The sequence below is a fragment of the Hemiscyllium ocellatum genome, chromosome 32, assembly GCF_020745735.1.
Source record: "Hemiscyllium ocellatum isolate sHemOce1 chromosome 32, sHemOce1.pat.X.cur, whole genome shotgun sequence".
NCBI lineage: Eukaryota > Metazoa > Chordata > Chondrichthyes > Orectolobiformes > Hemiscylliidae > Hemiscyllium > Hemiscyllium ocellatum.
Window position 1 is genome coordinate 32468397 of NC_083432.1, and position 121896 is coordinate 32590292.

General features: G+C 41.7%; 2 protein-coding genes across 2 annotated transcripts; both read right to left on the reverse strand.

Annotated features, from left to right (window-relative positions):
• Window positions 1–46622: 46622 nt before the first annotated feature.
• On the reverse strand, window positions 46623–73516 carry LOC132830851 (cyclin-dependent kinase 6-like). Its single transcript, XM_060848730.1, has 7 exons — window positions 73296–73516; window positions 70825–70960; window positions 60781–60948; window positions 58400–58509; window positions 56931–56981; window positions 51531–51666; window positions 46623–46962 (listed from the first exon to the last, which is right to left on the reverse strand). Exons 1-7 carry the CDS (start codon window positions 73514–73516, stop codon window positions 46855–46857), a joined length of 930 nt encoding a protein of 309 aa, XP_060704713.1. The 3' UTR covers window positions 46623–46854.
• Window positions 73517–89094: 15578 nt separating this feature from the next.
• On the reverse strand, window positions 89095–121376 carry LOC132830774 (all-trans-retinol 13,14-reductase-like). Its single transcript, XM_060848615.1, has 11 exons — window positions 121198–121376; window positions 120031–120213; window positions 116779–117020; window positions 114673–114874; window positions 108865–109062; window positions 108663–108782; window positions 105168–105306; window positions 102459–102568; window positions 95146–95312; window positions 93629–93788; window positions 89095–89949 (listed from the first exon to the last, which is right to left on the reverse strand). Exons 1-11 carry the CDS (start codon window positions 121355–121357, stop codon window positions 89804–89806), a joined length of 1827 nt encoding a protein of 608 aa, XP_060704598.1. The 5' UTR covers window positions 121358–121376; the 3' UTR covers window positions 89095–89803.
• Window positions 121377–121896: the final 520 nt, after the last annotated feature.

Here is a 121896-nt window from a genome sequence, read left to right on the forward strand (position 1 = left end):
ACTCTGACATCTCCACCTCCTGATGCTGCTTGGCTTGCTGTGTTCTTCCAGCCTCCTGCCTGTCTACATTTAATATGATCACAGCTGATCATCCAACTCTGGTATCCCGCTATGTCCCCTGGTGGCTTCCTAAAGCAGGTATGAGGGCCCCTTTGACCTGATAATAAGGAACCTAAGGCCGGCTTGAGAATTCTAACCAAAGACTGGTTCAGCCTGAACACAGTCTGACTTGCTAAGTTCCGCATCACCAGATTTATATATACCATTAAATGGAGCCACTTAAGGAAGCTACCAAGAAATAAGTTGGAAGTAAAAACTCACTTCGATGGGCAAAGCATCTTTCATATTAAAATGACATGTCACTATTATTCATGGCTTCTTCACATGAAGAAGCCTTTCTTGATTGCCTTTCCCTGAAAATACATTAGGTCTTCATTTTCATCACAGAGTGGTGCCCACAGCTTCTCAGGATAATTGGAATGAAGCCAGTTGATCATTTTGCTATGCTCCAGCCCTTTGCTTCTTTAGGCGCTGCACCAAGATCATGGCCTGTTAGGTTTTAAATATGTCTTTCCTACTAGCATCTTAAAATTTAATCTATTGTGATCTCCAGTCCATTTATTATGCTCCTTTTCAGGTTAGCTATAGCAGACAAAATCACAAATGCAGTAATTGTCTCAAATGCAAAGCTCCCAAGCATGTTGGCATTTGTCAAGTAAAGGTGGTTTTACTGGCTTAGGTACGCGCACAGGATAGAAGATAGTCAAATACTCATGCATTGATTTGTAACATAAGATAGCTAGGGCCAGAAGGACAGCAAAAATTCTGCTTCAAGGATTCTTGCTACCATAGCAAATGAGGGACTTAAACATTGATTCTCACACTTGAGAGACACTAGCTAATGACAGAGGGAAATGGCAACATCACCTGTGGGCTAGTTTGCAACTCCATGATGTACAGGGGTTACAGTGGCTTGGGGTCAAAATCGAAAACGACACTTGATAACACATGACACTTTTTTGTGTCAGAGCCTGTCATGGATTTGTTTCTTTAGCAACCAGTCACTGTGCTCCAGATAAAGCCAAGCCGCTCCCAAACAGGTTGGCTGTACGTCCATTGTCTTACACCCATGGAAGGATGTCAGTGACACAGAGCACATATGATTCAATCTGTCCTAGAAATAACCAAAACATTTTTTTAAAGCTGATGAATTCTAAACCTGCAATATTCTTTTCTTCAAATATCAGTTACTGTAAAACAAAGTTGACTCTAATGATATCAGGCAAACCCTGACAAACTGGACAGCTCAGTTCCTCATTAGGTGGTCCATCTATACAAAGAACCATCTAAGAACCCCTCTGCTTTTTATTGCCCAGCAAGGTGCCTGCAACAATGAAATTACATGTTACTGACAATCAAGGTGTTAGCAAAAGTGTTTACTGTAAATATGTGGTGGCCAAAGGATCATCCAATGTAGAATTCATTGGAACGTTATAACTATGTCCATTTTGACTTCTTTCATTCTTTTTAAAACACTATTCAACAAAATGAGTGAAATATCAAACACATTATGAGAAAGAAGAACCTCTTGCATCCTTTGGTTCCAAGTGCACTATTAATTTCTTTTGAAGGGCCCTTTCTTCCCTGGGCTCAACCTCAGCTCCAAGCAGGATGAAGGAGAGTTGGCTTGCTTGTGTATTGTGGTAGGGAGGGACCCTTGTTCCTTCGATCTATATGAAGCTGTGCGTGATCGGCGGTATGGATATGACTCAAGAGACTGGCCACTGAGAGCCAACCTGCTTTTGAAACCCTTGTGCACCACCACTCCCAAATGTGGTTTGAGAGATTTGCAGGACATCCTCCTCCAAAAACACTTCCTGTTTCATGGTTCACTTCTCCATCCTGGGTGTCCAGGGTTTCACATAGGCAGCAGCCATTGCTACCTTTGATTCACCAGCAGCTCTTGGCAAGTGGAACTTCTTCAGCTGAGTCCTAATCCCAGTAGAAAGCCACTGGCAACCAATAATATGTCTGACTTACAAATGCCTCCAACAGGCTTTGAGATTCCTAACAGGGCAATTATTTTTAATGATTCATGGGATGAGTGTGTCACTAGCGAGATCATTTATTGGCCTTCCCGATGCCCAGAGGGCAGTTAAAAATCAGTGGGTCTGGAGTCACACCAGGTAGGAATGTCAGTTTCTCTCCTTAAAGGAATTTCGTGAATCAGATGGCTTATCCCAGCAATCAATCAATGGACTCATGGTCATTATTAGACTCTTAATTTCTGATTGTCTTTTAAATTGAATTCAAGTTTCATCATCTGTCATGGCAAGAATTGAACCTGGGTCCCCAGGACATTACAGTCGAGTGATAATAGCACTGGCTGTCACCTCCCCTTTATGCATGGATTTCTCCCTGTTAATCACTGTCACTTTCGGACTGACTCTGAAATTGGGAAAAATTCCACTCAAAGTACAGCTCCCAATTATATAAGGGGATATTACAAAACATAGTCATTGAGGTAGGTTTAAAGTGGAGGGGGCAGTGGATTGGGTAACAGCTTTAGGTAAAAGCAGCTGCCAGGACAGGAAGAACACAATATTGTGATGCAGCGTAGTGCTGACATTTCCAAGTATGCTAATGAAATGGAGGCCTTTACAGATCATGAAAAGGCGGTGATATTAGGTAAATGGGTCTACAAGGACAACTGAGTGCAGGCAAAGAGAAACCTTTGCACACAAAGTGTGGTTGAGATATGAAATTCTCTCTGTTGATGCTAGGCAAGTTAACTTTTCAAGACTGAGTGGGCTGATTTTTCATTTGTATGCATTTCAAACACAGATCAGAATCAAAACACAGATAAATGGGCTAAAAACAGAAAATTCTGGAAATATTCAGCAGGTCTTACATCATTTGTCGAGGAAAAACAGTTAAATGTTTACATTGATACCTGTCAATGGGTAAGTGGAGTTAAGGTGTATCTAATTAAATGCTGAAATAGGTTTGGGGGAGGTGGGGATGAGGAGGGGGTTTGTGGGAAAAGGTTGGTACTGAAGCCCACTACTTTTTACTTGTAGGATCTCTAACACGTCTTTAGCCAATGATTGGTACATACATAGACATAAAACAATTGATCAGATGGTTCACATTCCCATTAAAGAAACACCAGCAGAGAGGAATATTGGAAGTTATCACATATAATTTATACATTTTTCAGCTGTTGTTCTCCACTAGTTAGAATGGCCTCCTGTGTTTAATCAAAAGTCCTGAGGTGACGTGTTAAATTTTAACAGTCCAGTCTACTCATAATATTTGGTAATAGAGCATTGAACTCAACCCCTCTCTCAGGTATAGACTTTCACAAGAAACATGTTTAGCATAAACTGAGGACATTTCCTTGCCTGAGCAGTAATATCCCAACAATTAAAAGGAGTCAGGGGGCTGAGTTGAGTATGGTTGCCATTACAAAAGAGATAGTGCTAGAAAAGCTAAAAGGTCTTAAAATTGATAAATCCTGGCCCTGATGGGATACATCCTAGAGTTCTGAGAGAGGTGGCTGAGGAAATAGCGGAGGCATTGGTTGAGATCTTTCAAGAGTCACTGGAGTCAGGGAAAGTCCTGGATGATTGGAAGATCACTGTTGTAACCCCCTTGTTCAAGAAAGGATCAAGACAAAAGATGGAAAATTATAGGCCAATTAGCCTAACCTCGGTTATTGGTAAAATTCTAGAATCCATCATTAAAGCTGAGGTTTCTAAATTCTTGGAAGAGCAGAGTCTGATTAGAACAAGTCAACATGGATTTAGCAAGGGGAGGTCATGCCTGACAAACCTGTTGGAATTCTTTGAAGAGGTGACAAGTAGGTTAGACCAGGGAAACCATTGTGGTTTCCCTGTGGTTTCTAGATGTGGTCTATCTAGACTTCCAAAAGGCCTTTGATAAGGTGCCACACAGGAGGCTGCTGAGCAAGGAGAGGGCCCATGGTGTTCAAGGTGAGCTACTGGGATGGATTGAGGATTGGCTGTCTGACAGAAGGCAGAGAGTTGGGATAAAAGGTTCCTTTTCGGAATGGCAGCTAGTGACAGGTGTTCAGTGGGGTTCAGTGTTGGGGCTGCAGCTGTTCACCTTATATATTAATGATCTGGATGAAGGGACTGGGGGCATTCTAGCAAAGTTTGCAGATGATACGAAGTTAGGTGGACAGGCAGGTAGTACCGAGGAAGTGGGGATGCTACAGATGGATCTAGACAGTTTGGGAGAGTGGTTCAGGAAATAGCTGATGGAATTCAATGTGAGCAAATGCGAGGTCTTGCACTTTGGCAAAAAGAATAAAAGCATAGACTACTTTCTAAATGGTGAGAAAATTCGTAAAGCCAAAGTACAAAGGGATCTGGGAGTGCTAGTCGAGGATTCTCTAAAGGTAAACATGCAGGTTGAGTCCGTGATTAAGAAAGCGAATGCAATGTTGTCACTTATCTCAAGAGGGTTGGAATATAAAAGCACCGCTGTGCTACTGAGATTTTATAAAGCTCTGATTAGGCCCCATTTGGAATACTGTGTCCAGTTTTGGTCCCCACACCTCAGGAAGGACATACTGGCACTGGAACATTTCCAGCGGAGATTCACACGGATGATCCCTGGACTGGTTGGTCTAACGTATGAGGAACGATTGAGGATCCTGGGAATGTATTCATTGGAGTTTAGAAGATTAAGAAACTTAATAGAAACTTACAAGATAATACATGGCTTGGAAAGGGTGGACGCTAGGAAATTTTTTCCGTTAGGCGAGGAGACTAGGACTTGTGGACACAGCCTTAAAATTAGAGGGGGTCAATTCAGAACAGAAATGTGGAGACATTTCTTCAGCCAGAGAGTGGTGGGCCTGTGGAATTCATTGCCACAGAGTGCAGTGGAGGCCGGGATGCTAAATGTCTTCAAGGCAGAGATTGATAGATTCTTGATGTCACGAGGAATTAAGGGCTACGGGGAGAATGCAGGTAAGTGGAGTTGAAATGCCCATCAGCCATGATTGAATGGTGGAGTGGACTCGATGGGCCGAATGGCCTTACTTCCACTCCTATGTCTTATGGTCTTATGGTCAATCTTCAAGATTCATGCAAAACTAAGTATTCAACACATAGGTCCTGTTTTTATTCAGGATAAACTATGAGATAGCAAGCAAATGTTAAAGGAATTGTCAAATACAATGGAATAATATCAACTGCTTAACCCCACACAGTCCTATTCACACACACACCATCTGCATCTGTTGGATTCAAATTAGATTTCACTAAACCTATTAGGTAAAACTGGCTGACATTATGCAATAATGAATTTTATACTAAGGTACAGCTGATGCAGAATTGAATGCAATGGGGCCAATTTACAGATTCTTGCACAGTTAACACTCAAGAAATGCAGTCACCTTTGCAGTTCTACTGAGCACATATAGTCACTTTTAGATATTTTCAAACAATCTGTTACGACACACCTCTGGAGCACATGGGATCTGGGCCTTCTGACTCAGAGGGAGGGGCACTACCACTGCATCACATAAGCCCTATTAAACTGATTTTATGCTGAGATGTATCCCTGCTTTTAAGCCATTAGTTCTTGGTTTGAGTCCCATTCGTGGTCAAGATATCACTAGCACTTGGTTAAACAAGTTGACTGCTAATTTGTAATGTTTCTCCCATATCCTAATGGCAGGCAATAACAATGGAAGAGATTCCTGTTCAGTATGTGATGGAAAGCAATTGGAGTCTCTGTCATCTCTTGAATAGCTCCAGGTTACAACATGTATGTACAGACGTTGGAGCAACCTGAACTCCTTTGGGCACTGGATGTATGGACACTGTTGATGCCCAAGAAGAAGGATTGTTCATCAATCCTTCAGAGCTGCTGATCTGAAATGTTATATCTATTTCTCTTTCTGGGTCTGTTCTCATTGGAAAGAAGAAGACTAAGAGGGGATTTGATAGAGACATACAAGATGATCAGAGGATTAGGTAGGGTAGACAGTGAAAGTCATTTTCCGAGGATGATGACATCAGCTTGTACGAGGGGGCATAACTACAAATTGAGGGGTGATAGATTTAAGACAGACATCAGAGGCATGTCCTTTAGACAGAGAGTGGTAAGCGCGTGGAATGCCCTACCTGCTAATGTAGTCAACTCAGCCACATTAGGGAGATTTAAACAATCCTTGGATAAGCACATGGATGATGATGGGATAGTGTAGGGGACGAGCTGAGAATAGTTAACAAGTCGGCACAACATCGAAGGTCGAAGGGCCTGTTCTGCCCTGCATTGTTCTATGTTCTGCATGGACAATGACAGACCTATTTCCAGCCCTTATAGTATTTATTTAAATTGCACTTTGTAGCACTGACACAAAATCTCTTCCTGTTGCGTTTTCTTTTATTTTTTTTTAAAATCTGCTTTTGTTTGTGGTGCTACTATCTGGCAATTTTGTGATCTATAATGGAAAAATATTCCATCATTTTCCTCTAAGTTAATGTGGCTATGATCACAAATTGGAAAAAAAATAATTCAGTCCCAAATGGTAAGTTTTATTTGGATGGATACCAGCACAAAACCTAATTCTTTATGTCATTGCAGAGAGAATAAAAATGCTAATTTACTGAGAAGTGATAAATGAAGGATCGTGGCATAGATTTGTCATCTGGCGTTCAATTTACATTCATTTTCTTGTCAGTGTGTGTGTTTTCTCCACATGTTGGCTGGGGAGAAATCAAGAGAAACTAGCAGTCTGTAAGTTTTGTGATCTGCTTCAAATGCTGTTAAACATTGGGAACATTAAAAATTATCTGTGCAAAAAATATATAGGACTTAACATCATTTTCATATGACATCTGTAGTGATTTAATGGATGCTGCTGTGCATTTGGAATTACAATCATTGACACCAACAACTGAGTCAGGGACTGGATTGCAAGAGAACTCATTGCTTCATGTTGTATTGTGTGTGTTTTATATTACACGTAAATAGTTGACGTCCAATAGTTCACGTACCATTGAGTCCTCTGCTCCTAACCAGAAAGTCAATGACTTTGACCCCCTCAAAAACCTGCATCTTGAATCTTAAGTTCATGAGAAATTTGCATTTAGTAACAAATGGAGCCATTTGCTGTAAGCTGTTTGGAGACATGCTGAGCAGCGAGCACTTGTTCAGTTGTCAATAATCCGCACCCATCTGTAATCAAACACAGTGCCAAAAATATATACCTGACACTTGAAGAGATGAACTAAGTGAGAGCATGAGTGATGAGTTTTGAAATTTTGTATTCCTATGTTCTCTTTCTCTCTCTTTCTGCAGATATATGCTGTCTTTGTTAAGACCAGTCCAAGGTTGAGAACAAGGGTTGTCATTTACAGTGAACTGACATTGTCCATCATGATGGGAGGTACGTTAGTGGAACATACATTTTACCTCCCTACGTTGCCTGTCCTTTCAGTCTTACACTTCCTTCAAATGATAAACATTAATGTTCAAAATTGCATGAGGTTTAAAATTGTGTCCAAGTGTGCGTATTTTTACTGCTGCTTGAGGAGTGAAGTGTCAGTGATGTGCCTCATCCATCTTTCCTTCTTTATGAATTCCCATTCCTCACCTTGTTATTCATTATTAGCATTCTGAAGGGCAAACTTTCGAAACAAGAATTTAGCTCATTTTGTAAGATACTGCAATTATTCATCAACTGGGCTCGTTAGACCACATGAAGCTCTGTTAGATTTTGCTGTTCTCTGCCAAAGCTGTTTCAGAATAACCACAGGAGCTGAAATTACTGCACAAGGGCTGCTGTTCCATCACGAAGTCACACTTTATTTATAAGTGTAGAGTACAAGGGCTCTGACCAGCCAGTTCACAGCCAGTCCGTAGAATCAGGAAGCTTTCTGAATTTCCATCAGCCAGAGCTCCCTGACTGGCCCAAATTAACAACCCCAACTGAGGATCTCATAGTCAATGAGATCCACCTGGCCCTCATTCCAATCATTGCAGGAGCTGAGTCTTTCCTCTGCCACTGGGCAGCTTATGAAAGCCTCTACCCTGTCCTTTCCACCCTCAACTCCAACAAATGTGAGGAGCTCATCGACCTGCTTGTCACTGTGTTTGAGATCAAACATTATGCTACTCCTGTTGCATTCTTCCGTTTCTTCAAGCCAAACCTCCAACAAAGTAACCGCTTGCCCAAGTCCTCAACCCATGTCTTTGTTTAGTTTATCTTTCATCTCCTCTTGTGTCCTGTCTGAAATCAACTTATTTTTGACACATGCCTCATGTTCCCTTGATGCTATTTCCAAGAAGCTGCTGACCTGCTAATTTCTTTTCTTGACCTCAATGGCATTCGTGGTAAATGTCTTCTCAGGAACCTGGCCCTTTTTTGTCAAAAATACAGCCATCGACCCTCTCCTCAACACACTTGATGCCCTCTGCCCTTGAAAATACCATCCCATCTCCAACATACATTTTCTCCTTAAAGTCTATGAAAATGCTGTCACTTCCCAAATTTGTGCCCATCTTCCATGCAATTCCATGTTTAAGTTGCTCCATTCATAGCACTTAAAATAATCTTAATTAGACTTGCAAACTGCATCTTCTGTGAGTGTGATTGCAGTACACCATCTCTCCTTGAAGGACATTAAATATTGTGAATGAGTTATTTTGATAGTTAATTTTAATTTTTAAACTAAGAGAAAATCAATGAATAGACAATTAAAACTTTATCTTATGTAAATGCCATCTCTTTAATTTTCTGTATTCTAAACTATGGTCTGAAATGAGGCAAGAATACTTTTAAAAACAGAGATTTGCTGGAGGATTGCTGAATGCTTTTTAAAGCAAATAATCTGTTAAAAGGTAAGGACACTATAGTCTTACCAGACCTTGGGCTGCTCTCTCATTAGAGACAGAGATAACTGGTTGTGGTTTAATCTAATCTTCACTGTTGCCTTCAAGTGAGAACAGAGAATGAGAGGGAGAGTCCTTTGTGGTAACTCCAGTCACTACAGTAACTGAATCCATACATAGAACATAGAACATAGAAAAATACAGCGCAGTACAGACCCTTCGGCCCTCGATGTTGCGCCGACCAAAGCCTACCTAACCTACACTAGCCCAATAACCTCCATATGCTTATCCAATGCCCGCTTAAATGACCATAAAGAGGGAGAGTCCACCACTGCTACTGGCAGGGCATTCCATGAACTCACAACCCGCTGAGTAAAGAATCTACCCCTAACATCTGTCCTATAACTACCATCCCTTAATTTAAAGCTGTGTCCCCTAGTGACAGCTGACTCCATTAGCGGAAAAAGGTTCTCACTGTCAACCCTATCTAAACCCCTAATCATCTTGTACACCTCTATCAAATCTCCCCTAAACCTTCTTTTCTCCAATGAGAACAGCCCCAAGTGCCTCAGCCTTTCCTCATACGATCTTCCTACCATGCCAGGCAACATCCTGGTAAACCTCCTCTGCACTCGTTCCAATGCCTCCACATCCTTCCTATAGTATGCGACCAAAACTGCACACAATACTCCAGATGAGGCCGCACCAGAGTCTTATAGAAATTCAACATGACCTCAGGACTCCGGAACTCAATTCCTCTACCAATAAAGCCCAGTACACCATATGCCTTCTTCACAGCAGTATTTACCTGGGTGGCAAATTTCAGAGATCTGTGTACATGGACACCAAGATCCCTCTGCTCATCCACACTACCAAGTAACCTACCATTAGCCCAGTAATCCATCTTCTTGTTACTCCTACCAAAGTGAATGACTTCACACTTAGCTACATTGAACTCCATACTGTTGGCATTACTGTGCATTGCAAAATTGCTATCCAGCCAAGTCAGCAATTTTGCAACATATGCAAGATCAGTTGGTTGTAATATCTTCTTGATGACTTGCAATGTGTTTTATTTATTTAAATAAACTCACCTATGGAGTTAATAATCCATGATGAGCAATTGAGGATTATTACGATTATTTTCATTAATATGACAGTACATTAACTGTCACATTGCTAAAGGGTTACTTAGCTCTTGATTGGCAACTTGAATTTCTACCACAAGTTTCATGGCCATTTAATTTGCAAAAACAGCAAGTTTGTAAAAATAACACTGAGGCCAAGGGTGAGATACAGTGCGAATGGTGGAGTGGCATTCATTGACCACAATTACTTATGGTTTGCAACTCTCAACATAATTCTTAATAATCCCATGAATTTGTTGGCTAATGTGCATGTTAATGAGAATATGTGTTCTAAACACATCATTGTTTTACTTGTATTGAGTGGCCTATCCTGTGCTAAATCTATGGGACATTTCTATTTTCAATGTGTGAAGCCACATGAGTTTTTCAGGGTAAGGTTTCACATTTAGTGACAAACTGTTGATTGTTTTGGATGTAAACCGATTCAGGGTATTACAGTTTATTCCAGCTTGGTTCCTTACAGTCAACAATGAGAGGTTACTTTTCACTACATGAGGTGCTGGGTGAATTCCCTCGGGTCACGACTTTAAGAGACTGTGTTTGGAGCTCACTGCATTTTTCAGTACATCATGTTATCATTTCTAAATTGTCAGTCCTAGGGAACATATTATTGTTTGTTATTTTATTACATTCCTAATAACACTAAAATAATGATGACTTTCACAGAGATTACAGGTGTCCTTTATACACAGATGTTCCTTCAATACTGGCACAAGCCATTAATTTATTGTTACGATGTTCTAAATGTTTGTTTTATTATTGTTTTGTGGCCATGATTACCACAAAATGGTGAGAGGTCCCACAATGATATGAGTCCTGGGACTACTTAATCAGCTATTGATGACTTATTTATAATTCTTGAACTTTCTGAGCATGAATGATCAGATACAGGGGTGTATGTTGTCTGAAACAGAATATTACAGCAAAGTTACTTCTGCACTACAAATAATATAACAGCAAACTGATCCCTATAAGTTGATCTTTTGTTACTTTTGATGTACTCAGATACACAATCTTCTAGATTGCAAATGAATGAAAGTGTTCATCTTCTGCTCTTAATTGCATCTTAATTTCACTTTTCCCTTGACAGATCTTAGCAACATCTATGCCGACACAGACCATTCACATGAAAAGCAATGATCTTAAACTAACGGCAAAGTGAGCTGGGAGCCAGGATCCAAATTTTTAAACTGCAAATATGTCTAGCATATCTGCAAATGCCATTTCAACTCAATCTCTTCATTAATACCTTATTTTGAGGTTCCATTTAATTAAAGACAGTCAACATAATGAAACAACACTACCTCAAGGCAAGTTTCTGAAGGGTCAAGCAAAAGACATAATTAAAAAGCATTTGGTATTGGAAACAAAGGGGCTGAAAATGAAAGAATGGGATCAAGGTGTTGCAAAGCTACCCAACTGTTCACTCATGTTGTTCTTGGTGTGCTGCTGTGGGAAAACAAACCTGCAGCAGAAACAGAGATGTCGGGACTGAGGTTGTTTAAGATGTCAGCATCCAGGAAGAAAAGAACTTACATTTATATGCACTTTACATGACCGTCAGATGTCCCAGCACGTTTCAGCCAATGAATTCAAGTATAGTCACTGTTATGACATGGGAAGCACAGCAGCCAAGTTGCACACAATCAGCTCCCACAAAATCACCAGAGATTCCATTTCCGTGATTTAAGTTGAGGGATAAACATTAACCACGGCACCTGACAATAGCTACCTGCCCTTCAATTAAATAGTGCCAAGAAACATTTTACATTCACCCAAACAGGCAGATGGGACTTGATTTAATGTAGCATCCAAACAAAAGGTACCTTAACATTGCAGTAGTCCCCTACACAGCACAGGAGTGTCAACTTCAAGTGGGAGTTTAGTCCCAGAACCTCATGTTTCAGATAAGGTTGTTAGAAACTGAGGCAAAGGTGATATATAGGAGCCCAGTACCATTTTTCTGGATGCAGTTCAGTGATGTAATCTCATCAGGTCAGGAAAGGTGAGTTACACATTTAACCCCATCCTGCCCTACACACCTCCAAAAATCCCTCACTTTCCCACTCTTCTCTTCTTTAAACCCTCTGCATCTCATCCCCCCCCTTTAAGACAAAAATCCCCGCTCTTTCAAATTATGTGGGCGGCACGGTGGCAAAGTGGTTAGCACTGCTGCCTCACAGCGCCTGTAGACCCGGGTTCAATTCCCGACTCAGGCGACTGACTGTGTGGAGTTTGCACGTTCTCCCCGTGTCTGCGTGGGTTTCCTCCGGGTGCTCCGGTTTCCTCCCACAGTCACAAAGATGTGCGGGTCAGGTGAATTGGCCAAGCTAAATTGCCCGTAGTGTTAGGTAAGGGGTAAATGTAGGGGTATGGGTGGGTTGCGCTTCGGCGGGTCGGTGTGGACTTGTTGGGCCGAAGGGCCTGTTTCCACACTGTAAGTCTAATCTAATCACCTCTTCAACCAAGTACTTGGTCATATCTTTTTAATCTCTCATTTGGTGAGCTATCTGTTTTCTTCAGGTCTCTGTTAAGTACGTTGAGACTTTCCCCCCCAATGTTTATAAGTTGCTGCAATAGTCATACACCAGCAGATGTTAGTGCTGTGTTTTCCCATGCTTTCTCTGTTTCTCCTCAAGGTGATGGTGTACAGGACCATTGACGCCAGCTACTCTCTTTAATCCATGAGCACTGATGCTAATTTATCAAGGGAACACTGTACTTTGTGTGACTCAAGAGATCGTTGTTTCCCTGCAGTCTCCTGAAGGGAAGAATGGTCAAAATGTTGACCGTTCCATGTTGGCCAGCGAAGCTTAAAAAATGATCGCTCTCTAAATGACATACTTGCACTGGAAGAGACGAAGTACTTCATTTATCCTCTCGCTGTCAATGAAACAGTGGCAAGCAATTGAACAGAGCAGGCATTTACACCAAATAGAATTAATTTCTTAACCACTTCCAAATTGTCCCCCCACCCCCCCAACGTGTACTGTAGAACTCCCTACTGACATCCAGAATATTGTCCGAGTGGCTAATTTCACACCCGGTATTTGGATAGTAAGCATTGTCATGCTATTCAACTGTAGAGACTTCACCAGCAACCTTCTCCTATTCTTTTTCACATTTTGCCCAGCGTGTACTGGATAGCAGTTGTCAACAGGAACCTTGCTGTTTTCTTCTGTGTGCTCTCCAGCTAAATTTAGCCCCTGTGCTGCCACCTAGCAGATATCAGGTAACATAGTGAAGGCCAAGATGAAATCCTGTTGCAGACTGGGGACTGACCCAGTGAGGCATGATGGAATTCAAAATAGCACTTTCAATCACTGGGCTGCAAGCGCTGAATCTAAAATCAAGCAACAGATCTTCATGTTGGTTTTCGTTCAGTAAATGCTGAGCATAAGCAACTGTATAAATTGATGTGAATCTGTAGCCATTTTGAGGGCAAACTGTCTTTCTGCAGACCTGTGCAGTAACAGAGGAGGTCCCCAGCTCTCCTCTTTCCTACCTGATGTTGTGGAAGACTGAAAGAATGCAGAGTGGATTTGCAGCTTCTCAGGTTATGCAGTTAATGTTACCTCCTGAAAAATAAAACTTGAGACTTTTCGATATTGGAACTAAATTCGAAGGCATTAAGTGAATAAACCATTACCATTTCTATTCTAAAATATCAAAATAATCAATTGGAATGCTAACTTGTAAATGTACGAAGCCATGCTGAATTATGTCTGCACGGATCACATTGACTGAAGAGTAACAGGACGTTACTGTTGGATTATTGCAACATAAATTCTCATCACAAGGCCCTGCTGCAGCTGTTTGGACCCTACTGCTTGCAATTGGTCAATGTGAACTATTCCAGTTGCTTAATGAGGTGTTCAAGTGATCAGCGACAGGAGCTTAGGTCTCCCTTGCCCTCTAGTGATCAATGCTGCAAACAGCAATGCTTCCAAAACATCCACATTCTGCAGCTACACTAACAACAAACTGGATTTACATAGTGCCTTTGATTTAGTAAAAGGCTCCAAGGTGCTTCACATGGGCAAACTAGGAGACACCAGGATATGTGATAGGCTTGGTCAAAAGCTAAGCTTAAAGGCAGGGGAGGTAAATTAAAGATCTTAAAGTGAATTAGAAAGTTATCTCACAAAAAAAATTCCAGGACTACAGGATGAAGGTAGGAAAATGGGTCTTGCTGAAGTGTTCCTACAGAGAATCAGAATGGGCATGGTAGGCTGAACAGCCTCTTTTGCGCCATAACCATTTTTAAAAAGAGAAGCGAAGAGATTAGGAAGGGATTTTGAAAACTGAGGGCTCAGGCGGCTTAAGGCACATCCATTGAGGCTGGAACTTTAGATTTGAGTAAATTAGATTGTGTAAAAGGCCAAAATTGTAAGAACATGGAGCATGGAACAGTACAGGACAGGAACAGGTCGTTCGGCCCACGACTGACACCAAATTAACCTAATCCTTAAACTAAGAACAAACAAGTTATTCTCAGCACAGACAAACTAATAAAACTAGGATTTTGATTTTTATTTGTGGCTGCTGCAAGTCTTACTCAGGATCTCCCCAGTTGTAGGCCATATTTTTGGTGTAAGTTAGTGCCCTCACTAACTCTCTATCCCCACCCACTTGCGCCCCTCATGGTGAGTTTGGGAGCTGCAGGTACTTACTTGGACCGGAGGGTGACAGGTGGTGACCCAGCTGCCTCCCCTTTCTGCTGCCAATTACATTCCACTTCATTCACTCAGCTCTGGGTGCGGATTCGGTCCAGGATTTCTTGAGACAGGCACTTTGTTCAAAATCATTCAGTGACTGCATGTGGGATCTAGCATTTTGAAAGGAGTTTGCCTGAGAGCTATCCCCTGCCCATGCTGCCAAAACTCTTTGACCCCCACCTTGTTACCTTAATGGGCGGCATGGTAGCACAGTGGTTAGCACTGCTGCCTCTTAGCGCCAGAGACTCGGGTTCAATTCCCGACTCAGGCGACTGACTGTGTGGAGTTTGCACATTCTCCCCGTGTCTGCATGGGTTTCCTCCGGGTGCTCCGGTTTCCTCCCACAGTCCAAAGATGTGCAGGTCGGGTGAATTGGCCATGCTAAATTACCTGTAGTGTTAGGTAAAGGGGTAAACGTAGGGGAATGGTTGGGTTGCGCTTTGGTGGGTCAGTGTGGACTTGTTGGGCCTGTTTCCACACTGTAAGTAATCTAATCTCTTCACTTCACTTGGGTCTGAGGCTGGTGCAAACCTGAGCCTCTGGGGATGCAGTACCAGAAGCAGCCACAGCCTTTGCAGTGGCACTGCTGAGCAATGAATGGCTGCCAACTTCTGAGTGATCGACAGCCCCAAACAGGCAGTGTATCTCTCTCCATTATGGCCACCGCATCCCCACCCACCCAGTGGACATTAATGGATTTTCCCAAAAGGAGGCAACATCGAGCATTCCCATCACCTCCATCTATAGCACCACCTTTTATATTTCGTAACACCAGCTTGAATTTTCCCTTGGCATACAAAGGTGTATTTATCCAGACTTATTAATAATTTGGAGCTTACAAAGAAAATTTGCTGCTATCAGTTAGTGTCACCTCTGATAGTTAAAGATCAGCAGAATACTGAAGTTATCAACATGCACCAGATTGATATGGTCTCTTCATTTGATGCTTTGCAGGAAAATCCAATGCCACAACGTGGCATATCCCCAAAAAACAGGTATTAGTTCCATTCTCAGATCACAAAATAACATCATAGTATATGTAAAAACCAAAAGAACTGCAGATGCTGTAAATTACAAACAAAAACAGAAACAGTGTTCTGTAGAAAGGTCACTCTACCCCAAAACATTAACTCTGATCTCTCTCCACAGATGCTGCCAGACCGGCTGGGATTCAGCAATTTTTGGACCATATTTTCTGTGTTAGATGCTACACTGGATCTATAATTAAGAAAACCAATCAAGGAATCTCAACATATCAAGTTCTTTTCTTTTGTCATTTAATCAGTATGGGTGGCATGGTGGCTCTGTGGTTAGCACTGCTGCCTCACAGTACCAGGGACCTGGGTTCAATTCCCATGTCAGGCAATTATCTGTGTGGAGTTTGCACGTACTCCCTGCGGGTTTCCTCTGGGTGCTCTGGTTTCCTCCCACAATCCAAAGATGTGCAGGTTAGGTGAATTGGCCATGCTAAATTGCAGTGTTAGGTGTAGGGGAATGGGTCTGCTGGGTTGCTCTTCGGAGAGTTGGTGTGGATTTGTTGGGCCGAAGGGCCTGTTTCCACACTGTAGGGAATCTAATCTAATCGTCCCAACCTGTAGACTTCCTTCCATACCCTCCCTTTTCCTTTATCTATGCTTAAATCGCCTTCATGTTTTTTATGAAAGGTCACTGACCTGAAATATTAATTTTATTCTTTATCCACAGACACTGCCTGAACTGCTGAGTGCCTGGTAGTATTTTCTGCTTTTGTTGCAGAATCATTCTTCCTTGATCCTGCCCTAAACACCATAATTCTGAGTTTCAGTGCATACAGTTATTCCTGAGTTCTGAAGATTTGGTGCATAGTATTTCTCATGATTATTAAGACCAACTGTCTCCAGCTCTGTATCATTGATGACTTCAACACTGACTTAGCACATGTGCTGTTGAAACCCTCCTCCAGGACATAGTTACCTATAAACTTGACCATTCCAATGTACTTCTGGCAGCCTACCCCCACCATCCTGTGTAAATATCAGGATATCCAAACTTTACTGCCCAAATGCTAATTTGTACCAAGCATCATTCAATTATCATTCCTAAACTCGTTGATCTAAGCTGGCTCCTGGTCAACCAAAGCCTCGAATTTAAAATTTAAAATTCTTATGCATGCTTTCAAATCACCCCATTGCCTGGCACCTCCTGAGCTTGGTAAACTCTTGCACCTTACAACTCCCTGATATCTCTTTGATCCTAGTTCTGGAGCAGACTCGATTTCAATTACTCCACCATTTTTAGCCATGCCTTTGGAATTACTGCTGTATTCTTCTCTTTTTTTCATCAACTTTTGTCCTAAGGATGCCACTTAAAAATTTACTCCTTTCACCATACTTTTTGCCATCTGCCTTCATATCTCTTTATGTGGTTTGGTGTGACATTTTGATAGATAATGCTTTTGTGACATCCCTTGGAATGTTTTCCTCCATTAACAGCACTATATAAATAAAAGGTGTTGTTGAAAGATTGGTTTAATTGAACCCCAAACTGGTTTGTGCTCACAAAGTGCATGTGTGTATTGAGCTATAATAAACTTCTTGCACTTGTGTCCTTCCATTTTTCTATTTTAACTTGCTTCCTGATCACTCTAATCATCTGGTTGGTGGGATCCTCTTTCAGTGTGGTATCATGGGGGCTCTGTGATTGCAGCTACTCAAATATAAGCTATACAGCTAATCCTTGTGAACATTAATGTGTAAAATTTTAGTAGTTGGTTTTCTCTGCTTGGTGCAGAGATGCCTCACTTTTGATGAGAATAACAGACCCACACAAACTCACAAAAGCACATACCTTATTCCATCCAGTCAATTTGAAGCATGCATCAGAATTGTTATGACAGAAGATATGAGTAATTCTTATGAAGACATCCACACGTCTGACATTGTAATGTTTTTGTATTCCCAACTGAGCACTTTTACAACTTCACAACTCACCAAGGTATCTGTACACTTTTAATTTTGTCCTTTTGATCATCCCCAATTTTAATCGCTTCACAATCGGTGGTTGTTATATTATGACATAGATCCTGATATGGTGGTTTGTGCCTTTAAGACAGATAAGATTGCAACGTGTGACATTCCAGTACAGGGAAATACTAGACTATATCATATTGGCAGTGATGTTTGACCCAATAAACCACATCAATGATTGTTCCCTCAGTTCCTTAGGCCCAAATCTATGGAATTCCCTTCCCACACCTCTTCACATCTCTACCAATTCTCCTTAAAGACTCTCCATGAAAGCTTTCTCTTTGTCCAAGCCTTTTGTCATCTGACCTAAGATCTCCATACCCCATTTGATTTCAATTGTTTTTAACAATTGAACTTGTGAAGCACTTTGGGACATTTAATTAAGTTAAATATGCAAACTTGTTTTTGGAATATCATCCACCTTCTTCTAAACCCTCAATTCCATGCATTCCAGTTCAATAATAGGAGATAGCAAACAAGATTTTTTAAAGTGACTATTGTTTGTTAATAAATTCATATTAGCAGCTCTTTAAGAGCAATGATGCATTTGTCTGCTACATTTCAAGGCAGTTTCTATCGAATAAGAGTAAAGCCGCTTCACATTCCAAAACGAGAGATTACGAACATGACTGGTGTAAAATACATTCAGCCATTTGCTTGCCGAATAACTGAGATTCGATCTACACTACTTAACTAAAAGCTTTAACATTTTTATTTTACACTCACACCACTAAAATGTATTACTGTGCTCCATTAGATTCCAGGCATGAGTAAGGCCATACCTAACTTTGTGAGATTTCTGCCTGTAAATTGTTTACTTTATGCAGATTATAAACAGCTTTTGATGAAAACCACTGCCAGATTAAGAAGAAATCACTTAAGTGAAATGTTGGCTCAGACCAAACATACTACATCTTGAGCTTAGTATTTTCTTGAGTCTGCCAACAATGAAGATTTTACTAACAGGATAAATTCTTGATCCAGCACGGTGCAGATTTCAGTTTGGGATCTTAGTGCAGTTCAGTGGAGTGATATATTAATATGGAAAGATGTGTCAAGGATTAGTAGGATTCAGATTCTTGCTGATGAATGAATCTTTACATTTCCAGAGTCATACTGTCTGGAAAGAAGCATTTCCTCTTCAGGTTCAAACAGCTGGTTACTGTAACACTGATTGAGGTTTAAAAGTCATTTGTTGGTCTTCACCAGGGAATCCTTTGAAAATTTAAAACATTGGCACATAAATAACATCATCTGAATAAATGTGTATTCAGAGACGTATTGTTGAAACTTGGCATCGAGCCTATTTGGATGAAAAGTATTCCACCAATTAAAAAAAAGCAAAATAGATATATCAAGGCTACTGCAAGTGTGTTAGTCAATGGAAGTGTCACAGATTGCCATAAATGACTGAATCGAATCAGTGTAAGACCCTCTATAGGTAATGTCACCATCATGCCACTCTCTCATTACGGAGAGACAACTAATGGTGGTTTAACCTGGGAGTCACCACATGAAGGCTCTCACAGGTAGTGCCCTTCTCACCACCAGCCAAGTGATGTCTTGGTGCCTGTTGGAAAATTCTGATGATGAGGCATTCTGCCAAGTGACTTTGACACTCTGCTCAGCCAACCACAAGACAGGATCCACCCTCTCCTTTTCCCACAGGGGTCTTAAGGATGCTACGTGCTGACCACTTCCTGATGGACCTGTGGTCAAAGTTACTTTTCTTTGCAAATTTTTCCACAAAGCACAGGTGACGTGGAACAGGCCAACCACTAGGGATGTTCCACGGCAACAAGACCAGTTCCATCCTTTGCAACAACAGGGATAGGAAGAACCACAGTACATAGTGAAACTTGGTGTTCATGTATCGAAGGTCTACGCACTGCTTGATGCAGCTGCAGCAAAGGTGGCAAACAGGATAAGGGTGGCATTGGGTATGTTTTCCCCTGCTTATCCAGAGTTTTGTAATAAAATCCTTGCAGGCATGGTCCATCTTAGACCTCCAGATGAAGTGGAAGGTAGCTCAGGTGACTGCAATGTTGCAGTTTCACGGAATGGACCAGACCTGCACCACGTACAAAAACAGAGAGAGTGCCTCGCCCTGATGACCAGGTCTTTTCCCTCCATGGAGAGGGAGAGGTAAAAGGTGCTCTTTGTTCTACCTGACACATGTTGATCTTCTAGAACAAGGAGTTGAACTCGACCGAATGTTGCAGACTGACACATTCTAAGGCCCAGGGCTATGTGCTGAGGGACGCACTGAAGCCCGGGGCAGCTGCCGCCATGCCGCAATCTGAGGTCTTTCTGCTGAAGGTAAGTGGGGGGTCCATTCAGTTTTCGGATCCTTGTGGTGCCTCAAATGCATGTACATACGTCTGGTTAAAGGAAGAGATGCGTTTGGTTTTTTTGCATAGAGTCAATCTGGAATGCTTGTTTGTTTCTTTGATATGCCACTGTACAGAACCAAACTATGTTTGTGACAATGTATATATACACACAGATTTTTTTTATGAATATATATTTTTGAAATAAAAAGATATCCTGAGGGTCACCACATCTCAGGCGAGGGGAGAGGTTGAGGTGGATCCTTCATGATAACCTTCGCTGATACAGGAATTTAACACACACTGTTGGCATCATTCCCACTGCACATCTGCCATCCAGCCAACTGAGCTGACCAACCTCCAAAGGGAGTCCTCTATAGCACATTGGCAATTGTACCACCTTTCAATTTATTGGTGAAATTTTGCTCGTGCATATTTATGATGCAGACCCAAACTAGCCATAGTTTGACAATTCCATCCTCAGTGTAATGACGCAGCCATTGAAAATTAAGTTAAAATTCACACAACACCAGGGTATAGTCCAACAGGTTTATTTGGAAGCACTAGCTTTTGGAGCGCTGCTCCTTCATCAGGTGGTTGTGGAGAATAAGACCGTAAGACACAGTATTTATACCAAAAGATTGCTATAAATTTGCTATAAATTCTCTGTCTTGTGGTCTTATTCTTCACAACCACCTGATGAAGGAGCAGCGCTCCGAAAGCTAGTGCTTCCAAATAAACCTGTTGGACTATAACTTGGTGTTGTGTGATTTTTAACTTTGTCCACTCCAGTCTAACACCAGCTCCACCACATCATCGATGATTAAGGGAGCATAGATGATGAGCTCAAAGTTATCAAACGTTTATGAGAAAGCAAAATGTATTATATTAGCAGCTGGGGCGCACTTCCCTGAACCTATCCATCTCTGTCCCAAAAATATTTAATAACTCCACCTTCAACACCTTATGAGGCAGAGAGCTCCAAAGCAGCACCCTTGGAGTTAGAAGGCAAGCTGCTGATGCAAAAATGAAATGGAATTGTATGCTACAAAAGGGTAATAATCATACCTGACAAGGTTTGTAATGTTTCTGCACCTATACAATTTGGACATAGGGCAAGCTATTCTCCTCGCATACACTGAAATAAAATCTGGTATCATTGCATTTGGAATCACATAGATCTTCGGTTGAAATTGTGTAATTTTTTTGATCATGTGTTTGGCACTTTCTACATGACCCTTGCTGCTAGTGAAAGACCTGTTTGAAATGGAACAATACCACTTTACACCTTATGTTGTCATGACCAGATGAGGAGGGGTGGATCAGCTCCCCCCTTTTCAAGCTTCCTGTTTGGCTGCAACAATGATTTACATTCTATTTGACACAAAGTTACAATCGCTCTCCAATTAACATTAGTTAATTCATTTTTATTTTAAATTAGAAGCTGTCTTTTTATGACAGAGATGAGGGGAATATTTTACTCTCAACTTTGGAACTCCACGCTTCAAAAGGCAATGGATCTGGGATCATTGCGTATTTTAAATGTGGAAGGGAGACAGATTCTAGCTGGACAATGTAATCACGGGAACGTAGAAGTAAGAGCACAAACAGAACAGCCACAATTCAATTGAATGGTGGAGCATGGCTTGGCTGGTGGTGAGAAGGGCTCTGCCTGTGAGATCCTTTATGCACGCCCAGACTCTCAGCCGCACCGCACGCTGCCCTCGAAGCGGCTGCGGGGGTGAAGACACTGTCACACACCTCCTTCTGGAATGTACCTATGCAGAGGAAGTCTGGAGAGGAATGCAGTGGTGTTTGTCGAGGTTCATCCCGAGCAGCGCCGTGACACGGGACTCCGTGCTCTACGGCCTGTTCCCCGGGACGCACACTGAGACGCACATCAACTGTGCCTGGAGGATCATCAACTCGGTGAAGGACGCTCTCTGGGCTGTCCGAAACCTGTTGATCTTCCAGCTGAAGGAGTTGACCCCGACTGAGTGTTCCAGACTGGCACATTCCAAGGTCCAGGACTACGTGTTGAGGGACGCGCTGAAGCTTGGGGCAGCTGCCGCCAAGGCGCGGTGGGGAAAGACCACCGCTTAACATCTGCCTGCCTAAAGAAGAACAGGGGGCCCATGCAGTCGTTTTGGGCTCTGCTGACGCCTCAGCTAAATATATGGGCAAATGAGGGAGAAATGCACAGACCTGTATATAACAATGATAATTTCTGATCTGTGTATGTAAATGTTGACATATGTATGGCATGACCAAATGTACAGACCATCAAATTATTTTATGATTATTTTACGAATAAAGTATATTTTTGAAATAAAAAAATTGGTGGAGCAGTTTTGTACAGCTCAATCACATACCTCTGTTCCTGATGTATTTGCATGAATATCCGTAAGATGTAGAGTTAAAAGAAATGTGATGAGAGTGTGTTCATGCTCCCCCCAGGAAGGGCTGACTGCCTTCTTTATCTTTGGGTCAAATGTTAATTTCAGCTCAGCTGTCTCTCACCTAATCCATACTGAAACTTGACCACTTCGGATCAGGTGATGTTGTAGCTATTTTAGACCAGTGCTTTTTTTGTCTTTTTAAAAGTCATTTCTGTCCATGACAGTCCTAATTACTAAATTAGATGAAGCCTTTTGAAAAACAAACCTCCAGATTTCATAACAATATTTTACAAATGAACTAAGATTGCAGGAGATTTCAATGGCACCTCAGCATTGACATAAGTGAAGAATTTTGCTCTTCTTATTTTTGGGATTGCCCTCTTAGTTTAATGGATTTAGCTTGATTTGGTTGGCCTCTCTCAGTCAGAAAGTTGAGAGTCCAAGACACAGTGTGGACTTCAGAACAAACGCTAAACTGATAACTTTGATTTCAACCTGTCAGTGTGGAGTTTGCTCATTTTCCCATGTCTGCATGGGTTTCCTCTGGGTGCTCTGGTTTCCTCCCACAGTCCAAAGATGTGCAAGTTAGGTGGATTGGCCATTCCACCTTAACTTGTAGCGTTCAGGGATGTGTAGGCTAAGTGGATTAACAAATGGCAAATCAGGGGTTATAGGGTGGGGGTGGGGAGTGGGCCTGGGTGGGATGCTCTTTGGAGGGTCGGTTCTGACTCAATGGGCCAAAGGACCACTATCTGCGCTGTAGGGATTCAATGATTCTTTAAATTCAGTGCAGTGTAGAAGTTCTGCATTAACTCTGAGTCAACTGTAGCCCCACAAGTAATATAAAACATGCTGGAGATTAGATTAGATTAGATTATCTACAGTGTGGAAACAGACCATTTGGCCCAACAAGTCCACACCAACCTTCCAAAGAGTAACCCATCCAGACTCATTTCTCTCTGACTAATACACCTAACACTATGGGCAAATTAGCATGGCCAATTCACCTAAACTGCACATCCCTGGACAGTGGGAGGAAACTGGAGCAGCTGCAAGAAACCCATGCAGACAAATCTGAAACAAAAACTGAAAGTACTGGAGAAACTCATCAGGTCTGGCAGCATGTGTAGAGAGAAAAACTGGGTTAACATTTTGCGTCCAATAGCCCTTTGCCAGTTCTAAAGAAGAGTCATTTGACTTGAAATGTTGTTTCTCTACAAATCATCACACTTGCTGGTTTCAATCTGAATGGTGCTTTTGAAAGTAGAGTTTCTTCAGAGAACTGGAAACGTATGATTGTACTAATCACTGGAACATTACATGAAGTAAAAAGTGGGCAAAAGTATCACAGAAACAGTCTGAGGGCTATTGGAATATTTGCAAACAGAAGCTTTTCATGTTTTATCTAACTGTTTGGTAGCTATCATTTGGAAGTGTACTATGTTCAATAACATATTTGCATGTCTAACAGGAGCAAGCTCAACGTGTTCCAGAGTTGTAAATGAAGCTTCATTAATCTTGCCCAACAGTTCCATCTATCCCAGTCCTCTCTGCAATAGCTGAGAAACCATACCTCACTTCAGAAAGACACAATTCAGATCCATTTGAGTGTTCTGCAACAGGATCCAATATTCTTATTCGAGCAGTGAAGATTTGCTCTAAAACTATTTATTGCCGTTTGTGGTGATGTTCCCATTGCAATCTTCCACAATTGCAAACTGTTTTTCAGTTGCAGATGGTTCCCAGTTTTGTTTCTGTGAGACACAACCATACCTGAATACCTCTGGCCCCAAACTACCTGCCCCTTCTGGATACAGTACTCCATAGATAAAGGCAATTCCCAGGTTGTCAACGAGTTCCATTCTAGAGTCCATTCACAAGTCGATTTATACACGAGCCAGAACATAACGGAGGACAGCGAAAGCAGTCATTTGTAATGTTGCAGGAAATGTTCGGGTCTTTAAAATTTCACCCCTTTATGGGATTGAGTTCATATGTGTGAGCTTTCATAAATCGAACATTCATAAAATGGGGACCCCCTTGAATGTGAACTTAGAATTTAACTAGACCTAGGAAAATGAATTTGAATGATTGGAGGCTGAGAGTTTCAAACTTGTGAATAAAGTTCATACCTTGTCCATATGGCATTAATTCTTAAATAGGCTGCCTCAGACAAAGCAGTACATGGCTGATGAACTCAGCTTGTCTGTGCAGTTGATACGCTTTTGGTAAACTCTTTGTCTCTTACAGTTCCTCATCTACAAGCTCGGACTTGTCAGCAGGTTGCCTCAGGCTAGAGTCCAGTTTGGTAGATATCAGTGTTACACCGCAAGAGAAGCCACTTGCCATAATTGCTATTAAATGTTACATTGTTTTAAGAGTTAATTGGTTGCACATTCTGTGCATGTGAGCTCATTTTGATTAAAATATATGCATGTTGTCATTTGGAAGTAAGCCATTTTTATTTCTGAGAATGTATTAAGCCCAGTTCAATTCTACCTTATTAAAACCTGACCACCAAGCTTTCTATTCTTCCTCACAGGGCTGACAAGGTGTCTTTGGATCCATTTTTCATATCCAACTAAATAATTGAGAAGGCATCCTTTTCATCATCCTTTCTCATACTACCATACTGTTTTAAAAAAAAGTCTGGATTTTTTGAAATTTTGACAAAGGGTTTTTCCGTGAGTTTCGTAGCTCTGGATCGTGTTGACTTTTCTCTCACAGTTGCCTGCTCTTGCCCTCATTAACGATGCAGCTGGCCTCTACAGTACCTGGATCCTGGACTCGTACTGAAAGGTGTGGCAGAGGTGCTGACCCCCTGCAAGATCTTTGCGTGTGCTCACACTGCTGGTGCCATATTTAAACCTCAGTGTCACAGCACTTCAGATGCTGCAAGTCAGGAACCGCCCCTCCACAGTGTGCTGTTTGTCTGTCATCACCAAGGACATGCTTCAGGAAGACAGGATAGGCCCTCATTTTGCTGATGCTCTTTGTCTCTATCATTCCTCTTCTGCAAGTCCAGACTTAGAATCATAGAGTCATATAGAAACAGACCCTTCGGTCTAACCAGTCCATTCTGAACATAGTCCCACCTGCCTGCTCCTGGTCTATATCACTCCACACCTTTCCTATTCATGACAGTCCTGTTTATATTCATGACAGTCCATCCAAATGTTTTCTAAATGTCGCCCTATAGTCAATATTCAACTCTAGCCTGAGAAAATCTGCTTGGCTACATAGACTGGGACTTTCTTCACTGGAGCGTAGGAGGTTGAGAGGCCACCTGCCAGAAGTTTATAAAATAATGGGAGGTACAGATAGAGTTGACGGTGGTTGGCTTTTCCCTGATATGGAGAATTTCAAGACTAGGGAGCACATTTTAAGGTGAGAGGAGAGAGACTTGAAAAAGAAATGAGGGGCAAATTTTTTACACTGAGGATGGTTTGTGTGTGGAATGAACTTCCTGAGGAAGTGGTGGATGCAGGTACAATTGCAACATTTAGAAGACAATTGGATGGACTGTCATGAATATAAACAGGACTGTCATGAATAGGAAAGGTGTGGAGTGATATAGACCAGGAGCAGGCAGGTGGGACTATGTTCAGAATGGACTGGTTGGACCGAAGGGTCTGTTTCTATATGACGCTATGATTCTAAGTCTGGACTTGCAGAAGAGGAATGATAGAGACAAAGAGCATCACAAAGGCTTATCAACTGCGCTGTCAGTGGGGCGCTGATGGATGGAACGGTGGAAAGATTGCTCCCAATCTACAGCCTGTGATGAGAAATTTCACTGTATAACAGTCAAATTTCATACTCTGACTGAACTCTTACAAGCCGTTACAGCTTGCAACGCTCCTGCCCTGAAACACTGTTGCCTTCCCTCTAACAGTGAGACACTTGATGCTGGGATCACCTTTAGTTACTGCACATACAATCATATTTATAAGTAGACAATTGTTCAGCAACAGATGCATTTGAGGAGTGCTGCACTGACCAGGTCCTGTGGACTGATCAGGGGCGGGTTGCCATATAACCAACAGAAAGTTAAACAATTAAAGGAAGCCCTTTCTGGGGCAGCTCTGTTGCATTGACTTCCAGTATCAGTTCTGAAACTCGATGCAGAAATGGCAAATACAGATGAGACTTTTACATTTGTGTTTGTGTGGATTTGCTTATCTGACATGACGTGACAGCAGTTGATACTGTAATCACTCAGGAAACCCATTTGAAAGGGATGTCACTTATCGTTGAACAACAAAACAGAGCTATTACCTGTGGCTTATGTAGGCTAGTCCCAGCCCAGGATGGGCTGTGCTGCAAACCCATCTCTGAGACTGCTTTATCATGTTGCTTACTTTTGTCAAATACCTCAAGTGCAAAATCACAGAAATGTTGCAATGCAGGAGACCATTTATCCCATTGTATTTGCACAAGCTCTGGGAATGTGTATTTCACTTGGTGCCATTTCTCCAGTATTCTCCTTATAGTTATTTTTAACCAATTTGTTCAGACAAATAAAAACACACTTCTGGAGCTGTAGTGATTGTAACCAAGTCAGCCAGGTAGACCTCATAGAATACGAATTCCCTGATTGGGTTGCTAACCTGGTCCAATCAGGGAGCCTTGGCTGACAGATACAAACAGAACTGTCAGATGTTCCGTTCACTCTGAGAGATAGCTCTGAGGAAGCTGGATCAGTGTAAATAGAGAGTGACTTAGTGACAGGATTCTGGCCGCTATGGAGTTATTTCAGGAGAAAGCGGGACTTGAACCAGGGCATTCTGGCTCAGAGGTAGAGGCACTACCGCGGTACCAAAAGAGCTTATTGGGGTCTGCTTTATAAAGGGCTCAGGTAAAGAGTTCCAGCTCCCTGGGCAATTGCCTGTTACCAAGTGAATTCCTATTTAATGAGTTCCATTGGGAGATTAATTAATGATTTCCTGCAGACCTTAAAGGGGTTATCACAGATACCAAGTACTGTATATAATTGTCTTGCTTGCATGGAACCATAATTTGTAATGTGTATTCTTGCAAAAAGAATCATCTGCCAAAGAATTATAATTTATTTCCAGTTGAGTGGCATTACACAATCAAGCGAAGCCTGATTAATGCAATTGCCCCTAGGACTGCCTCACATCTAAGGAGTTATAGCCCATCCCCGAAAAGAGAAAGAATCATGTACTCTGCATGCCATAATTTTCTCTTATTATTGTGCACTTAAATTGGTGGAAGGATGGCAAAGTTTTAATTTTGTGTCCTTTTGACTGACTTGTAGGTTCTGCCTGAAATGAGCAATGATTCCCATTTCCACAATTGACCTTTAGCTCTCCCACTGCCCTTTCCGCTTAGACCTTTCATTAAACTTTTCACATTCCTCATTTACCCTAAGTACATAGCTTCAGAAATTGCTGTGCCCTTGTTGGCCATACACTCTCCACTTGTTGAGACCAAGGAGATGTGATTTGTGAAAAAAATCCTTTCTGGAGTTCTCTCTCTGGATTCCCACACTTCAGCTTTTCACTTTCCCCAGTTCTCCATGAACTGCCCCTTGACATGTGCACTGCTCAATAATGCCCAAACCCTCAGGATTATTCCAACCTCTGAACCAATATGGCAGACAATCCTGGCTAATAACAGTTCAGATCTCAAACAGGTGTCTCCACAGCAACACAATGATAGGCCATGGGCAAGCCCCTGGATTGAATTCAGATGAGCCTATTAACTGCCTCTGGCTGCAACCGCTGACAGATCACAGTCCTCTTTGTCTCCACTAAGGATTGGTCTGAATTTTAGATGCTATCATTTGGCTGAAAATTGCTGTGTGTTTGTCCACAGCATGGTGCCAACAGCAATATGCCCATCCCCTAACAGTTCAGTGCTCTGTTTAATGATAAGCTTCCTGCCTCTCCCTCCTAACATACAACACACGCGAAAGAAGGTTGTTGTCTGCATGCCAGTGAGTGAGCACTGAAATGTAAGCTGACAGCTATAAAATGTTTTCTATGCAGATGCACAAGATGGGTGTATGTCTCTGTATGCAAAGCAACCTTGTAGAGGCATGCAAGACAGAAGTCCCTCAGCACAAAGAGTAGGCCTGAAGGTTTGAGGTGGTGTGCGTCAGCTGTGAAACCATGGTGAGGCTGGTGGTTGAGCAATGCCCACTTGGGTGGACGGAGGGTGGAAGAGGATGATGGTCTCCAAATTGCACGCAGGAAAATGTTGGTAATGGTGGAGTTGGGTATGGGGCTGGAGAAGCGAACAGTGAGCTGCCATCACCAGGTAACTGCTATGATCCTCATGCTGGGAATTGGTGCTGTCTAGTTCTTGGGGAAGACGGGGAGAATAGGAACTGCATAGAAATGAGGTGATGTTACCTAATAATGAGATGCAATTGCATGTAAATCCAAGATGGCAGTGGCATAGTAGGCAGTGTCCAGGCTCCTGTGCCCGGGCTTGTCCTCTTTATCTTTTCTTTTCCTCTTTTCCCCTTCTTCTTTTCTTAGTTTTCTTTTAGTTTTTGCTTAAACCTATCTTCTGAAGAGAGTTATTTGGTAGTAAGGCTGCTTCAATGGGGTCCAGAGTGGAAGTGCCTTCGGAGGCAGTGTGGCCAAAGAATCGGTTGCCCTTTGAAGCTTGGAGTGGCACTCTGGGATTGCCATAGCATGGGCTGCAGAACCTCAGAGTGGCACTCTATGGGTGGTATGGCATGGGCTGGTGAAGCTCAGAGTGGCACTCTATGGGTGGTATGGCATGGGCTGGAGAAGATCAGAGTGGCACTCTATGGGTGGTATGGCATGGGCTGGTGAAGCTCAGAGTGGCATCCTATGGGTGGTATGGCATGGGCTGGTGAAGCCTGAAGCAGCTCTCTGGAGATGGCATGGCGTGGGCTGAGAAGCTCAGAGCGGCATCCTGGGCTGGCATGGCATGGGCTGAAGACCACAGCAGCACCCTGGGGCTTTGGCATGGGCTGATGAAGACCAGAGTGGGATTGTTGCAATGGAGAAGGAAAGGTTGGACTCTCTTTAAGTTATCTTTCTTTTAGCTTTAATTTTATTTTAAATTAATTAGAATGGTGCCAATTCATGGCAACTGGATAAAACTTTTCACTGTATTTTATATTGAATACACGTGATAATAAATGATGCAATCAATCAATCAATAAAGTCCCTGCTCGTTAGCTAAATTCAGAACTCACCATTTAAACCTAAGGATGAGATGTTGACTCAGTGGTCAGCACTGCTCCCTCACAGTGCCAGAGACATGGGTTCAATTCTACTCTCGGGTGACTGCATGTGGAGTCTGCATGTTCTCCCTGTGTCTGCGGGGGTTTCCACTGGGTGCTCCAATTTCCTCCACAGTCCAAAGGTTAGGGTGGATTGACAATGCTACATCAGTGTGCAGACTAGGTGGCTAGCCATGGGAAAAACAAGGTTATGGGGTTGGTGGTTAGGTCTGGGTGGGATGCCTTCTGGAGGGTCGGTGTGGACTGGAGGGGCTATATGGCCTGCTTCCACGCTGTAGGGATTGTATGACAAAGTTTTGCAATATTGGCAAATCTAATGTTAATTCTCCCAATTTCTCACCATTGTCCATGCCACTCAAAACAATGGAAATTTCCACCCACACACGATATAAGTGAGCTCCATCTGCGGTGGTTGTGCTCTTGCTGTTGTTTAACATAATTCCTTAACAGTTGATTAGTAAACTTCGGACTGTTCCCTCTCCGGTGCATATGTGCACAATTGTTCCGATATTCTGTGCATGGCGATCAGCATCAGAACACCAATGGTAGCGCTGAATTCCATTTCCTGATGTTGCAGCCCCTGCACAGCTTGGAAGAAGTTGATCATTATTTAAAGAAAGCTGATGCTCAGTGGACTCCAGATTATAGTAAAGACAGCTGACCACATATCTAATGCTCACTATCCCAAATGCTTTGTGTTTTGGTTCAGAGAGAATGAGAAGGTGTATTGGGCACGTGGAGCAATGTTAATTGTAACAAATGATGACTCATGTTTATAGTCACCATTTGGAAATGTAGTCCCTTGGCTGGATGTGAAGCTGGCTTTCCGATCTATGGAACAGGGTAGCTCATTTCAGCTCTGCAAAATACATGTACCCAATTAATCCCCTTACTAATGAGAGCATTTCTTTGTTGGAGAGGCTATTGCAAATGGATTCATTTGATTTGCACCTTGAACAATCCAATTAGTAGGCGCAGTTGTTCATATAATATCAGAACAATTCATGTTATCTGTTCCTCATTGTTTTTATTTCAGACCCCTCATTAAGATTCGTAAAAGACCAGTTGATTGGAATTGATTGGAATTAAAAGCGTTGTTTGATTTTGCTACAGAATGGCTTTGTCTTGTTTCTCATAGTCATGTTTATCCTTAGCTCTGTACAACCAGATGCATGAGAATGGTAAGAAGATACACAATAAAAAAGCTAATATATTATTTAAAATTTGTGAGCCTTCATTAAAATCATTTTGTATGTTTGTATGAATCATAAAAGCTACTCCTCACGTCTAAGAAGCAATATTAAATGATGTAGCACTAATCATTTAATTAGAGCTACATCAACCTAGTTGAATTTGGCCTAAGGACATGTTTATTCCTCTGGAAATACTGTTGATGCAATGGTTAAATACAAATTGTGGAGTTTAAAGCTTACTTTGTAAAAGATGAAAATTTCATAAAAGTTAAAGTATGAGCATGTATTCTTACCAGGATCAAGTAACTGATTAAAATCTCTTGCAAAACCAAATGTTCCCTTCGCCAAGATACACTGGAACTACCTGTTACACTTTGATGTGGTTTCTTATCTCCATCATTGAAGGAGGGCCAAGATAATAGTTTTACCCTGATGTGTTAGTCTCTTTGTAAATAATATATCTCAGAAATGAATGCAACCTGGCACAAAGGGCATGGTCCGTAAAGAGCTGATTAGGTGTTGGCAATCATCCAGATCCTGAATTTTTTAAATAAAGAATCCGTTAACATCTGGGGACAGGGCAGATTGACTTTTTTATAATGTTGTTGATTAGAATTAAGGTTGTCCCAACAAGTGCAGTAGGAATTTACCACGGCTGGCAAAATATGAGCACAGCGTTCAGAACTTATTTTTGGATCTAAAGTTTGAAGCCGGAAACTTCCTCAGTGATACAGAAATTCTAAGCAAAAAAATAGTATTTTTTCGACCTTTTAGATGCAGAACATCAACCAGATAGAGAAACGCTTCAAGGAAGAGCTGTTCAATTGGAAAAACATTGTTGAGATTATACACTATGGTGGAGTTGCACACTCTACTGTATGTCCTCTTCACTCATTTATAAATTATTAGACATTTCTCACCCAGTTTGTTTTAATGACTTTTTAAACTTGTACTTTAATTTAGACAGACAAGTGTCACATCAATAACTTCAATTAGTGAGCCAACTAAAGCTAATTTAATAAAGAAACCTATTACATTTTCAGTGACTTGACCTGTTTTGCAGTGGATGTGAACCATGTGGTTCAATGCCATCCCTTAACTTCAGCATAGTTTATTGATGGTACACCTAATGTATTGAGTAACAAATTAGTTCTTAAGCTGTGAAAGCCTGATGACTATGTTCCTGAGGCTTCAACAATAAAAGATTTTTGTTTCTTTCCTATGTAAACAAGGCAACCTTAATCAATGAATGATTACACAACTTGACCACTTAAAGCACAAAAAAAACCCTTCCACAATAAGATCGATGAACAAGAAAGGAACAAACTGTCCTCTCTTATAATGTGAAGTACATTGTTAAAAGCACAATGAAATCCTTCAAATGGACAACCATGTTAGAATCTGGTGTTCAGCCAAACCTGAGATGCAACGGCACTGGTCCTCTACTTGAGTTAAAAATGAAATTTGTTCTGACGTTCCTTAAAAAATAAGAAAGGTGCTTATATGTTATATATGTGGGTGTGTGAGCTGAAAAGTGTACCTTATAGAATGTTTAAACATTTATTCTTTTATGGGATTTAATTGCCTATCCCTAACAGCCATGGAGAAGCTAGTGATAAGCTGCCTCTTTGATCTACTGCAGGTGGAATAGGATATCCACAATGCTGTGAGGAGCGATTTTCAGGATTTTGACACCCCTATTGAGACGCAAATTAGAGTGTGAGAACTTGGGAGTGGAGTCTTCTCATCCCCTAAATGACATGGACATTGGCAAGAAAGTTGGGTGAATAAGGTGAGATCGGGAGGAAGGAAATTTTCCATGCTAAGATAAAACCATCAGATTCTCCAATTTAGTATTAAACAGTGAGGTGAGAATCTCACTAGTGAGCAGCCTATTAGCATCCATTTGCAATCATTGCCATCTCATTATTCATTAATCTCATCTCATTTAAGTGCAGTTCTCAGCGAGGGTCAAGGAGAATCCAAAGAAATTCTACCAACATATTAACAGCAAAAGAGTAACTAGGGAGAGAATAGAGCCCCTTAATGATCAACATGGCCATCAATGTGCGGAATATTTCCTATTAGTATTTACCAAGCAAAAAGACACGGAAACTAGAGAACTCAAGGAAATAAATAAAGACGTCTTGAAAAGAGTTCACATTACAGAAGAGGAGGTGCTGAACATCCTGAAAAACATAAAGGTAGATAAATCCTCAGCACCTGATCAAGTGTAACTCAAGACATTGAGGAAAGTTAGGAAAGAAATTGCATGGCACCTAGCAGAGACACATGCTTCATTAACAACTGTGGGTGAGGTGCCAGAACACTGCAGGGTGGCCAATGTTGTGCTGTAATTTAAGAAAAGCTGCAGGGATCAGTGCTGGGTCCATTGTTGTTTATCATTTATACAAATGATTTGGATGTGAATATAGGAGGCATGGTTAATAAGTATGCAGATGCCACCAAAATTGGTGGTATAATAGAAAATGAAGAAGGTTATCTAAGAGCACAGAGGGATGTTGATCAACTGGGCCACTAGGCTGAGGAATGGCAGATGGAGTTTAATTCCGATAAATGTGACGTGTTGCATTTTGTTAAGACAAAAGGGCAGGACTTAAACAGTCAATGGTAGGACCCTGGGGCACCGTAGGTGCATGGAAGATTACCTCGAGGTGCAGGTACATAATTCCTTGAAAGTGGTGTCACAGGTAGACATGATGGTTAAGAAGGCACTCTTATCTTCATTAGTACAGGGGTTGGGACGTCATGTTATGGCTGCACTAGACAAGCCACATTTGGAGTACTGAGTACAACTCTGGTCACGCTGCTACAAGAAGGATGTTATTAACCTGAAAAGGATGCAGAAAAGATTCACAAGCATGTTATTGAGACTTAAAGGTTTGTGTTATAAGCAGAGGCTGGAAAGGCTGGGACTTTTATATGGAGTGGAGGAGGTTGAGAGTTGACCTTATACAGGTTTATAAAGTCATGATGGGCATGGATAGTGAATAGCCAACGTCTTTTCTCCATGATTAAACGAGTCCAAAACCAGAGGGTATAAGTTTAAGGTAAGAGAGGCAAGATTTAACAGGGACTGGAAGGGCAACTTTTTCACAGGTGAGGTGGGGGTACCAATGAGCTGCCAGAGGAAGTGGAAGTGGCAGATACATTACAACATTTAAAAGACATTTCAACAGCTACATGAATAGGAAAGGGTTAGAGGGATATAGGCTAAACACAGGCAAATGGGACTAGTTGAATTTGGAAAAATTGGTCGGCATGGATGAGTTGTACCGAAGGGTCTGTTTCCATGCTACGACTCCATGACTCTATCTACAAAGTGCGGCCCCAATATCCCCTTAATGGTCAAGCCCCAACAGATATCGCGAACTGTGCAGGGCAGCTCAGGACTGACTATGCTTGACCAGGTGTAAAACAGCATTTAGGCAGAAGTGGCTATGACAGATGCTGGAGATTAGAGTCAAGATTAGAGTGGTGCTGAAAAAGCACAATAGGTCAGGCAGCATCTGAGGAGCAGGAAAACTGACTTTGCGAGCAAAAGCACTTCATCAGGAACAACATTTTACAAATGGGCTCTGCCATTAGGAAACCTGGGATATCCTGGCAATGGTTAGTTTCTATCCATGGTGAGCAGGGGAATCAGGCTTGCATCATACAAGCAGGGTACCATAGGTGCATGGAACATAACCAATGATACATCTTCCGGATGAAAATGCAACAGAACTTGCTAGGCCTTATTGAGAGAAATTGGATCAGTGGTGCTGGAAGAGCACAATAGTTCTGGCAGCATCCAACGAGCTCTTCCAGCACCACTGATCCAGAATCTGGTTTCCAGCATCCGCAGTCATTGTTTTTACCCCTTATGGAGAGAAATCCTCCAATGAAACTTGACAAAATTGACACTTAGCTGGATTCCAACAAGAATCAGCCCGAGGTGTTTTTAAGCTGACACAATACAACTGTCCCAATCATTAACTTTAAAAGATCAATTTTTCTCATCCAGTTCTTAACGATGTTGTTAAATACAAGTCCTGGCAGAAACAAAACCATGGATACATGTTGGAGTGAAAATTCTCTGTACGGTCAGCATCTTGGATCAAGTCATAGGGTCACTTAGATGGGTATATGAATAGGAAGGATTTAGAGAGATATGAGCCAAATGCTGACAAATGGGAGAAGGCCAGATTAAGATGTCTGGTCTGCACGGAGGAGTTGGACCGAAGGGTGTGTTTCCGTGCTGTATGACTCTATGACTTGACACAAGTTGCTAACCGCACAGAGAGTTGTCACTCAAATATGCTTACTGCCACTCCCTTTACTAAGAATGGCATCAAGCTTGATCGCTACTTCTAATATAAAAGGATTTTAGTTCTACACTCTAAGGAGAAACAATCATATCTGCTCACAATCTTTAACCTTAACTATTTCCCAATAGTTGCACAACACCATGAACAAATAACAATCCCTCCCAGACCTCCCAGAATTGGTGTTGGACTGGGGTGGACAAAGTTAAAAATCACACAACACCAGGGTATAGTCCAACAGGTTTATGTGAAAGCACTAGCTTTCAGAGCGCTGCTCCTTCATCAGGTAGCTGTGGAACAGGACCATAAGAAACTGAATATATAGTAAAAGACTACAGTTTCATGTAACTTAAACAATATATTGAACAAACCTAGATTGCTTATAAGTCTTTCATCTTTTAGAATGAGTTGCAGGTTTCGGTTCATTAATATGTAAATCTCAGAACTTCTTTTAAGTCACATTCTCGTTATAACTTAAGGCTGAGATGTCACTTTCTTTTATAAAACCTTAAGTTATCTCGACTTAAAATAAATTCTGAGGTTTATATATGAATGAACCGAAACCTGCAACCCATTCTAAAAGATGAAAGGCTTAACAGCAATTGAGGTTTGTTCAGTGTATCATTTCAGTTGCAGGACACTGTAATCTTTTGCTATAAATTCTGTGTTTGCTCCACAACCACCTTGTGAAGGAGCAGCGCTCCGAAAGCAAATATTTCCAAATAAACCTATTGATCTATAACCTGATGTTGGATGATTTTTAACTTTTACTAGATCTTACACAGTGCTGTTTCCTTACAAGATTTTTCTGTCCCTGCCCTCACTTTAAGATAAAACCTAACCCTTTGCTGAAGCTTTTGGGCACCTGATCTAAGATTGCCTTGTTGCCAGATTTTGCTTTGAGATGTTTTCCCCATATTAAATGTGCTACATCATTGCAAGTTGTTGTTGTAGCTTCAATTCTAACAGTTGCAGTGTTAATATTGACAAGAAAATTTACAACTTCCTTTCCTCAGGGTGACTGCTGGCAGAGTAGTAAATGGCAGAAATGCTCAGTGGCATTTACTTTAAAGCTGTTTACCCACTTTTATTGTAAATAAGTAAAGAAGTCACGTAACAAACCCAAGTTCCCAAACAAGTGTTTTCCTGGAATATTATTGGAGGAAGGTGAATAACCGTATTTGTAGCCCTCAGCTTACAGACGAGACCATATTCATATGTTGTGACTACCCAGCTGATTCAAGATTAATATTTAGATGGTGTCGTAAAAAATCTATTTTTCATGTTCGCTGCAAAACCACCCTGGGATATTGACATTCAGCAAATTCAAAACCCACCTGAACACCTGTATTTAGCAAATTCTACACTAAAATTCACTTCCTCTAACCTCCTTACCCACTTTCTCAGGCATTGTTTAGGTGTTTTTCTTAATTCCAACATGTAATCTGCAACTTTCGTTTACTTATCATAGGATCCCTACAGTGTGGAAGCAGGCCATTCAGCCCTGAGTATCTCTTCTAGACCCACCCTATCCCAATAACCCTGCATTTCCCATCACTAATCCACCTATCCTGCACACTGTGTGCAATTTAGTATGGCCAATCCAGCTAACCTGCACAAATTTGGACTGTGGGAGGAAACCAGAACACCCAGAGGAAACCCACACAGACCCAGGGAGAACAGGCAAACTCCACACTGACAGCTGCGCAAGGGTGGAATCGAACCCAGGTCCCTGGTGTTGTGAGGCAGCAGTGTTAACCACTGAAGCATCATGCCACCCCTTGAAGTCTGTCACCTTTTTTCAATCTATTTGAGATGAACTTTTATTTTTAAAGACACTTTTTTCCTGAAGTTCCAAAGAAGAATCATGGGGCTTGAAACATTGACTCTCTTTTTCTCTCTCTGTACATGCTGTGAGAGCTGCTGAGGTTCTCTAGCACCTGTTTTATTAGATAGTACTTGGCTTGAAGGTAGGAGACAGATGGTGGTGATGGACTGGAGCGCTGTGACCAGTTGTTTTTTGGACTAGAGCCATACGACCAGCGGTGTGCCACAAGGATCAGTGCTGGATCCATTGCTTTTTGTCATTTATGTAAATGATTTGGATGTGAATACTGGGGGAAATGGTTAGTAAGTTTACAAATGACACCAAAATTGGTGGTGCAGTGGACAGTGAAGAAGGTTATCTGAGAGTACAATGAGATCTTGATCAGATGGGCCAATGAGCCAAGGAGTGGCAGATGGCGTTTAATTTAGATAAATGTGAAGTGCTGCATTTTGGAAAGGCAAATCAGGGCAGACTTATACACTTAATGGTAAGGTCCAGGGGAGTGTTGCTGAACAAAGTGACCTTGGCGTGCAAGTTCATATTTCCTTGAAGGTGGAGTCACAGGTAGACAGGGTAGTGAAAAAGGCATTTGGTATACTTGACCTTTATTGGTCAGTGCATTGAGTACAGTATTTGGAACGGCATGTTGTAGCTGTTCAGGACATTGGTTAGGCCACTTTTGAAACACTGCTTTTGATTCTGGTCTTCCTGCTTTAGGAAAGATGTTGTTAAACTTGAAAGGGTGCAGAAAAAGATTTAAAACGATGTTGCTGGGGTTGGAGGGTTTGACCAATATGGAGAAGCTGTCTTCCCTGAAGCATTGGAGGCTGAGCAGTGACCTCCCAGGGGTTTATAAAATCATCAGGGTGAGTAGCCAAGGTCTCGTTCCCAGGGAAGGGGAGTACACGACTCAAGGGCATAGGTTTAAGGTGAGAGGGGAAAGATATAAAAGGGACCTAAGGGACAATTTTTTCACATGGAGGGTGGTGTGTGTATGGAATGAGCTGCCAGAGGAAATGGTGGAGGCTGGCACAATTACAACATTTAAAAGGCATTTGGATAGGATGTGGTTAGAGAGATATGGGCCAAATACTAGCAAATGGGACTAGATTAACTTAGGATATCTGGTCAGCATGGAAGAGTTGGACTGAAGGGTCTGTTTCTGTTCTGTGCAACTCTATGACTCCATATTTTCTGTTGGGATGTTGAACTTTTGACATTATAAAATGAATTTGAATTATTATTTTATATTTACTGGAGTTACAGATTTGTTTTTCAACAAAGAAATAGTATCTGAGATTTGTTCTATTCAATGTTTGCAGCTTCTTTTAAGAACAAATGTGATAAAGTGAAATTAGGGAGTGAGGGATTCCTCTGTTATACAGTGTTATGGTCGGTTCCTGCTTTTCTCTGTTGGTATGACTCTTATTCCCAGGTGACAATAATACTGGACAAGTCAAATCTCAGTGTCAAACCTAGCTTGATACGCCATTAGTATTTTTTTTGACTATTTCATTACTGTGGTAGTCAGTGACTGAATATCTTCACAAGAAATTACCATAGTTCCTTCAATAAACTCTTTTTACTCACAATGCTCTTTACAGAAAATCCATCCCAATGAAGTATCTTTCCTTCATTCTAAAATTTCTTAGTAAACTCCCAAGTTTGCAAACTGTGTTCCTTTGAGTGAGTTTCTGCACATTCACCAGATGTGATTCTGTCTGTCCCTGAGACACACTTAAACAGACTAACTTATTGAATTTTTTCACTGAACTTGAAGAATAAAAACCTAAAGCTTTTTGCAGCTACGTTGACTGCGGCTAAGATGCCAACCATCATATCTACTAACATGGATCTTTTCTCCTGAGTTGAACCTGCTTCTGGCTGAGGAGTGATCTTATTGAAACACATCAGATCCTATGGAAACTTTACAGGGTTGACGACAAGACATTATTCCCTCTTGTGGGACAGACTAGAACTAGGGGACATCATTTAAAGATAATTGGGTTCCCATTTCGAGCTCAAGTGAAATGTCTTCTCTCAGGGCGTCATTAGGCTGAGGAATGTTCTTCCCCAGAGTGCCGTGATGGCAGGCTCATTGAATATTTTTAAGGCTGAGTTAAATAGATTCTTAATTAGCAAGGCAGTCAAAGGTTTTCAAGAGGTAGAACAGGAGAGTTGAGGCCACAACCAGGTCAACCACAAACCTGTCATCAGGCCCAAGGGAAAATGGCCGACTCCTGTTATAGATTTGACTGCTGTTTGTAGAAAAATTCTGTGTGGAAGTCATTCCTTGCTCTATGACTAATTGTTGTATCTCCAATTTCCAGTGTCCTATCTTTAGCAGTCAGGCCTTCAGCTGTCTAATGTCTCAGCTCTGGAGTTCCCTCCTGACGTGTCTCTGTATCCTTCTTCTTTTAAGATGCCCCCTTAAAAAAACCTCAGCTTTTGATCATCTGTCCAATCACTTTCTGCGTCTTGGTATCTGAAATGAATATTTGATAAGTTGCATTTAAAATAGCAAAATGGCACAGGGATCTTAAATGCTATTTTAAATGCAACTGATCAAATAACCTTTTTGGTAGAATTATATTATGCAGAAGAGACAATTTGGCTCAACTGGTCATGGTTTTTATGCTCTAGTTCAGCTCCCTCTCACATTTCTTCATCTGTCCATAGATCCCTTTATTCCATTCACCTTCATGTGTCCAATTCTCTTCCAGGTACAAGCACTCCTGCTGTTTGACTCAATTACTCCCAGTACCTGTTCAAGTATTTCCCAGAACTTTGTGTGGGATGCTAAGGAAGTGATTGCTGGGCCCCTTGCTGAGATATTTGTATCATCGATAGCCACAGGTGAGGTGCTGGAAGACCTGAGGGTGGCTGATGTGGTGCCAGTATTTAAGAAAGGCTATGAGGAAAAGCCAGGGAACCACAGACCGGTGATCACTGGTGGGTAAGTTGTTGGAGAGGATTCTGAGGGACTTTTTTCACTGGAGGATAGGAAGATGACAGAGAGGTTTGTAAAGTAACAGGTTTCGATAAGGTGAATCTGGCAGGTGTCTTTTCCCTCGGGTGGGGAATTTTAAGACAAGGGCGTTTTTTTAAGGTGTCAGGAGAAAGATTTTAAAAAGACAGGGGGTAATTTTTTTTACATAGAGAGTTATCTGTGTGTGGAATAGACTCCCAGAAGAAATGGTGGATGCAGGTACAGTTACAATGTTTAAAAAACATTTGGATAAATACATGAATAATAAATGTTTAGAGGGATATGGGTCAAGCACAGGCAGATGGGACTGGTTTAGTTTGGGTTTTCAGTCAGCATAGACTGGTTGGACCGAATGGTCTGTTTCCATGGTTTATAAATTTATGACAGGATTTACTTGCATTTGGCTCAAAGGTAGAAGACAGAGGGTGGTGGTGAAGGGTTGTTTTTCAGACTGGTGGCCTGTGACCAGTGGAGTGCCACAAGGATCGATGCTGGGTCCTCTACTTTTTGTCACTTACATAAATGATTTGGATGCGAGCATAGGAGGTACAGTTACTAAGTTAGCAGATGAAATCAAAATTGGAGGTGTAGTGGACAGCGAAGAGGGTTACCTCAGATTAAAACAGGATCTGGACCAGATGGGACAATGGGCTGAGAAGTAGCAGATGAATTTAATTCACATAAATGTGACGTGCTGCATTTTGGGAAAACAAATCTTAGCAGGACTTATTCATTTAATGGTAAGGTCCTTGGGAGTGTTGCTGAACAAAGAGACCTTGGAGTACAGGTTCATAGCTCCTTGAAAGTGGAGACACAGGTAGATAGGATAGTGAAGGTGTTTGTTATGCTTTCCTTTATTGGTCAGAGTATTGAGTACAGGAGTTGGACGGTCATGTTGTGGCTGTACAGGACATTGGTTAGGCCACTGCTGGAATATTGCGTGCAATTCTGGTCTCCTTCCTATCGGAAAGATGTTGTGAAACTTGAAAGAGTTCAGAAAAGATTGACTAGGATGTTGACAGGTTTGGAGGATTTGAGTTATAGGGAGAGGCTGAACAGACTGGGGCTGTTTTCCCTGGAGTGTCGGAGGCTGAGGGGTGACCTTATAGAGGTTTACAAAATTATGAGGAGCCTGGATAGGATAAATAGATAAGGTCTTTTCCCTGAGGTCTTGGAGTCCAGAACGAGAGGGCATAGGTTTAGGGTGAGAGGTGAAAGATATAAAAGAGACGTAAGGGGCAACCTTTTCACACAGAGGGTACGTGTATGGAATGAGCTGCCAGAGGAAGTGGTGGAGGCTGGTACAATTACAACATTTAAGAGGCATTTGGATGGGTATATGAATAGGAAGGGTTTGGAGGGATATGGGACGGGAGCTGGCAGGTGGGACTAGATTGGGTTGGGATATCTGGTCGGCATGGACGGGTTGGACCGAAGAGTCTGTTTCCATGATGTACATCTCTATGACTGAGTAGGGACACTCAACTTGGCTTTGTGTGTAGGCAATCGTGTCTCATTAACCTGATTAAGTTTTTGTGAAGAGATGGCAAGGAAGATTGATGAAGGCAGAGCAATAGATGGTGTCTAAATGGACTTCAGCAATGTGCCTGACGAAGTTCCTCATGTTGAGTGGTTAGTAAGGTTGAGAGTGTGGTACTGGAAAAGCAGAGCAGGTCAGGCAGTATCCGAGGAGCAGGAGAATCGATGTTTTGGACATGGGCCCTTCATGAGGAATGGGGATGATGAAGGGTTTATGCCCAAAATATCAATTCTCCTGCTCCTCGGATGCTTCCTGACCTGCTGTGCTTCTCCAGCACCACACTCTCAGGTCTGATCTCCATCATCTGCAATCCTCACTTTCTCCTGGTTAGTAAGGTGAGATCACATAGGATCCGGGGGGGAGTTAGCCATTTAGATACAAAATTAGCTTGAAGGCAGGAGACAAGGATTGTTTTCAGACTGCAGGCCTGTGACCAGTAGTGTGCACAAGAAGTAGTTCTGGGCCAACTACTTTTCATCATTTATCTAAATTATGTGGATGTCAATATAGGAGGCATGGTTTTGTAAGCTTAGAGAGTGAAAAAAATTATCTCAGAGTACAATAGGACCTTGATCAGCTGGGTAAATGGGCCAAGGAGTGGCAGATGGACTTTAATTTCAACAATTTTGAAGTGTTGCATTTTGGTAAGGCAAGCAGGACAAGTTAATGGTAGGGCCTTGGGAGTGTTGCCGAATAAAGAGACCTAGGGGTGCAGGTGCATAGCTCCTTGGAAGTGGAGTCGTCGCAGGTAGACAGAGCGGTGAAGAAAGGCATTTGACTCACTTACCTTCATTGGTCAGAACAATGAGTATCAGAGTTGGGACATCATGTTGCTGCTGCACAGAAAATTGTTGAGGCCACTTTTAGAATACCGTGTACAATTCTGGTTATTCTTTAGGAAAGATGTTGTTAAACTTGAGACAGTGCATAAGAGATTTATAAGGATGTTGCCAGAACTGGAGGGCTTGAGTTATAGGGAGGGGCTGAATAGCCTGGGGCTATTTTCCCTGGAGCACCAGAGGCTGAAGTGTGACCTTACAGAGGTTTATAAAATCATGAAGGGCATGGATAGGGTAAACAGACAAGATCTTTCTCCTAGGGCAGGGGTGTCCAAAATTAAAGGGCACAGGTTTAAGGTGAGAGGAGAAAAATTTAAAAGGGGACCTGAGGGATAACGTTTTCACGGAGGGTGGCATGTGTATAGAATGAGCTGCCAGAGGAAGTGGAGGTGTTGGGTACAATTCCAACATTTAAAAGGCATCTGAATGGATACATGAGTAGGAAGGAGTTAGCTGAAGACTAATCCAGATAGCTGAAGACTATCTCCCATGTTATGAAGCCATTCCAGGGAACAACAAAGGGATCATCTTAAAGTCTTCAGCTGTCTGGATTCTGGCCAGCCAATGCAGGCCAGTGTCGGAGCTTTCCTGCTGGGCCAGTTTGAAACTCTCCACACTCTCTCAAGTTTAACAACATCCTTCCTATAGAGGAATAAACAGAACTGCACACGGTATTCTAAAAGTGGCCTCAACAATGTTCTGTACAGCATCAACAGAATGTCCCCACTCCGATACTCATTGTTCTGACCAATGAAGGCAAGTGCCTTCTTTACCATCCTGTCTACCTGCAACGACTCCATTTCCAAGGAACTAGTGTTTGTTCAGTGGGTCTATTGTTTGATCCAGAGACTGCACCCTGAAACTCTCCTTGAAATGTGGTGCCATTGACCTTATTGACTGAGAGGAGCATGATCCCAAATATTCAGAATCGTGACAACTTCTGCATCGAGCTGCTTTGAGTCTCGCCGTTTTAGTAACGAGGAACAGCAGGAACGAAAAGGAAAGAAATCCTGTTTTCTGGATATCATTGCCTTGGGAAACATCCTGTCCCATGTACCCAAAGATGGGGAATCTGTCTGCTGTCATATCTAAAGACTCAAGGCAAAAGCTCGTGAACCGAAGTCAAAGGACAGCTGACAAGACTGAGACTTTCACAACTTCTTCTTATAATAGCCCTGAGGCTATTCTTGTACCTCATTATAGCTGGATCAAAAGTAATTTTGTGAAACTTTAATTACAAACTGACTCATTGTCACTAAAACTGCCTGTTCCATCTATTAGTTTCAGAAGCGTTACTTCCAAACAAGCTCTGCAAATGTTCAATTGCCAGGAAAAAGAAATACTTTTCAGAATATTTTCCATTTTTGTCCTGAGGTTTATTGAAAGTAACGTTTTAATAGAAAATTATTTGGACAACATCAAGGGAATAAGAGAGAAAAAAAAATCAGAGAAAACATTGTGAAAGATTAAAGCTTTTTTCCCTCAGGATGAGGCGGCGGCACGGTGGCACAGTGGTTAGCACTGCTGCCTCACAGCGCCTGAGACCCGGGTTCAATTCCTGACTCAGGCGACTGACTGTGTGGAGTTTGCACGTTTTCCCCGTGTCTGTGTGGGTTTCCTCCGGGTGCTCCGGTTTCCTCCCACAGTCCAAAGATGTGCGGGTCAGGTGAATTGGCCATGCTAAATTGCCCGTAGTGTTAGGTAAGGGGTATAGGTGGGTTGCGCTTCGGTGGGTCGGTGTAGAATTGTCGGGCTGAAGGGCCTGTTTCCACACTGTAAGTAATCTAATGATGAGTTAAGGAAAGTGAAGAACATCATATCCAACGGCAAAAGTCTCTGTTTAAAAAATAAATCCTCTACCTTAAAGAACTCTCAAGCCTTCTGACCTTGCCTGCCACTGTAAGCCTCACCTGTACGTTGGAAGGTCAGAATTTGTGCCAAGTGAGCTGAGGATCTGGTCAACAGAAGATTTAAAAGTTTTGATTTTGAATTTAGAGATACACCAAAACAATAAGGCTTCAAGCATCACTGCACTCATAGAAATCACATTGACCAACTACATGCTTGCATTTTTTTTTCCATCTGTATCTACCTTCCCCCTAATCAGTGTTTCAGCAAGAAAATGCATTTGAAGTTCCGTTATAAACAATGCTTCAGACTGCGGCCTTCATACCTTTCCAGCCCTTCTTGTTTCTCAAGGTCCGCCATTCATACATTAATTTACCACCAATGCTCTGATTCCAAACTTGATAAATCTGCGACATGTTCAGCATTAAGTTCAAAGCATTTCAAAGCTTAGCATTGCAGAAGTAGATGAACTGAATCAATGCCCTCTGACAAGTCTAACAGTGCATGCTCAGCACATTTCCATTGGGTTATACTCTATTTGATTTGTTCAGAATATGCAATATAGTGGGACTTAACCCATCTGGACTTCCCTGCTCTATTCCCCTGCCATTACCTTTCCACAACATGGGATGTGGCTGACTCATATGTCACCAGAGATAAAAAAAACTGCAGATGCTGGAATCCAAAGTAGACAGGCAGGAGGCTGGAAGAACACAGCAAGCCAGGCAGCATCAGGAGGTGGAGAAGTTGATGCTTCCGGTGTAACCCTTCCTCAGGACTGGGGATGGGTTACACCCGAAACACCGACTTCTCCATCTCCTGACGCTGCCTGGCTTGCTGCATTCCAAACATTTTGCAGAGCTCCACTTTGGTCTAGTTGAAAAAAAGGTGCTTACTACTGCCAACACTTCCACAGGGCTCTGCCATCACTGACTGTCTGCTGCTTGGCATTTTGTACGCGTTTGGTAAAGTTACCTTCTCCTGAGATTGACTTCCTCCTCTCACAGATTCAGAGGACACCAGGTAACAACTCAGAGCAGAAATCAATCTTTGGACTCTTCCTGCTTTCTTCAACTCTGCTCCACGCTTCAGACTCCAGTGATGCTGTTCACATTAGTATTTCACAAAATGCATGTTTCCACATGCTATAAAATATCCATGTAAAACTACTACATGCAACAATGGCACCTTGTAATTTTACTGAAATTACCAATCTTCACTCACTTCATCAAGTAACTTCTGAAGGATAATCCAGAATCTTATACATGCGGACAAAAAATTTATCCGAGACAGTTTTATGCGACATTGTTTATATAATTTGCTCTTCAGCCACAAATGTGAAACAAAATAAAAGTTGCACTTGATATATTGGTGAGGAGAAATAGCTACAGACATCATTACAAATTGAGAAAAACCTTCGGGAAAGGATTACTGCTATGACCTTATCCCAAAGTGTCGGAGTTCTGGCTCCACCATTAATAACTGATCCATTCCAGTGGCGTGGAGGCTACAAAAAGATCAGCCAGGATCTTATTGAATGGCAGAGCAGGCTCGAAGGGCCAGAGGGCCTACTCTGCTCCTGGTTCTTATGTTCATTTGAGACGTTGCAGTGAGGTCACTGGGCTCATAAATTTTAAATCCAAGTCTTCACACCACCCTGTTTCCCGAGCACTGTAAACAAGGCTCGCTTCGCAACACTAACTGGGTGAAAATTCACTGTATGACTTGCGTGGTATGCCTCTCCACCTTCTGATGAGTAGAGCAAGGCGCTCAAACCCCACTTCAACTGACCAGAAAGTGCCCAAGGAGATTCAGGTGAGGGTAGGGCAGGACTAAAGACAATGTAATTGTCTCTCTGCCAGGATAGCAGTTAAGTTTCCATTTACCATTCCACTCTGACGTAGTCTTCATTTAACTACATTTATTTACGGTTTTTGTGTGAAATGGGAGGACATTAATCACTTTCCTCAAAGTGTAAATGGCGTAGAAAGTCTGCCCTCTTAGTAATACCTGATTCCTTTTTTAAAGAAAATATTAATGATCCCAGTTCTTTATATCTGAGCTCTGCAAAGTCTCCAGACATCTGGCAGCCTTTAACGTGTGACATTTTTGTTGTGTTGGCAGACTTATTTCCAGGGTTAAAACAAAACCTTTTGCGGTGTCGCGCAGCAGCAGTCCTGATGCACCAATAACGAAAAGAAATGTACTTAAGAGTCAATCTTCAACCACATGGCAATTGTAGTTAACAAAGCTCAACACTCTACTAATGATAGCACATTTTACATCAACAGCCATCTTTGTATCATCTAAAACAAGTTTTGTTTCAAGGAAAAAAATGCTGCATTTATATAGCACCTTCTTTGACCTTTGGATGCTCCAAAGTGAGCTTCATCCAATGGTGTACTTTTCGATTATAGTCGCAAGCTGAAATAGATGGGAACCACTTCACTATTGTGAGCCCACAATAATTTACATTCACACTGCTTCACCCTTTTAAGTTGGTACTCGGTGTGGATATTAATTAGAAATGAGCCGACATTTTGTTCAACACCAAGTGCTCTCCTGCTCATTCGTGACTGCTGACCTCAAAATGTTCTGGCGTTTCGCTAAAATAAGGATGGGCAAGTGCCTCGTGGGTGGATACCCTTTGCTCCGGATTGAAATGAAGGCATTTCTGAAAGATAAGAGAATTGGATATGTCCCATGTGCAAAAGTAAAGCAAAAAAAAAGTGGTGAAAATCAGCAGAACAGTGACAAAGGCTAAACATTAAAAAACATTTTCCTCCTGTAAGTGATGGAGAAAATATTTCAGTCACGGAAGCAATGCAACTTTGCAGAAACAAAACACAGCAGATACTGGTGAACGGAAATAAAAACAGGAAGTCTTGGGCAAACCCAGCATGTCTGGCACCACCTGTGGAGAAACACATTTCAAATCCAAAATGATTTTCCAGAGTGTCAAAGTTCGAAAGGAAACAAATATCAAGCCTGAAATGGGAACTCTGCTTCTCTCTCCACAGAGGCTGACGGTCCTGAGTTTATTCGGCACTTCTTGTTTTCATTTCAATAAAACATAATACTGTTTGGAATCAGTGGAGCTGAACGATAGGGAAGGTTTACCAATTGTCTGTAATGACTGCAAAGGAAATTACTCTTGAATAGTAACCACTGTTGCAGAGACAATCACAGTCACTAATTTCTGTGCAGCAAACACACGCACACTGAGATAAATGATAAGCTAATTTGTTCTGGTGCTGGTGAGTGGGGGCTAAGTATTGGTCAGGAAACCAGCCTTGCTACAATTAGTGCCTTGGGACCGAAAGGCAAGTTTAGCAAAGACACCCTCCCTCACTAGCTGGTGTGGGAACTGAACCCAAGCTACACATAAGAACCAGGAGCAGGAGTAGGCCCTCTGGCCCTTCGAGCCTGCTCCACCATTCAATAAGATCCTGGCTGATCTTTCGTGGACTCACCTCCACTTACTCACCCTCTCACCATCACCCTTAATTCCTTAACTATTCAAAACATTATCTATCTTAGCTTTAAAAACATTCAACGAGGTAGCATCAACTGCTTCACTGGACAGCAGTGAAGTACAGATCCACAACCCTTTGGGTGAAGACGTTCCTCCTCAATTCAGTCTAAATCTGCACTCTCTAATTTTGGGGCTGTGCCCTCTTGTTCTAGTTTCACCTGCCAGAGGAAACAACCTCCCTGCTTCTATCTTATTTATTCCCTCCATACTTTTATATGCTTTTATAAGATTCCCCTCATTCTTCTAAATTCCAACAAATATAATCTCAGTCTACTCAGCCTCCCCTCATAAGGCAACACTCTCAATTCCAGAGTCAACCTAATGAACCTCCTCTGCATCCCCCTCTGGTGTCAATACGTCCTTTCTCAATTAAGGAGACCAAAACGACATGCAGTACTCCTGGTGTGGCCTCACCAGCACCCTGCACAGCTGCAAAATAATCTCCCGGCTTTTAAACTCAATTTCTTTAGCAATGAAGGACAAAATTCCATTTGCCTTTCTCATTATCTGTCGCACCTATAGACTAACCTTCTGTGATTCATGTACAAGGACACCCAAGTCCCTCTGCACAGCAGCATGCTGCAATTTTTACCGTTAAAATAAGAGTCCTTTTTACTGTTATTCCTACAGAAATGAATGACTTCACATTTACTCACATCGTATTCCATCTGCCAGACCACTGTCCACTCATGTAAACTATCTATATCCCTCTGCAAACTTTCAGAGTCTCCTGCACACTTTGCTCTACCACTCAGTGTCATCGGCAAACTTTGACACACTACATGTGGTCCCCAACTCCAAATCATCTATGTAAATTGTGAATGATTGCGGTTCTAACACTGATCCCTGAGGCACACCACTAGTCACTGACTGCCAACCAGAATAGCACTCATTTATCCCCACTCTTTGATTCCTGTTAGTTAGCCAATCCTCTATCCATACTAACACATTGTCCATAATGCTGTGCGTCTTTAACTTATGCAGCAACGTTTTGTGCAGCACCTTTTCGAAGGCCTTTTGGAAATCCAGTTAAACCACATCTACTGGGTCCCCATTGTTCACCACATGTAGGCATGACTCTACATTACAGACCATTGACCAGCCTACTGAGCACTCAGACGCCCCACAATCTCCACACACCCCCCCTCCCTGTGACCTACAATGACAACTTATGATGCTGCCTCATCTTTCAGGTCTCAACCTGCACGGGTCACCTCGAAAAAAAAGTAGGCCACAAAGTTAGCTTATATCCTTATGGTTTAACCCAACCAGAATTCTGTGTTTTTTCCCCTCCATAAGATACTTTACAATCAATCTGTAGAGAGAGATGTTATTGGAAATTCAACCCAAGTCCTCCGGGTTCAGAGGCAGAGACACTACCACTGCACCATAAGAGACCAAGGAAATTTGGGGCTTTTTGTTTTGCAGACATATGAAACAACTGGGTTTGAAATAACTTGACCTCTGATTACACTCCTTTGTGTGATTAAAATTTAAACTTCTTCCTGGCATTTACAACATTCCTAAGCACTTTTTGTTGCTTCAGAGCAACTTTTGGGAACAGAATTATGATATAACTCCGAAATTATATATTCATTATATTTGCCTCCAATGCGATGCATTCACCAAAGTTTGAGAGCTAAAATGTCGGCAAAAGGATCTAAACACCTGACTTTACTTCTAGTGGAAAATTCTGGAATCGCGGTGGATGCTGAGGAGTTGAAGAGTTGCTTCCCTTTCAGATTTGTTTTGCCTGGCTTCCTGGGAAGCTATACTTGGGAGCCAGAGGGAAATCTGCCCCAATTGTATCTAGTGTGTTTTGAAGTCCTGGAATCCTATTTTCTAACATTTTTGGGGGTCAATTTAGTTTTAATAGCTGTTGCTTAGGGAGTTAAAATGAAAACTAAAATGTTACAGTGCATTGTTCCCTCTGCGTAAGAGCTCTGTTCAGACTGTAGCTCAGAAAGGCCCTCCAGTGGTTAAACTGGATACTGCAATATCCCACCACCCTGACAAAAGCCATTTTATGCTGTTTTATTCTGGACTAGTACTGCCTCAAAAAAAAACCCACCTTCTTCCTCTTCTCCACCACAATTTGACCCTCTTAAACTCTGGAATTCAGACAGATGCTGAGAGAAGCTGAACATTAATCTCCTAAACATTATGTTGTCTCTACTTCCAGTTAAAATCTCCTCAATAAGCTGAATACAGGAAAGGTTGCGGGGGGGGGGGGAGGTGGGGAGGGGTGTGGCAGGAGCATGTTCAAAGTGTGACTATCTGAAAATTGCTATGTGACATATATAACACAAGAAAAATTTCATTGCACTTCAAAGAGAGGGGAGGAGAAAATGAAATAGATCGAAGAAATGGAGACAGTTCAAGAGTTAAATAATCAACAGAACAGAGAAAGTCAATAAAAAAGGTTTCACATGAAAATAAATGTATTTGTCATAGTGGAACTCTATTATCAATTACACAAGGCAATCACCACGTGCATCACTGTGAGGGTCACTGTGTGTATGTGAGTTTGTGTGTATGTGAGTGAATGTTTATACATATGTAAATGAATATTTAAATGTGAATGTGTATGTGAGTATGCATATGTGTGCATATGAATGTGTGAGTATGTATGCACATATGTGTGTGTGACTGTGTGTCTGTTGTATGTGCATATGTGATTATGTGTGCATGAGTGTGTCTGACTTTGTGTGCGTATATGATTGAGGAGGGGTCAGTGAATAGAAATGAGGCATACACAGTAAAACTAGAAAGAAATTTACATCCAACTATTTGTTGAAACCCAGCTGCTCTCCTGCGTTATGCCCCCAATAAAATTAAGGTCATCCAAAACTCTGTTGCTCATTTCTAAATTCCCCTATTCGCCCTGTGCTCAGTGGACTAGACCAGGACCAAATCAAGCAACATCTCAGTTTTAAAATTCTCCTCCTTATTTTGAAACTCCCCTGTGACATCATTCTTATCTCTGATATCTGTTACAAGTTCACACCCCTCGGAAATATCTGCACTCATAGAGTCATAGAGTCATAAAGATGTGCAGCAAGGAAACAGACCCTTCGGTCCAACCCGTCCATGCCGACCAGATATCCCAACCCAATCTAGTCCCACCTGCCAGCGCCAGGCCCATATCCCTCCAAACCCTTCCTATTCATATACCCATCCAAATGCCTCTTGTTGCAATTGTACCAGCCTCCACCACTTCCTCTGGCAGCTGATTCCATACCCACACCACCCTCTGTGTGAAAAAGTTGCCCCGTAGGTCTCTTTTATATCTTTCCCCTCTCACCCTAAATCTATGCCCTCTAGTTCTGGACTCCCTAACCCCAGGAAAAAAACTTTGCCTATTTACTCTATCCATGCCCCTCATAATTTTGTAAAACTCTATAAGGTCACCCCTCAGCCTCTGACTGTGCCATCAGTTGTCTAGTATCAGCTTCTAGATTTTCCATCTCTGGATATTCATTTATAGTTAGCTCTTTGACTAAGCCTTTAGTCACCTGAGCTAAGATCTCCACAAGACTTAGCCTTTGTTTTTTATATGATTGTTTTATATCATTCCTGCAGAACATCTATTTTATCTGGAAGGGTCAAATGACCTACTCCTGATTTCCATGTCTAATAGGCAGCCAGCTAAGTACGAGTTTCTGTTGTTCAAACAGAACACAAAGATGTCAGATAGGCAAACTCACAAGTAGTAAGTCTTTCCCCAATGAGTCAATCTGAGGCAGTAAATCTTCAATTGGCTTTCGAGGCTTGGCCGTAAAGGAGCTGTAGGGCAATGGAGCATCTGTAGGCCACTCCTCTTCATCAGGAAGACCGAGGGTACTGTAAAGGTAAGGCTAAGGTTACTCCAAATGCAGCAACTCATTAAACACTGAAGTCATTTTAATGATGTAGTTAGTGAACGATCACTTTCAATTCAAAGAACCCTGCATAGTTTTCCTTGTGAGCTCATCATCTGATTCTATTTTGACTGCTTTGATTGCCTCTCATGCAGTGTATTTCACACCTTAATTCCTGCTGTAAGAATATAGTTTTCTTGGTGTCCATTTTGCCTCTTGTGTCAATTGATTTTAACCCACGCTCCTTTGTACTGATGCTTTCACAAGTTGGAACAGGTTGTCCCTACCTACTTTGTTCAGACCTCTCTTGATGTGGAAGAGCCAGTGCTGGACGGGGGTGGACAAAGTTAAAAATCACACAACACCAGGTTATAGTCCAACAGGATTATCTGGAAGCACTAGCTTTTGGAGCGCTGCTCCTTCATCAGGTAGTTGCGGAGCAGGACCATAAGACACAGAATTTATAGCAAAAAGCAGCAGAAACTTCAGAGTGAACAAACAATTTGGACGATAGCCTGGCATTGTGTGATTTTTAAATCAAACTTTTCACGCTCTTCAATATCTGTATTATATCTTCTCTGAACATCGTTCTCCAAGGAAAGCAGTCCAAACTTTATTGAAATTACATCTTGACTGTCAGTTGATGTAAGCATCAGTGGATTCACCTGTTTCATATTTGGTCCCAATGGAATTTCTTGTCATTTGTGGTGCAGGGGTACTATTTGGGGACTGGAGTGGTTAAAGTACCCATTCCTGGCTCAGGCTTTTCTTACATTTGCTTATAGAATGAGTGCCATCAATAGGGGGACTATTGATTTTGCACTTCTAATTGCCCCAGAGAAGGTGGTGGTTGATGGGATGTGGTTGCTGTTGACTAGCACTTATTATCCATCTCTAATTGCCCTTGAGAAGGAGGTAGTGAACTGCGTTCTTGTATTACTGCAGCCCTTGAGGTGGGCAGGTACTCACCGGATTTTGACTCAGCAACAAGTGGAGGAATGGCAATATGTTTCCAAGTCAGGTTTGGAGGGATCATGGGGATGGTGGCGTTCCAGTATATCTGCTGCCCTTGCCCTTCTAGGTGATAAAGGTCACGGCTTTGACAAATGCTGTCGAAGGGGCTGTGGAGAGTTGCTGCTGTAGATGTGTGTTGGCTAACTTTTCATGTAATCGATGAGGCCATACACCAAGTTGCTTCGTTCTAAACTGAGTCAAGTTCCAGACAATTGGGGAGTGTTCCACTATAGTGCTGACAGAGGTATAGTTAGTAAGTTTGCAGATGAAACCAAAATTGGAGGTGTAGTGGACAGCGAAGGTAGTGGACAGCGAAGGTTACCTCAGATTGCAAAAGGATATGGATCAGATGGGGCAATGGGCTGAGAAGTGGCAGGTGGAGTTTAATTCAGATAAATGCGAGGCGCTGCATTTTGGGAAAGCAAATCTTAGCAGGACTTATACACTTAATGGTAAGGTCCTAGGGAGTGTTGCTGAACAAAGAGACCTTGGAGTGCAGGTTCATAGTTCCTTGAAAGTAGCGTCGCAGGTAGATAGGATAGTGAAGAAGGCGTTTGATATGCTTTCCTTTATTGGTCAGAGTATTGAGTACAGGACTTGGGAGGTTATGTTGCAGCTGTACAGGACATTGGTTAGGCCACTGTTGGAATACTGCGTGCAATTTTGGTCTCCTTCCTATTGGAAAGATGTTGTGAAACCTGAAAGGGCTCAGAAAAGGTTTTTAAGGATGTCGCCAGGGTTCGAGAATTTGAACTATTGGGAGAGGTTGAACAGGCCAGGGCTGCTTTCCCTGGAGCATTGGAGGCTGAGGGGTGACCTTATAGAGGTTTATAAAGTCATGCACGGCACCGTCAGGATAAACAGACAAAGTCTTTTTCCTGGGGTGGGTGAGTCCCGAACTAGCATAATTTTAGAGTGAGAGGGGAAAGATATAAAAGAGACCTAAGGGGCAACTTTGTCACACAGAGGGTGGTACATTTATGGAATGAGCTGCCAGAGGAAGTGGTGGAGGCTGGTACAATTGCAACATTTAAAAGGCATTTGGATGGGTATATGAATAGGAAGGGTTTAGAGGGATATAGGTCGGGTGCTGGCAGGTGGGACTAGATTGGGTTGGGATATCTGGTCGGCATGGACAGGTTGGACCGAAGGGTCTGTTTCCATGATGTACATCTCTATGACTCTATAACTGACTTTAGGAAACCAAGAGATGTGGAGTTCAACACAGAACTCTCAGCCTCTGACCTCCTCACGAGGACACTGCATTTACGTGGCTAGTGGTTGAGATTCTAGTATGGAAGTATACAATTTAGAAAGGTTGTAAGAAGAAACTGGGGAACTATAGATCTGTGAGTCTGACCTCAGTTGTTAGTAAATTGTTGGAGGTGATTATAAAAGATAGAATTTATGGATGTTTATAGAGGCAAAAATTGATTAGGGATAGTTTTAAGTGAGGAAAATCGTATCTCACAAATTTGTTTGATTTCTTTGAGGAAGTTACCAAAAACATTGATGATGGTACTGCAGTAGAGATTGTTTATTTGAATTTTAGTAAAGCCTTTGACAAGGATCTGCATGGTAGTCTAATTAGTAAAGTTAGGTCACATGGGATTCAGTGTGAACTTGCCAACTGATTTTAATATTGGCTTAACGGAAGGAGACAGAGGGTGGTGAGGGTTGCTTTTCAGACTGGAGGCCTGTGACCAGTGGTGTTCCATGGGGACTGGTTCTGGGTCCTCTCTTGCTTGTCATTTATATAAATGATTTGGATGGGAATATAGAAGACATGGTTAGTAAGTTTGTTGATAAACCAAATTTGCTGGATATGGAAAAAGTAAGTAAGAAAGAAAGGCTGGAATAGGCTGGGACTTTTTTCACTGGACCGTAGGAGATTGAGAGGTGATCTGATAGAAGGTTATAAAATAATGCAAGGTACAGATAGAGTTGACTGTAATTGTTTTTTTTTCCTAAAAATGGGGCACATTTTTAAGGTGAGAGGAGAGAAATTTTAAAAAGACATGAGGGGTAAGTGTTTTACACAGAGAGTGGTTCACGTGTGGAATGAACTTCCTGAAGAAGTGGTGGATGTGAGTACAAGACATTTGGATAGGTACATGAACAGGAAAGGTTTGGAAGGATATGGGCCAAGTACAAGCAGGAGGGACTTGTTTAGTTTGGGATTGTAGTTGGCATGGACTGATTGGGCTGAAGGGTGTTTCCGTGCTGTATGGCTCGATGACTGACTTAAGTTGTATCTCAAATTCCACATTCACTCTAGTGCCCAGTGACCCTTGATTCCCTCATCTAACAAGAGTCTGTTTACCTGCACCCTAAAAATATTTTATAAGACGACCTATTAATTCCAGACACCATTCTAGTAAACCTCCTTTGAACTGCCTCCAAGTTCTATACAAGAGTTGAAACATTAATTCTGTCTCTCTCTTCATGGATGCTGACGGGCCTGCTGTGTTTCTTCAGCATTCTGTGTTTGATCCTTATTTTTCTGTTCAATTCCTCTTGTAATAAAGGAGAGAATTCCATTAACCTTCTTAATCACTTGCTGGACTGGCACACTAAATTTTTGTGACATGCATCAGAACACATGGATTCCCCTGTACCTTGGAATCTGTTGAAGTAATGTTCTGCTTTTATTCTTCTAACCAAAGTGAACCTTTTAACATTTTGCCACATTACATTCCATCTGTCAGATTTTTGCCCACTCACTTTATCTATCATCGGTCTATGACCTGTGCCCTCCGTAGAAGGTATTTTCCTACCAACCTTTGTGTCATCTGCTAATTTAGCCTTCACTCCCCTTGTCTAAATAGCTGAAATACATTGCAACATGCTGATGCCCCAGCACCAACCCTAAAAGACCTACTTCTGCATGCTCTCTGTTTTCTGCCAGCCAGCCAATCTTCTATTCTTGCTAATTTATTATCCCTGCACTATGAGCTTGTACTGTGTGTAATAACTGTTTATGTGACACCTTGTTAAATGCATTCTGGAAATCCAGGTACAGTATGCATACAGGCTCCCCTTTATCCACAGCACATGCTACTCCTTCAAAGAACATAATACATTAGTTAAACATGATTTCCCTTGATGAAACTATGCCAACTCTTCCTGATTACCTCCAGATTTTCTACATTGCAGGCATAACCTCCTTAATGATCAATTCTAAAACCTTCCACATGATAGACATCTAGATAACTGGCTTATAGTTACATTTGATATTTTCAGGTCTGACAGAACCTTTCCAGAATTTAGCAAATCTTGAAAAATTAACAACACATCATGCCTCATAAACCATTTTATTTTAAAGCACAGGATGAAGCCTGGTATCTATCAGCCCCCAGCCCCATCAGTTTACTCATTATTGCTTTCCTGGTGACTGCAATTTTTATCAAGCTGCTTTCTCCCCTTCATCCTCATTATTAATAGCTATTACTCTGAAGTGGAGGCAGAAACAAATGTCTATTCATTTCATCCACCATTTCCTTATTTTCTACTCTCAACTCCCCATCTCTCTCTCTCTCTCTCTCTCTCAAGAGGACCTACACTCACAATACTGTCCTTTTTATTTACCTGTAGAAGCACTTTATTTTCGGTTTTTATGCTCCTAACCAGCTTCTTCTGATAGTCCAATTTTTTTCCTCATTCACCTTTTAGTCATTCTCTGCCGTTCTTTATATTCTGATCAATCTTCTGACCTGCTGTTTAACTTTGTGCAATTATATGTACGGCAGCATATCACATGTGAAAGGTTAAATCTCATTAACAGCAATAGATAGTGCTCTTGGGATAACAAGGATAGACTGTAGGGGGTCAGAAATATGGAGAGGGTCTGACAGCATTTCAGTAAAGATAAGTTAAATTCTAGGCTTAGAATGTTTGTCAGACTATAAAAATGAAATCCTTTATCAAATAAGACTGACTGTAATGCAATGACAGAGTAAGAGCACAAGAAGAAGCCATTCTGTTTAAGCTGGTTCTTTCAAAGAGGCCCCCAATTAAGTCTCCATCCCCAGCCTTCTCCTCCAGCCTCGTAAATTAGTTATGAGGGTTTGAGTCGGTTAACTGCAACCATTGCTCTCAAAATGTATTAACCGCTGAACTGGCAGGGACATGTTAGAACTCCACAGGCAATTTATTATCAGCACTCTTCACATTTGAGCCCTGGGTTCTAACAAAATACATCACTCTCCATCTGTGGATCAGTGTGATACTTACTCAAATATTTTTTGCAGTTGATTAATATCTGAAATCCCACAAAGAAAGGGTCTAAAATAAAAAAAAGTCAAATAATGAGATCCTTTAACTGTTAGATGTGCAACATTTCTTATTTCTACTTCAATCCCTGAAGATATTAAAGTACGTATTTCTTTGAATGTCAACATCATCGAATTCCTGAACAGTGGTCAAGTTTTCACTGCTCTGCGTGGCGTCATGTCACTCAGTGCACTCCATGTAATGTAATTTCCTCTAGCTATGCTTTAACTTTCAGTCTCACTCGCCCTTTTTACCCTTTCAACAGTTAATCTTTTAAGTATTGAATGCACTTAACTGTAGAGATTTCAATTCTATTCGTTGACATTGTGTTAACCTCTTGTTAAGAGCAGGTGCTGCATTTTTCAGTGAAGCGATGGTCAGAAATTCATATTCTTTAAATTGGTTACTTTGCTTTTTTTGGATTAAGTTGCCTGTGGCTCCTGCCAAGATTAAAATAGTACAGCCTCTTCGCAACAGCAGGATGAGCTCCAATCTTAGCTTGACATTAATTAATAATTTATCACTCAAATTTTATTTTCACAAAATCTTTCCAATCAAAGCTATTGAAGTTTTGGCCTACAGTACATTTTCTCCTTTGTAATGTTTCCTACAACATGAGGTTACATGGGATTATGATGGAATATAGAATGGCATTACATTGTGGCACAAACTAAGTTATACGGTAGACAGCCAGGTTCCGTGGTGTTCACGGTGTTTTAAATAATGGGATTATGGTACAGTAGAGACAAGAGTTAACTGGCTTTATTGTATGACAATATAATCAGTTTACATAGCGTCACATGAATCTAGATACAATAGAGAACAATGCTACATGAGATTATATTATTCAAAACAGCAGGATGTTAATCAACGTTAGGCATAACAAACATGGGCTATACAAGACAAAAGAGATAGAGCAGTGAGGGGGGCACTTACAATAAAGACTGGAATTATGGTAAACCCAGCAAATGGGTCCAATCTCTCATAATGAGATTACAATGGATCATAATATGACAGAAAATGGGATTTCAGCTGGTTACAGTATGCCAGAAAATGGGAGACAATACAGCAAAGGATAAAACTATAAAATGTATGGTCGCCATATCCTACCAGATCACTGGTATGCCCTGGGGTCATCAGGCCTCAGGCAGGGGGAGGGGTTTGAGAAACACAGTACTCCATAGTAACCCCAGGTGGTGCTGGAATTGAACCTGCAGACCGTTCAGCACAAACCAGCACACCCATGATGAAAATATGATATGGTGGAGAAGGAGGTTATATTTAAGGAAGAAAATAAACTGCTATCTTTACATGGGTTATAATGTTATAAGAATCAATAACTCCCCAAGTTAATTTTAATGGCATCAAAGTCTTAAAAGGCAATATTCATGGGCATGAATCTTTAAATAAATTGATAACTGATACTTTACCTGAGTTGAAGCATTTCAGCAAATATGCAGCCAACACTCCAAATGTCAACAGCTGCAGTGTATCTTGAATTTAAAAGCACTTCCGGTGCTCGGTACCACAGAGTAACAACCTGAACAAGAGAGAGATTGGTTCAAACAACTCATCTTCAAAACAGATTTTAGGGTGGGGAGGAATGGGGTGCTGGCAGAGGGAGAACACGCACTAATTGATAATATATTCTCATTCCTACTTTTCAGAAATGGAGGGAGCTGCTTCGAAAACAAGAGAGGGCTCCACATATATTATAATGAAAATTATAAAATGCAAATTTAATCTATATGGATTAAATCAAATAGTTTCACACCTGATAAGACAAGTAGTGTGTTTCTTTAGAGAACGTGCTAATTTTAAGAACACACAAATGCAGCAGTAAAGCCTCAAATGTGGTTTTAAAGACAGGAAGAATTTTTTTGTTGGCTGTATTCTGTTTTTGCATTAAACTTTAATAAACAGAGGAAATGTATTTTCTGGTTATTTTTACCTTTCCCATCATTCTTAAGTCCATTACATCCTTTCACTACATCCCTAAAGACCCATTTAAGTCTATGAACTCAGCATGACATGAATCCCTGCTGTACGCCAGCTTATTGTGAATCTGTTATACACCTCTGTGTGTACTGTGCAAAAACATACAGCAGGAAGTATCAGGAAGTAAAATCTCCTGGACTTAATGCAGAATGCTGATTTATTCTAATAGAAGCACATTATTTTGGACATTTTGGAAGTTCCTTCTCATCAACTGACATCTATAAGTGCTGAAGTGACGAGTACTGGGAAGAACAGGTAAAATACACAAACGTTCCAGTGTCTGGTTTACCCTTTCATGACCTCCTATTTCGCCAGTTATCTATAATGCATTGAATCTCTGATGTTGCTATGCATTTACCTTGTCAAGAAAGGGTGAATTATCAAAAGGAGCACTTCTGCAACAGTCCTTCACTAGCCTAGTCTAGAGTGCAACTCTAGAGACAGCTTCCCATTCCCCAAGTCACACAGACTCTTCACCTGGAATGTTTTTACAAATTCATAAATGGAAAGTGGGCCAGCATTTACTGCCCATCCCTTGTTGCCCTTGGAAGATGATGGTGGCCACTGCAGTTCATGGACTCCTTAGGGAGGGAGTTCCACGATTTTTACTCAGCAAGCGAAGTGACCGTGATATATTTCCACGTCAAGACATGGGTGGCTTGGAGGGGAACATGGTGTTCCAGTATATCTGCTGCCCATGTCCTTTTACAGGGAAGTGATCATGGGTTTGGAATGTGCTAAGGAAACCTGGTGAATTTCTGTATTGCGTCTTGTAGATGGTATGCATAGCTGCTACTAAACGTTGGTAGTACAGAGATGAATTTTGTGGTGGTGTCAATCAAGCAAGGCTGCTTTGTCCTGGATGGTATCAAGTTTCTTGAGCGTTTTTGGAGCTGTACTCATCCAGGCAAGTGGGGAGTATTCCATCACATTTGTGCCTTTTAGACAGTGGACAGTCTCTGGGAATTCTGGAGATGAGTTACTCCTAGTATTCATCTAGGAGTATCCCTAGCCACTGACCTGCTCTTGTAACAACTGGATATTGACCTGTGGATTCTTCTCCCCATCTCACCAATCGATTTCAAATGACTCTAGTTTTACTCAGGCTCCTTGATGCCACTGTCAGGAGGAGCCTGATATCATCTCATCTCTAATACCCACCGCTTTTATCCATGCTTGAACCTGGGCTGTAATGAGGTCAGGAGCTGAGTGGCCCTGGCAGAATCCTAACTGAGCGTCTGTGAGCAGGTTATTGCTGAGCAACTTCTGCTTCAGAGCATTGTTGATGACACCTTCTGTTTACTGATGATGGGACTAATGGAGCAATAATTGGATGGGTTGGATTTGCTCTGCTTTTTGAGTGCACGGTGTGTCTGGGCAACTTCTAACTGTACTGGAACAGCTGGCAAGGGGAGTGGCAAGTTCTGGAGCACACGCCCTCAGTACTATTGCCGCAATGCCATCAGCCTTTGCAGTATCCAGTGTCTCCAGCCATTTCTTGATATCATGTGAAGGAAATGAATTGGCTATCGGGCCCTTCCATGTTTAACAGGGGAGATGAGCTAACAATGGGAGACTGAGACGGGGCTATTCTGTGATTAAGTGGTTCTAGTCAGTTTGGTTCTCACTATGATGGCCTGCATTAAATCCAGCCACAGCGTGACCCATTTCATGGATTAAAGATTGACGCCAATCTTGAATCGTTTTTCTTGAAAAGCCACTGTTTACATGAAATCATTACCGCCTCAATACACCACGGCACCGCAAAATTGACCAGAGGAACAGGGATCAGAATACTTCAGACAGAACTCACCACAGGAGTCAGTGCCATGTTGAAGCTGTACACTCGAGCCAGACCAAAGTCTGCTAACTTCACCTGGCCACTGTTTGAAACCAGGACGTTCTGTGGCTTCAAATCTCGATGTACCACACGGTTTGTATGGAGGAAATCTAGGCCTCTACACAGTTGCAGCATTATATTCTAAATGCAGAATGATAAAACTGTTAAAAGTAGTGTGTTCAAAAGAAATTTGCAATGTAGTTCCATGATACAAACAGGAGTATAAAAGTATAAATGCTTATTTATGGGTGCAGTTGAGAAATACTGGTAATTATGCATGGTCTGGAACTCAGCGTGGCCAATCCTTAGGAGCCCTGTTCATCTGTGGAGATGAATGTATGGTTTACTGACCCATTTTGACCTCAGAAGGTGGTCTGGATATTCTCATATCTTGTAGCCTGGCAGAAAGGAATCCCAGACTGACATCTCTCTCACTGGCTATCTATTTTTCCTGACTGGCACCGCTATGATTTCAACTGATATATTACCGGACATTCCAATCTGACTTGACTGATTTTTAAAAATTTTATAAGGTGGTCTTTCACTTAAACCCAAGCACTCAGTGTGACTGATCAAGTTTTAACATTAAAATAAAAGTTTATTACACAAAAGAAAAGCTAAAATAATCAATGAAAAACCAAGTTATTTACATATAACAGAATTTGAAAGACTTTGAAACATGCAGTGAAATACAATACCATCTAACCCAACGCCCCCGTCACTTTACAGAATTCAAGCACCAAAACTTTGACTAACAAAACTGACTTTGCTTTAAATGTTTCTTTCCAGTCCTAGTCTTGAGAGTTTGGTAGCCACTTCCTATTCACACAACCAAATTTAGACTTTCTCAGTCTCAAATAACACCTTCAGGATTCTAACCAAACACTTCTGGTTTGGAACTTTGAAACTAAAATCATTACACTGACATAAACGATTTTCTACATGTTCTGAATTATCATCTTTCCTTAGAAAGAGCTTTGTTTATAGGTCAAACCCCAACCAGGTCGGCTGTGAACTGAAAACAAAGGCTTTCTAAGTGATGTGTTTTTTTTTCTCCTCAGCAACAAAAGAGGCAATTCCTGATCCTTCTGACTGAAGCTAATGCTCTTCAATGTTTTTTCAATCCACTGTCTCAATGTAAACGAGTCCCCATTATCATCCAAGTACTCTTTCTCTCAGACTGGTTTTAAAAAAATCCAAAAACACTGACAAGTTAAAAGCCCTCATACACAGACAAAAATCCACATGCTCACCAGTTCAAAATCCAAACTCAAAAATAAATGATATTGATGTGTATATAAACCTTTTATCTTACACATACTTGTCATCAACATCAGTTATGGAAAGGCTTGACTTTTACCATAGTGGGAGAATTTATCATCCTAACAGTGTTAGGATGAACGCATTAGAATGTTCAGAGAACAGAATCACCTCAGACCTGGATATCTCTACAGGTGTTCTTCATACTAGTGTCTTAAACTCAATCAGAGTCATGGAGTCACACAGCATGGAAACTGACCAGTCCATGCCGATCAAGTTTCCAAAACTAAACTAATCCCAGTTACCTGTGTTTGGCCTGTATCCACCTAAACTTTCCTCTTCATGTATCTGTTCATATGCCTTCTCAATGATGTAGCTGTACCTGCATCCACTACTTCCTCTGACAGTCCATTCCATATGTGAACCACCCTCTGAGTTACAATGTTGCCTCTCAGGTCCCCTTTAAATCTTTCCCCTCTAGCCTTAAAGATGTGCCTCCTAGTTTTGAAGTCCTCCAACCCAGGGAAAAGACATTTGCTAGTTAACTTATCTATGTCCTTCCTAATTTATAAACCTCTATGAGGTCACCCTCAACCTCCTACGCTCCAGTGAAAGAAATTCCCAGCCTATCCAGCATCTCCTTGTAACTCAAACCCTCCAGTCCTGGTAACATCCTTGGAAATCATTTCTGCACCCTCGCTAGTTTAATAATATCCTTTTGAAAGCAAGTCTTCACCAACGTTCAGTACAACCTCAATAGTCACACCCAATTCCTATAACCAATTGGCTGAGCAATGAAGGCAAGCTTGCTAAATACCTTATTAAACTCCCGGTTTACCTGTGATACAACTTCCAAAGAACTGTATACCTGAACTCCAGGATCTCTCTGGTTGACAACACTATCAGGGTCCTCCCTTTAACAGTGTAAGTCTTGTCCTGGTTTATTTTATCTAAAGACAATACCTCACATTTATCCAAAATAAAGTCCATCTGCCAATCTTCACACCAGTTGCCTAAGTGATCATGGTCCCTTTGTAATCTTAGATAACCTTGTTCACCGTCCACTATACCACCAATTTTGATGTCACTCACAAGCTTAACATGCCTCCTAAATTCTCATCCAAATCATTTATATAAAGAACAAACTAAAGTAGAGCTAGCACTGATCCCGGCTGTACATCACTGGTCACAGGCCTCCAGTCCAACAAACAACCCTCTGTCTCCTCATGTCAAGCCAATTTTGTATCCAACTAGCAAGCTTGCCCTGAATCCCATGTGACGTAACTTTACTACTTAGTCTACTACCCGGAACCTTGTCAAAGGCTTTACTAAAGTCCATGAATCTATCACTCTGCCCTCATCAATCATGCTGGTTACGCTCTCAAAAATCTCAATCAAGTTTGTGAGACTGAATTCCCAAGTCGAAAGCCATGCTGGCTATCCTTAATCAGTTCTTACATCTCCAAATGCACGCAATTCCTATCTGTCAGAATCCTATCCAACAACTTATCCATCATTGATGTCAGACTCAGAGGCCCAAATTCCCAGGCTTCTCCTGCAGCCTTTCTTAAACAAAGGCACAACATATGGGCGGCACGGTGGCACAGTGGTTAGCACTGCTGCCTCACAGCGCCTGAGACCCGGGTTCAATTCCCACCTCAGGCGACTGACTGTGTGGAGTTTGCACGTTCTCCCCGTGTCAGCGTGGGTTTCCTCCGGGTGCTCCGGTTTCCTCCCACAGTCCAAAGATGTGCGGGTCAGGTGAATTGGCCATGCTAAATTGCCCGTAGTGTTAGGTAAGGGGTAAATGTAAGGGTATGGGTGGGTTTCGCTTCGGCGGGTCGGTGTGGACTTGTTGGGCCGAAGGGCCTGTTTCCACACTGTAAGTCTAATCTACAAAAATTAGCCACTCTGCAGTCATCCTTCGCTGTAAATAATACAAATATCTCTGCTAGGGGTCCCGCAACTTCTTCCCTAGCTTCCCATAATATCCTGGGATACACTGGATTAGGTCCTGGAGATTGATCAATCTTTATATTTTGTCAGACTTCCAGCATTTCCACTTCCGTAATGCTGACTGTTTTCAAAACATGAATATTTATTTTCCTGAGTTCCCTAGCCTCCATTTCCTTCTCCACAATAAAAACTGACAGAAAATATTCATTTAGCATCTCCCCCATCTCCTGTGGTTCACACACTGATCGTTAAGGAGCCCTATTCTCTCCCTAGTTGCTCTTAATGCACATGTAGCTATGTTAGCAATGATGTTCTCTCCATCATCAGTTTTTAAGTGGGGATGTTTGCTGATGATTGCATGCTAGGAGAAAGTGAGGTCTGCAGCTGCTGGAGATCAGAGCTTAGAAATGTGTTGCTGGAAAAGCGCAGCAGGTCAAGCAGCATCAAAGGAGCAGGAGAATCGACGTTTCGGGCATAAGCCCTTCTTCAGGAATGAGGAGGGTGTGCCAAGCAGGCTAAGATAAAAGGTAGGGAGCAGGGACTTGGGGGAGGGGCATTGGGAATATGATAGGTGGAAGGAGCTTAAGGTGAGGGTGATAGGCCGGAGAGGGAGTGGGCGCGGAGAGGTCGAGAAGAAGGTTGCAGGTCAAGAAGGCAGTGCAGAGTCTGAAGGTTGGGACTGAGATAAGGTGGGGGGAGGGGAAATGAGAAAGCTGGAGAAATCTGCATTCATCCCTTGTGGTTGGAGGGTTCCTAGGCGGAAGATGAGGCGCTCTTCCTCCAGGCGTTGTGTTACCATGGTCTGGCGATGGAGGAGGTCAGGGACCTGCATGTCCTTGGTGGAGTGGGAGGGGGAGTTAAAGTGTTCAGCCACGGGGCGCTTGGGTTGGTTGGTGCGGGTGTCCCAGAGGTGTTCTCTGAAACATTCCCCAAGTAGGCGGCCTGTCTCCCCAATGTATAGGAGGCCACATTGGGTGCAGCGGATGCAGTAAATGATGTGTGTGTGGAGGTCCAGGTGAATTTCTGACAGATATGGAAGGATCCCTTGGGGCCTTGGAGGGAAGTGAGGGGGGAGGTATGGGCGCAAGTTTTGCATTTCTTGCGGTTGCAGGGGAAGGTGTCGAGAGTGGAGGTTGGGTTGGTGGGGGGATGTGGATCTGACGAGGGAGTCGCGGAGGGAGTGGTCTTTCCGGAACGCTGATAGGGGTGGGGAGGGAAATATATTCTTGGTGGTGGGGTCTGTTTGGTGGTGGCGGAAATAATAAGGGATGATACGATGTATCTGGAGGTTGGTGGGGTAGTAGGTGAGGACCAGTGGGGTTCTGTCCTGGTGGCGATTGGAGGGGCGGGGTTCCAGGGTGGAGGAGCAGGAAGTGGAGGAGATGCAGTGGAGAGCATCGTCGACCACGTCTGAGGGGATGATTGCATGCTGTTCAGCACCATTCAGAACTCCTCAGAAACTGAAGCAGTCCTTCTTACTCTGCGGAAAGATAACATTCAGGCATAGCTTGAAACCTAGCAATCTTTGGACAAAAGGGTTGCCAAATTATGAGAAGTGCTCAGTTGAGTCTGGAGTCTCTCCTTCAACATATGTGGGAGGTGGAATATTTGACTGACCAGGTCTGGGTTTGGCAACATTTAAGGAGTGTCTAAAAGCATTTAGAGTGCCTAAAAACTTTTGTCAAATCGACTACAATGGACCGGACTTGAGATGGTTGAAAAGCATTTACCCCAATTAAGTTCTGGGGTTGTCTCTAGTCTCAAAAGACTAGCATTTCACAGAAAGAAAATAAAACACTACAAAGATACTTTCCCTGAAGTGAGCTAGCATTGATATTACTGACTAGGAGAGATGAGTTACCTATCGTTCATAATGGGGACAACCTGCCCAACAGCCTGAATCCTATCTGAGTCCAAACATTTTAATGATGAGAAAAAAACTGTGGATGCCAGACATCTGAAACAAAAGCAGAAAGTGCTGCAAACTCTCAGCAGGGTCTGGCAGCATCACTGGAGAGAAATCAGAGTGAATGTTTCAGGTCCAGTGACTGTTCTGAAGAACACTTCAGTTCATTGGACTCGAATTTTTATTTCTGCTTTCTCTCCACAGATGCTGCCAGACCTTCTGAGATTTTCCAGGCAGTTTCTGTTTTGTTTTAAAGATGAGGCAGAGGAGGGGCAGAAAAGGAAGGAAACAGAAGCAAATCCTGCCTTCCAGAGCCCACTACCTTGTGATATGTCCACTCCACATGTCCAATGATCTTCAGGTTGAGAAACTGCCTGTTCAGCCACACGAAAACTCAAAGATGAAACATGTAAGTAGACATCATCCTCGAAGCTAGGGTCAGTTGACGATATGTGGCAAGCAACATTTGGATCAATCAAGTGTCAGGCAATGATCACTTCTAGCGAGAGAATCAAATTATCTTCCTTTGACATTCAGTGGCATTTCCATTGCCGAAATCTGCAACTTGGGGATTACCATTGACCAGAAACTGGACTCAATCAGCCATATGAATCTGTGGCTTAAGTCCAGGTCAGGGGCTAGAACTTCTGCAGCAAATAACTCAACCCCTGACCCTCCAATACCTACCCACCAACCTGCAAGGCACAAGTCAGGAGTGTTGTGATGGAATATTCTCCAATTGCCTGAATGGGTACAGTCCCAACAGTACTTGAGAAGCTCGACACCATCCAGGACAAAGCAACCCAGCTGTCTTGCACCCCATCCTCTACTACATCATTCATTTCCACCTCCAGCAATACAACTCTCATGATCCATATGAAGCTGTGATTGTTTCATCCTAGTACAGCAAACTCTGTTTTAACCGGCACCTTATTAACTGGCATTCTCAATATACCGGCAAAAATTATATACCTGAAATACCAGAATTATTATTGTGATCTCCACAATGTAGCCAGCTGAGGTGCAACTGAGATAGTTCTCTGCTGGTAAGTTTACTTAAGGCAAAGTTACATTATTACACAGCAGTGATGTGTAAACCTCTGCATTACATTTCTATTATTTACTGGGTGTTTTTATATTGATTATGGGAATCTCTAGATTGTAGTGGTGCTCAAAAAGCACAGCAGGTCAGAATGTCATTCCTGATGAAGGGCTTTTGTCCGAAATGTCGATTTTCCTGCTCCTCGGATGCTGCCTGACCTGCTGTGCTTTTCCAGCACCACTCTAATCTAGACTCTGATTTCCTGCATCTGCAGTCCTCGCTTTTGCCTACGTGAATCTCTAGTCCAACCAGAATATCTGATCAACTGGTACACTCCTGATCCTGTAGGTCCAGTTACTAAAACGTTTGCTGTAATATCATTTATTACCATTTATGTTCCTTTGCATTCCAGATCTCAGACACTAGCCTAGAATGTTGAGTGTCTGCTAACTGGGGATATCCAAGCGATTCTGGACTGATCTCAACCATCAAAGACAGACTCAGAGAGTCCAACATCATGGAGTTTTGGGCTTGAGACTTTGGGTCACACAAGATGCAGTGAACTGCCTATTGGGTTTGGCTGAGGCATTAAAGGATTCTCACACAGCCATTTCTCCAGCACTCCGTGTTCTGACACACAGATTTCTATGAGATGCCCTGTTGTTCTTCTAAACACCAGTGAATATAGTCCTAACTGCTCCAGTCTCCTTTTATATGTCTGTCCTGCCATCCCAGGAATCAGTCTGGTACACCTTTGTTATACTCCACAGCCTGAACAGCCTTCCCCAAAACCGCACACTATACTCTACATAAGCACATCCTTGAGATCCAGGAGAGTTGGATTAGCTAAATGAGCAGTAATCTATGAGAATCCTTGCTACTGTCTCTAGAGGATATTTTCAGAATAATCCAAGCACCTGAAGTGGCTTCTCAACATCCTGCTAGGTCTTCTCAACAAACTGACAGGTGTAAGACCAAAAGACATCGGGGCAGAAGTCTTTCAGCCCATCACGCCTGCTCCACCATTCAATGAGATCATACTTGATCTGACATTCCTCAACTCCACTTCCTGCCTTTTCCCCCCGCCCAAACCTTGATTCCCTCAACTGATTAGAAACCTGTCTATCCCAGCCTCAACTATACTTAAGGACACAGCCTAGACAGCCCTATATAGTGAGGAATTCCGCAGATTCATCAGGTTCTGAGAGAAGAAATTCCTCCTCATCCCTATCTTAAAGACAGAGGAACCTTGATTATCTGAATGATACGGGCGGGGAGTATTTTGTTTGGATAATCGAATGTTCAGATAATCAAATACCGGAGAACCCAGTTTAGCCAAGCATCGGGACCTTGCGATCTTGTTCGGATAATCTGAAATTTGGATAGTCGAATGCCGGATAATCAAGGTTCCTCTGCACATGGACTCAACCAACACAAGAAAAAGCATTATAAGCTCAAGCAATAGTGAGATAGGCCACTTCACTCAATCTACAACATCCAGTCTGTGAACAAGTGGAACAAATGCATTGAGATCAGCATCCCTGAGCTGTTCATTCACAGGCAACTATGAGTCGCAATCATCAGATATCAAGAGGTAGCTCTTTCCGTGGGGGCTTTGCAGATTCTGAAGGGAAGCCTTTGTAGCCACACGCACTCTGACTTAACCAGGCATTCTGAGAAAACTAGCCATTTTGGACGAGAAGCATGTCCTCTTCTTTGCTCAAATGCAAACATTCCACATTTGATGAGCTCTCCAGAACAAGCGTCAGGCACTTGTCAAATACAGTTCCTTGAGTTCTACAATCGCTGTAAGAAGTCAAATCTTTGAATGCTGAGGACTCCTGTCTTCTGCACTTCCACAGTTAAGTTTTGGCAGAATCTGGGCTGAGGCTTCAAGCCAGCTCAGTGTGAGTCATGAGTTGGCTGATGGCACTCTGCAAAATATCCACGCGTGCGCACACACACACACACACACACACACACTCACACAGTCAGTTCTTTAGACCGACATCTCCTGACAGATATGTCAGTTGAGGCCTGCCCTTGGAACAGGCTGCCTGCAAATAGGCTACATCCTTCTAGTACCTGCTGTGCTTTAACCAGCAACACATTTTCAGCTACATCCTTCTACCCTGTTAATAGAAAACAAAAATCTGTGGGTACTGGAAGTCTGAAATAAAACAACAGAGAATGCAGGTCTGGCAAGATCAATGGAAAGTGAAACAGCTAACCTTTTATGTTTGATATGAAGTCATACGGGTCATAGAGTTGCACAGCATGGAAACAGACCCTTCGGTCCAACCCGTCCATGCCGACCAGATATCCTAAATTAACCTCGTCCATTTGTCAGCACCCAGCCCATATCCCTCTAAATCCTTCCTATTCATATACCCATCCAGATGCCTTTTGAATGTTGTAATTGTATCAGCCTCCACCACTTCCTTCTGGCAGCTCATTCCATACACACACTCCCCTCTGTGTGAAAAGGTTGCTGCTTAGGTTCCTTTTATATCTTTCCCCTCTCACCTTAAGCCTGTGCCCTCCAGTTTTTGGACTCCCTCACCCAAGGAAAAGACCTTGGCAATTTATCCTATCCATGCCCCTCATGATTTTATAAACCTCTGAAAGATCACCCCTCAGCCTCTGACACTCCAGGAAAAACAGATCCAGCCTGTTCAGCCTTTCCCCATAGCTCAAACCCTCCAACTCTGGCAACATCCTTGTAAATTTTTTCTGAGCCCTTTCAAATTTCACAACATCATTCCTATTGCAGGAACCAGAATTGAACGCAGTATTCTAAAAATGGTCTAACCAGAGTCCTGTACAGCCACAACATGGCAGTCCAACTCCTATCCTCAATGCACTGACAAATAAAGGCAATTTTACCAAACGCTTTCTTCACTACACTATCTATCTATGACCCTGCATCCCAAGATCTCCTTGCTTGGCTTACCATTCACTGTTTAGGTCCTGCCCTGCTTTGCCTTAGCAAAATATGACATCTCACACTTAGCGAAATCAAACTCCATCTGCCACTCCTCAGCTCACTTGCCCAATCTGATCAAGGTCCCGTTGTACTCTGAGATAACCTTCTTCACTATCCACCACACCTCCAATTTTGGTGTCATCTGCAAACCTATTAACTATCCCTCTTATACTTACATCCAAATCAGTTATATAAATGGCAAAAAGCAGTAGACCCAGCACCAATCCCTGTGAAACAATGCTGGTCACAGGCCTCCAGTCCAAAATAAAACCTCCTCCACTATCCTCTTTCTCCTGTGTTCAGGCCAATTTTGTATCCAAATAGCTAGCTCTCCCTGGATTTCATGTGAACTAACCTTCCTAATCAGTCTACTAGTCTCCTTCTGAATGACTAATTTACTCAATGTTCAGTCAGCTCCTGGTATTTGTGCAGCAGAACATGAGGACACCTACAGCCCTCCCTGAACAAATGGAAACAGGAGAGAAAATGATTGTTGGGATCTAGGTGTGTGGCCAACTTTGCAGGCAGAGAGCAGTTCAGCGGGATGGATATGCACAAGGTCAAAGACACTTGGATGTGTTGCATTTGTGTACATAAGTCATGTCAATAAATTAATTTACTCATTCCTCCTCTGTCAGTAGCTGGCCTGGTCACACAGTTAACAATCAAACATTGAACAAAATTCCACATTCATCTGACTGACACATGCAAAAAGATCTGGTGTCTCACAAACTGGGGTCAACCAAACTCAGGAATGAGTTTGAAGGTTTGAAGTAGCCAACGCTTTCGATCATTTTTCACTAACTTCGAACCTATCAGAGCGCTGGGACAAGCACGCTCTCATGATTTATATGACAGCTGGCCTACCTTTACTTCTTTATGAGGAAGGCCTGGCTTGTGAACCTTTGTCAGAAACATGGATAAATCTTGCTCAACGAGTTCGAACACAAGTGTCAACTTCATCACCTCATCCGTCCGCGAACTAAGCTCCACATTAAACAACCTGAGTAAGACAGGGAACAATTTTCATTTCCACAATGCGGAATTTTGTTTGGTAGCACTCCAACGAAGCACCTTGCGATGGTCTAACATCTTAAAGGTACAATTAAGGACACACTGTAAGGTTTCGATAAGTTATTCTGAGGACTACTATAGTCACTATGGAAAATAGACCACTAATGTTATATAAGTGCCTAATTTTGGCCATTATTTGTCCACAAATACATGGCTGAATCACTTATAATGAGACATAACCCAAAGCTGATTGGTATAGAATTCAGGGTAAAATAGAACAGGCAATTTGGCCTAAAGGTTTATGCTGTCAGTTTACAGTATACATGAGCTTCCTCCAAATTTTATTCCTCTAACCTTATCAAGTCCTTTCATCCCTTCCTTCCTTATATGCTTATTTGGTTTCTGCTTAACGTTCGGTTCAGAGCTTGCAATCACAAGACTTTTGATGAACTGCTAAAGTCAGCATCATGCAGAGTGAATTGTAACTTCGTTACAAACATTTGCTGAGCACACATTGTCCAAATCAAGGAGTACAGCATCAGTCAAGTTTCACACAATGGACTGAGCTGCACTGATTTTGTTTGACTGATGCCTGTTAAATCTAAACCAGTGCTGCTAAAGATAAACAGGAGTTATTCTCAATCTTTAAAATGCATATATGCATATGTGTGACTTTTTTTTGGATCCGATACCTGAAAAACTTCTGACCATGGACACTTCTTCATAAATTGCAGATCACTGGTGAGAGAAGCAGATCATGTCTCGGAAAAAAATCAGAAACTCCATTTCTGTATAGACAGCTAGACTACTTCTCTTGCAATTACACTGAATTTATGACAACAGAGTCAATGCCTTATGGAAGTTTATAAAATGATGAGGGACATAGATAGAGTTAATGGTAGTTATCTTTTCCCCAGGATGGGGGATTTCAAGACTAAGGGGTAGGTTTTTAAGGTGAGAGGAGAAAGATTTTAAAAAAGACATGAGGGGCATTTTTTTTTACACAGAGGGTGGTTCGCTTGTCTACATGAACAGGAAAGGATATGGGCCAGGAGCAGGCAGGTGGGACTAGTTTTGTTTGGGATTATATTTGGAATGACCTGGCTGGACTCAAGGTTCTGTATCCATTCAGTATGACTCTGTCTTTCCCTGAGAGGCCATGAAAGGTGCAGTTTTATGCATCTGGTTTGCAACTCTACACAAACTATGTTCACAATAAATGGAACAGTCTGCCCGAATATATACCATGTTTTCTGATGATGTAATCCTCTGATCTAATTAATAGTGATATAAGCTGCACATACAGAATAATTAGCTGTACTCCACAGAACAACTCAAGGCCAAGTGCATGGGCTTCATCAGAGAATAGTTTGTCTACCTGGCAGTGAGTAGCTACAGCAGAACAGGCATTGTAAGCAAAATGTGCTGGTAGTAAGATAATTATTGTGCAGAAATCTAGCTGTATCCACAGCTTCTGATAAAGTTCTAATGCTTGCTTTTCCATCGGGAGAACAAAGATACTGAAGAGCTATTCGCTTAGGACATTGCTGCACTAGCTGTTCCAATGGCCTGGAGATAAAGAGTGGTTCAGACCATGATTAGTTCCTATCCCATGCAGCACATTAAATTAGAGAACAAGTCTTATTACCCTTGCTTGGTTGAACCTAGTGTAAAAGATTAATAGAAATGGAAGAGATAAAAATATTAGTGACTTTTCAGCAAAACGAATAGGTTTCTATATATCAAAGCACTGTGGATTCTGGAAATACTTGAAGTGACCCTCTTCAAAACTCTAAAGAAGAAGGGTCACTTGACTTAAAACATTAACTGTTTACTTTCCACAGATGCTGCCAGACCTGCTAAATTTCTGCAGCAATTTCTCTTTTTGTAATAGGATTCTATACCGAGGCATGAAGCTCAATGAAAGAAAAACAACTGGGTTTGCAAATCCGGAAGGCATTCTAGATAATGAAATTATATGCATATCTGGAACATGTTTACTGCTAAATCATTGTGTCTTTTGAAAATAGTCCTCATTCATTCTTTCTCTGATGCCATTATTTGAAGTATCAACAATGTCATACTCATCCTTCTTGAAAAGCTCAGTTGTCTCACCCCCTGCAAAATGATGTGCAGGAAAAAAGGTGATCTACCCAATGCCCTCTTTTTCCTCAATGGTAAAATACTTGAGGCTTAAGTCATCATGCTGTTGACTAAGAGCCTGATTAGCCAATTTTGGCGAACATAAATGAGTATGCAGTTTAAGGAGATGGGGAAGGAATCCACAGAAAACTGAATGGTTTTCAATGCATGAGTAACCTCACCTGACAACATTTGGATGGTCAAAAACTTCTAACTGTTTTAACCAGGCCACCTCCCGAATTACTATGAAAGGGATACCTTCCTTTGTTCTTGGAATCTCAATCCTTTTCAGTGCCACAAACCTCCCATTGTTTTCCAGGTCTCTTGCTTTGTACACTTTTCCATAAGCTCCTTCTCCAATCTCAGCCAGCAGCTCATATCGCACGCAATGACTGCTTTCCATTCTTATCAGTCCAAAGGCTGAACAGCGCCACCTGGAGTAAACAAACCTTATTATCAGCAATTTCCTGAACAATGTACTCCCTTCAAATCACAGAACAGTACATCACAGGAACAGGTCCTTCAGCCCACCATGACTGTGCCAACCATGGTGCCATTCTAAACCAATAGCATTTGCCTGCATATTGTCTGTATCCCCCTATTCTCTCCCTGTTCATGTGTCTATCTAACTGCCTCTAAAGTGTATCCATGTGCCTCTTAAATGTTGGTATCAGTCTCTAAAAAAGTCATGTGAGCACTGAAATATTCACTGAAATCAGATTATCTAGGATAACTGTTTCATATAAACACCATCCTAAATTCATCTGTCTGTGATAGATGGGTCTGTCTTCTGTCTTATCAATCTCAGAATGGGGTACAATGGGAGAGGCTGCAGGGAGTTTTTTTTTTACCTCAAGAAAATAAGGAATTTTATGAAAATAAAAGGAGCCATCAGCCAATCTATGCATTCTCAACATGTAGAGGTTCTAAAAAAGCATAATCCCTAAAAATAAAGGGTCAACTGTTAGCGAACTTCCGAGAGTGGGAGTTACTACAAGCTTAATTCCCAAAAATGTACATCTTAATATTAATTCAGTGAGAGATGTCTGTCCTTTGAAGTTTTTTCTCCCTTCTACCACCCCGCTCTTGCTATTGAACTCTCTTAGTCTAAGGCGCTGAAATTAGGTACAGAGCTAAAGATGCCCTTACCGTGCTCAATTGGTTCTTCTGAATTCAAACCCAAACAAAGAGCATGTTCCACTGTAAATACACGATTGTGAATTCGCCCATTCGGAAAAGAATATGCTTCTTCCAAAGGCTGCGTGTGAGCTACAAGTTCATAGAGCAATAGCAATACACGAGGTGCAGCCTTTGAGGGTCCATGTGACAGAGATTATGAGCATGCTGTCACAGAAATCAATATTCACTTGCATGATATTACTATTGCTATTTGCACACAAGCTAAATGATTGAGAGTGGGTGCACATTCAGACCTTGATGACCAAGACACATACAACCATGTAGAAGGAATGCCACATGGTATATCTGCATTTTCCTACTCTACTGACAATCAGTTTGTAAATGGATTAGGTGCTGAAATGAGCTGAAAATGTGTTGCTGGTTAAAGCACAGAAGGTTAGGCAGCATCCAAGGAACAGGAAATTCGACGTTTCGGGCCAGAGCCCTTCATCCTGATGAAGGGCTCTGGCCCGAAATGTCGAATTTCCTGTTCCTTGGATGCTGCCTAACCTGCTGTGCTTTAACCAGCAACACATTTTCAGCTCTGATCTCCAGCATCTGCAGACCTCATTTTTTACTAGGTGCTGAAATGACTTGCTCTACAGCAGTATGTAACTGGGTTGATAAATTTGTATTTGTTTGATTGGTGTGACTTGTACAAAAGATGCTGACTATATGGGCCACTGGCAAAATGGGGTATACAGTGAAAGAAAGCTGCAGATCTAAATGTAGCACATTGTATAAACTTTGTGCACCCTTGATAAAGCAAAGCCTCTGTGGTCAATGCTTTGCAGTCAGATGCAACAAGAAGATGTCTGCTTGTATTCAGTAACCTGGATCGAGATGAATCTTCATTAGGATGAGGGAGAAGTAGTGATGAATGGCAGTCCCTAAGTAAACACAGCAGAGAGGCAGAGTGAAAAGCAGGAGGAAAGCAAACTAAAGGATACATTTACTCACAACAGGAACTGAAGAAGTTAGTCAACTTAAACTTATTTCATCTTAGAAAACCTGGATGCTATGTTTACTCTGATGCCACTACCAATCAATGAAAATGAAACTGAACAGAAGTTCTGAGAGAAAGAAGTGAGAGGCATCAGGGATAATTCTCTCAAGATTGAACTTACTGTTCCAAAGCTGCGCAAGAGACTCTGAAATCTCTACCTGGATCCCAGGTCTCTGAAACAAAAGGAATTTTTTGGTACCTCTGTCTCTCAAAATTAGTCATTTGTCTAGTGAGAATCTACGCCACGTAATGCAAGTAGGTCACCTATACAACTGACAACAAAATAACTTTGTGAAACAGCACTTAAAATAAACAGGATCCCATGAAAAACTGCAGGACCTTAACATATTACTGGTAGGTACACATGGAGGGGTCAATGAACTGGCATGACTGAGGAAGTAATACATCTGTAAACTGCTTCACGTTTAGGAATGAGCAAATATTCGCCATGTTTCCAAAGTCACCCTGAAACATCCTTCATGCGACAAGTTTAAAAGCTACCCATTGTGCCCTATTCTGATGGAGTTTAGCTGTAGGGCTGCTTCCAGCATGTGGCCTAGCTCCATGACAACTGTTCTAATGGATTCAAATCTCTGCAGACACTAGGCCTCAGGCAAATGGAAGTTTAAGTCATTGTGTGTGTTCCAGTCTGCAAATACAGCTGGGTGAATGTTGGTTGCTTCAGGCACAGTCAGATATTCCTTCGCTGCTCCTTGTCTTCTCCAAAAAGCAAGAATATTGACAGGCATTCACAATATGAAATGTGGTCAAAACGAAGAAAATTGCAGATTTGAAAATAAGGCAATGATCGCAAACCTCTCAGGAAAAACCTGGGGGAAAGGAGCACTCCTTCAAAGCCTGAAGAGGTTACAATTTCAAATGAGTTGCTTAGAATTGACTTCCATCAGGAACTCAATACTGATGTTCCTGTATCAGTTCAATCCTGATCAAGGGACCAAGAAATATCAAAAGTTGCCAAAATAAAAATTCAGCCTGATGCAACTCACCCAGTATATTGACTGGAAATAGGTGAAGAAATGTAAATTTTAACTACGTCATCAAGATCATGCAACTGCTAAAAGGCAGCAGTTGGACAGTTATTCCACAATACTGATTCCTGCACTTTAGACTTCTACTGTAATCCGAGCAGGGTTAACTTTATGCCCACCTATGGCTTCCAGCACTGGCTCAGTTAGATTGCTCTGGTTCTGTTAACACTTCCTGAGAGAATTCACAATGGAGAGGTGGATCTGAAGCCTCCCAGCCTCGGAAAATATGGCGAGATCGAAAATTAGATTTTTGATGTTGAGGCAAGTAAAGTTGATTTTCCATCCAAAGTTTGAACGTTGAGATGCGAATGCTGCTACTGAGTAATGAAAAGCCTATTTGCATATATTTACATCTCATTTATATGCAGTTTTTATTCTCCCAGGAGACAGAGATGGCAACAATTCCTGACAAAGAAGTCAGAGCAGGTACCTGGGTTCCCCATGAAACTCTCAGAACTTGATGCATTTTGTGGCAATACAGCTGTAGAAATCTGCCACTGATAGATGGCTGCAAAGTTGGTCAGCTGATTGTAACAACAAAGTTCTGCTCATCTCATGTCCACATGGTTATCAGGGGCACTGCTGTGGTAGGGAAGTTGAGGAGGTCAACTGTGGGAATTGGAGACAGGATGCTGGGATGAAGAGTGGAGAATAATTGTAAAGAGGGAAACTCAACACATAAGGTGCTGGGGATGATAGTGCATTGGAGAACAGGTGGGTGGGGGGGAGGATCATTGACAGTCACAATCATCCTACAACAGAGGGGCAGTGCAGCATCCATCACAACAAGCCAGCTACGACTTTAGTGACACCTGATTCCAATAGCTCAGCCCTGTGTGAAGTGAACATTCACTCAATGCGAATCCGTTGCAGCCTCTGGTCGTTCCCAGAAACAATGCAGTTTTTTTTGTTTGTTTTGTTTTCCCTTTGCTTTTGATTTCAACAGTTTGAAGACTTTCCAACATGGATCTTGATCAAATGGAGCAATGGGCTGAAAAATGGCAGATGGCGTTTAATCTGGATAAATGCGAGGTATTGCATTTTGGTCCAAGAAACACAAGTAGGGCTTATACAATTAATGGTAGGGCCTTGGGTAGTGTTGTAGAACAGATGAACCCAGGAGTTCAGGTGCATAAATTCTTTGAAGGTTGTGACACATATTGACAGGGTTGTTAAACAGGCATTTGGCATGCTTGTCTTCATTGCTCAGTCCTTTGGCTGCAGGAGTTGGGAAGTTATATTGAGGTTGTACATGACATTGGTGAAGCCTTCGAAGTTTGTGCGAAGATTTGTAGCTCGGGTGCTTGTTGTAGTGGTTCTGTTCGCCGAGCTGGAAGTTTTTGTTGCAAACGTTTCGTCCCCTGGCTAGGTGACATCATCAGTGCTCTGGAGCCTCCTGCGAAGCGCTTCTTTGATGTTTCTTCCGGTATTTATAGTGTTCTGTCCTTGACGCTTCCGGGTGTCAGTTTCAGCTGTCCGCTGTAGTGGTTGGTATATTGGGTCCAGGTCGATGTGTCATCCACAAACTCCATCAACAAACACATCGACCTGGACCCAATATACCAACCACTACAGCGGACAGCTGAAACTGACACCCGGAAGCGGCAAGGACAGACCACTATAAATACCGGAAGAAACATCAAAGAAGCGCTTCGCAGGAGGCTCCAGAGCACTGATGATGTCTCCTAGCCAGGGGACGAAACGTTTGCAACAAAAACTTCCAGCTCGGCGAACAGAACCACTACATTGGTGAAGCCTCTTCTGGAATACTGTGTCCAGTTCTGGTTGCTCAGTTATAGGAAGGATATTGCTGAGCTGGATAGGGTTCAGAAGAGATTTACCAGGGTATCCATCCGTATGGAAGATTTAAATTATAAAGAAAGGCTAGAGAGACTGGGACTTTTTTCACTGGAGTATAGGAGGTTGAGAGGTGACCTTATAGAAGGAAGAGATGTGTATATAAAATTAATAGTAGTTGTCTTTTCCCTTGGATGGGGGATTTCAAGACTAGGGTGCATGCTTTAAAGATGAGAGGAGAGAGATTTAAAGAAGACATGAGAGGTAAATTTTCTACATAGAGGATGGTTTACGTGTGAAATGAACTTCCTGAGGAAGTGGTGGATGCAGGTACAATTTCAACATTTAAAAGACATTTTGACAAATACATGAATGGAAAAGATTTGGAGGGATATGGGCCAGGAGCAGGAAAATAGGTCTAGTTTAGTTTGGATTATGTTTGGCATGGACTGGTTGGACCGAAGGATCAGTTTCCATGCCATATGACTCTACATAATGCTCCTACTTTGAATAATGACAAAATGTTATATTGTGTTGGGTGTGAGGGAGAGAGTGATGCTCTCTCAGACAGGCTTCCAGGCACTAAGGATGAGTAGTCTGCTCAGTGTTTTTTGTAGCTGCAGTTACTATGGTAGTCGATCAGACAGCTGATGATACAAAATCACAGGACGTTTATGAACCTGGGCTTTTATTTGCAATGAAATGTCACCCATTCCATCTATATGCCTTCAGTAGCTTTCCTTTCTCAGTTGTGTACGCGTGCATACTGTGTGTGCATACACATGGTGTATGTACACTGTGAAGGGCTAATCCTGGCTGGCCATGGTACACAACTGAGCTTTAAACATGGCAGCAGCTATGGAAATCCCAGCCGGTCATGGTGATTACCTCTGCTGCTGGCTGGCGAATACGAGCCAGAATGGGAGCGGCAACACAGAGACATGGGGCATACAAGATGTGGGGTGCATGAACTTGGTGAGAGAACTCGCTAGACCTCACAGAGAGAAACCCTCCATGAAACTCTTGGAAATAGAATCCTCAACTGATTATTGGTACCATTACCTGTGGAAATCTGCCCCAGATGGATGGCTGCAAAGCTGATCAGGTGAATGTAACGACAGAATGTTATAAAAGGATGCAAGTATCTGAGAGGGTTAATGCTGAGGAATGCCTTAAGCATCACTCACTATGATAACCGCAGACAGACCTGGTTGAAGAATACCTTACCATCTTAAAGGAGTGAGACCTAGCATCAGGTCTTCCTCAGTCTCAGTCACAAAGTCTACCATACCGGTGCGACTTGTATCTCGTTGTTATCATGGAATAACCAATCTGTTGGAGACAAAAGCCTCTTCTCATTAGGTTTCGATCTGCTTTTACTCTACCTCAATAGATTTCACAGACTCTACAAATCTGACCCTGGTGGTAGCAGGTCCATCTCATGCTGAGCAATGGTTCAAACAGCTCAGAAAACACGATGATCAGCAGTATGGATCACTCGTGGATGGTACAAAGTGGTCACCTCCCATAATGTTAGCATCACGGTCAAAGATATCTACAGACCCAGCATTAAGAAAGCTGCTCATGCAGATACAGTCAGCAACTAGAAGAACTGACTAAAACACTACAGCTGAGAAAGGTGTGGCACAGCCAAATGGGTCAAGCTCTCCAAACCCAGCAACAACAGAGTGTTCGGAATTTCCCTGAGTTGGAGTATTAGTCAATCCAAAACAGTCACAGGTTGCATCCGGTGCTAATGATCTGTAGGAGTGATCCCAGCTTCAGCCAGGTGTAAACAGGTGTTGAAGACTCCACGAGTAGAACTGAAATCTCTGGGTAAGGAAACGCTTTTAAAAGCGGTGTTGTTTTAAAAGCTTGCAAGGCGAAAGTAAACAGAGATAGTTCCAGCCCATATTGAATATCAACAGCATAGTGAACAGGAATTTTTTAAAAATTCACTCATGGGATGTGAGTGTCGCTGGCTGGCCTGCATTAATTGCCTGCCCCTAGTTGCCCTCGAGAAGGTGGTGGTGAACTGCACTACAGTCTGTGTTCAGCTACAGTAAGAGAAATCAGGAGCCATAGAAAAAAAACATACGTTGCAAACTTGAGAACATCACAAAGCCAGAATTAAAGCCTTGGATACTGCCTGAACTGCTGGGCTTTTCCAGCACCACTAATCCAGAATCTGGTTTCCAGCATCTGCAGTCATTGTTTTTACCTACAGAATTAAAGCAACAAAGGGCAAAGTCAGCAGTCTAGCAGAAGAGTAAAGTTAAGAGATTACTGAGGCTGTAGAAAAGGTGGGAGACCCACTATTTAAATCACTATAAAGATAGGAAGCATTTACTAAAGACCATAAACAGCCGGAATCATCCAGGGAGAAAACTATGAAAGCAACAGGAATTATTATATAGAGCTGCAGTCAAGCAGGAACCATCTCAACAACAAAAACCTGAAAAGAAACAGGATTCATCCTATAAATAGCAGGAGTCAGTTACTGAAACACGACTAGTACGGAAATTTTTTTTTTAAAAGCTTCTGGCAACCAGATTCATTCAGTTTAATTTGTCAGATTTATTTAAGCCATTAAGGAAATGGGAGTCATGCAATAAGGCTGTATTGAGCAGAAATCATACAGAGAAACGCTGGAACCTTCCATTTTGACCACGCAATGTGGAACAATAATGAAGTTTTAATTTGTGAAATCATAAATAATTATAAATACAGGTTTTAGAATCCCTAGAGTGTGGTAGCAGGCCATTTGACCCATCGAGACCACAGTGACCCTCTGAAGAGCACCTCACCCATGTAATCCTCTATTTCCCATGGCTCATCCCCCCAGCTTGCACATCCTGGGCTGTGGGAGGAAACCCACACAGACACAGGGAGAATGTGCAAACTCTACACAGACAGTTGTCTGAGAATGGAATTGAACCCAGGTCCCTGGTGCTGTGAGTCACTATGTGTATAAGCATTCATATTGGGAAGGAGACTGGGGTGGGCTAGATGTTGATCAAAGGTTTGAGGGTCTGAGGAGTACCTTAAGTATCACCAATTATGATGATGGCAGTAAAGCTTTGGGAGGAAATAGCTTAGGTTTTTGAAGGACTAAGGCCTACCATTTGTGTCTTCCTCATAGCTTTGGTGAAAATGTCTATTGGATGACTAAAACCTGTACCTGGCTGCTCTCATGCAATGAACCATATCTCTGTTAAGACAAGAGTACAGCGTTGTCAGAGAACCAAATAGTTTTACTCCATCACATCAGACCAAATAGATGGTGGCAAAGTCTATACTGTAGTGAGCAAAAGGACCGAGTTCATACCACTCACTGGGCAGCCGCATGGACCACTCATATAACACAGAGGGTGACTATCTGCCTTTAGGGCAGCTGAAAGAGCTATTCAAACACTGGGCCAAGTAGAATCGATTTGAAGGAGGTTGGGGGGGGGGGGGGGGGGGTGGGCAGGAGTTGCAGAACATTTAATTCCCACACTTCCACCCCTGTCATCCCGTCCCTGCACAACCCTCTCCAAATCTGGAAATTCAACTGGAACAGAATGCCCCTTGTCCACAATGCTTCCATCACCAGCTGATGAAAATCCTAAAGGGTTGCAGAATGGCAGCTTCACCTGGAATGATTCTTTCCCTCTCCCCACTGCATGGTCCTCTACTGGGGCAGGCAGTACAGGAAGATCCAATTTGTGGAGGAAACTAGGATTTTTCTGTCTACCAAAGCTAGTTAAACTATAGCATGGGATGATTACGTAAAGGCATATGTGGAACAGCCAGAACTTCAGAAGAATGATTGACACATGAACTAGGCTCCTTCTTATCTTGGACATTCAGTAAATAGCAGGATGCCACGACTGAAGTGAAAATTGAATGCATATCTCTTTGTGATAGAGACGTTAACAGAAGCTTTCTCATCCCTATCTATATCTGATTGTCAAATTGCCCGTTTCTGCATCTTATACCCGCTGTGCAGTTTGCAATGATATCTTCATTACGAAACAATGTGCAAGATGTAACACAAATGATGCATTTTAGCCACGCCAAAGCATTGCCATTAAGAACGTCATACCTCCACCCCGTTTTGCAAAAACGTAGTTTAATTCCTAAAATGTTGCAATTTTTATTTTTGCAAAAGTAAATGTGCATATGTAGAGAAGTGCTGTGTGTCCTTCCCTTTACTGAAGAAAATGTTTCAACTGCAGGATGATTTGAGATACAGATTTCTCTTTTAATGCATGATATTGAATTTGCAAAATATAAATAAGGAACGGGACATCACTTCTTCAAAATCAGAGTGCAAATCCCCTAACTTTAGGACCACCCCCATTTGGAAAGGCTTTTGTTAACAAATCTCCCAGCTCCATCTTTGTTGCTAAATTTGCAACTGTTAATGCCCACAAAATAATCGTTTCCATCCGACCTCTACAAACACTTCCAAATCATCACTCATTGTTGCATTATGCCATGATTTCAAGGCGAGTTAAATGTAAACATCAGCATTTTTAGTCCTAAAAATGTTTACCCCAATCCACTGTTAAAAGTTCACTCCAGTGCTAGAGGATTGCACTCCGATCGTTTTGCATAGTATTTACCATTGAAAGTCATTCATCATATAGATTGTTAAAAAAAAACTGTAGCATTAAAGAAAAACATTAACCAAAACCAAAACCTTTCAGCAATGTAAGGGTTGTGTAACTGAAAGGTGATTGTAATGCAGCTTTTCGAACTTGCTAAATATAACTATTAAGAAAATGAAACTGTCTTCAAGAACAAAGTTCAATCAACAGCGAAGTCTCAAGTAAGACATTATAGACTACAACCAACCCCTGCTGATGTCCTTGAGAATCACCAAACCTTCAAAACTGCTCCAGCGATTCAAGCAGTCTGTACACAAAGCGGGTACCGGTCTTTAACAGGACAAATTCAGCTCCTCACCGACCCCTCCCTCCCACTGCACGTGTCTAACATGTCTCAATCCTGAAATGGTTCAAAAAGCTGTTTTTGTGCATGGAACGGTCACTGCAAAGAACCTGGCTCAGCTTTAGCGCAAGGCATCTCACGCAACAACTGAAAATTTAACCCACCAAAGTAAAGGTGTGATACTGTGAATGTAGTGTAAAATGTACATTATGCACGCTGCCCACTCCTTCTCTCTGGAGGGGAGGGAAGTCACAATTGTGGAAGTGGAGAAGAATCCAGTTCTATTAATGGAGTGCCAATCTCTGCCTTTTCCTTAATTCCTTCCAAACAATTACAATCCAAAAAACCATCTAGTGCCACCTTGAGTGCCTCTATTGAACATCCCTCCACCACACTTCCATTCTCCTAAAAGTTTAACTCACTGCATGAAAAGCCTTTTTCTGCATCTCCCTTGCTTCATTTATGCATCACTTTAAATCTTATTGTTTGTTTCACAAGCAAAAATAGCTTCACTCTATCTACTCTGTCCAACCCATTTATGCTTTGTAAAACCTCAATGATCACCTTTCAACCTTCTCTCCATAGAGAACAGTCCCAAATTCTCCCAAATCTATCCTCGTAGCTGAAGCTCCTCATCTCTGGAACTGTTTTAGTAAATTATTTCTGCACCTCTCTCTGTGTTCAATTTTTTCCAATATTATGGCACTCCCAACTGTACATAATACTCCAACTGGGGTCTAACAAATGCCACATACAAATTCAACATCATCTCTTTGCTTTTGTATTCCTACCCTTTAGATTAGATCAGATTACTTACAGTGTGGAAACAGGCCCTTTGGCCCAACAAGTCCACACCGACCCACCGAAGCGCAACCCACCCAGACCCTTCCCCTACATTTACCCCTTCACCTAACGACTACGGGCAATTTAGCATGGCCAATTCACCTAACCTGCACTTTTTTTGGATTGTGGGAAGAAACCCACGTAGACACGGGGAGAATGTGCAAACTCCACACAGAGTCACCTGAGACGGGAATTGAACCCGGATCTCTGGCGCTGAGGCAGCAATGCTAACCACTGTGCCACCATGCCACCCATAATAAAACCAAAACACTGTGTGCTTTAGTTACTGCTCTGTCTGCCTGTTTTGCCACCCTCTGTGCCCATATGTAATCAGGTCCATCTACTCCTGCACCCCTTTTAGAATTATACCATGTTTACGTTGTCTTTCAGTTCTTCCAACCAAAGTGCATCATATCACACTTCTCTGCATTGATCCTCATCTGGCACCTATCCATCCACTCCACCAACTTCTGGAGTTCCGCACTATGCTCATCACAGTTTACAATTCTTCCAAATTTAGTGTCACTAGCACAATCTAAAACTATCCCTAGTACGCCAGGTTCCACGTTAGAATCATAGAGTCCCTACAGTGCGGAAACAAACCATTGTTAGTTTATATAAGAAAAACAAGGGTCCTAATACCAACCCCTGAGGAACTCCACTGCAAATCTTCCTCCAGCCTCAAAAAATATCATTGTCCATTTCTCTCTGTTTTCTACCACTCAATCAATTTAGTATCCATGTTGCTGCTATCCCTTTTACACCATGACTTACAAATATTTTCACAGGTGTATTGAGAGGCAAAATACCTATTTTGGAAACTGGGCACACCACTTCACAAACATTACTCTCACTAACCCTTTCCATTACATAAAACTCTAACAATTTAGTTAAACATGACTTCCCCTTTAGAAATCCATGCTTTTCCTGATCAACCTCTTTTTCCACATGACTATTGATTGTACCCTGTATAATTGTTTCCAAAGATTTCCACGTTACTGAAGTTAAACTAACTGGTCTGTTGAGATTAGCCATAAGACTTTAAGAGATAAGGCGTAGAATTAGACCATTTGTCCCATCAAGCTTTCCACACTCCATGTATTTACATATGTGCACGTTAATACTGTTTTGATTGGTTGATTGGTTAAGTGAAATTGAGTTGATTGTTTGAGTTTACTTCCTCTTAAGTAAAAAACATTTCAAGCAGAAGATAGCCAGTTTTTTGCCCCTCAGTGGTTGTAGTAAGCTGTGTCTCTTAATCAGTAAGGCAGACACATTGTGAACCAGCCTCCCTGTATCTTCTAGGAGAAAGTGAGGACCGCAGATGCTGGAGATCAGAGCTGAAAAATGTGTTGCTGGAAAAGCGCAGCAGGTCAGGCAGCATCCAAGGAGCAGGAGATTCGATGAAGAAGGGCTTATGCCCGAAACGTCGATTCTCCTGCTCCTTGGATGCTGCCTGACCTGCTGCACTTTTCCAGCAACACATTTTTCAGCTCCCTGTATCTTCAACAAGCAAACGAAAAGTACCTGGAGAAGGAGAATCAAGGCACAGTATGTCCTGGCAAGTTAAAAGGACCATCTCAGCAGACCATGTGAACAGGGCCAACTGAACTGCCTAGTTTGGGGAGTGTGGAGGCCATGTAAGAATTCATGCAGATGGGAAAAGATTCTTTTTGCTTGCTTTTCCGGCTCACAGTTTGTAAAGTTTTTTTTTAAAACAGGATAAATTGAAGCCCAGAATCGGAGGCTAATAACTTGCAAACAGAATTCAATCCAGACAAATACAAGCTGAAGGATTTTGGAAGATGTAATGAGGGAGGGAAGTATATAGTAAATGGCAGAACCCTTCGAAGAATAAACATACAGAAGGATCTAAGCATTCAGGTCCACAGTTCCTCAAAATGGGAATACAAGTGGATAAGGTGGTCAAGAAGGCACATGGCATGCTTGTCTTTGTCGTTCAGGGTATAGAGTATAAAAATTAGCAAGTCATGTTGCAACTGTATAGAACTTTAGTTACTCACATATGTAATATTGTGTACAGTTCTGGTCACCACACTACCAGAAGGATGTGGAGACTTTGGAAAAGGTACAGACAAGGTTTACCAGGACATTGCCTGGTTTGGATGGTATTAGCTATGAGAAGAGATTGGACAAACTTATTTTCTTTATCTTGAAATTGAAGGCTGAAGGGCGACCTGAATAAGATTTACAAAATTATGAAAGGCATGAATAGAATGGATAGACAAAGTCTTTTACACAGGATAGAAATTTTAATTACTAGGGGATCATAGGTTTAATGTAAAAGGGGGAACAGTTTAAATGAGATGGGAGAGTCTTTTTTTTTATTCCCCCCCCCCCCCCATACAAGGTGGTAAGTGCCTGGAATGCTGTGCCAGAGGAGATGGTAGAAGTGGATACAATGGCAGCATTATCTTGACAAGTACATGAGCAGGCAGGGAATAGAGGGACATGGACTCTTTGGAGGCAAAACGTTTTTAAGTTTAAAAAAGCTTCATGTGTTGGTGCAGTCTTGATGAGCTGAAGGGCCTGTCCCTGTGGTTAGATTAGATTCCCTAGATTAGATTAGATTCTCTACAGCGTGGAAACAGGCCCTTCGGCCCAACAAGTCCACCCTGACCTTCCAAAGAGTAACCCACCCAGACCCATTTTCCTCTGACGAATGCATCTAACACTATAGGCAATTTAGAATGGCCAATTCACCTAACCTGCATATGTTTGGACTGTGGAAGGAAACCAGAACACCCAGAGGAAACCCACGCAGATACGGGGAGAATGTGCAAACTCCACACAGACAGTCGCCCAAGGCTGGAATCAAACCTGGGTCCCTGGCGCTGTGAGACAGCAGTGCTAACCACTGAGCCACCATGTGCTGTACTATTCTTTGTTCTTTGATACTACAAGTAACAGATGAAATTTCTATGACTAGCCATGTAGAAATATGGAAAATATAAGCATTAATTAACAGGTATTTTATATGGTCAAGACTTCATAAAGACATAATGAAGTTCTGTATAACCTATTAGACTTGTCAGGTGGTAGAAGACCTCAGCGTGTAATCAAACCAGGGTTTTGATTCTCACACTACTTTGAAGATCATTCAGTCGTGTTAGCAGACAATTAATGAAAACGAAAGCCTTGTATTAGTATTTCCATACAATTTCAGATCACATAAAGCCCTCCTTATCAACCTCTTCCCTTAACTAATGTATAACAATCCTCAGGTGAAACCATCAGCAGTGTTGTTCTCTACTGACAGAGTAGTTGTATGTGTTGAAGGTACATATGAAGATGTGAGTATACTGTACCCTTAAGAGAGTTAAAAGCTAGCGAACTACCTGACAGCACCAAGTGTTCTGAATAAGGTAACAATGTAACACTGGGTCAAAAGCTAGGGTAGCTGGTTGCCTGGAGACAAAAACAGATTCAAATTAGGCCAATCAGTTTAAATTATACCCCTAAAAAAAATTCCAATCAAGTTTGAATTTTGTAAATTGACAATCTTAAAAGCCAATGACACAAGCTGATGCTTTGGAGATTTAACACAGGGGAATATTGAACAGTTGTGAGGAGAACTGCCTCACCACCAGCATATAGAGATTGCCCAGAGAATAGCTCTCTTAAAGGTACCTTAATCGATCAGTAACACATGAAGCAGAAATCCCTAAAAAGAAGAAAGAAGACTCGAAATCTGGCTAATTTTGAAATTTGAGTTTTTTTCACAATCTTAATCAGGGAGGTTTTATCGGAGTAGTATTATAGAAGGGAAAGTGAAAGATAGGTTAGAGGAAGGAGTTGTAGGTAGCTGTTAGTTAATTATTCTCTGTTATACTTTAAGAAATAAAGTTGTTACTTTAACTAGTTTGTGACCTCTCAAATTTTCACAGATTACTGCACGGGATAAATCTTTTTTGTGTTGCTGGTTTAAATTAAGCAGGAGGGTTTACCCAGTGTAGTAACACATGATTCTGTGGGACTAGAGCAACTTTACCATACTTAGGATTCGACAACCTGATTCCCAGAAACTATTCTTTTAAGGGCAATTACAACTAGGAAGGTAGTAGAAAGGTTGACTCAATTTTTTAAATTCAATATGGACTATGAATTGAGATACAATTTGATCATGGTTCTACCTTTATATCTGAAGTTTTCTAGGAGGTTACTAATAAATTGGGTTTAAACCAATTGAAATCAAGTGTGTACTAACCACAAAAAAAAGAGCGCTTTAGAGAGGTACCATAGACACTCATAACCACGATTAAGGCATACTGTCATGAATATCCAATGGATTGTAACAAAAGAATTGAATTCCTCACCACTTGATTCATTTGTTGAATTTCTGATAGCAACTGGATTTAGTCCATTCAAACTGATCTCTGATCATAAGATTTGAGGTCCATTATAACTGATTATGGAGAAGTTCCTAAACTAAAACGTACGAATCTTTGATGCTAAGTCACATTCCATATTTTGAGAAAGGCTCACAGAGTCACGTCAAGTAGCCATAAAAACGTTTGACAGTTTCACAAGCAAAAAGAAAGAATGGGCACATAAACATTCAGCAAAGTATTAATATTGTGGCCTTTGCAAGGTTCACCCAAAAGCAAAATTGACTTGTGCACAGAGTGGCTAAGAGGGTTTGTAATGTGACTTATCTGATAAATACTCCTGTTTGTAGCAAGAAGAGTCACGTTTGTCACATAAACGTGCTGAATAAGCGTCAGCTTAGGGAAGTGATCTCTTATTGCTTTAGATGGTGAGCTGGAAGTCAACCTCCATTATTCTTGGTATCTCTGTGACAGCTCAGCTGGAGTTTCTAAGGGATCTAGAAATTCAACTAGTCAAGTTACACATAGATGGTTCAAAATTGTTTATCCTTAATTTGAATCTAGGTTTTTCTAATAAATGCTCATTCATTTTAAGTACAGAAACCTGGCTCATGCTTCGGGTTCTAAAAGGAAGGTAATTTGGGGGGACTTTGCGTACTTCTCCAAAATGTACAACTTTTGTGATTTCTCAAGAACAGCTGGGCCTGTACACTTGTAGGGTAATCAGACACTTGAAGACAGCAAAAAGGTGCCTGCTTCTTTTGATAAATAACTGGGCTCGTGCTCTTTTCCAGTTAAATCACTAGATCTTTCACTTGGCTTCAGGTTTATTGCTTACAAGTTTATTCTTAAAGCAAGTTCAAATAACGTCACAATTAGTATTTCACCAGAGGGAACAATGATTTTTAGATAATTTACAATTAAATCCTTATGAATTCTCTCTCCCTAGTAACATTGCAAAAGATCGCATTTGAATTTCCTGGTCAATTCTAGGTAGTGTGGTGTGTTTTCAGTATTTTCTATATTTGTTTCAGTTTTCAGTTTGTGTGATGTACTCAGCACAAGAAGTGCTAGGAAATGTGCTAGGCCCAACCGTATCGATGTTAAACAGTCTCCAGAATTAACCCGCTGTACATACCATCACAATTATTCCTCATTCCCCAAGATTAATTTTTGATCAACTCAGTTTTTTATAAAAATCATTGCAATTCATATCACATTATTAACAAACTAGACAGCAAATTTGATTCTGGAGCTGACATCATAGTGATGCCAAATGTTGGATATTCTGAATTAAAAAGTCAATTGTGTACACATTGCGAATAAAACCAGATTTGTGATATACGTGATTAAGTTCTAGTAGCATTCTATCGGAGTCCTAAGGAAACACATTTGCACCAGCTCTCATCTAACATAGTGAAATAATTGGCTGACTATCAAATGTTTTAATGCCTCTGTTTATATAGAAACTGGAACTCAATGTAAAAGAAAAATCACAAAACCAATAAGATAGAATTTCAACAGCTTTGTTAGGATTCCTTCTTTTCATTTGCTTTTTTCATTTTCTTCTTAAGGTTCTTGATATCATTGTACAAATTGCGATGAAGAACTCTTGATGCACAAATGATGCCTCCATGGATGGCTCCTGTAAAACCACAGGAAAATATATCCTGACCTGGAATGATAGAAGCAAGAAACAGAGGAGGGATTACACAACAACATCGACAAGAATAACCATTTCTGATTTTGATAATTACGCTCTCTTTCACTTGTTGTCGCAACACAATGTGTAAATACAACACTAAAAAGACCATAAAATGTAGCAGCAGAATTAGGTAATTTGGCCCATCAAGTCTATTCCACATTTAATTATGCCTGATATGTTTCTCAACTCCTCGTTCCTTCTCCTCGAAACCCTTGATCTCGTTACCAATCAAGAACATACCTATCTCGGTCTTAAATATACTCAATGAATTGACCTCCCAGCCTTCTGTAGCAATGAGTCCCACAGATTCACCACCCTCTAGCTGAAGAAATTCCTCATCATCTCAGTTCAAAAGGGTCATCTCTTCTTTCTGATGACATGCCCTCACTTACTAGTGGAAACATCTTCTCCACGTCTGTATTTTCTTTGTTGGGACTATAAACCAAAATGGAATTTGGACTGTAATAACTGAAATATCAGGAATGTTTTGCATTTGAACATCAAAAGCTGCTTTCTTTTTGAGCTATGCAACGCAATGTTGCTGCTTGAGTCAGTGACAGGAAGAATTTAAGACTGAATGGCACCAAGAATCTTTTGAGTCAAGGGAACGCTATTTGATAACAGCCCTCAGATTGGTTGAGCTTCAGGGTGTTAAAAAGTTGCATTCGTCAGGGCAGCAGAAGAGAAAATAAAATGGTCAGAGCCTTCTAACAGAAAGAATCCATCTCTCTATGCCTCTCTCAGTGGAAAAAAATGACAGAGAAAAACAAAAGCTTAAAAATAAATCTAAAGAAATAAATGATCCAGGTCCACCTGATCAACCATCGATTCAACAGAATGCCATCATTGCGAAAACCAAAAGGAATGTGAGAAAACAATTTTCCACCATTCGGATTTCTGATCTCAGGAATTTTGTTTGCCCTCCTGTATTCTTCATTCTATACCCATTACAGGTCTATTAAACTTCCTTTTATCTGGCTTAATCATGATGGATTGTGTTTGTATTGGGGGTTTGAAGGGATGTAGTTCATGTCACATACTCAGAAATTAAAAATCCAATGTTTTCTGTTTTTTGTTAAAAGTTATATCTGTTACTGTCGAGTTATTTACTGATAATGACAAAACCTAATGTGAAATCCTTTTATTCTGAGTAGCAGTCAGCCAGCTAAATTGTTCAATTTCAAGGACCCATTGGAATTTTACCCATTATATACATTTTATGACAGCTTGTGAAACAATGGAGCATGATTATTGGTGCAATTTTTCCATTTGTATTATGACAAATACAAACTTCAGCGTTTGACAGACTCTTTGAATTAACGGTTTTGTAATGGGTTAATTTGATAGCATAACAACTCAAATTTTACTTTGAGTAACAATTCTTGTAAAATGAGTAATAGCTCAGATGCTGAAACATTTTTCCCTTGGGTTAGTTAGCAAGTTTGGAGAAGATTTGTAGTTTAGGTTGAGGTTCTGGATGTAAAGTTTGCTCGCTGAGTTGGAAGGTTCATTTTCAGACGTTTCCTCACTAGGTAACCGCATCAGTGAGCCTTCAGTGAAGCACTGATGTTATGGGCCCGCTTTCTATTTATGTGTTTAGGTTCCTTGAGTTGGTGATGTAATTTCCTGTTCTTTTCCTCAGAGAGTGAGAGATGGGATCCAAGTTGATGTGTTCGTTGGTAGAGTTCCAGTTGGAATACCATGCTTCTAGGAATTCTCGTGCATGCCTCTGTTTGGCTTGTCCTAGGATGGATGTATCGTCCCAGTTGAAGTGGTGTCCTTCCTCATCGGTATGTAAGGACACTAGTGATAATGGGTCATGTTGTTTTGTGACTAGTTGATGTTCATGTAACCTGGTGGCTAGTTTTCTGCCTATTTGTCCAATGTAGTGTCTGTTACAGTTCTTGCAAGGTATTTTGTAAATGACGTTGGTTTTGCTGGTTGTCTTTATAGGGACTTTCAAGTTCATCAACTGCTGTTCCAGTGTGTTGGTGGGCTACCACGGTGCCAAGAGGTCTGAGTAGTCTGGCAGTCATTTCCGAGATGCCTTTGATGTAGGGCAGAGTGGCTAGGGTTTCTGGGTGGATTTTGTCTGCTCGTTTGGATTTGGTGCTGAGAAATCGACGAACTATGTTCATTGTTTACCCGTTCTTTTTGGGTTTGGGCTTTCTTATTTTAAAAATCTTCATTAGTATTTATTGTTAATTCCTATTTGCCTGAAACCAAATGGTTTGCTTGGCCATTTCGGGGGGGGGGGGAGTTAAGTGTCAACCATATTGCTGTCAACCTGAAGGCAGATCAGGTAAGGATGGCAGAGTTAAAGAGTAAAAGTGAACCAGATTGTGACTTTAAAAGAAAACACAACAATCCAACAATTATAAGGTCACCATTACTGCTAAATAAGAATAGGGAATGAGCATGTATTAACTGAATCTAAGTTCTTCAGTTTTGCGATGGGAGTTTAATTCATGATCCAGATCATTAGGATAATAATAAAAAGGTAAAGGTGAAGTCATCATTGTCTTACCAGACCATAGTGCTGTTCTTCCATCAGAGAACAACTGGTGGTGATTTAACCCCAGGATCACTAGGCCTCAGATGAGGCAAGAGGTTAAGGGGAGTCCTTCATGGTAACCTCAGCCAGTGTGGGAATTGAACCCAATTGAACTCAGTCTGTATCACAAGTCAACATCTGAACTAACCAACCCCAAAATGTTGCTGTTTCCAATAAATGAATACAAGAGAAGCATGGACGGGTTGGACTGAAGGGTCTGTTTCCATTCTGTACATCTCTATGACTCCATGATTCTATGACATTGGAGCATATTTTACACATCTTAAGTGTAACTGATTTGTATTTTAAAATTCAACTGCCTTTTTTTGGTGAATAAGGATTTCCAATAGAATAAGAACATTATGTTAACATGATTTCATCTGTTACAGATGAAAGGGGCTTTACAATCTAAAAAAGACACCATTGATCTCAACATTTTTGAATGTACTGTAAATCATACAGATCTTGAAAGTATATTTTGAGATAAATGAGTAATCCGTAGTTGAAATTAAGAGGGTGGTTGGGAATTTTGGGTGAATTTGTACGTAATTTATTCCACAATATAATTTTAAGGCCATTGTGATCTTTCTAACATATACAATTTAATAAAATTTACTATTTTTGATTTTGTAATAGGTTGGGCTTAATCCAAATCCTGCTTAAAATTACATTCAACTGTTTATTAGTTTGACCAATTTCTTTAGCATTTTAATTATATTATATTTCTTTAGCTTGTCACCTTCCTATTGGTTGTAACTAACTGCTTGAAACTACCACCTTTAATGACCAAAGTTTCTAAATATTGTTAGAAAGGATGCATTTTAGGTAAATTTATGCCTTTATGATTGTGCTTATACTTTTTCTTCTAAGACCATATTTTGCAGTAAAAGTGCCCACTCCATTAGTCCTATCAGAAGTCCACACTTTCCAACTTAGACCAGCCTTTTCAACAGCTGCATGTTTCAGGAAATTGTCCTATTGCTGACAATGTAATGCCACACCTTGGGGTAAACGATACATTCAACTAAACAAGAAATTTCCAGCTTCTGTTGTGGATTCCACATCCCTGTTATCGCTTCATTTAAGGTGGCATACCTGTCAGGTAAAGGTTCTTGACTGGCGTTTTTGCTCTTAAGGAGGCAATAGCTTCTGGTGCAAAACGCGAGACATCATGATTGGCACCGTAAATTTCTCCACGAGAAGAAGCTATGTAGAACTCATGTGAAAGTGGAGACCCAACCCTAATATACTCGATCTGTGGAGGATTCAGACACAAACAAGTTAGCCAAAGGAAACAAAGTAGAAATGATTTTTTTCACGAGTTATAAGGAATTATGAGCTTACAAGTGCAAAGGAAGAAACAGCAAAGATATTAAGTTCAAAAGTTACTTTCCAGCCAAACACAAAGAGAAACATACTTTTGAACAGCATTCAGAGTGAGCATGCAAAATGCGATATGGTTGTCATCTTTCACAACAATGACTGGCTGATAAGAAAAGATGGAGAAAGTGAGTACTGCAGATGCTGGAGATCCGAGTCGAGAGTGTGGTGCTGGAAAAGCACAACAGGTCAGGCAGCATCAGAGGAGCAGGAGAATCGACGTTTCAGGCAAGAATCCTTCATCAGGAAACATGCAAACATCAAAGAGAGTAATTTTGGCTTTTCATATATACACCAAATTGCATGCATTTTACGTAAACTTTACTATTTTTTAAAAGCTAACTTGTTTCATTTTATTTTCTGTGACAATAGGTTCAAAACCCTCTCCTCGTTCTCTTTGCATGGGGAAATAACTAACTGATCAATTTGACCAGACCCTGAGAAAATGACAATCTGGTTATTATCAACTTAAAAGTAAAGGTTATCAGGAGGAAGGTAATCACATTGACTGGCTTTTTTACCCTTAAGGAGACATTAATGAGAGTCTGCAGACCCAATTAAGTGTCCTTAGGTTCTGACTCTATCAAGTGGTGAGAACGCTAATCAGGAAGGTGACTTGATCCAGAATAGCCTTGAAAGGAAGCTTAGGATTTTAGCAGACGACACAAGCAGCGCTAAAGCCATGTCAATCTCCGACTGCAATACAGATTCTATAATGTAAATTCTGACTCTCACAAGATAATAACAAACAAGACTTTTATTTATGTTTTTTATATTTCTTCATTGATGGAATATAGACTTGCTGGTGACAGCAGGATTTATTGCCCATCCCCAGTTGCCCTTCTGAAGATATTGTTGCAATCCATGTGGTGTAGATGTATCATGTGGTATTAGGGAGGGAATTCCAGGATTTTGACCCAGTGACAATGAAAGAAAAGGTGTATAGTTCCAAAGCAGGATGGTGTCTGGCTTGGAACTTGTAGGTAGTGGAGTTTGCAACGTCTTTGTCCCTCCAGGTGATAGTGGTCGCAGAGTTGAAAAGTGTTGTCAGAGGAACATTTTTGATTTGCTTCAGTGCATTTTGTAGTTGTTAAATACTGCCACTACAGTATGTTGTTGTGGAGGTCTAGAATATTTAAGGTCATGGATGGGGTACCAAATAGGTGGACTCCTTTGACATGGAATATGTCATTAGAAGAAAGCTATTTGATTACATTTGCTGATAAACATACCCTGTCTTTAAGTTGTGGGAAATACTCGGTAACTCGGTCCAATAATCTTCTGGCAATATCCATTTTAAAATTTTCGTAATCTTCTCCTCTCTTTTTCACACGTTCATCCTTCCATTCTTCAAACCACTCATATCGTGCCAACGTCACAATTACCATATTAGACTTCCCTAAAGAACACAAATTTAAATTATTCTCTTTTCCGATACAAATTTCACAATAATAAAACAAAATCTTTCTTTTAAACTATTTTTAAAAATGAGAAAATAAAAGTTTGTGTGCAATGGTGTTGTTTATGCTAAAAGTCTAAGAAATTCTGATCTTTTTAGGAAGGACTCCAAGCAGAAAGTGGAGGAGATGTGCTGGAGTGCAATGTTGACCATGTGGGAGAGGAAATTGTAGTCACAGAGATGTACAGCATGGAAACAGATCCTCATCCATGCTGACCAGATATCCCAACCCAATCTAGTCCCACCTGCCAGCACCCGGCCCATATCCCTCCTATTCATATACCCATCCAAATGCCTCTTAAATGTTGCAATTGTACCATCCTCCACCACATCCTTTGGCAGCTCATTCCATACACATACCACCCTCCATGTGAAAACGTTGCCCCTTAGGTCTCTTTTATATCTTTCCCCTCTCACCCTAAACCTATGCCCTCTAGTTCTGGACTCCTCGACCCCAGGGAAAAGACTTTGCCTATTTATCCTATCCATGTCCCTCATAATTTTCTATAAGGTTACCCCTCAGCCTCCGATGCTCCAGGGAAAACAGCCCCAGCCTGTTCAGCCTCTCCCTGTAGCTCAGATCCTCCAACCCTGGCAACATCCTTGAAGATTTTTTCTGAACCCTTTCAAGTTTCACAACATCTTTCCGATAGAAGGAGACCAGATTTGCACACAATATTCCAACAGTGGCCTAACCAATGTCCTGTACAGCCGCAACATGACCTCCCAACTCCTGTACTCAATACTCTGACCAATAAAGAAAAGCATACCAAACACCTTCACTATCCTATCTACCTGCGACTCCACTTTCATGAAGCTATGAACCTGCACTCCAAGGTCTCTTTGTTCAGCAACAATCCCTTGGACCTTACCATTAAGTGTATAAGTCCTGCTAAGATTTGCTTTCCCAAAATGCAGCACCTCACATTTATCTGAATTAAACTCCATCTGCCACTTCTCAGCCCATTGTCCCATCTGGTCCAGATCCTGTTGTAATCTAAGGTAATCCTCTTCGCTGTCCACTACACCTCCAATTTTGGTGTCATCTGCAAACTTACTAACTGTCCCTCTTATGCTCGCATCCAAATCATATATGGACATGATAAAAAGGACAGGGCCAAGCACCGATCCTTGTGGCACTTCGCTGGTCACAGGTCTCCAGTCTGAAAAACAACCCTCCACCACCACCCTCTGTCTTCTACCTTTGAGCCAGTTCTGTATCCAAATGGCTAGTTCTCCCTGTATTCCATGAGATCTAACCTTGCTAATCAGTCTCTCATGGGGAACCTTGTCTAATGCCTTACTGAAGTCCATATAGATCAAATCTACTGCTCTACCCTCATCAATCCTCTTTGTTACTTCATCAAAAAACTCAATCAAGTTTGTGAGACATGATTTCCCATGCACAAAGCCATGTTGACTATCCCGAATCAGTCCTTGCCTTTCCAAATACATGTACATCCTGTCCGTCAGGATTCCCTCCAACAACTTGCCCACCACCGAGATCAGGCTCAGTGGTCTATAGTTCCCTGGCTTTTCCTTACCACCCTTCTTAAACAGTGGCACCACGTTTGCCAACCTCCAATCTTCCGGCACCTCATCTGTGACTTTCGATGATACAAATATCTCAGCAAGAGGCCTAGCAATCACTTCTCTAGCTTCCCACAGAGTTCTCGGGTACACCTGATCAAGTCCTGGGGATTTATCCACCCTTAACCATTTGAAGACATCCAGCACTTCCTCCTCTGTAATCTGGACATTTTGCAAGATGTCACCATCTATTTCCCTACAGTCTATATCTTCCATATCATTTTCCACAGTAAATACTGATGCAAAATATTCATTTAGTATCTCCCCCATTTTCTGTGGCTCCACACAAAGGCCGCCTTGCTGATCTTTGAAGGGCCCTATTCTCCCTAGTTACCCTTTTGTCCTTAATATATTTGTAAAACCCCTTTGGATTCTCCTTAATTCTATTTGCCAAAGCCATCACATGTCCCAGTTTTGCCCTCCTCATTTCCCTCTTAAGTATACTCCTACTTTCTTTATACACTTCTAAGGATTCACTTGGTCTATCCTGTCTATACCTGACATATGCTTCCTTCTTTTTCTTAACCAAACCCTCAATTTCTTTAGTCATCCAGCATTCCCTATAGTTACCAGCCTTCCCTTTCACCCTGACAGAAATATACTTTCTCTAGATTCTTGTTATCTAATTTCTGAAGGCTTCCCATTTTCCAGCTGTCCCTTTACCTGCGAACATCTGCCTCCAATCAGCTTTTGAAAGTTCTTGCCTAATACCGTCAAAATTAGCCTTTCTCCAATTTAGAACTTCAACTTTTAGATCTGGTCTATCCTTTTCCATCACTATTTCAAAACAAATAGAATTTTGGTCGCTGGCCCCAAAGTGCTTCCCCACTGACACCTCAGTCACCTGCCCTGCCTTATTTCCCAAGAGTAGGTCAAGTTTTGCACCTTCTCTAGTAGGTACATCCACATACTGAATCAGAAAGTTGTCGTGAACACACTTAAGAAATTCCTCTCCATCTAAACCTTTAACACTATGGCAGTCCTAGTCAATGTTTGGAAAGTTAAAATCCCCTACCATTACCACCCTATTATTCTTATAGATAGCCGAGATCTCCTTACAAGTTTGTTTCTCAATTTCCCTCTGACTATTGGGGGGGTCTATAATACAATCCCAATAAGGTGATCATCCCTTTCTTATTTCTCAGTTCCACCCAAATAACTTCCCTGGATGTATTTCCAGGAATATCCTCCCTCAGCACAGCTGTTATGCTATCCCTTATCAAAAATGCCACTCCCCCTCCTCTTTTGCCTCCCTTTCTATCCTTCCTGTAGCATTTGTATCCTGAAACATTCAGCTGCCAGTCCTGCCCTTCCCTGAGCCATGTTTCCATAATTGCTATGATAGCCCAGTCCCATGTTCCTAACCATGCCCTGAGTTCATCTGCCTTCCCTGTTAGGCCTCTTGCATTGAAGTAAATGTAGTTTAATTTATTAGTCCTACCTTGTCCCTGCCTGCCCTGACTGTTTGACTCACTTCTTTTCTCAGCTGTACCCATCTCAGACCGATCTCTTTCCTCACTATCTCCCTGAGTCCCACACCCCCACCCACCCACACACCCACCCCCACCCCACCCCCCCCCCCACCCCCCACCCCACCCCACCCCACCCACCCCCACCCCCCACCCCCACCTGGTGATCCTGGCACCAGGGAAACAACACACCATTCTGCTTTTTCTCTGCTGGCCACAGAAACGTCTGTCTGTACCTCTGACTGCAGAATCCCCTAACACAATTGATCTCTTGGAAGCCGACATACCCTTCGTTGCATTAGAGCCAGTCTCAATACCAGAAACTTGGCTGTTTGTGCTACATTCCCCTGAGAATCCATCACCCCCTACATTTTCCAAACCAGCATACCTGTTTGAAATGGGTATATCCACAAAAGACTCCTGCCCTAGATGCCGACCTCTCTTACCCTTCCTGGAGTTAACCCATCTATGTGACTGTATCTGAGACTTTCCCCCCTTCCTATAACTGCCATCCATCACATACTGTTGCTGTTGCAAATTCCTCATCGCTTCTATTTGTCTCTCCAACCGATCCGACTCGATCTGATGAGATTCGCATCCAACAGCATTTATGGCAGATATAATCCGCAGTAACCCTTAAACTCTCTTTAAACTCCCACATCTGACAAGAAGTACATATCACTGCAAAGGCCACTTTTGTTCCTTCACAATCTACAGACCCAGAAAATAACACCATTTTATTCCTCTACAAACACTGCCACAGGTTAAATTAATAGCTACGGCTTTTATTTTAAGTTTAATCAAGAGACTTATCTCCAAAACCATATAATCAAGAAAGAATCCACTGTACCCACTACTGCAGCCTTTCTCTTGGACAGACTTTAAACAACAATTAACTGATCTGATTCTGTGCTGTGAACTTCGCCCAACAGTTCCTCCAAGATTAGTTGTGAATTTCACTGTTAATTTTCCCAGATGCACTCCAATGTCCAGCGATACACGAATTCAAACAGCAAAGGCAGTAAATGTGCAGGTTCTCTCTCTCTCTCTTCTCTCTCCTGCACTGTCCTCACCATGTGCTTCCTTTGTCTGCTCTTCTCCCTTTCAAAACTGCTTTTTTTTCTCCAAAGTTCCAAAACAATGCAACAGCATATAAAACAGTAATTGCTGATCCTGGAATTCGAGGAAATCACCTCCAACAACTAAAATACCTCAAAAAAAAGGAGCAGATCTTACAGCCAGAAATTTTTCCTGTCCTCCATCTTGGATTACCCAGAATCCTCACCTTGAGGAGGCCACCTGGGATGTTCTTAAGTGGAGCATTACTCCCAATTTCTCCCTCCAGTCTTCCGGCACCTCATCTGTGACTTTCGATGATACAAATATCTCAGCAAGAGGCCTAGCAATCACTTCTCTAGCTTCCCACAGAGGGAGGGAGGGAGGAATTGGGAGTAATGGATAGAGTTTTTACAGAAGGGGAGGGTGGAAGGAGCTGTAGACTAGGTAGCTGTCGGAGTTGATGGGTTTGAAATAGATGTCTGTGTTGAGTCAGTCCCTGGAAATGGAGACAGAGAGGTCCAGGAAGGGGAGGGAGGTGTCTTGAGATGGTCCAGGTGAACTTGAGGTCAGGATAGAAGGTTTTTGTAAAGTTGATGAACTGTTCAACCTCCTCACGGGAGCATGATGGGGTGCCGATACAGTCATCAATGTAGTGGAGGAAAAGGTGGGGGATGATGCCGGTATACCTATGGAAGATGGACTGTTCCATGGACCCGAAGAGGCAGGCACAGCTGGGGCCCATGCAGATGCCCATGGATCCCCTTTGGTCTGACGGAAGTGGAAACATTCAAAGGAGAAGTTGTTGAAGGAGAGGTTCAGTTCCGTCATTCAAGTGAGTGTGTAGAGGGCTATCAAATGGGTTGGCTGGAGAGGAAGAAATGGAGGGCTTGGAGGCCTTTATCATGGCGGATGGACATATAGATGTATATAGATGTATATGGTGAAGATGAGGTTTTGGGCACCAGGGAAATGAAAGTCATGGAGCTGGTATAGGGCATGAGTGGTGACCTGAATGTATGTGGGGAATTCCTGGACCAAGGGGAAGCAGGACGGTGTCAAGATCTGAGGAGATAAGTTCAGTGGGGCAGGAGCAGGTGGAAAATGATGGATTGGTAGGGGCAGTCAGGTTTGTGAATTTTGGATAAGAGGTAGAACTGGATGGTGCATGTTCCGGGCCTATGATGTTGGAGGCTGTGGTTGGGAGAGCTCCTGAGGTGATGATGTTGTGGATGGTCTGAGAGATGACGATTTGGTGATGGGAGGTGAGGTCGTGGTCGAGGGCACAGTAGGAAGAGGTGGCCTGGCTTCAGCAGTGTACAGATTGGTGTGACAAACTACTACTGCACCCCCTCCTTGTCTGTGGTTTTAATGGTGAGGTTGGGGTTGGAGCAGAGGGAGTGGTGGGCTGTGCTTTGCGAGGGTGAGAGATTGGAGTGGGTGAGAGGGGTGGACAGGTTGAGGTGGGCAATGTCGTGATGGCAGTTGGAGATGAAGAGGTCGAGGGTGGGTACCAGACCAGTGGGGGTGTCCAAGTGGTTGAAATATAGTGGAGGTGGAAGAAGTGGTCCTTGGAGGGTGGGTGACAGTCATGATTGAAAAAAAGTGCGGAGGCAGGGAATGAAAAGTTCGATGTTGCAACACATGTGGAATTCATTGACCCGGAAGCGTAGTGGGATGAAGGTGAGACATTTACTGAGGACTGAATGTTCATCCTCAGTAAGGGGGAGGTCTTGGGGGGGCGCGAGTGGTAAAAACACAGCAAGGCTGGGAGCTAGTGTAGAGCTGGAGTTGGGAGTGGGCCAGAGGTCACGGTATTGTGGGTTACATCAGAAAAGGAAGTGGCACACGCCGTGGTGGTCAGGTGTTCTTCTCCATGGAGCAGAGAAAGTTAGGAGAAGATTTGGAGGAGGTTGTAAAACCATGAGTAACTTGATAGGATAAATAACAGAAACTGTTTACAGTGGCAGATAGATGGATAACTAGGGTCCAGGTTTAAGGTCCTATTCCTGAAGAAGAGCTTATGCCCAAAACGTCAATTCTCCTGCTCCTCAGATGCTGCCAGGCCTGCTGCGCTTCTCCAGCACCACACTTTTTAACTCTGGTCTCCAACATCTGCAGTCCTCACTTTCTCCAGGTTTAAGGTGATTGGCAGAGGGACCAGGGGGACATGAAGAATAAAAATTTGTACAGCCAATTAGATCGGGAGTGCACTGCCTAAATGGGTTGTGAAATCAGATTAATCAATGATTTTGAAAAGGGAATTTCATTTAGAAATACTTGACATAAGATTTATAGTGATTTGGTCAAACAAAGTGGGTAGTGGGCCTAGCTGGAGTTCTATCCAGAAGCCAGCATGGATATCATAGGCCCAATACCTTCCTTCTGTGAATATTTGTGTGCTTGTCTTGCCTAGGTCCAAGATCTTTAACCAGGTTGGGGTAAAGTTGATCTAAAATTGGTTCTTCTTGGTAATTGTCTGTCAGAATGGGAATTTGGCATTTGTTTTAAAATTGCAAGGGGTATGCCTTTTTGTTCCGGGTTTCTCCCTGTTGTCATCCTTTTGATACACTAAAAGATTGTTACTCTAGCTGGGCTGTGTCAAACACCCTCTCAATACCCTGTTGAAGTGCTCACTCCTCATGCTTCAATATGGTGGCCAACTATAGTGATACACACTGAGACAATTCTGTTCAGACAAAGTCCAAATGGGCCCACTTTCTAACATGAGTTAATGGATAGCAATCCATGGGAAGCATTAAAGGATATCAGGAGCTAGACCTGGGATGATTTTGCCTCAATCACTCTGAATACCCAAGTGATTTCAACTAATTGAGCACAAGAAGAACTGAATTTGGGACATTCTGGTCCAGCTTGGCTGAGTTGCTCATTTCTCCTGAATGAGATACTAAGGGAAGATACCATGCAGTATTGGCTTTAACATTTTTGATACATGCCTGCTGTCATTTACCTGCAAAACGCTCATCCCAAGCCGGATCCTTAGCAGACGGGAAGGAGACAAACATGAAGGGACACCCTTCAGCGACATCTTCTTTGCTGAGTGCGAAGTATTTACTGAAACTTAAATAACGGCAAGCAAATATTAATAAGCAAAGCAACTAAATTGTTTTCCAGAAAGCAACTTAAATGAAGAAGAATTGACACAGCACAGTATAAATCTTCCTTCTTTCCTATTTTCCAACTATCTTCAGGACATTTCCATATATATTATTCCAATTACAGTGAAGCTCCTGCTAATTATTACTCCATTGAGAGAAGGACAGAAATGGGAAAAAAAAACAGTTAGGGACACAGGAACAAGATTGAACCATTCAGCCCCTTGAATCCGTGCCGTCCTTCAATTAGGTCATGACTAAGCTGCATGCTGTTTTGCACCCCTTGATACCCTCATAGAAGAAAAATCTCATCACTCTTGGTCCTGAGAGCATCAGTTCACCCAGTATCCACAGCCTTTCAGGCACAGTGTTCCATATTGCAGAAGGTGACAAACTGAGCTGCAATGACATATTTTGCACTTGCTGGTAAGAAGACGCTTTTACATTCCTGATTTCCATGACCAACGTCGAAAGAAAGCAACTTCCATATGTTGTTTTCCTCCTAATTTGTGAATGATGCAATGCTCCACTCTGTAACGCAGGGACCAATTCGATAATGGACAAAGATTTCAGAGTTAATTACCTCAACTGTCATTAAGATGAGAATGATATATATAATGGAAGAGGGTTGGAGTGGGTGGAGCATTCCAGCAGAGAAGCAACATATAATGTCTCCACTGGGAGAAGGACAGAAGTGGGGCGGCACGGGTGGCACAGTGCCAGAGACCCAGGTTCAATTCCTGCCTCAGGCAACTGACTGTGTGGAGTTTGCACATTCTCCCTGTGTCTGCGTGGGTTTCTTCCGGGTGCTCCGGTTTTCTCCCACAGTCCAAAATTGTGCAGGTTAGGTGAATTGGCCATGCTAAATTGCCCGTAATGTTTGGCGAAGGGGTAAATGTAGGGGAAAGGGGCTGGATGGGTTGCTCTTCGAAGGGTCGGAGTGATCTTGTTGGACCGAAGGGCCTGTTTCCACACTGTAAGTAATCTAATCTAATCTAATAATTGGGCAGCTTTACAGGAACCAGCAGTGATTGGACTGTGACATGTGCCATCAGTTCTGTTTATCTGCAACACAGAAGATGGTGAATGGTGTTTCATGCAACAGAAACTTTGAAGTCAGCAATGTATAGCGATGGGTGCAGAAATGTCACCAACTCTGGCTGGATTTTGTAGCAATCAGAACTCCCCGGATCGATGGCAGGAGCTTTAATCGGCAACTGGTTTTTCATCATTCCAATTTGTATTTGCTACTGACTCAGAAAATGTTTCCAAGCTTTTTAGTTTCAAACCAAGTAGAAGAAGTTATGGGACTATAGAAGGAGTCCTCGATATAGACTTGAACTGTTATTCTGTGGACTTTATTGGAAAAAGATTGGGTGCAGTTAGAAATTAAAAACAACTGAGGATTTGCTACAAACCCTTTGACTTCCTTCTGGAATTGCATAATCTCACTGTTCCAATTTACTAGACTCTGCTCGAAGTAACTCAGGGAAAAAAGATCATTAGCGCATTGAAAGAAAATGTTACCTTCTCTCCAAACCCCATTTTCTTCAAATATTGTCAGCCATTAGTTACAAAAATATTAACGAAATTGAAAAAAGAAAGACAGTTTGCTTAGACTGCCAAAATGAATCCTCTAGAAATATTCCCAACCAGGACCAGTACCACATTAAGTGGAGAAAAATTCAGGAGAAAAAAAAAATAGGAACATGGAATCCAGATATCAATAGTTGGAAATCAAGAGAAAAATACCAAAAAGTAATATTTAGTGGATTAGATTTCATAATTCTTCAACAGTTAACAAGTGTGATTGTCAATATAAAAACACTTCCGCTGGATTCTCAACACTGAAAGATAGACACTTCCTCCACTAAGGACAAACCAGTTTCATATCACCACAAAAAGGAAACTTGAAATGGTTGAGAAAAACCAAGTCAACCTTCCCAAGAATATTTGGAAACACAGAAACAGATTTGGAGACTTCCTTATTCATTCAAGGGCTGCAGGCATCATTGGCAAGGCTGGCCTTTACTGACTAGCCTTAACTGCAGCCTGCATCAAAACTGATGAAGGGTCACTGGACTTGAAATAGTAACTCTGTTTTGTTCTCTCCCACAGATGCTATCAGAGCTACTGAATCTCTCCAGCACTTTGGTTCTTTGTCTTATATTATTGCAGTCTGTGTGACAGAAGTCTATCCCCAGTGTTACATAGAGCATGCTGGCATTTTTACTCCATTAACGAAGGAACTATTATATATTGCCAAGTCAGGATGATTTGTGGCTTGGAGAGGATATTTGCGGGTGATGGTGTTCCCCTTTATCTGCTGTCCATGTTCTTTTATGGGTAGACTGCAGGTTTGGAAGGTATTAAAAAAACACATTATAGATGAAAGAAGCATTAACAGAGGAGGAAGCAAAAAAAGGTAATTAAAACAATTAGAAGTACACAACAGGAGAAGACAGTGTAATACTATGGAGTGTAATCATGTTATTTTACAAAGCTGAATGAAACTAAATAGGAGGTGGGTCCTCAAGCACTCGATGCTGTGACAGTAAACTTACAGCTCGTCGAAATTGTTCTCTCGATAAAACCAGTAATTTCCTGCTTTCAACCCCAACTCCTCCTTTGAACCATCCAGCCCGATAAAGACACTGAATCCTCCCATTCCATGCCGTACCATACTCAGTTGAGTCTGGATTGCTGTGGGACCGACAGAATGATCAATAACATCAGAATCCATCATAACTGAAGAAATAATTTACATGCTCCCAAATATCAGCATAAGTATAAAAGGAGAATTGTTTCTGACATTCTGGATTGTTGTAATATAACTTATGATTTTCAAACAAGATAATTATTGTGTATTCTGATGATCAGCTGGAGAATTCAGTCAGTCTACGTTTCTTGGACCTATCAAGCAAAATGAGAAACAACTAGTTGTCATAACTAGTCCAGTGAGATTACCACTACATCATCACCTCTCCCTAATGATTAAAAGGCTTTCAGGTCTGTAAGATCATTGCTTGCTGTAACCTTTACATTTAATTTTAGGTAAAAGGGAGTAAAAGGTGTCATGTGACTGGTGCCGAATGCTGCTTTACAATAAACCTGATTTAGTTGCTATGGGAACAAGAGACCCCGGGTCTCGGAACTTGATGGGAGGTGAGAAATTCTTATGAAGATCCCGAGCGGAAAGTAGACTTGACGGTTCCAGGTTTCTCAAGCAAAGGGGAACCAAACAAAGGGGAACAGATCAGCTGGAAGAAAAGACTGCTTGGTTTTACTAGCTGCCACGGCCAGAAGTGGAAAGGGGATAGACGCTAGTCAAAATGACACACCCTGCAGACTTCTAAGAATTCAAAGAGATTTGTCTAGACGTGGTGAGGAGGAAGAAGAATTAACACAGCTGGCCTTACCCTGACGGTGGATTTAAGAAACAGTCTGAAAACTGACCAAAGCACTTGAAGGTGGTCACTGAAAGTTATTACTTGATGAGAGAGAAATGGGAACCCATTGAAGCCTGGGAGCTACTGCGAACAATTTGCAGGGCACACTCAGTATGTCTGGGCCCTCTAGACACAACTGTCTGCAGGGTTACCCAGCCAAACGTCCAGAGTCGACAGGTTCCAAGTTGGGTAGGGACCCAAGCAAACCAGCTACTGACCCTAATACTGCACAATGAAGTAGTGGGAGGGAAAGGAAGACAATGATACTTTTGAGGGCACAGAGGTGGCATGGGCAACTCTTCATTATAAATCCATTCTTACCTCAGTATATATATGTTCATTGTTCATCACCAGTTGGAAGTGAATGTCTTTCTAACTGCAAGAGCAAAAGTTCAGGGCCTAGCCATCCTTAATGCTACACCATGTGTTAACAGTCTGAGATGTGAAGTGAGCAGCTCCTGCACCATGTTCAGGCTATGGGAACTTGGAAGGTGATTGCAACTTTGACAGCAAGGGTTAGTCCAGACTGCAATATATTGTTTGTGTACACAGCCATTAGTGGGACTAATTCCTGATGCTACATGATATGGTCAAGAGTGCTTGTAGTTGCAGCTGGAAAGACATTCACTCTCACAACTAATAATTAAAAGTGAACATATAATTCCTGAAGAAGGGCTCATGCCCAAAACATCGATTCTCCTGCTCCTTGGATGCTGCCTGACCTGCTGCGCTTTTCCAGCAACACATTTTCAGCTCTGATCTCCAGCATCTGCAGTCCTCACTTTCTCCTATATAATTACTTGAGCCAGGATTTGGACTCCACACAGTAGGTCAATGCTGAAGGTACAGCATTTGATGCTTGCGAGTATCTTTCACCTGTACTGTATGGTTGTTTATTTGATGCAGTTTTACTTTGAAGGACCTCAGAAGGTGAAGCTCCCTCTCTCAGAATGTCACACTTCCCTGACCACTCTGGTTACAGAGAATGCCATTTTCATCTCCACTGCAGATGGGACGGTAGGAAACAGCGGACACGATTCATGTAATGAATCACATAGTCAGCCTCTCAGTCTGGGTAACCCTCCAAATCTTCACATTCCATTTTTGATAGCCCTCGCTGTCAACCACATCAGTTTTGATGTTTCCTACATTGTGACCAAACTGCATTATTTCACTGCTCATCACCGCACTGTCCTTCCTCAGCCCCAGATACATGGAGTCATTTTGCCAAATATGGTGGCACAATATCAAAGCCAGAATGGTGCTGACTGTCAATGACACAGCCCCTCCTGCCTTACCCCTTTCCATCCCATGCCCTATCATCTCCTCTCCTTGTATATTGAGTTGCTCACCTGAACCATTGTTATGCCCTCTGCATCTTAGAATGCTGACTCTGATCCCCACAAGTGAGTTCCCCAGCTTCCCTCTGACAGCACCGGCCCCTGATGAAGCCCCTTGACCTTCAATGACCTGACCATGTCCCACCCTCGTGACTAACTTGGATGGAAAATTCCAATTGGCTACTTGACCAGATCCCAGATTAATCCTTGTGCAGCTCCCTGACTGACATCACTTGACTCCTCGGACTAGGTGGGACTAGATTGGGTTGGGATATCTGGTTGGCATGGACGGGTTGGACCAAAAGGTCTGTTTCCATGCTGTACATCTCTATGACTCTATGACTGACTGAAGCCCACTCTGTGGACTGTAGAGATGTGGAACCTGTGATTCCGTCAGTCCTGAGCAGCTGACTGACCTGTCCTCAAGGTCCTGCACCGATATCGATGCTGCCTTAAATTCACTGTGCAGGGTTACCCTGACAGAAGATTGTCTCCCTGGACCTGACGGAGGATTACTTTACTTGAGACATTACTATTGGGTTGAAGCACATGCAGTGTGTTGCTAATATCCCCTGCTAGCACATGGTAAGACATTGACACAACACATCACCATGCAGAAACGTGTCCATCCCTTGACTAATGATTGCTGACATCCACAACAAGTTGCCTCCTGGCTTTGTGCATACTCTAAACATTAAGTGAGCCTTTTAGGTTCTAGCTTAGAGAAAAAAAAACTCAAACAAAATTGGCAGGGCAACACAAGGGGAGATGATGGTTTAGTGACATTATCAGTGGATTGTTCATCCAGAGACCCAGGAAATATCCTGTGGACCTGGGTTCGAATCCCACCATGGTAGATGGTAGAATTTGAATTCAATAAGCACCTGGAATTAAGAGTCTAATAATGGCCATTGTCAATTGTTGGAAAAACCCATCTGGTTCACTAATGTCCTTTAGGGATGAAAACTGTCATCCTTACCTGGTCTGGCTTGTGTGTGACTCCAGACCCACAGCAATGTGGTTGACTCTTAACTGCCCTCTGTGCAATATGAGATGGGCAATAAATGTTGGCATTGCCTGTGATGCCCTCATCCCATTAATGAATAAAAAAAAGAGGCAGAGATTCTCTGGATTTGAAGTTCGCATAAAGTGAAAAGTCATTATTCTTTAATCATCAAACGATAAATTAGTGATGTAATCAACCATGGGAAACACAGGTTCTGGTCCTCTTAATACTCCATAATGAAAAAAAATTGCAATACTCACACACCTGGTTTACTTCGCAGTTCATGAGGTAACAATCGTTCGTAGGTATTAAATATTCCAGCATCAGAAATCACAACAGGAGCAAACAGGTTTATTTCTTCTTTTCCCTTCTTCACTGTCACACCTGGTGAGAAAGAGGGCAAACCTAATTAGCAACAATTAAATATGTTGTCTCTTGATGCTTAAACCAATGAACTCACACTTACCACATGCCTGACCATCTTTATTTATTAATATACAATGGACAGGTGCCCGCATAAGAACATCTCCCCCACTTTTCTTAATAACTGGAATTATGTGAAAGGCAATCTCACTGGCACCACCTTTTGGGTACCAGGCACCGTTCTGGTAGTGCTGGATAATTGTGGCATGCATCACAAAGCTGGCCTCTTTAGGCATGACGCCTGGGAAAAGAAAACACATTTAAAACAAAGGCGCAAATACAGGTTTACAAAAAATAATAGGTTTACAAAATTTCAGTTCTAAAATGCAAACTATTTCTCACTGTCTTCTCTCCTGTCCTCACATCAGAGGGTTAGACCAATGGATATCCATGGGGTTGATTCAAATTTATGGGACAAATGCCACAATGATTTGCCCCCAGCATGACGGAGCACTTCGCCATCCTACATATTGGAAAGATTAGGAGAAACTGAGGACTGCAGATGTGGAGAATCAGCGTTAATAAGGTGTGGTGACGGAAAAAGCACAGCAGGTCAGGCAGCATCCGAGAAGCAAGAGAGTTGACATTTCAGTGAGGACCCTTCAAGTCTGGGCTGGTGGGGGGAAAGAGGGCTGAGAGGTAAACGGGGGTGGAGGGTGGGGATGGGGCTGAGGCTAAGGGAAAGCTAGGTGGGATGGCATTAGGTGGGCGAACGTGATAGTTGGTGGGAAGTGTGGAACAGATAGTTGGTAAGGAAGATGGACAAGTAAGTCAGGTAAAGGGGCCGAATAGGAGTTGGAGAATTGGATCTGGGATGGGTGGGGGGAGGGGAGACCTGGAAACTGGTCAGACCGTGTGGTTGTAGAGTCCAGAGGTGGAAGGTAAGATGTTCTTCCTCCAGTTTGTGGGTGGAGGTGGAGAAGGCCCAGAAAGGATATGTACTCATGGGTGAGGGAGAGGATGTTGAAGTGGATGGCCAAAGGAAGGTACAGAGATGTTCCCTAAACTATTCCACGGATTTGCGCTCGGTCTCGCCAATGTAAGGTGGACCACTTCGAGAGCAATAGATGCAGTAAATGAGGTTGGAGGATGTACAAGCAAATCTCTACCGGATTTGGAATGATCCTTTGGGACCTTGGATGGAGGTTGGAGGAGGGAGGCAGTATGGGCACAGTTTCCGTATTTCTTACAGCTGCAGGGGAAGGTGCCGGGTGTGGAGACAGGGGTTGGTGAGGAATGTGGACCTAATGAGGGAGTCACGGATGGAATGGTCCCTACGGAATGCAGATAAGGATGGGGAGGGAAATATATTTTTGGTGGCGGGGTATGACTGTAGGTGACACATGTGGCAAGGATGATGCACTGGATTTGAAGATTGGAGGGGTGGAACGTGATGACCAAGGGGATTCTATCCTTGTTGGGGTTGGAGGGCGTTTCGAGGGCGGAGGTGTGGGAAATGGAGGAGATGCAATTGAGGGCACCATTGCTCATAGGGGAGGGAAATTATGGTCCTTGAAGTAGAAGGACATCTGGGGTGCTGATTCTTATTATCAATTCTACCACTTCCTGGCATGGACTCAAGCACAGGGCTACTGGCCAAGAGATAGTGATGTTACCATTATTTACCAGGAGATCTTGTGGTGTAATTTACTCAAACACAAAAACACAATTGACTTAAGTTTTTAAACTTAGTTATTTCAAGCCAGAATTTAAATGTCTGTGCTCCAAATGCCCAAAATACAAATGAGGCCTCAACACTAATGTGACACCAAGCAATAACAAAATAAATCATGAAACAACAGTAACATAGTTGCTTAAGTTATTCACTGCAAGAGAAGGATGTCAAGGGTAGAATAAAATAAATTAAGACAAGTTTGCTCAAATCTTTCTTTAATTAATTACCTGGAGATAAATTTATCTTCATAAAACCGTCATTTTACATATTTTGTTAAAACAGAAATTAAACAAAATTAAGTTATATTTACCAAGATAATAATTTGGGCAGCTTCAGTTAATGTTTAAATTGCTAGTGAGCTCAGCTTGTGTTTTCAGTTATTATGTAAATAGTCAATTAATTTTGTGAAGTTGAATATGGGAGTGAGGAATTGATTTATGATGAAATTGCCAAACTAAGTTAAATTGAAAGTCTAAATATAAATACTGAATTTAATTAAAAGATTTCTAACAGCGTAGGCAAAACTATGCATTTTTATTATGAACATCAGAATATATGAACTAGGATCAGGAGTCACACATTTGGCCCCTTGTATTTTTTTCTGTCATTCACTAAGATTATGGCTGATCTCCTACTTCAGCTAACCTTTCCTATTCTATCTCCATATCTAATAATTATCAAAATTTAGGTCAGGAATCCAAGCAGGGACTAACAATTTCTAGTTGTGTATGCGTGTCTTGTCAAAACTTAACTAGACATAGTTTGACTGGCACTTGCTCAAATCATGCAGTTGCGGCATTTCAGCCACACATTAGGCTGAAGGCCAGATTTTTGCTCCCAACAGACTGTTTGGTGGTCCCACTTGGCAGATCTGACTCATTTTAATGCACCAAGTTAGACCCTAATTTCACATTGGGAGGCGTGCACATGATTAAATCTGGCACCCTTTCCTCCCACCCTGGTCCAATCACAGGGACAGATCACCAGCAGACAAGGGAGTGAACAAGGAAAGGAAAGCACAGCAGCACAGAAGGTATACTTTTGTTCTTGGGTAATGTTTCATAGTTGTTTTAGACTCTTAAATGAGGTCTCGCCTTCACTGTTGGACCCTTATCTGCTCTCCCGCCATGGCACCTTAAAATGTCCATGCCTCCTATTGCCAACCTCATGCCAACTCACCTTGTATTCATGATAGACATATTTCAAGAATAATGTTGAGATGATAAAAAAACTTCTGAAAATCTAATATAGCTCTCACTCAGACACACCTCATGGTAAAAAAAAAAGGTCCAATTGAAGAAACCACAAAGTTTCTAAATCACAAGTAAGTAATCTCTTACAAAAAACTACTTTCATTTAATAGGGATCAAATCTTTTCTAGTTGAAACCATCAATAAAGCTGTGAACTTAGAATCTCTAGCTAAGATAAATAAAGCTATAGAAATTCAGTGAAGTGTTCAAAATGACGATGATAAAAAATTTTCGGGAAATGTTAGGAAAGAACTGCAAGGTCGGGTGGTAATATTTTAAACCTTTACCATATAGCCTGTCAGTCCAGCACTGACAATTTAAGTTCATTTACTTCACACAGAAAGGAGATTAAAAAATCCTCAGATTGTGACATTTAAACAGACCATATCCATTCTTTAACAGTAGTTATATCAACTCCATAAATGTATGATTTCCCAACTGTGGGTTAAGAACATGAGAACTAGGAGCATGAATAGGAAAAATCAGCCCCTTTATCCTGCTCCGCCATTCAATACAATCATGGCTGGTCTCATCTTGGCCTCAACTCCATTTTCCTGCCCACTCTCTAAAATGTCGCCTGCTACTCATTAAAAATTTATCTCCTTAAATTTACTCAGCTCCCAGCATCCACAGCATTCTGGGGTAACAAATTCCACAGATTAATGACCCTTTGGAGAGAAGCAATATCTCCCCATTTCTGGTTTAAATCTGCTACCCATTATTTCACAACCATGACCTCTTATTCTTGATTGCCCTGCAAGAAGACACATCCACTCTACATCTATGCCATAAATCCCCTTTAGCATCTTATACACCTCAATTAGATCTCATATCATCTTTCTAAACTCCAGAGGGAGCACAGGCTTGAACTGCTCAATTTCTCTTCATAAATAATGAAAGGCCTCAGGAATAGCCAGAATGAGATCTGATGGAATTCAGCACGGGAGAATTTGGGTTTCAGGCTCTGTGTCAACTATGTCTCAACCCCTTTACCCACCAGCGAAAACTGGATGTTGAAACATTACATTACAATGCCGTGTGAACTGTGTGAGGCACAGATTCATACAGCACATTAAGAGCAATGATCCCGATGGTGGGACATACTGGCAGTGCATCCCATACGTCTTGTATCAAGGGACTACTTCAGTATCATAAGGATCAAGCACAGAGCCAGAGGAATTCTGCAGCCAGAATAGTTAATGAGAAGCTAGAATTTAGGCAATCTCTAGGCATTAATATATTAGACCTATGTCAAAAGGTACAAGACCATCAGGTAAAGGTTCATTACCCATGTCACTAAGCAAGGTAGGCAGCTTAATGCCTAAATTTCTGATCCATAAGACCATAAGACATAGGAGTGGAAGTAAGGCCATTTGGCCCATTGAGTCCACTCCGCCATTCAATCATGGCTGATGGGCATTTCAACTCCACTTACCAGCATTCTCCCCGTAGCCCTTAATTCGAATGATCCCTGACCCAATTAAGAACCTACACAATTCATTGACTTTGTGCACAATAAATTAATGGATTAAATGTTAACATTTTCATAATGCCAAAAAACTTAAACTGAAGAAAATAAATCACAGCAGTATTCTACTTGATTTAATCCCATCTCCAACCCTGACACATTCTAATCGAAGGTGAATGCAGTGTCTGTGAGTCATTCAGCAGCTCAGTGCTACAGGTCTGAATAATGTTTTGAGTGAATAATTACTTATCAGAGCTATAATGATTTCCAAGGACTTGTAAGGCAGCGATAATCAGAAGGAAGAGAAAAGCTCTGCTTGTACAAGATAAAATTCAAATAATATAATACATTATTGAAAGTTGGCAATTGGTTTGATTTCTCACTTATCTACTTATGCCAAATGGTAAGACATTGATACATGGTGTGAAAACACTCCTTTGATACAAGTTGATGGGAGAGCCCTTTTATCTGCAAGGGACAGAAACCACTCCCTTAAGCAGCACCTTGTGGTAACAGGAAGAGACCTACAACTGGTTAAATAGCCCAAACAGACAGCCAAGTTCAGGCACTCAATCAGTTGCGCTCATCAGTTGCTTTCACATAGCCTTATTGCAACCTTGTAATTGTTTTGAGTGGAAAGCATTCAGTTATTGATTGTTGACAATGGGTAATATCCTGATTATCTGCCCTGATGTACTGCTGTACAGATTACAAAGGAAGGCTAAATGTTTGCTTTTCACAATGAATGCAACTCACTGCACCAATCCAACATTGTCATATAATGATGAGTTCCTTCACTGCTGCATTCAGCTCTGTGTTTCTCTGTTGAAACTCTGAAAGAACCACATCATTGCCACTGCTCCACCCTTTTTGTTTCCCTTATTAAAGTATATATCCAATTCTGTTTTGAAACATGGTTCCACCACTCTTTCACTCAGCATGTAAATGCTCAGCAGAAATTTCCACACTTGCTAGAAGAGAAAGCTCAGCTACTCCAGTCTAAATCAACAAAAATATAACTTTTTTTGGTAATTAATTTTTAAAAGCAAGCCAAGCAGCGATCCACCGAGACTTCCATAAAACGGGATGCCAATTCCCCCTTATCTTCCAGGTCTGGGCTAAATGATGAGCCACACAGGGCAACTCTGTAATGCCAGTACCTGATTGGGAGCTAAACAGCACCTTAAAGATGGCGCGGGTGCCTGGGATCTCAGGGGTGGCAAGCACTTCCACGTGCATGAGTGGGAAAAAGTGAGCTAGCGCTGGACAAACGGGGCACCGTAGAGGCATGTTATGTTGTTAATGAGGCAGGTTTAGTACACTAGCATGGGAAAATTCGCTAGGCCTCACAGAGAGAAGTCCTCCCTGGTACTCTATGAAAAATGATACTTAGCCGATTTCTTGGTTTGAAGTTGTACAGTACACCAAAAACTGCTGTGTGTGTGAAAGCACATTACCGTAATCCCCACAGATATAGCACATGACTGCTCGAAGGTCTTTATTTTCTGTCAGCTTATTAACCACGTCTGAAAGTGGGGTGGATGCCAGCTTGAAAATTGATGAGGTCCAGTGGATGATGCCACTCCTTATCAGGAACCTTGCCAGTAGAAGAGGGACCATTTTAATGATTACCAACAACGATATCTTTTTTGAAATCATCTGGAGTAAAACAGCAAACATGGGTCAACAATGAGAAAGAAAAATGTTGTCCTCCAAAATTGTAATACAGATAAGAGGAAGCCCATCAATCTGCTCTCAGAACTTATCATCATTTATATTGTCTTACAGAAGGTCCTACTTCATAAAACGTTTATTTTCTATATCATTGATATTGGACAATTCTGTTTTAGGATATATATTTGAATCTTGATTGTGAATGAAAGCCTTTCTCTTTCATTTTGTGATGATGCAACATATACAACATGTAAATGAGGAAAGGACAAGGATAGATCTTCAGAGGACATGGATGGTGTGATACCCGACATGAAAGGAAGCTGGGAATATGCTGGCTACTCCTGACAGAAGTAGAATTTGCAGTCCCACTACAAGTTAAAATGAAGCAGAGCTGCCACAGATGGTTAGCATGGCCACTATCTCAAACACTGCATGAAAGAAGGCTAACAGCAGAAGTCATTAATGACCAGCCAGGGAATCCTATGCTTTGAGAAAAGCTGAAGCTGGACTAGAGAAATTCAACTATTGAACGTTGATTGCAAAGATCGGAAAGGTAACAATGCATTCAAAGAGTTTGCAAAGAAAACAAAGGAGCAGCATAATTTTATGGAGAAAGGCAGCAAATTTAGACGGATTTTGAGGAAAAGTTTTTTCACTCAGAAGGAAGTGGCAATGTGAATACATTGCCCAGAAGGCTGTAGAGGCAGGAAACCTTACAACATTTAAAAAGCACACAGGTGAGCACTTTAAATGTCAGAACAATCAAGGCAATGGGCCAAGTGCTGGAAGGTGGGATTAGTATAGATAGGCCGGCACACACTTGATGGGCCGAAGGGCCTATTCTATTCAGTATGACGATGCCTTTAAAAGTTAGAGATGGAGGTAGTTGTATATCACAATTTTTTTTTACAAAGGGAGGCTTATACCAAGGTTGACAGTTTAAATGAGGGACAGAGAAACCACCTGAGGAAAGAGAGGCGTTAACAAAAAGAATCATGAAATACCCTCAGGCACTGAGCCAGTCAGAATTTAAACAACGGTTTGATAAATTCTGAGAAGCCTGTTAACACATTCACAAACAAGTCAGAGAGACTGTTTGGAGGCTGAATTGTTCTGTGCGTCCTTCAGACAATTTAAATATTCAGACTGATTACAACATATCAAACTAGGATGAGATATGATTTTGTTGTGGTTTTTAACCTCTTGTGCACTGAAGAAGAATTAAGGAAAACGTTGTGAAACTAAACCCTGGAATTTGTCACAGTCGATGCAAACAAAAAGTTATACTTTTCTTCTTCCACGGACAAAAATAAATGCATCCTTTCTTATGATGCTGCTCAAAGCAATTATTATTTCATCCGCACAAATAGTTGAATAACCTATTCCTCACTCAGCTGGACAGATATAATTCAGAGTGCAGAGTTACACTTTGACAAACATGATTCCTACTCAGTTGTCCTGATTTCCCATTAATTAACAGACTGATGGTGACACCACATTAACAGCTGAATCTCTGTGCTGCAAGACTAGGGGAGATAATTCCTGTAAGTTTGCTGATTTGGATTTGGAGGTACAGTGTTTGATCTACTGTATTTCTGTATATAAATGCATGCCTGCATACAAAGTCAAAGATAATGTGACAAGTTAAGGGGAGATAGTGCCAATGAGAAAGTAGCAGTAGTGCTACTAACAATGATTGGTTCCCTTGGTGCTAAATCCAATTAACATGCAGCTATAACATTTCAGAATAAAATAAATCATCCCTTCCAAAGAACTGTGCTCAAACTAATCAAAAACTCCTTTCTCTGTTAAGTGCTTACAATTCATTCCATCTATTGGTTACTTTTCATTCTATGATTTTACAATTCGATATTTTTTCCAAAAGTCACCTTTACAAGTTCCAGGAATTTATCAATAGCTTCTGTTTCCTGAGGAAACTGGGTCTTCAAACAATTTCGATAATTTTGATTCCCACCACAGACATGATATATTCGCTGGGTCTGCTGGTCTCCCAGGATTACATTGTCGAAAACGTCATCCATTTTCGCCCATTGCAGCTGACCATCTGTAATCTGGTCTACTAATATCCGCAGGAAGGATCGTTCATACAGTTCCCCTATGTAATGAATTCCTGAAATAGTGTAGTGTGGATAAATGGTTAATTCTCCAAAGAACGAGACCCATATATACACTGTAGCAATCACACAATTTATCTTTTACTTCTGCTCTCACTCAGTCAAAAGGGTAGCCTGATATTAATCACTTCATTACTGATGATCAAATTTTTAGTTGCCTGTATTCCAAGCTCTAGGATTTACTTCAAGCTCTCCGCCTCTCTCCTTCAATGAAACACTCATTTGCAAACTGTCTCATTGACCAAGCATTTGGTCATCGGTCATATTACTTCTTTCTTTGGCTCTCTGTCAAACCTTATTCAACAGCACCAACATGAGGTATATTGAGATGTTTGTTATTTGAATGGCACTATGTAAATATAGGCTGTTGTTTCTGCCAGCCTTTTCAAAAGATGCTGTTTAACTGCACACTGCCAAGTGTGTCAGGGCATTCCTCACAAACTCTTTTAATTCATTCTACTCTGCTGCCATACAGAGATGGGTCAAATGCTTGCGTACCCCAAAGGGTCTGTCACCTTGCATGATCTGCTGGGCTTTCAACATGCAAAATGTTTCAACACACTCATCAATTCCCTATCAAATATATTCACACAAATGCTAAAGATAAAAGACTATAATGTAATTCTATTTTTTTGAAAAACTATACAAGTGTACATACCTTTCACTATTATATTAAAAGCAGGATACATCCACAGTTTGTAAAGAGGCCGAGCCATGTATAAATCCATTACCATGGTTAGTACCGTCCAGTCCAAATTACTAAATAGTCCACACTGCTATAGTTTCTGTTTGCCAGGACAGAGTAGACACCCCACTTTATCAATATCCAGTAAATGGAGATCAAGGTTAGCAATTGCCCTCAGGGGTATGGCTTGCATTTAATTGAGTATAGTCGAGTTACAGAGCAGTAGTAACCTTGCTATTGAAGCTTGTCCAACCAGGACGACCCACCTACTGAAAATATTTGGCCGATAGGGTTATTTGTAACCATATGGTCCCAAAAGAAAAAAGTATGGTTAAAGTTTTACTGAGTGAGCCAGACTAGCTTGTGAACTAGGACCTATACACCGTGTTACTCTGGGTCTGTTGGCACACGTAACATGTTTGCCATGGGGTGACTTAAATTAGTTCTGAACTAATTTGCCAGGCAAATCATCACACAGCCACCTTAATTCCAGAGACAGCTTCCCTTAGCTTCAAGCTGAACCAGGAAAATAATCATTAGTTGGTCGTTCGATAACTCACAAGTTTGAATCCATCCCATTGAGACTGCAGATAACTGGTGCACAGCAGCAGCCTGGTAAGCAGCAATCAGGAGTTTTGAGTGATTTGACACCAACCTCCTTACAGGTAGATCTACAGTATCATCAATTACAGATCCTAATTCCTATGGTCAGAACCTATACCTCATGAAACTTCAATGGTAACTGCTTGTCTCTCTGTAGCCCAGTCACGATAGGCATTGAACCCATGACACAACAAAGCAATTTTTCCCAATATCAAATCTCTTCATATGGTCGTTGTACCAAAACTCTCAGCTACATCATCAGCATTATCCTCCTGCACAATGGAAGAGTATATATGAACACATCAGCACCTTGCATTTTAGATGTCAAAGTCAATGTTGTATTCATTAAAGATTAATCATTACGAATTACTTAATCCATCTCCTCATGAAAGGAGCTTTGAGAAAGAGGCATGACCTCCATGTTACAGACTCCACTCTGATGACTGACAGCAGCAGGCAGACCCTTCTTGACTGCAGCTATTTCTTGTTTTTGTCACCTCACATTGGAGTTTGATATATCTCAAATTTGTTGAGAAAGCCCTTTCCGTAGAGATAGCTACCACGAAGATCTGTCTCACTTGCCTCAATGTTAATGTGCAATATTATTTGGCTGCCATTGTCAATAAAACAGCTGCAAAGTGTCCTCTAGCTCATAACAACTACCAAAATCCACCAAGAATTATTATGAAACCAATTCTTCAGATTAGTTCACCTCCATTTCTTTTTAAAATTTAGCAGGAGTGCAGGTAGAAATAAAAAGTTCATTTATCAAATCGTACCCAAACAATGGCACAAAGCACAGGAATACATGTGATAGAAACTGAACTTCACTCAGCAAGTTGCATAGTTGGCTCTGTAACAGAAACCAATTCCCATTCCAGAACCTGAACATACAATCGAGGCTGCTATCTCAGGGCAGTGTGAAGGTAGTGCCTTACTGTTCGATGTGTCATCCATGGCATAAAGACCTCAATCCTCTTGGGCTGTTCCAGTAGTGTAGATGAATGTAAAATATTCCCACAGCACTATCCACAGAGTGGATTCTGCCTCTTGTGCATCCCTGATGTTAATCACTTCACCACTGATAGCTGTATCTTCAGTAGTGTAGGACCTAATCTCTGGCAAACCCTTGCCACAACTCTTCACTTCTCCCTCTTGCCTTCGTTTAAGACAAGCTATTGACTACATAACCTAATGTTGCTTGGTGACATACTTTGTTTTACAATGCCCCTTAGAATGCTTTATTAAGTTGAAGACATAAATAAATATATTGTTATTGTGTCAGGCCAGCATGTCTCTTGAAAAATACCATCAAAACAGAGATAAACCTCAGCTATTTATGACATCCTACTGCATATAACTGGTGACCAGATTGACCTCAAACAGTGGTTGGTCATCAAAGTAATTCAGTGATTATAAAGTATCCTAGGGTATGGTAGGCACAGTGATATTCAATAATATAGCAGGCTATTCTATAATTGTAAGGTTTATTTTCCTATAATGAATAGCATTCATTATTTGTAAAACTTGAAAAGTACTTGACATTGGTATTTCACACATTAACAGCCAAGAACAGACAGGAATCCGAGATTAGCTCCTTTTGTTATTAGTTGAAGAACCCCCATAGCGGAGAAATTAAAAGTGAAAGAGAAAAGGGTTCACACTAAATAAAGATTATTATTTTGCCGCGTAGTAGATTTCAAATCCAAAGCTCTTACCAATGTCAAACTCAAAACCTTTCTTAATAAAGGTGTGACAACATCCTCCAGCCTGGTCATGCTGTTCGAGCACCAGGACACGCTTACCAGCTTTGGCCAATATTGCTGCTACTGAGAGTCCTCCAATTCCACTGCCAATCACAATGGCATCAAGGTTTTCTGGCACTTTATCTGCAGTAAAGCCTGAATAAGATCACAGACATATTAGAAACAATGAAAGGTTAGGGGCCATCTACATTGTTCTCCAGTCAACTTAGACAGATTCCAAGTGACATGTTGGGCAGATACAACATAACAAGGAATATTTTTTTTAAAACACATGCTTGCTGGACCCATAGGGAGGCTGAGGATCCATAGCAAAGGATGAAGACCAATACTATAGAAAAAAAGTAAAACTCACAGTGTGGTTGTCATATCTCTATGTTCCTAAGTCCCTCTTAGGAAATCTCAGTGTACCTTGTCAGAAATATGATAGTGGTATCAGTTCACTGGTGAAACAAACCCACTTTGGGGGAAGCAGCTGAAAGTCTCATCTTTGAGATTTGGCTTAAGAACCTGAAAATTATATTATGTCAAATACTGGCAGTGTTGCTGTATATTCATTGGCCTAAAGAGGTTCAGAATAAACCACAGTGTTGTGATTTATAAGGCTTGTTCCTCACATAACGGATTTGTGGCACAAACAGTCGTGCCTGACACCGACAAAATTGGACTATAGATTGCTTTTAAGGGAAGATACACACTAAGTTCTTTCTCCCTTTGGAGGGACGGAGGCGTGGTTGTTTTAGTTGAGCACTGTGCTTCCCGGCAGTATCCAAGGAGCAGCGAAATCAACGTTTCGGGCAAAAGTCCTTCATCAGAGGCTTTAGTCTGAAATGTCGATTTCGCTTATCCTTGGATGCTGCCTGAACTGCTGTGCTCTTCCAGCACCACTAATCCAGAATCTGGTTTCCAGCATCTGCAGTCATTGTTTTTACCTACTGTGCTAACCCAATCTGTTATTCATATACCTGGCTTCGGACACGACACAATTCTCTCAAACAAATTCAACTCAAGACTATATGACCTTCCTGGGTGCAATTTCCGAGTTATAAAACACGACTGAACAGTTACAGCTGCCTGAATGTGGACTTTGTACGGCTTTTCTAGTGCAACAAAGTATGAGACCTTTGTGGATAAGTCGCTTCCTCGCTTCTGGATCAGTGACTAGAGACTGCGGTGGTCTCCTCGTGTCTCCGGAGAAAGGGTTTACACTCGGGGAGGAGCGGCGGAAAACTTTATGGAAGATGAAATACACAACCAACAACAGCCCTACGTACAGCCACATCTTCCTCCCACCCACCCAGCTCCGCTCACTGGAAGGGTAAAGCCTACTTCCTATTCCGTTTAAAGGATCTCTGGGCAATTAAAGGGAAAGTAACAGATTTTATTTCGTCGACTGCAGTCATAAACAAAACTAAAGTTTATGGGCAGAGGATTGGACAGACTTTGACCACTTCAAGGAATGTTATTTTAATATTGGGTTGTTTAAAGTGTCTGAACAGAACTGGTATTGAGATTGAAATATATAATCCTACAATCTGTAGAATTTGTACTAGTGTGTGGATGCAAGGAGTGACGCATTATTATATTTATAGCAGAAATTTGAGTTATGTTTATCGGAGCAGTGAATGTTTTCGTAAGGGAAGCGAATCCACAAATATAAATCAGAAAGGTTTTGAGGTCAGTGTGATTCTCACCCCAATGCAGAAGATCTGAGTTCAGGGCTGAGAGGTCTCAGCCCCAGTAGTGAGTTGTAACGGTGAATACAGTCATTAAATGTCCAAGATTTTGCTGTGAGGGGCAAAGGGGGGGATCATGATTCAT

Excerpts from the sequence above, each read along its gene's own strand:
- LOC132830774 (XM_060848615.1), bottom strand. The coding sequence starts at position 121,357 with ATGTGGCTGTACGTAGGGCTGTTGTTGGTTGTGTATTTCATCTTCCAT. Across the intron at positions 114,875-116,778 it reads AATTCCTGGAACTTGTAAAG|ATGATTTCAAAAAAGATATC; the intron begins GTGACTTTTGGA and ends GTTTTACTCCAG. Across the intron at positions 109,063-114,672 it reads CTATATCTGTGGGGATTACG|GCGTCATGCCTAAAGAGGCC; the intron begins GTAATGTGCTTT and ends TTCTTTTCCCAG.
- LOC132830851 (XM_060848730.1), bottom strand. The coding sequence starts at position 73,516 with ATGGAAAGCAGTCATTGCGTGCGATATGAGCTGCTGGCTGAGATTGGA. Across the intron at positions 70,961-73,295 it reads GACCATCCAAATGTTGTCAG|GTTGTTTAATGTGGAGCTTA; the intron begins GTGAGGTTACTC and ends TGTCTTACTCAG. Across the intron at positions 60,949-70,824 it reads TTCCTCATAAAGAAGTAAAG|AATATAATGCTGCAACTGTG; the intron begins GTAGGCCAGCTG and ends TTCTGCATTTAG.